Genomic DNA, 127554 nt, shown 5'->3' with positions numbered 1-127554 from the left:
CTTGTTTCATCCATTCCTCACCTCCCTCTCAAAGCACATCGGGGAAGAGGAGGGAAGGTTCCTCTGCTCCTGCTCCAATCCAATTTGCAAATAAATTCATAAAAAATCCTACAATGTGATTTTCTGGATTTTTCTTCCTAATTATGTCTGTCATAGTTGAAGTGTACCTATGATGAAAATTACAGGCCTCTCTCAACTTTTTAAGTGGGAGAACTTGCACAATTGGTGGCTGACTAAATACTTTTTTTGCCTCACTGTAGCTTGAAAAGTTTACTGATAATAAGGATTCCATTATTAGTTATTGTCCATGATTTTGTTGACAGAACCCATTGTATTCTATTTTTGTACTGGAATAAACTCTTTAAAAAAATATAGAAATGCTGTTATTTAACTTTTTAATTCTTCTGGAATGTTTAGCATGAATTATACATTAGAGATAAGTTGACTAAAGCACAAACAGACCTGGCTAGTAGGCATGACAAAGAAACATGCAATCTCCATGTTTCATGTGACATTTTGAATGACATGTAGATGTTCTGTTGTTGCTAGGAGTTATGGTCTCATTTTCCCTATATACTATTATCCCTGTAACTACAAATGTGAAGTTGCTAGAAAATCATATTTAAATGTATATCAAACCATTTAGAAATGTTGACCCTGATGGCCCCTTTGTTTGTAGAAATATCCATATGTTCACTACATACCTGCAAATGACACAGACAAGATGAGGATGATGAGTCCAGCGGCCACAAAGATCATGACTATCATCCTGGAAATGTAGATGAAAAAAATCAAGCAAGATCTAGCAAGGACCTTCCAAGTCAATTGAACATCACAATATCCAATGATAAGTTCAACTGACGATGCACTTGTTGGTGATATGAAGCAAAGCTGTTACTGGCCTCCAACCACCATATTTTTTAGAAAGACACATTGAATAGAGGCCTCACCCCCAGAAGATGGTTTGTCCAAGGGAGGCCATGGCTCCTTGGTAGCTGTGTCTTTATTTACAGGGTTATGATAGTTCCAGCTGCTCCCTTGACCAGAGTCCACATACAGTACCATATGATGTGTTGTCTACAGCAGCTACATATGAGATTGACAGAAGCTCCACACCCACTGTAAGGTATGAATGCAATATCAAACATTGAACTCTTCTTGAGTCAATATTGTCACTGTTAGTTACTAGTTACTTGTCCACAATTGTAATCAGTAACCTAACTTGGATTACCCAAAAGCAGTAATGTAATCTGATTACTTTCAGTTACTTGTGAATTACGTTCCCCTTATTAAGAGGCATTAGAAGACAAAAAAGGAACCATCAAATGTAGTTGGTGTGTCATAGTGGTCTTTCACTTGTGTTCAGACTTGCTCAGGAGGAACAAACTCAAACTTGCGCCTTTTTTAGATGATGAATTTAATGTCATTGAGAAAACAAAAAGGTGTCGTTTTTTTCAGTTTTTTTCTCACAAGCATCCTTTCTGAATTTAACATTAATCCAATAACTAATTATCTCGTTTTTCAAAAGTATCTAATCTGATTACAGTATTTTTGCTGATAACGTAACTGATTACAGTTACAGTATTTTGGTATCAGATTACATATAATTTATTACATGCTCATCAGAGGCTGCGGTCATAGTGGCTGGGGACTTTATGGCCAGGGACTTTAATGCAGGGAAACTTCAATCCATTTTTACCTAATTTCTACCAGCATGTTGAACGTGCAACCAGAGGGGGAAAAAACTTGACCACCTTTACTCCACACAGAGAGATGCATACAAAGCTCTCCCTCGCCCTCCATTTTGCAAATCTGACCATAATTCTATCCTCGTGATTCCTGCTTACAAGCAAAAACTAAAGAAGGAAGCACCAGTAACTCGGTCAATAAAAAAGTGGTCAAATGAAGCAGATGCTAAGCAACATGACTGTTTTGCTAACACAGACTGGAATATGTTCTGGAATTCTTCCGATGGGATTGAGGGGTACACCACCAGCCACTGGCTTCATCAATAAGTGCATTGATGACTTCGTCCCAACAGTGACTGTACGTACATACCCCAACCAGAAGCCATGGATTACAGGCAACATCCGCACTGAGCTAAAAGGTAGAGATGCTGCTTTCAAGGAGCTGGACTCTAACCCGGAAGCTTATATGAAATCCCGCTATGCCCTCCGACGAAGCATCAAACAGGCAAAGCATCAATACAGGACTAAGATAGAACTACACCGGCTCCGATGCTCGTCGGATGTGACAGGGCTTGCAAAGTATTACAGACTACAAAGGGAAGGACAGCTGCGGGCTGCCCAGTGACACAAGCCTACCAGACAAGCTAAATTACTTCTATGCTTACATCGAGGCAAGTAACACTGAAACATGCATGAGAGCATCAGCTGCTCCGGACGACTGTGTGATCACGTTCTACATAGCATGTGAGTAAGACCTTTAAACAGGTCAACATTCACAAGGCCGCAGGGCTAGACAGATTACCAGGACGTGTACTCTGAGCATGCGCTGACCAACTGGCAAGTGTCTTCAATGACATTTTCAACCTGTCCCTAACTGAGTCTGTAATACCAACATGTTTCAAGCAGACCACCATAGTCCCTATGCCCAAGAACACTAAGGTAACCTGCGGCAGGGTAGCCTAGTGGTTAGAGCATTGGACTAGTAACCGTAAGGTTGCAACTTCAAACCCCCGAGCTGACAAGGTAAAAATCTGTCGTTCTGCCCAGTTAACCCACTGTTCCTAGGCCGTCATTGAAAATAAGAATTTGTTCTTAACTGACTTGCCTAGTTGAATAAAGGTAAAAAATGAAATAAATAAAAAATGACTACTGACCCGTAGCACTCACATCTGTAGCCATGAAGTGCTTTGAAAAACTGGTCATGGCTCACATCAACACCATTATCCCATAAACCCTAGACACACTCAATTTGCATACCGCCCCAAAAGATACATAGATGATGCAATCTCTATTGCACTCAACACTGCCCTTTCCCACCTCGACAAAAGGAACACCTATATGAGAATGCTATTCATTGACTACAACTCAGTGTTCAACACCATAGTGCCCTCAAAGCTTATCACTAAGCTAAGGACCCTGATACTAAACACCTCCCTCTAATACTGGATCCTGGACTTCCTGACAGGCCGCCCCCAGGTGGTAAGGGTAGGTAACAACACATTCACCATGCTGATCCTCAAAATGTGGGACCCTCGGGGGTGCGTGCTCAGTCCCTCCTGTACTCCCTGTTCCCTCATGACTGCATGGCCAGGCACGACTCCAATCCCATCATCAAGTTTGCCGATGACACAACAGTGGTAGGCCTGATCACCAACAACGATGAGACAGTCTACAGGGAGGAGGTCAGAGACCTGGCTATGTGGTGCCATGACAACAACCTCAACCTCAACATGATCACGACAAAGGAGATGATTGTGGACTACAGGAAAAGGAGGATCGAACACGCCCCCATTCTCATCGACGGGGCTGTAGTGAAGCAGGTTGAGAGCTTTAAGTTCCTTGGTGTCCACATCACCAACAAACTAACATGGTCTAAGCACACCAAGACAGTCATGAAGAGGGTACGACAAAGCCTTTTCCCCCTCAGGAGACTGAAATCATTTGGCATGGGTCCTCCGATCCTCAAAAGTTTCCACAGCTGCACCAAAGAGCATTCTGACTGGTTGCATCACTGCCTGATATGGAAACAGGTCGGCCTCTGACCGCAAGGCACTACAGAGGGTAGTGCGTATGGCCCAGTACATCGCTGGGGCCAGGCTTCCTGCTATCCAGGATCTCTATACCAGGCGGTGTCAGAGGAAGGCCCAAAAATGGTCAAAGACTCCAGACACATAAGTCATACTGTCCTCTCTGCTACCGCACGGCAAGCAGTACCAGAGCGCCAAATCTATGTCCAACAGGCTTCTTAACAGCTTCTACCCCCAAACCATAAGACTCCTGAACAGCTAATCAACAGGCTACCCAGACTGTTTGTATTGCTCCCCCTCTTTTACGCTGCTGCTACTCTCTGTTTATTATCTATGCAGTCACTTTAACTCTACCTACATGTACATAGTACCTCAATTACCTCAACTAACCGGTGCCCCCGCACATTGACTCTGTACCGGTACCCCCTGTATATAGCCTCACTATTGTTATTTTACTGCTGCTGTTTAATGTGACAATTTTGGGGGGATTTGATGCAATCACTTACTCCCAAACCCTGGATATATGGATACAATCAGACTTACCCTTGAATCCATAGACACATAGACCTTTGACGAATGTCCATCTCCCTTAGTTTGGGCGAGCAATTTTTTCCAGGTTGCACTAGTTTAGGCCGCTCTCTTGTCATTTCTGCCTGGACATCTCTCCTCCAAAGATTTCTGGGTCGACCCCTTCTTCTTTCCCCCTGGGGGTTCCATTTCAGGGTGTATACAATCCAACAACACCTATTTTTATTTGTAGTTTAATGGGTTCCAGTTCAGTTCCCCTTTAGAGGACTCGGTTCGGCATCTTTGTTATCGTCTGTTTGTTTAATCTCCATGTTTCTGATCCATACATCACCTGTTTCACATTGGAGTTGATGACTCCAGTTCTTTCAATTCAGAAAGTAGCCAAAACTGGAATCCCAATGCCAATTTCCCTCAATGCTTCTCTACGAGGAAAATGTGGAATTGTTGTTTTATTTTCTGAATTGACTGTTACATTTGATTTCAATCACTTTTTGACCGCACACCTTTTGATTTGAATGAAACTTTCTTTACATATTTTCCTATGGTAGAAGTGGTCAGAAAGTAACTTCTTGGACCTGAATGCCAAAACGCTTAACCTACTGGACACACCACATAATTTCAATGTGGAATATTGGGTAATATTTGGTAGAGACCTTGATCAATGAGATTTCAACCTTTATTCACCCACTCAAAATGTCAGCCAGAAGTTTGTTGTATTCCCAATGTGTTATTTTGGTTTAGTTGTCATCTAAATGTGTTATTACTGCATTTTCAACCATTTAAAAGCACAACAAAGTTAAAATTGGAACAAATGTCAGATATTTTGTATTTATACAATTTAATGTGTTATCACTATGCTTCTTCTAATAGCTTAACCAAATGACCTGGATTGCAGTTGAGATAACATTAAAAGTAATTGATATGTTGGAATCACATCTCCATCTCAACCAAGAATCAAAGTTAAAGAACAGGACAAAATCAAATCAAGATGTGGAACTGCTGTTCCATGTGGGATTATGGTATCATGTGGACAGTGCATGTAAAGTGTTTATGCACTTCACTAAGATAATGTACTTAAGACTTTATTTGATTGTAATTAGATGTAATTAATTTTATCGTGAGATAGACTGAACCTGATTGTGACTTCACTTTGCTGTGATATCACCCTAATTTATCTTATTTGATATTTTACACTTTGACAGAATGAGCAACCACAAATTAGTTTTGTGTCCTGTGCTGGCTTTATTTCCACCAGGCTACACAAGATATCGCTATTTAAGAGTGTCACACCCTGATCTGTTTCACCTGTCTTTGTTCTTGTCTTCACCCCCCTCCAGGTTTCACCAATCTTTCCCATTATCCCCAGTGCATTTATACCTGTGTTCTGTTTGTCTGCCAGTCTGTTTTGTTTTGTGAAACCTACTACCGTTTTTCCCCTTGCTCCTGTCTGTTCTAGTTCCTAGTTTTGCCCATTCTGCCTACCCTGAGCCTGCCTGCCATTCTGTACCTTGCCACACCACACTCGATTATTGACCCCTGCCTGCTCTGACCCTGAGCCTGCCTGCCATTCTGGACCTTGCCACACCACACTGGATTATTGACCCCTGCCTGCTCTGACCCTGAGCCTGCCTGCTCTGACCCTGAGCCTGCCTGCCATTCTGGACCTTGCCACACCACACTGGATTATTGACCCCTGCCTGCTCTGACCCTGCCTGCCATTCTGGACCTTGCCACACCACACTGGATTATTGACCCCTGCCTGTCTCCCTGTTGACCAAAGCTGCCAATGTTTTAGTTTTCCTGTTTGTCTTCATTTTGGAGTACATTTTGAACCTTCCATGCATCTTCAAGCCTGCATGGTACAGCATACAACCCATAGACCCTCATGGCATAGTGCACATGCTGTGTCCACCCATTATAATAACTTGTGTTATCATGCTAATTGTTAAGATCTAGCAGAAGATGTTTTGCCGCAAGAGATGCAGTGTGTGTTTCAGGAATTATAGCTGCTGCAATTGCTTCTGTTCATCTACCAAACTTGTGATCACATTTGACTTTAGTACTCATCTGGATAGGTACTCTCGTAAACTGAGACTGGTTTGTGTGCTATAAGACCAACAACCACCGCAAACATGTGGGACTTCCCAGTAGAACAAACCTGACCTCTGAAGAGAGACTTGTCATCACTGAATACAAGACGGACTCAGTTGTGACAATTTATATTATGTTCAGAATGTTGTTTTTTTATAATGCAAAAAGGCTAAATGCTGGTCAAATGTTCAATGGTAACTGACAAATGTATCACAATTTAGATACATCAATAAAGTACATATTTAAAGGCCATATTATAGATTTTTTTTAAACTTGTGAAGCATGTGTGCTAATTAACAATGCCCCCTCCAGTGCGTGACACAGCCTAGGATTTTGCCTGTGATGTTCATTCAGGTGAAAACTCTAGAACATCTGAAGAAGTAGCCTTTTCTACAAACAAGCAGCTATTACTTATGTTCGTTCAGGTGAGGACTGGAACATCTGAAGATGCCTTAATGCTAATATATCCCACATGTGAATGTGTCTAATACCTATTTTTTAAATCCGCATTTAACCCAACCCCTCTGAATCAGAGAGATGTGGGGGGCTGCCTTAACTGCCTTGCTCAGGGGCATAACGACAGATTTTTACCGTGGCAGCTCAGGGATTCGTTCCAGCAACCTTTCAGTTACTGGCCTAACGCTCTAACCACTAGGCTACCTGCTGCCCCTGGTTAGATGATGTAAATATTTAGACTGCCCAGGGATGGATGAAAAGTGGCTTTATTGTTTGGATCTGATCTTTCCACTGACAAATATATGACCATCTACTTTCTTTCCCTGGTCATTGGCGTGCCTCTGGTTGGTGGGGGCCTTATTTTCTGGCACTGTGTGTTCATGCACCTGTCTCAATAGCAGAAACAAGTGTGGCCAAGTTGGTCAACCATATTACCCAAAGGTTGTACGAGGAAATTCTGTCAAAAGAAGTGAACAATCATTTGAAGACAAAACTGGACAAAATAGCTGTAGAGAAGGCCAAGGGGATCTTCCTCTGACATCTTCAGGTCATCAGGGGTCAGAAGAGACAACAGGAAGGGGGACTGACAGTGATATGGATGTTGTGGAATCATGGCAAGCTAACTCCGATTTTTTGTTGTTGTTGTCAGAATATTAAAGTTATGGAGTTTCAGCAGCTAGTGGATCCAGAACACAGAGGGTCTTACTCAACCAGCTATCTGTTGTGTAGTACTGTATGTAGTAACTGAAGACCTTACTCAGTAATAGAGTCCAGGCTGAAAGGTAAGATGAATGTGATTTTACTGTATGGCGTAGGCATCCATCTCATTCTTCTCCCAGTATGCATTGATTTACATCTTTATTAATAGTCATTAACCTTGACCTTTCTTATAGGGACACCTTGTGGTGAACACAACACTAGCGAGTCAGATTCTTTTGGATTTGACTTTCGTGCTGTAACACACACAGATTCAAGCTGACTATGTTTATATATTGTGAAACAGACACTTTAAATCAAACCATTCTTTTAGAAAGGCTTTAAGGTGTGTGTGTAAAGGATCGAATAGGAACCCGAGTGACCAATACCGTGACCACATTACCCTGCTGTTCTGCTTATCCATCAGAGGATTATTTCAGTCAGACAAAGAAAACAGAAAGAACATTGGAGCAAGGTCTGAAATCACACAATGACAGCTGCATGGATATAGAACATGGCCATAGATTGAGGAGTATCAATACATTTTTAGAAATGATTGCTGTTGTATTTTGAGAAAACATAAAATCACACCTTTAAATGCAAAGATTTGTAATTACAAAACTGATTTGATCACTGAAGAGGTTATCAGTATAGCATAGTACCTTAACCTCGTAATAAGTGAAATAGTAAAAGCAATGATGTAAATGATAGCTGCAGATGTATATACTGGTCATACACCTTTATCCTTCTGGAGGTCATTGGGCCCTCACTCCCCCTGTGGTCCCGAGGAGGATGAGGGGAGAGAGGGGGTGCGGGGGGTCGATGCCAAGGAGCTGCCGCGTGGACGACTCCCAGTCCCAGCCAAACTCCAGCCTGCTGCACACACACGGGTACTCCCTGTCTGCCCAACACACCCAGTCCACCGCCCTCCTCACCGCCTCCCAGCGCTCACACCTGGGGGAACACACACAGTAACCATATTTAGTGCATGCGCGCACACACACGCATCAAGAAATGCACCAAACAAAAACAAAACATATATACCCTTATCCCAAGAGAAACACAGACACATGAACTGAACTGCCCTCAAACCTGGTAGATAGAACAGAGTGCTTGGGGTGTTATATAGTGGAGCAGAGTGAGGAGACCCACTGTACCTGGGCTGAGGAGGAGAGTGGTCCAGGTCCAGACGGAACAGGCTGAGCAGCAGCTTCCCCTCATCTAGCCTCCTCACCCTCATCAGCTGCAGCACCAGCAGACTGGCCACCAGCCTCAGGATGTCAGCATGGGCCCTCACACCTGACACACATCAAATCCATTTTTATTTGTCAAATGCGCTGAATACAACAAGTGTAGACCTTACCGTGAAATGCTTACTAACAAGCCCTTCAACAACAATACAGTTATAAATATTTACTAAAATAACAAAAGTGTTTTTATTTTTAAAGTAACAATAAAATGAGGCTATATTGTATATAGAGGGGGTACCGGTAACGAGTCAATGGGCAGGAGACAGGTTAGTTGAGTCATTTGTAAATGTAGGTAGGGGTAAAGTGAATATGGATAGATAATAAACGGTGAATAGCAGCAGTGTAAAAACAAAGGGTGGAGGGGGGGTCAAAGTAAACAGTTTGAGTGGCCATTTGATGAATTGTTCAGCAGTCTTATGGCTTGGGAGTAGAAGCTGTTAAGGAGCCTTTTGGACCTAGACTTGGTGCTCTGGTACTGCTTGCCACGTGGTAGCAGAGAGAACAGTCTATGACTTAGGTGACTGGAGTCTTTGACAATTTTTTGTGCCTTCGTCTTACATCGCCTAGTATATAGGTCCTGGATGGCAGGAAGTTTGGCCCCAGTGATATACTGGGCCGTACGCACTACCCTCTGTAGTGCCTGGATGACACGTGCACACAATATTTTTGTCATTTTTCTTACTGCTCAAAAACAGCCCAAACTGAATGTTCATAGACTCCCAGACAAACAAATCTCTAGTATCAGTCTGTAGTGTAGCCTACCTAGAGAGCTGATGCCTCTATTCTTCAGGAAGACATTTGCAAAGTAGTCCACATCCACACCGAGGAGGTAGCCCAGGCTGGCAGAGCACTCCCAGTAACCTTCCTGGAACAAAAAAAACATGTTATTAGCCTTTTAGCACAAAATGGTTCCCATTGCTCATTGGCAAATGGTGCCACACATTGGTATCGATGAAGTGAGTTCCCCATACAATGCTTTGAGTATCTGGAAAATCTGTTTCTGAATTCAATCCATGCTCCTGCACTATCAATAAACAATATAATGTATATACAGAGATATGATTAGTTCATATGTCCTATCAATAATAGTATTTTCTATGCAGATGAGACGGGCCTTTAGAAAAGGGAACGTTTACTGTACTTACCGAGTGCTGGAGGGCAAAAATCTCTGTCCATTTTACTACATCAAGAGTATTCTTCCTGAATTCAAGACCTCTCTTCCTGAATTCAAGACCTCCCCTCCTGAAATCAAAACCTACCTCATTAGGATACCACAGAGCTACACATAACAATACATGTCTCCAATAGAGGTCACACACAGACAGACAAAGTGACGGACGAACGGACGCTGACACATACCTTTCACTGTCTCCGACAAGTTTTTGTACGTTTTTTTTCATATCCAGAGGTTTTTGTGCTTGTGGTAGTACATTATGTTGTTGTAGTGTACTGAGAGAGCTACCAAACTGAGTGGATCCAACTAAGGCCCCTAAAGATTGGGTCAGATAGGCGCCATGAGTGGTAGGTGAAAGGGAGCTGAGGTGTCCGCCAGTAAGTGGTGCCTCAAAACTTAACCCCATTGATCTGGCTGAGCCTCCAAGAGGTGGTCCGCCTGCTGAAGAAGCCTCATATAAACCTGGAATGTAACATGCACTGGCTGTGGCCCCAAACAAAGAGCTGTGAGGTTGTCTGCTTTGAGAACCTGCCCTTCCGCCCCCGAAACCAAACCCTGATGGGGGCACAGAGGCAGGGACAACAGAAGGTTGCCAGTGGTCCATTTCCACTAGTTCACAAATCTTATCATCGGATAAGCTATTATCCAAGGTCCACATTTTGCTAGTCTCACACATTGACGACAGTTCCACAGGATAGGGCTCTCGAGGTTTGGAAAGTAGCAGGTCCCCACTGGCTCGCAGTTTCGGGAAAGTTGCAGTATGGGAGATAGCCCCAACTCCAGGTCTGGCATGAACTCCCATCTCGTATCTAATCGCTCGAAACTCATTGGAGACAAGAGCAGAGGGAGGAGGAAGAGAACCTGAACCTCCGGCAGAGAAAGACTGAGGTCGAAATGGAGGAGGAACAGGAGAACTGAGGACAGAAGCAGGGGGTGGAGGAGGAGGAAGAGAATCTGAAACTGCGGCAGAGAAAGACTGAGGTCGAAATGGAGGAGGACAAGGAGAACAGAGGACAGGAGCAGGGGGTGGAGGAGGAGGAAGAGAATCTGAAACTGCAGCAGAGAAAGACTGAGGTCGAAATGGAGGAGGACAAGGAGAACAGAGGACAGGAGCAGGGGGTGGAGGAGGAGGAAGAGAATCTGAAACTGCGGCAGAGAAAGACTGAGGTCGAAATGGAGGAGGACCAGGAGAACAGAGGACAGAAGCAGGGGGTGGAGGAGGAAGAGCATCAGCAACAACGCAAGACTTGATCTGAAGATGATGAACAGAGGGAGGAGGACGAGGCACATCAGCAACAGAGAGAGACTTCTTCTGTGTCTCTACAGGGTTAAATGCCGGACCGTCACAAACCTTCCTGTGTCTGTCCGCCCGTCTAAAGTCTCCCTTTATACTCTTTGCACGCTTCATTATCTTTGGGAGACAGTAGAAGGTCTCAGACAGCTCAGGGATGAAATCAGTCTTTATAGCCATAGGCACCATACTGGTAGTAAGGTATGGGGTGCCTGGTATGCATTGGCTGCCTGAAAGCGTGTGGAGAGTTGGAGGGGAAGAAGAGGACAGAGCCTCACTATGCATGATTACTGAGCCACAAAGGCATTGTTCAGATTCCTGTAAATCAAAGTCCTGTAAAACAAAGACAAGAACAGTTCAGTGATTAAACTATGAATTGACAGGAATAATTTTTCTTTATAGTTAACAGCAAGAAAGAAGCAGATCACTACCATGTCATCAAAGCACCCCATCTCTTCTTCCGTCACAGCTCCTTGAATCATATCCAGAGGTTCGGTAGCAGCGGACAAGGTCACTGGGCTGGCTGAGACCATAGAGCCCATGAAGTAAGAGGAATTAAGTCTCCTACCAAGAGGCACCTCATCCGTAGCCCTCTGATTGAGAAATTTGGAATGTAAGTTCACAGATCCTTCCCATGATTCGTCATCCATCTGGAGTTGAACCATCGATTCATGCTCCTCCCCCATCCCCCTCTCCTCTAGACAGATATTTCTGCATGAAACATGCCCTGGCCCACCAATCAGCAAGTTTGACATTGAGTCCATCCCATCTCCCTCATATTCCTCCTGCTGCCAGCTAAGGTAAGGTAAGAAGTCGACGTCCTCGTCTGAGATCAGTTTGGGAACATCTGTGAAGCCCACGTCAGGCTGCTCTGAGTTCTGGGAGAGAAAGAACACATCAGAACATTGTATTTTTCTACATTTGTATTGAAGTATTGTCGATGTGTGTGCGCACACACACTAGCGTTTGGCAGACGTACCCTCTCCTCGATGGCAACAAAGCTGGTGAACTGAGACAGGATGGAGAACTCTTTGCTCAGCTCAATGATGAAGGACTTCATCACTGATTTCTTCCCCTGAGAGAATTGATACTATATATATAAAACAAAAACTTTCCATACACACAGAATAGGTACAGTGTACACACTCCATACTAGGCTTGTCATGACACCAGTACCGCAATACTAGGAAGGAAGGAAGGAAGGAAGGAAGGAAGGAAGGAAGGAAGGAAGGAAGGAAGGGAAACAAAACATGAAGCAGCCTTAATTTCCAGAGGAAAACACTCCTAATGTTGGTCAAAAACAGCCTTATGTTGTCACCCAGAGTCACATTTCTTTTCCAAGCTATAGCACACAATATTTTACACAAAGCAGGTGTTTAAAGGACCATTAGCCTGCTTTGTGTTTTCTTTTTTGGTAAGAAAAATCTGGTGTTGTAGTATAGTGATACAGGTTGTGACAACACTACTCCATTCACAATCTAATGTTCACACACACCTCATGTTCAGCCTCGTTGGTGTGAAGACTGCCATCCTCATAGTCTCTGATAACGGCCCTCGCTGTGAGCTTATGAAGGAACTGAAACACATGTGCGTGCGTACACACACACACACACACACACACACACACACACACACACACACACACACACACACACACACACACACACACACACACACACACACACACACACACACACACACACACACACACACATTATAGGTGTGACTGAGACAGTATAAACAGTAAGGTGATGTGAGTGTGGTGATCTCACCGTGCCCCTGGTTTTCTGTAGCTCAGTGGTGGACACCATTGTCTCAATGTTCTGACCACTCAGGTCTCCAAGAAGAGTGGCCTACGGAACCCGACACATGGACAAGTTAGTCTCACAGGGCTTTGTGATCTGGGCATGTCATGTTCACGCACGCACACACAAACACGCCTCTGTGACAGTATACCTGTGTACAGTGTGGCACGAAGCCGTAGACCAGGGTGTGGCAGTCAGTGAAGAGTGCGTGGAGCTGAGAGGGCGCCTGAACAGGGGGGGGAGCTGAGGGGTTAAACTGCTGCCACTTCACAGACACAGAGCTGCAGCCTGGAGACACGATGCGCTTCACCTGGCACGCCACCTGAGATACACACAGAAAAACATCTGTTTAAAGGGATAGTTCGCCCAAGTTGACCACATGGTATGTGGTTGTGTTGGAACCAAAGATAATATACAGACATCTAAAGACATAGGAGAGGTCGCTGTAAAAGTGTGCTGGTACCTTCTCTTGCCAGGTGTGCTTTGTCTTTGTGTCAAAGAACTCATAGGCCCCTCCCCCTGCCTGGGCCAGGGCCCGCAACATGTGCCGATTCGCTGTTGGGCTGAGGCCGCAGGTGAAGAGGCGGCTGTGCTGGGCATGCTGTCTGACCAGCTGCAGGGTCAGGGCTTGGTTCTGGACGTGACCGTCTGATAGCAGCAGCAGGTTCCTTACGCCCTGCGACGGAGGCAACAGACTCAGGCTGCGCAGGGGCCTCCACAGCTCAGTGTTGCCCCCAACAGGTGAGGAGGACTAACAACAACAGGGGAAAGGATCATTCAGAAAATGAGAATTTGATCAAGGACAACATTTACATGCACATAATACTCCAATGATTGTGAATATTCCATTAAAATATTCTGAGTGAGCTTTGTATATGCTCAAAAAATGTATGTTTGCCTAATATTCTAGAGACTAATGATAAAAGATTGTGATTGGCCCCTGGGCCTGTCTGTCAGCACTCACCATGATGAACTTCTTGGCTGGTTGGAGGGCCTCGACTAGAGGGTTGGCAGAGAGAAAAGCATCCTTCTGGTCTATGAGACAAAACCACAGTCAGACAGATGAGTATGGGGGAAAAGTTAGTGTCTTACTGTCTAACTCATCAGTCTGAAGTAAGCAACAACAAAAATCCCCCACTAACAAAGCGAATGCAAACGACATGATACATGAAGTTGATTTAGCTCAGTTTGGAGACTGTTTGAATGGGAGCCCACCTGAGCCAAAGGAGATGACATTGACTCGAATGCTGTGGTGGTCCAGGGTATTCAGAAGCTGCAGGGCGATTCTCCTGGCGTTCTGGAGAGCTTCTCCTCTCATGGACTCAGACGAGTCCAACAGCAGGATCACCTCACTGGAGCCGGACATGGGGCTGGAGGTGGGGCAGGGCTCAAAGTCTGGGTAAAATACCAGCATACAGGCCTGGAAGGGGGAGAAACGTAAAGAGATGGATATGATTAGACAGAAAGAAGGAAGGAAAGATGGAGAGAGAAAGGGATACAGACCAGGCCGTATTTAAGAGAGACAGAAGGAGAAATACTGACCTGGCTGTCTTTATCTGGGTGTTTCTCCACCCACATCCTGGGTAGGTGGATCTGAGCCAGACTGAAGCAGACCAGGAACCCATCTGGACCCAGAGTCTCACCTGGACATGTCCTCACCACCGCCTTACAGTCGGTCCTCTGGGGTTAACACAACACACACACCATGTTACAAACACGCACACACAGGGAAGCATGCACATACATTGCTCGGTCTGCTGTGTTACCTTGATCTTGACTTTGTGTGTTAGACAGTGCAGGTTGATGATCTCGTTGGGCATCTCAATGGACATATCCAGACTGAACTCCCTAAGGAGAGACAGACACACACTACAGGTCAGTATGAGGAGAGAGACACACACTACAGGTCAGTATGAAGAGAGAGAGACAGACACACACTACAGGTCAGTATGAAGAGAGAGAGACAGACACACACTACAGGTCAGTATGAGGAGAGAGACAGACACACACTACAGGACAGTATGAGGAGAGAGACAGACACACACTACAGGTCAGTATGAGGAGAGAGACAGACACACACTACAGGTCAGTATGAAGAGAGAGAGACAGACACACACTACAGGAGTAGAGAGAGAGACAGACACACACTACAGGTCAGTATGAAGAGAGAGAGACAGACACACACTACAGGTCAGTATGAGGAGAGAGACAGACACACACTACAGGACAGTATGAGGAGAGAGACAGACACACACTACAGGTCAGTATGAGGAGAGAGACAGACACACACTACAGGTCAGTATGAAGAGAGAGAGACAGACACACACTACAGGTCAGTATGAGGAGAGAGACAGACACACACTACAGGTCAGTATGAGGAGAGAGACAGACACACACTACAGGTCAGTATGAGGAGAGAGACAGACACACACTACAGGTCAGTATGAGGAGAGACACAGACACACACTACAGGTCAGTATGAAGAGAGAGAGACAGACACACACTACAGGTCAGTATGAGGAGAGAGACAGACACACACTACAGGTCAGTATGAGGAGAGAGAGACAGACACACACTACAGGACAGTATGAGGAGAGAGACAGACACACACTACAGGTCAGTATGAGGAGAGAGACAGACACACACTACAGGTCAGTATGAAGAGAGAGAGACAGACACACACTACAGGTCAGTATGAGGAGAGAGACAGACACACACTACAGGTCAGTATGAAGAGAGAGACAGACACACACTACAGGTCAGTATGAGGAGAGAGACAGACACACACTACAGGTCAGTATGAAGAGAGAGAGACAGACACACACTACAGGTCAGTATGAGGAGAGAGACAGACACACACTACAGGTCAGTATGAAGAGAGAGACAGACAGACACACACTACAGGTCAGTATGAGGAGAGAGACAGACACACACTACAGGTCAGTATGAGGAGAGAGAGACAGACACACACTACAGGAAAGTATGAGGAGAGAGACAGACACACACTACAGGTCAGTATGAGGAGAGAGACAGACACACACTACAGATCAGTATGAGGAGAGAGACAGACACACACTACAGGAAAGTATGAGGAGAGAGACAGACACTACAGGTCAGTATGAGGAGAGAGACAGACACACACTACAGGTCAGTATGAGGAGAGAGAGACAGACACACACTACAGGACAGTATGAGGAGAGAGAGACAGACACACACTACAGGAAAGTATGAGGAGAGAGACAGACACACACTACAGGTCAGTATGAGGAGAGAGACAGACACACACTACAGATCAGTATGAGGAGAGAGACAGACACACACTACAGGTCAGTATGAGGAGAGAGACAGACACACACTACAGGAAAGTATGAGGAGAGAGACAGACACACACTACAGGTCAGTATGAGGAGAGAGACAGACACTACAGGTCAGTATGAGGAGAGAGAGACAGACACTACAGGTCAGTATGAAGAGAGAGAGACAGACACACACTACAGGTCAGTATGAGGAGAGAGACAGACACACACTACAGGTCAGTATGAAGAGAGAGAGACAGACACACACTACAGGTCAGTATGAGGAGAGAGACAGACACACACTACAGGTCAGTATGAAGAGAGAGACAGGCACACACTACAGGTCAGTATGAGGAGAGAGACAGACACACACTACAGGTCAGTATGAAGAGAGAGAGACAGACACACACTACAGGTCAGTATGAGGAGAGAGACAGACACACACTACAGGTCAGTATGAGGAGAGAGACAGACACACACTACAGGTCAGTATGAGAGAGAGAGACAGACACACACTACAGGAAAGTATGAGGAGAGAGACAGACACACACTACAGGTCAGTATGAGGAGAGAGACAGACACACACTACAGATCAGTATGAGGAGAGAGACAGACACACACTACAGGAAAGTATGAGGAGAGAGACAGACACTACAGGTCAGTATGAGGAGAGAGACAGACACACACTACAGGTCAGTATGAGGAGAGAGAGACAGACACACACTACAGGACAGTATGAGGAGAGAGACAGACACACACTACAGGAAAGTATGAGGAGAGAGACAGACACACACTACAGATCAGTATGAGGAGAGAGACAGACACACACTACAGGTCAGTATGAGGAGAAAGACAGACACACACTACAGGAAAGTATGAGGAGAGAGACAGACACACACTACAGGTCAGTATGAGGGAGAGACAGACAGACACTACAGGTCAGTATGAGGGAGAGAGACAGACACACACTACAGGACAGTATGAGGAGAGAGACAGACACACACTACAGGTCAGTATGAGGAGAGAGACAGACACACACTACAGGTCAGTATGAGGAGAGAGACAGACACACACTACAGGTCAGTATGAGGAGAGAGACAGACACACACTACAGGTCAGTATGAGAGAGAGAGACAGACACACACTACAGGTCAGTATGAGGAGAGAGACAGACACACACTACAGGTCAGTATGAGAGAGAGAGACAGACACACACTACAGGACAGTATGAGGAGAGAGACAGACACACACTACAGGTCAGTATGAGGAGAGAGACAGACACACACTACAGGTCAGTATGAAGAGAGAGAGACAGACACACACTACAGGTCAGTATGAGGAGAGAGACAGACACACACTACAGGTCAGTATGAAGAGAGAGACAGACACACACTATAGGTCAGTATGAGGAGAGAGACAGACACACACTACAGGTAAGTATGAAGAGAGAGACACAGACACACACTACAGGTCAGTATGAGGAGAGAGACAGACACACACTACAGGTCAGTATGAAGAGAGAGACAGACACACACTACAGGTCAGTATGAGGAGAGAGACAGACACACATTACAGGTCAGTATGAGGAGAGAGACAGACACTACAGGTCAGTATGAGGAGAGAGACAGACACACACTACAGGTCAGTATGAGGAGAGAGAGACAGACACACACTACAGGACAGTATGAGGAGAGAGACACACACTACAGGTCAGTATGAGGAGAGAGACAGACACACACTACAGGTCAGTATGAGGAGAGAGAGACAGACACACACTACAGGACAGTATGAGGAGAGAGACAGACACACACTACAGGTCAGTATGAGGAGAGAGACAGACACACACTACAGGTCAGTATGAGGAGAGAGACAGACACACACTACAGGTCAGTATGAGGAGAGACACAGACACACACTACAGGTCAGTATGAAGAGAGAGAGACAGACACACACTACAGGTCAGTATGAGGAGAGAGACAGACACACACTACAGGTCAGTATGAGGAGAGAGAGACAGACACACACTACAGGACAGTATGAGGAGAGAGACAGACAGACACACACTACAGGACAGTATGAGGAGAGAGACAGACACACACTACAGGTCAGTATGAGGAGAGAGACAGACACACACTACAGGTCAGTATGAAGAGAGAGAGACAGACACACACTACAGGTCAGTATGAGGAGAGAGACAGACACACACTACAGGTCAGTATGAAGAGAGAGACAGACACACACTACAGGACAGTATGAGGAGAGAGACAGACACACACTACAGGTCAGTATGAAGAGAGAGAGACAGACACACACTACAGGTCAGTATGAGGAGAGAGACAGACACACACTACAGGTCAGTATGAAGAGAGAGACAGACACACACTATAGGTCAGTATGAGGAGAGAGACAGACACACACTACAGGTAAGTATGAAGAGAGAGACACAGACACACACTACAGGTCAGTATGAGGAGAGAGACAGACACACACTACAGGTCAGTATGAAGAGAGAGACAGACACACACTACAGGTCAGTATGAGGAGAGAGACAGACACACATTACAGGTCAGTATGAGGAGAGAGACAGACACTACAGGTCAGTATGAGGAGAGAGACAGACACACACTACAGGTCAGTATGAGGAGAGAGACAGACACACACTATAGGTCAGTATGAGGAGAGAGACAGACACACATTACAGGTCAGTATGAGGAGAGAGACAGACACTACAGGTCAGTATGAGGAGAGAGACAGACACTACAGGTCAGTATGAGGAGAGAGACAGACACACACTATAGGTCAGTATGAGGAGAGAGACAGACACACACTACAGGTAAGTATGAAGAGAGAGACACAGACACACACTACAGGTCAGTATGAGGAGAGAGACAGACACACACTACAGGTCAGTATGAAGAGAGAGACAGACACACACTACAGGTCAGTATGAGGAGAGAGACAGACACACATTACAGGTCAGTATGAGGAGAGAGACAGACACACACTACAGGTCAGTATGAAGAGAGAGATAGACACACACTATAGGTCAGTATGAGGAGAGAGACAGACACACACTACAGGTCAGTATGAGGAGAGAGACAGACACACACTACAGGTCAGTATGAAGAGAGAGACAGACACACACTACAGGTCAGTATGAGGAGAGAGACAGACACACATTACAGGTCAGTATGAGGAGAGAGACAGACACTACAGGTCAGTATGAGGAGAGAGAGACAGACACACACTACAGGTCAGTATGAGGAGAGAGAGACAGACACACACTACAGGAAAGTATGAGGAGAGAGACAGACACACACTACAGGTCAGTATGAGGAGAGAGACAGACACACACTACAGGTCAGTATGAGGAGAGAGACAGACACACACTACAGGTCAGTATGAGGAGAGAGACAGACACACACTACAGGTCAGTATGAGGAGAGAGACAGACACACACTACAGGTCAGTATGAGGAGAGACACAGACACACACTACAGGTCAGTATGAAGAGAGAGAGACAGACACACACTACAGGTCAGTATGAGGAGAGAGACAGACACACACTACAGGTCAGTATGAGGAGAGAGAGACAGACACACACTACAGGACAGTATGAGGAGAGAGACAGACAGACACACACTACAGGACAGTATGAGGAGAGAGACAGACACACACTACAGGTCAGTATGAGGAGAGAGACAGACACACACTACAGGTCAGTATGAAGAGAGAGACAGACACACACTACAGGTCAGTATGAGGAGAGAGACAGACACACACTACAGGTCAGTATGAAGAGAGAGACAGACACACACTACAGGACAGTATGAGGAGAGAGACAGACACACACTACAGGTCAGTATGAAGAGAGAGAGACAGACACACACTACAGGTCAGTATGAGGAGAGAGACAGACACACACTACAGGTCAGTATGAAGAGAGAGACAGACACACACTATAGGTCAGTATGAGGAGAGAGACAGACACACACTACAGGTAAGTATGAAGAGAGAGACACAGACACACACTACAGGTCAGTATGAGGAGAGAGACAGACACACACTACAGGTCAGTATGAAGAGAGAGACAGACACACACTACAGGTCAGTATGAGGAGAGAGACAGACACACATTACAGGTCAGTATGAGGAGAGAGACAGACACACACTACAGGTCAGTATGAAGAGAGAGATAGACACACACTATAGGTCAGTATGAGGAGAGAGACAGACACACACTACAGGTCAGTATGAGGAGAGAGACAGACACACACTACAGGTCAGTATGAAGAGAGAGACAGACACACACTACAGGTCAGTATGAGGAGAGAGACAGACACACATTACAGGTCAGTATGAGGAGAGAGACAGACACTACAGGTCAGTATGAGGAGAGAGAGACAGACACACACTACAGGTCAGTATGAGGAGAGAGAGACAGACACACACTACAGGAAAGTATGAGGAGAGAGACAGACACACACTACAGGTCAGTATGAGGAGAGAGACAGACACTACAGGTCAGTATGAGGAGAGAGAGACAGACACTACAGGTCAGTATGAGGAGAGAGACAGACACACACTACAGGACAGTATGAGGAGAGAGACACACACTACAGTTCAGTATGAGGAGAGAGACAGACACACACTACAGGTCAGTATGAGGAGAGAGAGACAGACACACACTACAGGACAGTATGAGGAGAGAGACAGACACACACTACAGGTCAGTATGAGGAGAGAGACAGACACACACTACAGGTCAGTATGAGGAGAGACAGACACACACTACAGGTCAGTATGAAGAGAGAGACAGACACACACTACAGGTCAGTATGAAGAGAGAGAGACAGACACACACTACAGGACAGTATGAGGAGAGAGACACACACACACTACAGGACAGTATGAGGAGAGAGACACACACTACAGGTCAGTATGAGGAGAGAGACAGACACACACTACAGGTCAGTATGAGGAGAGAGAGACAGACACACACTACAGGACAGTATGAGGAGAGAGACAGACACACTCTACAGGTCAGTATGAGGAGAGAGACAGACACACACTACAGGTCAGTATGAGGAGAGACAGACACACACTACAGGTCAGTATGAAGAGAGAGACAGACACACACTACAGGTCAGTATGAAGAGAGAGAGACAGACACACACTACAGGTCAGTATGAAGAGAGAGAGACAGACACACACTACAGGACAGTATGAGGAGAGAGACACACACTACAGGTCAGTATGAGGAGAGAGACAGACACACACTACAGGTCAGTATGAAGAGAGAGACAGACACAAACTACAGGTCAGTATGAAGAGAGAGAGACAGACACAAACTACAGGTCAGTATGAGGAGAGAGACAGACACACACTACAGGTCAGTATGAGGAGAGAGACAGACACACACTACAGGTCAGTATGAAGAGAGAGACAGACACACACTACAGGACAGTATGAGGAGAGAGACACACACTACAGGTCAGTATGAGGAGAGAGACAGACACACACTACAGGTCAGTATGAGGAGAGAGAGACAGACACACACTACAGGTCAGTATGAGGACAGAGAGACAGACACACACTACAGGTCAGTATGAAGAGAGAGAGACAGACACACACTACAGGTCAGTATGAGGAGAGAGACAGACACACACTACAGATCAGTATGAGGAGAGAGACAGACACACACTACAGGTCAGTATGAGGAGAGAGACAGACACACACTACAGGTAAGTATGAGGAGAGAGAGACAGACACACACTACAGGTCAGTATGAAGAGAGAGAGACAGACACAAACTACAGGTCAGTATGAGGAGAGAGACAGACACACACTACAGGTCAGTATGAGGAGAGAGACACACACTACAGGTCAGTATGAAGAGAGAGAGACAGACACACACTACAGGTCAGTATGAGAAGAGAGACAGACACACACTACAGGTCAGTATGAGGAGAGAGACACACACTACAGGACAGTATGAGGAGAGAGACAGACACACACTACAGGTCAGTATGAAGAGAGAGAGACAGACACACACTACAGGTCAGTATGAGGAGAGAGAGACAGACACACACTACAGGTCAGTATGAGGAGAGAGACAGACACACACTACAGGTCAGTATGAGGAGAGAGACAGACACACACTACAGGTCAGTATGAGGAGAGAGACAGACACACACTACAGGACAGTATGAGGAGAGAGACACACACTACAGGTCAGTATGAGGAGAGAGACAGACACACACTACAGGACAGTATGAGGAGAGAGAGACAGACACACACTACAGGTCAGTATGAGGAGAGAGAGAAAGACACACACTACAGGTCAGTATGAAGAGAGAGAGACAGACACACACTACAGGTCAGTATGAGGAGAGAGACAGACACACACTACAGGTCAGTATGAGGAGAGAGAGACAGACACACACTACAGGTCAGTATGAGGAGAGAGACAGACACACACTACAGGTCAGTATGAGGAGAGAGACACACACTACAGGTCAGTATGAAGAGAGAGAGACAGACACACACTACAGGTCAGTATGAGGAGAGAGACAGACACACACTACAGGTCAGTATGAGGAGAGAGACAGACACACACTACAGGTCAGTATGAGGAGAGAGACAGACACACACTACAGGTCAGTATGAGGAGAGAGACACACACTACAGGTCAGTATGAAGAGAGAGAGACAGACACACTACAGGTCAGTATGAGAAGAGAGACAGACACACACTACAGGTCAGTATGAGGAGAGAGACACACACTACAGGTCAGTATGAAGAGAGAGAGACAGACACACACTACAGGTCAGTATGAGGAGAGAGACAGACACACACTACAGGTCAGTATGAGGAGAGAGAAAGACACACACTACAGGTCAGTATGAGGAGAGAGACACACACTACAGGTCAGTATGAAGAGAGAGAGACAGACACACACTACAGGTCAGTATGAGAAGAGAGACAGACACACACTACAGGTCAGTATGAGGAGAGAGACACACACTACAGGTCAGTATGAAGAGAGAGAGACAGACACACACTACAGGTCAGTATGAGGAGAGAGACAGACACACACTACAGGTCAGTATGAGGAGAGAGACACACACTACAGGTCAGTATGAAGAGAGAGAGACAGACACACACTACAGGTCAGTATGAGGAGAGAGACAGACACACACTACAGGTCAGTATGAAGAGAGAGAGACAGACACACACTACAGGTCAGTATGAGGAGAGAGAGACAGACACACACTACAGGTCAGTATGAGGAGAGAGACAGACACACACTACAGGTCAGTATGAGGAGAGAGACAGACACACACTACAGGACAGTATGAGGAGAGAGACACACACTACAGGTCAGTATGAGGAGAGAGACAGACACACACTACAGGACAGTATGAGGAGAGAGAGACAGACACACACTACAGGTCAGTATGAGGAGAGAGAGAAAGACACACACTACAGGTCAGTATGAGGAGAGAGACAGACACACACTACAGGTCAGTATGAGGAGAGAGAGACAGACACACACTACAGGTCAGTATGAGGAGAGAGACAGACACACACTACAGGTCAGTATGAGGAGAGAGACAGACACACACTACAGGTCAGTATGAGGAGAGAGACAGACACACACTACAGGTCAGTATGAGGAGAGAGACACACACTACAGGTCAGTATGAAGAGAGAGAGACAGACACACACTACAGGTCAGTATGAGGAGAGAGACAGACACACACTACAGGTCAGTATGAGGAGAGAGACAGACACACACTACAGGTCAGTATGAGGAGAGAGACAGACACACACTACAGGTCAGTATGAGGAGAGAGACACACACTACAGGTCAGTATGAAGAGAGAGAGACAGACACACACTACAGGTCAGTATGAGAAGAGAGACAGACACACACTACAGGTCAGTATGAGGAGAGAGACACACACTACAGGTCAGTATGAAGAGAGAGAGACAGACACACACTACAGGTCAGTATGAGGAGAGAGACAGACACACACTACAGGTCAGTATGAGGAGAGAGACACACACTACAGGTCAGTATGAAGAGAGAGAGACAGACACACACTACAGGTCAGTATGAGAAGAGAGACAGACACACACTACAGGTCAGTATGAGGAGAGAGACACACACTACAGGACAGTATGAGGAGAGAGACAGACACACACTACAGGTCAGTATGAAGAGAGAGAGACAGACACACACTACAGGTCAGTATGAAGAGAGAGAGACAGACACACACTACAGGTCAGTATGAGGAGAGAGACACACACTACAGGTCAGTATGAGGAGAGAGAGACAGACACACACTACAGGTCAGTATGAGGAGAGAGACAGACACACACTACAGGTCAGTATGAGAAGAGAGACAGACACACACTACAGGTCAGTATGAGGAGAGAGACACACACTACAGGACAGTATGAGGAGAGAGACAGACACACACTACAGGTCAGTATGAGGAGAGAGAGACAGACTACAGGACAGTATGAGGAGAGAGACAGACACACACTACAGGTCAGTATGAAGAGAGAGAGACAGACACACACTACAGGTCAGTATGAAGAGAGAGAGACAGACACACACTACAGGTCAGTATGAGGAGAGAGACACACACTACAGGTCAGTATGAAGAGAGAGAGACAGACACACACTACAGGTCAGTATGAGGAGAGAGACAGACACACACTACAGGTCAGTATGAGGAGAGAGAGACAGACACACACTACAGGTCAGTATGAGGAGAGAGACAGACACACACTACAGGTCAGTATGAGAAGAGAGACAGACACACACTACAGGTCAGTATGAGGAGAGAGACACACACACACTACAGGTCAGTATGAGGAGAGAGAGACAGACACACACTACAGGTCAGTATGAGGAGAGAGACAGACACACACTACAGGACAGTATGAGGAGAGAGAGACAGACACACACTACAGGACAGTATGAGGAGAGAGAGACAGACACACACTACAGGTCAGTATGAGGAGAGAGAGACAGACACACACTACAGGTCAGTATGAAGAGAGAGAGACAGACACACACTACAGGTCAGTATGAGGAGAGAGACAGACACACACTACAGGTCAGTATGAGGAGAGAGAGACAGACACACACTACAGGTCAGTATGAGGAGAGAGACAGACACACACTACAGGTCAGTATGAGAAGAGAGACAGACACACACTACAGGTCAGTATGAGGAGAGAGACACACACTACAGGACAGTATGAGGAGAGAGACAGACATACACTACAGGTCAGTATGAGGAGAGAGATACAGACACACTACAGGTCAGTATGAGGAGAGAGAGACAGACACACACTACAGGTCAGTATGAGGAGAGAGACAGACACACACTACAGGACAGTATGAGGAGAGAGACACACACTACAGGTCAGTATGAGGAGAGAGACAGACACACACTACAGGACAGTATGAGGAGAGAGACACAGACACACACTACAGGTCAGTATGAGGAGAGAGAGACAGACACACACTACAGATCAGTATGAGGAGAGAGACAGACACACACTACAGGTCAGTCAGTATGAGGAGAGAGACACACACTACAGGTCAGCATGAGGAGAGAGACACACACTACAGGTCAGTATGAGGAGAGAGACACACACACTACAGGTCAGTATGAGGAGAGAGACAGACACACACTACAGGTCAGTATGAGGAGAGAGAGACAGACACACACTACAGGTCAGTATGAGGAGAGAGACACACACTACAGGTCAGTATGAGGAGAGAGAGACAGACACTACAGGTCAGTATGAGGAGAGAGACAGACACACACTACAGGTCAGTATGAGGAGAGAGACAGACACACACTACAGGTCAGTATGAGGAGAGAGAGACACTACAGGTCAGTATGAGGAGAGAGACAGACACACACTACAGGACAATATGAGGAGAGAGACAGACACACACTACAGGTCAGTATGAGGAGAGAGACAGACACACACTACAGGTCAGTATGAGGAGAGAGACAGACACACACTACAGGACAGTATGAGGAGAGAGACACACACTACAGGTCAGTATGAGGAGAGAGACACACACTACAGGTCAGTATGAAGAGAGAGAGACAGACACACACTACAGGTCAGTATGAGGAGAGAGAGACAGACACACACTACAGGACAGTATGAGGAGAGAGAGACAGACACACACTACAGGTCAGTATGAGGAGAGAGAGACAGACACACACTACAGGTCAGTATGAAGAGAGAGAGACAGACACACACTACAGGTCAGTATGAGGAGAGAGACAGACACACACTACAGGTCAGTATGAGGAGAGAGAGACAGACACACACTACAGGTCAGTATGAGGAGAGAGACAGACACACACTACAGGTCAGTATGAGAAGAGAGACAGACACACACTACAGGTCAGTATGAGGAGAGAGACACACTACAGGACAGTATGAGGAGAGAGACAGACATACACTACAGGTCAGTATGAGGAGAGAGAGACAGACACACACTACAGGTCAGTATGAGGAGAGAGAGACAGACACACACTACAGGTCAGTATGAGGAGAGAGACAGACACACACTACAGGACAGTATGAGGAGAGAGACACACACTACAGGTCAGTATGAGGAGAGAGACAGACACACACTACAGGACAGTATGAGGAGAGAGACACAGACACACACTACAGGTCAGTATGAGGAGAGAGAGACAGACACACACTACAGATCAGTATGAGGAGAGAGACAGACACACACTACAGGTCAGTCAGTATGAGGAGAGAGACACACACTACAGGTCAGCATGAGGAGAGAGACACACACTACAGGTCAGTATGAGGAGAGAGACACACCACTACAGGTCAGTATGAGGAGAGAGACAGACACACACTACAGGTCAGTATGAGGAGAGAGAGACAGACACACACTACAGGTCAGTATGAGGAGAGAGACACACACTACAGGTCAGTATGAGGAGAGAGAGACAGACACTACAGGTCAGTATGAGGAGAGAGACAGACACACACTACAGGTCAGTATGAGGAGAGAGACAGACACACACTACAGGTCAGTATGAGGAGAGAGAGACACTACAGGTCAGTATGAGGAGAGAGACAGACACACACTACAGGACAATATGAGGAGAGAGACAGACACACACTACAGGTCAGTATGAGGAGAGAGACAGACACACACTACAGGTCAGTATGAGGAGAGAGACAGACACACACTACAGGACAGTATGAGGAGAGAGACACACACTACAGGTCAGTATGAGGAGAGAGACACACACTACAGGTCAGTATGAGGAGAGAGACACACACTACAGGTCAGTATGAGGAGAGAGACACACACTACAGGTCAGTATGAAGAGAGAGAGACAGACACACACTACAGGTCAGTATGAGGAGAGAGACAGACACACACTACAGGTCAGTATGAGGAGAGAGAGACAGACACACACTACAGGTCAGTATGAGGAGAGAGACAGACACACACTACAGGTCAGTATGAGAAGAGAGACAGACACACACTACAGGTCAGTATGAGGAGAGAGACACACACACACTACAGGTCAGTATGAGGAGAGAGAGACAGACACACACTACAGGTCAGTATGAGGAGAGAGACAGACACACACTACAGGACAGTATGAGGAGAGAGAGACAGACTACAGGACAGTATGAGGAGAGAGACAGACACACACTACAGGTCAGTATGAAGAGAGAGAGACAGACACACACTACAGGTCAGTATGAAGAGAGAGAGACAGACACACACTACAGGTCAGTATGAGGAGAGAGACACACACTACAGGTCAGTATGAAGAGAGAGAGACAGACACACACTACAGGTCAGTATGAGGAGAGAGACAGACACACACTACAGGTCAGTATGAGGAGAGAGAGACAGACACACACTACAGGTCAGTATGAGGAGAGAGACAGACACACACTACAGGTCAGTATGAGAAGAGAGACAGACGCACACTACAGGTCAGTATGAGGAGAGAGACACACACACACTACAGGTCAGTATGAGGAGAGAGACAGACACACACTACAGGTCAGTATGAGAAGAGAGACAGACGCACACTACAGGTCAGTATGAGGAGAGAGACACACACACACTACAGGTCAGTATGAGGAGAGAGACAGACACACACTACAGGACAGTATGAGGAGAGAGAGACAGACACACACTACAGGTCAGTATGAGGAGAGAGACAGACACACACTACAGGTCAGTATGAGGAGAGAGAGACAGACACACACTACAGGTCAGTATGAGGAGAGAGACAGACACACACTACAGGTCAGTATGAGAAGAGAGACAGACGCACACTACAGGTCAGTATGAGGAGAGAGACACACACACACTACAGGTCAGTATGAGGAGAGAGACAGACACACACTACAGGTCAGTATGAGAAGAGAGACAGACGCACACTACAGGTCAGTATGAGGAGAGAGACACACACACACTACAGGTCAGTATGAGGAGAGAGACAGACACACACTACAGGACAGTATGAGGAGAGAGAGACAGACACACACTACAGGACAGTATGAGGAGAGAGAGACAGACACACACTACAGGTCAGTATGAGGAGAGAGAGACAGACACACACTACAGGTCAGTATGAAGAGAGAGAGACAGACACACACTACAGGTCAGTATGAGGAGAGAGACAGACACACACTACAGGTCAGTATGAGGAGAGAGAGACAGACACACACTACAGGTCAGTATGAGAAGAGAGACAGACACACACTACAGGTCAGTATGAGGAGAGAGACAGACACACACTACAGGTCAGTATGAGGAGAGAGACACACACTACAGGACAGTATGAGGAGAGAGACAGACATACACTACAGGTCAGTATGAGGAGAGAGAGACAGACACACACTACAGGTCAGTATGAGGAGAGAGAGACAGACACACACTACAGGTCAGTATGAGGAGAGAGACAGACACACACTACAGGACAGTATGAGGAGAGAGACAGACACACACTACAGGACAGTATGAGGAGAGAGACAGACACACACTACAGGACAGTATGAGGAGAGAGACACAGACACACACTACAGGTCAGTATGAGGAGAGAGAGACAGACACACACACTACAGATCAGTATGAGGAGAGAGACAGACACACACTACAGGTCAGTCAGTATGAGGAGAGAGACACACACTACAGGTCAGCATGAGGAGAGAGACACACACTACAGGTCAGTATGAGGAGAGAGACACACACACTACAGGTCAGTATGAGGAGAGAGACAGACACACACTACAGGTCAGTATGAGGAGAGAGAGACAGACACACACTACAGGTCAGTATGAGGGAGAGAGACACACTACTACAGGTCAGTATGAGGAGAGAGAGACAGACACTACAGGTCAGTATGAGGAGAGAGACAGACACACACTACAGGTCAGTATGAGGAGAGAGACAGACACACACTACAGGTCAGTATGAGGAGAGAGAGACACTACAGGTCAGTATGAGGAGAGAGACAGACACACACTACAGGACAATATGAGGAGAGAGACAGACACACACTACAGGTCAGTATGAGGAGAGAGACAGACACACACTACAGGTCAGTATGAGGAGAGAGACAGACACACACTACAGGACAGTATGAGGAGAGAGACACACACTACAGGTCAGTATGAGGAGAGAGACACACACTACAGGTCAGTATGAGGAGAGAGACACACACTACAGGTCAGTATGAAGAGAGAGAGACAGACACACACTACAGGACAGTATGAGGAGAGAGACACACACTACAGGTCAGCATGAGGAGAGAGACACACACTACAGGTCAGTATGAGGAGAGAGACACACACTACAGGTCAGTATGAGGAGAGAGACACACACTACAGGTCAGTATGAAGAGAGAGAGACAGACACTACAGGTCAGTATGAGGAGAGAGACACACACTACAGGACAGTATGAGGAGAGAGACAGACATACACTACAGGTCAGTATGAGGAGAGAGACACACACTACAGGTCAGTATGAGGAGAGAGACAGACACACACTACAGGTCAGTATGAGGAGAGAGACAGACACACACTACAGGTCAGTATGAGGAGAGAGACAGACACACACTACAGGACAGTATGAGGAGAGAGACACACACTACAGGTCAGTATGAGGAGAGAGACAGACACACACTACAGGACAGTATGAGGAGAGAGACACAGACACACACTACAGGTCAGTATGAGAAGAGAGACAGACACACACTACAGGTCAGTATGAGGAGAGAGAGACAGACACACACTACAGATCAGTATGAGGAGAGAGACAGACACACACTACAGGTCAGTCAGTATGAGGAGAGAGAGACAGACACACACTACAGGTCAGTATGAGGAGAGAGACAGACACACACTACAGGTCAGTATGAGGAGAGAGAGAGAGACAGACACACACTACAGGTCAGTATGAGGAGAGAGACACACACTACAGGTCAGTATGAGGAGAGAGAGACAGACACTACAGGTCAGTATGTGGAGAGAGAGACAGACACTACAGGTCAGTATGAGGAGAGAGACAGACACACACTACAGGTCAGTATGAGGAGAGAGAGACACTACAGGTCAGTATGAGGAGAGAGACAGACACACACTACAGGTCAGTATGAGGAGAGAGAGACAGACACACACTACAGGTCAGTATGAGGAGAGACACAGACACACACTACAGGTCAGTATGAGGAGAGAGACAGACACACACTACAGGTCAGTATGAGGAGAGAGACAGACACACACTACAGGACAGTATGAGGAGAGAGAGACACTACAGGACAGTATGAGGAGAGAGAGACACTACAGGACAGTATGAGGAGAGACAGACACGACAGGTCAATATGAGGACAAGGGATTATTAGGGAATATCAGAACTAATGATAAGGATTACAGGAATGGTGTACCCATCCATCTACAGAGCTGGTTAAGAGGAACACTCACCCTTGGGAATCCAGGTTGGTCACACACACCTTTTCCAAAGTCACCTACAGACACACACAATGGCCCACACATGACGCAAACCTAAACGCATCATTAATAACATATAAAATCAATCAATCTAGTCCCTCCTACCTGAGTCCTCTGGTTGAGCGCTGAGCTCTGTTGCCATGGCGCTACACTACCGGGCAATGAGAAGTTGATCAAGCCCTCCATGACGACCAGCTCGGTGACAAAGGTAACTTTGATAAGGACGATGGCACCGGCAGGCAGGTTCCCAACGCTGATGGTGAAAACATCCTGAGGGAACGCAAAGATGACATCACCGTCATGACGCAAGACATGATAAGACTGAAACCACAGATTATTTCAACCATAGGATCATCATTATCTGATTTAAAATAATAATCTGAGAGTTCAACATATGACACACTGTCTGTACTAAAGATAGCATGTTCACGTTTGACACATTCTATTTCCTGTTCAATGTAAAGTGACAAAGTGTGTCTGCAGAGAGGTAAGGAGGTATGGAGACTTACAGGTGCATCCTGGTCCATTAGGTAAGCTCCATGGCCTCTCTCTATGGCCTGTTTATACTCTTTACGCGCCTGCTGCTTCTCCTTCACCTGGGAAACAACACAACAGCTCACAACACAATACTACACATGCATAACTGAACACCATGTGCTGCTGAGAGGGTGAGGGTGAATTACCTGTCCCATTACATGTTTCCCATTGATGAAGGCCTCAAAACCACACACAGCAGCAGAATCATCCAATGGGAAGACGTACTTGGCTTCGATGGGGGCGGTGCTCTGATTGGTGTATGTCTGGAAGATGATGACCTGGTAGCCAATAGGAGAGAGACCTGTTACTTAAGGACTGATGTCCAGTCAAGTATGGCACAGTCCAGTATAGTCGAGTTTAGACTGGACTGAAATTGACTAATCTTGTCCAGTCGTACCTGGGAGAGCAGATCCATCAGCCTGGCCCTGACATGAACGGCCTGTAGGGGGAGTGGTTGTCCAGAGCAGTCCAACAGGCCTGCAGTCACCTCCTCTAGAGGGTTCTTACAGCTCCCAACATCCTCCTCAGCCTCACCACAGGACACTACACACAGGTCATCAATAACAGCCTCAGAGCAAGCAAATGTACTTATTTTAAGTCTTGTCTATTTTTTTGCATTTAAAAAAAGGGGCCATCAGCAGTTGTTACATCCATTTTTGGACATATAAATTAATTATATGTATAACCTCAAAACATGGTTAAATCTATATTTTTGATATCATGGCTGGCCAGTCCTTGAATGCATAGCTCTGTTTATGCATTTGAGAGGGTTACATTTATCCAGCCCCATCCATCAGCTTTTTACCAAAACAGGGTTGGAGAGAATGCTCTGTTACTGTTTCTATTGGGTCAGCTTTACGTATAGAGTATATTATAGAGTTTGGTTGTAAGTTTACAATAAAGATGTATTTAATTGAACTGAGTTCTTACAGAGGTCAGACGGAGAGACAGGAAGCGGAAGCTCGGTAGAAGAAGTATCTATGGTGGGCTGGAAGTTCTTCAGCTGGTCCTCCTCCAGTCTGAACTGTACCACATATTGCAGCCTCACCTGCTCCGGGCTGTACACCACATACTCATCATCCTGGAATACACACACATATCAGAAACACAAACACGTAGGGAACCGCATGCACACAATCTGAACATTACAATGTCAGCATTAGCACTGAAGCATTTTTTTTAAAGGGTTACGTCAAACTCTGAGGGTTTCTTGGGGGTGTGGCGAACCCCGTGTACACTGTGGTATCCCTCAGGGGAGTGAGTCAGGCTGCTGTCCCTCTTCTGGAGGTCAGTACAGCGCCCCAACGCCACGTCACACACCAGCAGCAGCCGACTGCCGTCCGTCACACTGGGCTTAGAGTACTTCAAACTGGTACTGAGGATACACAAAGAGAGTATATTGACAATATTTCATACTGCTGCTGATAAACAGAGATTATATTACATTATTTCAAACTAGTGCTGTTCATATACAAACAGAATATATTTGCATTGTTTCAATATCATTTATTTGGCATATAATGTTGTCGACTGACCTGATTGCATCACTGAAGTAGATGCCACAGCCCAAGTTCCCAATGTCTGTTCTCTCAATCCCATGATGCTCCACTCCAACTCTGGGCAGCAACAGACCCCTATAGACAGAGAATTGGCAACATATCACATCAGTCATGTACAATATGTCAATTATTGGTGTGCGTGTGTGTGCTCACCGAGACAGGATCCCCACAAAGCTGCTGGGGCTGGAGGAGTGGAGGAGGGGCTTAACGTTCCCCAGCTCCTCCCTAAACATCTGCAGCTCTACCCCTCTGTTTACTCTCAGCACCTGCAAGATCTGCACCTGTCTGTAGGAGAGAGATGGAGAGTTAAACACACAAGCACGTACACACACACTGGAGTGTAGGGCATAAAATGAACACCTGCCACCCATGGATAGATTTAGGTACTGGTGTGTAAGAATGTCAATTTCACCAGCCATGTTGGCGGGTGGTCAATTTGCAGGGCTCTACAATCCGAGCATTACATCCGCAAATAGAAAGTAAAAAGTCAAGTATGAGCACATGCGCGATTTGGGTTAGAAAAATGCTTCAGTAGCTTTTTTCAAAGTATTTCTGCAGATTGGTTTCATAACTGCTAAATGCTAATTGCAGAAATAGGAATCCTATATTCTACCTCACGCAGCAAAACTGCCTGGCAGGGGAGCTGTGCGCACTGAGTGAAGTGCTGATAGATACATTGTTGGAGGCGCTGCGCACACGCATAAAAGTTGGTCTAATTTACTCAAAAGTTTACAAAGTTAGACTTTGTCCTCATGTTTCTTGGCTATTTACATTGTTTTGTTCACAAGCTGGGTTGTTTTTCAATGTTAGTTTGACTCTGCTGCTTCAACTGATAGCGAAGAGATGCCCTAGTCAGATCCACACACACACACACACACACACACACACACACACACACACACACACACACACACACACACACACACACACACACACACACACACACACACACACACACACACACACACACACACACACACACACACACACACACACACACACACACACGTCATGACTCGAGTGGCCCCATTACCACAGTAACCTCCCTCTCTTAAAAGGGCAGCTGAAAATTTTGACTCAGGTCACAAAAAAATGTAATGAAATTGAGCAATATACCACATACAATACAATCTCCAATACATTTATTGCTATAGAAACATTACAAAGCATGGTCATCTTGAAAGAGGTTCACCTAGGGGACATGATAGGGGCTGTACCAAATGTTTGATGTATTATAATAATTGATAACGCTTATGTCATAGGGCGGCAGCGTAGCCTAGTGGTTAGAGCGTTGGACTAGTAACCGGAAGGTTGTGAGTTCAAACCCCCGGAGCTGACAAGGTACATCTGTCGTTCTGCCCCTGAACAGGCAGTTAACCCACAGGCCGTCATTGAAAATAATATGTTCTTAACTGACTTGCCTGGTTAAATAAAGGTAAAAAATTAAAATAAAAATAAATCAACTTGGACATTTACAGCTAAGCTTTTAGATAGCTATATAAACAAGAGTTTTTGTGGTCTCATCACTAGGGCTGGACTTCGGGTTTAATAAAATAAAAACCTTTTCTTTGATGCAGAACTTACTCGGAAACATGCGTTATGTTCCTGTTGTCAAATTCTGTCTGCAATTGCATTTATAAAGGATTTTTAATGATTTAATTAAAGATATTGTCATAATGAGCGACAAGGAAACAAACCCCCACAATCTGTTTTTGATGTTTTTAAAAAATGTAATTATGGATGTGACTGAAAGATTTGTTAATTTACCTGCCACAGTGGCTGGTGGACCAAAAAGTACATTTTAGGCCCTGTTTGAGTGGGTCAGTACCTGTCCTGTAGAAGTTCGGTGACATACAGAAATTCAGGACCAGGGGGAACTCTTTCAATGCTACACCTCAGGGCGCGGTACTTCCCCAGACAAGAAGGGATGGGGCTTCTCAGTGTTGCCTCGCTCACATTCAGCACGTCTCTGATCAACTACAACAAAGATCCATGTTAGTGTTCATTTAATTGTGTGAGATATATATATATATATAGACACACACACGATATGGGCTAGGACTATATATATGTAGAGGGGAGAAAGTCAATAAGTGGTTGGGGTGGGACTGGGTCCCAGGTCATTTAAACTGTGTTCATTCTGATAAAAAATAACAGTGTTGTGTGTTACCTGGCAGAGGTCCAGTTGCGATGAGATGAGTTTAGTGTGGAGAGGGAGATGGGACAGATCAATTTTGTGTGGCAGGAGGGTGTAGACCTCCTCCATTAGAGAAGCCACCTCAGTGTCTGGCCCCTCCCCCTGTCTCGCCCTCAGCTTCCTCTGGACCTGTAGCAGCAGCCCCTCAGCCCTGCTCACCTACACAACAATGATACAGCTTTAATGAGCACAAGTACTCAGAGACCAACAGACAGACAGACTAATACAGTATGCATCATGAACACTGCGAGCCAACCACAGCTCACTTACGTCGTTGAGACTGAGGCTGGTGATTGGAACCTTGAGGACGTTGTCCAGACAACCAAGGGCCTCTGTCCAGAGCAGCTCCACGAACACGCCCACTTCCTGTGATAGGCTGCTGCAACTCAGCTTCTCCTCCAACAGCAGCTGTCAATCATACAATTACATGTCAATCAACCCCTGACTGGCACCCACAGCATTGATTACTGTATTGCTGTACAGAATCACATAGAATCCAAATCTTACAGTGGAGTGCCAACATATATTGGAATATTTCTCAGGTGATGGGTAAAAAGGGGCAAATCTGATATAATATGGTGTGTCCATCTGTATTTTTAAGAAACTATGTGTCTGACCTGCTGCAGGCTGGCAGAGCCCAGATCCGGAGCCTCTGGAGGGAGGGTGGTCCTCAGTGTGAGTCCTCTGACCTGCAGCTCCTTCCTGAGAGTCTGGTAGACCTCCACAGCCTCCTCTGACATGGAAAGGAACACCTGCTTGTCCTGCACAGCTGCTGACTGACAGACAAGGCAGCAGACCAAACAGGGAGTAGGGATAGTCCACCCAAATAGGGATAGTAGGGTTCATCCTAACGACATAATAACTAGCCAAGAATCCATGGATCCTGTGAATCAGTGACTAAAGACATGAGCTCACCTTAGCACCATGGTCCTCTCTCCAGTACCTCACCACACGGTACTGCTGCTGTCCCCCCTCTGCGCTGCCACTCTGCAGCTCCAACACCGACCATGTGCTGCTGTTAGCCTGGAAAACACATAGGTACACACACTGCATAGTATGATACACATATATATGTGTATGTATATGTATATGTGTATATACAGTTGAAGTCAGAAGTTTACATACACCTAAGCCAATTACATTTCAACTCAGTTTCACAATTCCTGACATTTAATCAAAGTAAAAATTCCCCGTCTTAGGTCAGTTAGGATCACCACTTTATTTTAAGAATATGAAATGTCAGAATAATTGTAGAGAGAATGATTTCTTTCAGCTTTGATTTCTTTCATCACATTTCCAGTGGGTCAGAAGTTTACATACACTCAATTAGTATTTGGTAGCATTGCCATTAAATTGTTTAACTTGGGTCAAATGTTTCTGGTAGCCTTCCACAAGCTTCCCACAATAAGTTGGGTGAATTTTGGCCCATTCCTCCTGACAGAGCTGGTGTAACTGAGTCAGGTTTGTAGGCCTCCTTGCTCGCACACACTTTTTCAGTTCTGCCCACAAATTGCCTATAGGATTGAGGTCAGGGCTTTGTAATGGCCACTCCAATACCTAGACTTTGTTGTCCTTTTTGCCACAACTTTGGAAGTATGCTTGGGGTCATTGTCCATTTGGAAGACCCATTTGCGTCCAACCTTTAACTTCCTGACGGATGTCTTGAGATTTTGCTTCAATATGTCCACATAATTTTCCGTTCTCATGATGCCATCTATTTTGTGAAGTGCCCCAGTCCCTCCTGCAGCAAAGCACCCCTACAACATGATGCTGCCACCCCCGTGCTTCACGTTTGGGATGGTGTTCTTCGGCTTGCAATCCTCCCCCTTTTCCCTCCAAACATAACAATGATCATTATGGCCAAACAGTTCTATTTTTGTTTCATTAGACCAGAGGACATTTCTCCAAAAGGTACAATCTTTGTCCCCATGTGCAATTGCAAACCGTAGTCTGGCTTTTTTATGGCGGCCTTTCAGGTTAAGTCCATATAGGACTCGTTTTACTGTGGATATATATACGTTTGTACCGGTTTCCTCCAACATCTTCACAAGATGTTGTTCTGGGATTGATTTGCACTTTTCGCACCAAAGTACGTTCATCTCTAGGAGACAGAACACATCTCCTTCCTGAGCAGTATGACGGATGAGTGGTCCCATGGTGTTTATACTTGCATACTATTGTTTGAACAGATGAACGTGGTACCTTCATGCATTTGGAAATTGCTCCCAAGGATGAACCAGACTTGTGGAGGTATACAATTCTTTTTCTGAGGTCTTGGCTGATTTCTTTTGATTTTCCCATGATGCCAAGCAAAGAGGCACTGAGTTTGAAGGTAGGCCTTGAAATACATCCACAGGTACACCTCCAATTGACTCAAATGATGTCACTTAGCCTATCAGAAGATTCTAAAGCCATGACATCATTTTCTGGAATTTTACAAGCTGTTTAAAGGCAGTCAACTTAGTGTATGTAAACTTCTGACCCACTGGAATTGTGACACAGTAAGTGTCACAATTCTGTCTGTAAACAATTGTTGGAAAAATGACTTGTGTCATGCACAAAGTAGATGTCCTAACCGACTTGCCAAAACTATAGTTTGTTAACAAGAAATTTGTGGTTGAAAAACGGGTTTTAATGACTTCAACCTAAGTGTATGTAAACTTCCGACTTCAACTGTATATTATATATACACTGCTCGAAAAAATAAAGGGAACACGTAAACAACACAATGTAACGCCAAGTCAATCACAGTTCTGTGAAATCAAACTGTCCACTTAGGAAGCAACACTGATTGACAATAAATTCCACATGCTGTTGTGCAAATGGAATAGACAACAGGTGGAAATTATAGGCAATTAGCAAGACAACCCCAATAAAGGAGTGGTTCTGCAGGTGGCAACCACAGACCACTTCTCAGTTCCTATGCTTCCTGGCTGATGTTTTGGTCACTTTTTAATGCTGGCGGTGCTTTCACTCTAGTGGTAGCATGAGTCTACAACCCACACAAGTGGCTCAGGTAGTGCAGCTCATCCAGGATGGCACATCAATGCGAGCTGTGGCAAGAAGGGTTGCTGTGTCTGTCAGCGTAGTGTCCAGAGCATGGAGGCGCTACCAGGATACAGGCAGTACATTAGGAGACGTGGAGGAGGCCGTAGGAGGGCAACAACCCAGCAGCAGGACCGCTACCTCTGCCTTTGTGCAAGGAGGAGCAGGAGGAGCACTTCCAGAGCCCTGCAAAATGACCTCCAGCAGGCCACAAATGGGCATGTGTCTGCTCAAACGGTCAGAAACAGACACCATGAGGGTGGTATGAGGGCCCGATGTCCACAGGTGGGGGTTGTGCTTACAGCCAAACACCCTGCAGGACGTTTGGCATTTGCCAGAGAACACCAAGGTTGGCAAATTCGCAACTGGCGCCCTGTGCAGGTTCACACTGAGCACGTGACAGGCGTGACAGAGTCTGGAGACGACGTGGAGGACGTTCTGCTGCCTGCAACATCCTCCAGCATGACCGGTTTGGCGGTGGGTCAGTCATTGTGTGGGGTGGCATTTCTTTGGGGGGCCGCACAGCCCTCCATGTGCTTGCCAGAGGTAGCCTGACTGCCATTAGGTACCGAGATGAGATCCTCAGACCCCTTGTGAGACCATATGCTGGTGCGGTTGGCCCTGGGTTCCTCCTAATGCAAGACAATACTAGACCTCATGTGGCTGGAGTGTGTCAGCAGTTCCTGCAAGAGGAAGGCATTGATGCTATGGACTGGCCCGCCCATTCCCCAGACCTGAATCCAATTGAGCACATCTGGGACATCATGTCTCGCTCCATCCACCAACAGTCTGTTGCACCACAGACTGTCCAGGAGTTGGCGGATGCTTTAGTCCAGGTCTGGGAGGAGATCCCTCAGGAGACCATCCGCCACCTCATCAGAAGCATGCCCAGGCGTTGTAGGGAGGTCATACAGGCACGTAGAGGCCACACACACTACTGAGCCTCATTTTGACTTGTTTTAAGGACATTACATCAAAGTTCTGGTCCTTCTGTAGCTCAGTTGGTAGAGCATGGCGCTTGTAACGCCAGGGTAGTGGGTTCGATCCCCGGGACCACCCATACGTAGAATGTATGCACACATGACTGTAAGTCGCTTTGGATAAAAGCGTCTGCTAAATGGCATATATATATATATATATTTAAGTTGGATCAGCCTGTAGTGTGGTTTTCCACTTTAATTTTGAGTGTCACTCCAAATCCAGACCTCCATGGGTTGATACATTTGATTTCAGTTCCGGTTCCGGTTGGAGCGAGCGGTCGCATTCGCACTTCGCTCTGCAGGTTGTATAACTTTTTATAACTTTTTCATTACATTTCATTATAGTACAACGGTTGATTTGTCTAATCTTAGCAATTCTTCTTAGCTAGCTACATAGCCGTCCTTGTATCAGAGATAATTGCATAATTATTGTATTTCGTCGCCCTAACGTAGCCTTCACTGCTATTCGCCCAGGAGCTAGCTAACGCACACAGATTAGCATCACTGTAGTGCTATTCACTCAACTGTACGACTTGATTAGTTCAGTGTTAACTAGCTACATAGCTGTCTTTGTTTCCAAGATAATTGTGTAGTTTAGTGTGTGTAGCCTTGGAGTGATTATCTTAATTCACTGAGGTTCGCTAGCCAGCTATTTGTCGTCCTTAACGTAGGAGACTCTGCTAGCTAGCCAACAGCTAACTGCTAACAGCTAGCCAACGTCTGCTGTTTTGAATTCAACAACCCGGTCAGGTGGTTTCACATTTTCGTTTCATTGCAGTGCAGCGGTTTGATTTGTTTGATCGTGGCTAGCTGCATAGCCGTCTTTGTTTCAAAGATAATTGTGTAGTCTAGACCGATTCCCTAGGTTAGCTAGCCAGCTATTGTCGTTCTTTTAACTCAACGTAACGTAAACAACACTGCTAGCTAGCCAGCTAGCCCCGAATAGCAGCACTGTAGAATTATTACACTCAACGGAACGACTTGATTAGTGTAGTGTCAACAACGCAGCTACTGCCAGCTAGCCTACTTTAGCAGTACTGTATCATTTTAATCATTTTAGTCAATAAGATTCTTGCTACGTAAGCTTAACTTTCTGAACATTCGAGACGTGTAGTCCGCTTGTCATTCCAATTTCCTTGCATTAGCGTAGCCTTTTCTGTAGCCTGTCAACTATGTGTCTGTCTATCCCTGTTCTCTCCTCTCTGCACAGACCATACAAACGCTCCACACCACGTGGCCGCGACCACCCTAACCTGGTGGTCCCAGCGCGTACGACCCACGTGGAGTTCCAGGTCTCTGGTAGCCTCTGGAACTGCCAATCTGCGGCCAACAAGGCAGAGTTCATCTCAGCCTATGCCTCCCTCCAGTCCCTTGACTTCTTGGCACTGACGGAAACATGGATCACCACAGATAACACTGCTACTCCTACTGCTCTCTCCTCGTCCGCCCACGTGTTCTCGCACACCCCGAGAGCTTCTGGTCAGCGGGGTGGTGGCACCGGGATCCTCATCTCTCCCAAGTGGTCTTTCTCTCTTTCTCCCCTTACCCATCTGTCTATTGCCTCCTTTGAATTCCATGCTGTCACAGTTACCAGCCCTTTCAAGCTTAACATCCTTATCATTTATCGCCCTCCAGGTTCCTCGGAGAGTTCATCAATGAGCTTGATGCCTTGATAAGCTCCTTTCCTGAGGACGGCTCACCTCTCACAGTTCTGGGCGACTTTAACCTCCCCACGTCTACCTTTGACTCATTCCTCTCTGCCTCCTTCTTTCCACTCCTCTCCTCTTTTGACCTCACCCTCTCACCCTCCCCCTACTCACAAGGCAGGCAATACGCTTGACCTCATCTTTACTAGATGCTGTTCTTCCACTAACCTCATTGCAACTCCCCTCCAAGTCTCCGACCACTACCTTGTATCCTTTTCCCTCTCGCTCTCATCCAACACTTCCCACACTGCCCCTACTCGGATGGTATCGCGCCGTCCCAATCTTCGCTCTCTCTCCCCCGCTACTCTCTCCTCTTCCATCCTATCTTCTCTTCCCTCTGCTCAAACTTTCTCCAACCTATCTCCTGATTCTGCCTCCTCAACCCTCCTCTCCTCCCTTACTGCATCCTTTGACTCCCTATGTCCCCTATCCTCCAGGCCGGCTCGGTCCTCCCCTCCCGCTCCGTGGCTCGACGACTCATTGCGAGCTCACAGAACAGGGCTCCGGGCAGCCGAGCGGAAATGGAGGAAAACTCGCCTCCCTGCGGACCTGGCATCCTTTCACTCCCTCCTCTCTACATTTTCCTCCTCTGTCTCTGCTGCTAAAGCCACTTTCTACCATTCTAAATTCCAAGCATCTGCCTCTAACCCTAGGAAGCTCTTTGCCACCTTCTCCTCCCTCCTGAATCCTCCCCCCTCCCTCCTCCCTCTCTGCAGATGACTTCGTCAACCATTTTGAAAAGAAGGTCGATGACATCCGATCCTCGTTTGCTAAGTCAAACGACACCGCTGGTTCTGCTCACACTGCCCTACCCTATGCTCTGACCTCTTTCTCCCCTCTCTCTCCAGATGAAATCTCGCGTCTTGTGACGGCCGGCCGCCCAACAACCTGCCCGCTTGACCCTATCCCCTCCTCTCTTCTCCAGACCATTTCCGGAGACCTTCTCCCTTACCTTACCTCGCTCATCAACTCATCCCTGACCGCTGGCTACGTCCCTCCCGTCTTCAAGAGAGCGAGAGTTGCACCCTTCTGAAAAAACCTACACTCGATCCCTCCGATGTCAACAACTACAGACCAGTATCCCTTCTCTCTTTTCTCTCCAAAACTCTTGAGCGTGCCGTCCTTGGCCAGCTCTACCGCTATCTCTCTCAGAATGACCTTCTTGATCCAAATCAGTCAGGTTTCAAGACTAGTCATTCAACTGAGACTGCTCTTCTCTGTATCACGGAGGCGCTCCGCACTGCTAAAGCTAACTCTCTCTCCTCTGCTCTCATCCTTCTAGACCTATCGGCTGCCTTCGATACTGTGAACCATCAGATCCTCCTCTCCACCCTCTCCGAGTTGGGCATCTCCGGCGCGGCCCACGCTTGGATTGCGTCCTACCTGACAGGTCGCTCCTACCAGGTGGCGTGGCGAGAATCTGTCTCCTCACCACGCGCTCTCACCACTGGTGTCCCCCAGGGCTCTGTTCTAGGCCCTCTCTTATTCTCGCTATACACCAAGTCACTTGGCTCTGTCATAACCTCACATGGTCTCTCCTATCATTGCTATGCAGACGACACACAATTAATCTTCTCCTTTCCCCCTTCTGATGACCAGGTGGCGAATCGCATCTCTGCATGTCTGGCAGACATATCAGTGTGGATGACGGATCACCACCTCAAGCTGAACCTCAGCAAGACGGAGCTCCTCTTCCTCCCGGGGAAGGACTGCCCGTTCCATGATCTCGCCATCACGGTTGACAACTCCATTGTGTCCTCCTCCCAGAGCGCTAAGAACCTTGGCGTGATCCTGGACAACACCCTGACGTTCTCAACTAACATCAAGGCGGTGTCCCGTTCCTGTAGGTTCATGCTCTACAACATCCGCAGAGTACGACCCTGCCTCACACAGGAAGCGGCGCAGGTCCTAATCCAGGCACTTGTCATCTCCCGTCTTGATTACTGCAACTCGCTGTTGGCTGGGCTCCCTGCCTGTGCCATTAAACCCCTACAACTCATCCAGAACGCCGCAGCCCGTCTGGTGTTCAACCTTCCCAAGTTCTCTCACGTCACCCCGCTCCTCCGCTCTCTCCACTGGCTTCCAGTTGAAGCTCGCATCCGCTACAAGACCATGGTGCTCGCCTACGGAGCTGTGAGGGGAACGGCACCTCAGTACCTCCAGGCTCTGATCAGGCCCTACACCCAAACAAGGGCACTGCGTTCATCCACCTCTGGCCTGCTCGCCTCCCTACCACTGAGGAAGTACAGTTCCCGCTCAGCCCAGTCAAAACTGTTCGCTGCTCTGGCCCCCAATGGTGGAACAAACTCCCTCACGACGCCAGGACAGCGGAGTCAATCACCACCTTCCGGAGACACCTGAAACCCCACCTCTTCAAGGAATACCTAGGATAGGGTAAGTAAGGGTAAGTAATCCTTCTCACCCCCTTCTCCCCCCCCAACAAGATTTAGATGCAAGTGGCTGTTCCACTGGTTGTCATAAGGTGTATGCACCAATTTGTAAGTCGCTCTGGATAAGAGCGTCTGCTAAATGACTTAAATGTAATGTAATGTAAATGTAATTTCCATTGATAATTTGTGTGATTTTGTTGTCAGCACATTCAACTACGTAAAGAAAAAAGTATTTAATAAGAATATTGAATTCATTCAGATCTAGGAGGTGTTATTTTAGCTTTCCCTTTATTTTTTTGAGCAGTGTATATATAAACTCAGCAAAAAAAGAAACGTCCCATTTTCTGGACCCTGTCTATCAAAGATCGTTTGCAAAAATCAAAATAACTTCAAAGATGTTCATTGTAAAGGGTTTAAACATGGTTTCCCATGCTTGTTCAATGAACCATAAATAATTAATGAACATGCAGCTGTGGAATGGTCGTTAATTAAGAAACAGTTTACAGACGGTAGGCAATTATGGTCACAGTTATGAAAACTTAGGACACTAAAGAGGCCTTTCTACTGACTCTGAAAAACACCAAAAGAAAGATGAGCAGGGACCCTGGGCATCTGTGTGAATGTGCCTTAGCCATGCTGCAAGGAGGCATGAGGACTGCAGATGGGGCCAGGGCAATAAATTGCTATGTCCTTACTGTGAGACGTCTAAGACAGCGCTACAGGGAGACAAGACGGACAGCTGATCGTCCTCGCAGTGGCAGACCACATGTAACAACACATACACAGGATCGGTACATCCGAACATCACACCTGCGGGACAGCTACATGATACAACAACAACTGCCCGAGTTACACCGGGAATGCACAATCCCTCAATCAGTGCTCAGACTGTCCTCAATAGGCTGAGAGAGGCTGGACTGAGAGCTTTTAGGCCTGTTGTAAAGGCAAGTCTTCACCAGACATCACCGGCAACAAGGTTGCCTATAAGGGCACAAACCCACCTTTGCTGGACCAGACAGGAGATGTTGGACCAGACAGGACTGGCAAAAAGTGCTCTTCGCTGACGAGTCATGGTTTTGTCTCACCAGGGGTGATGGTCGGATTCGCGTTTATCGTCGAAGGAATGAGTGTTGCACGGAGGAGTACTCTGGAGCGGGATCGATTTGGAGGTGGACGGTCTGTCATGGTCTGGGGCGGTGTTTCACATCATCGGACTGAGCTTGTTGTCATTGCAGGCAATCTCAGCGCTGTGCGTAACAGCCAAGACATCCTCCTCCCTCATATGGCACCCTTCCTGTAGGCTCATCCTGACATGACCCTCCAGCATGACAATGCCACCAGCCATACTGCTCGTTCTGTGCGTGATTTCCGGCGACACAGAAATGTCAGTGTTCTGCCATGGCCAGTGAAGAGCCCGGATCTCATTCCCATTGAGCACGTCTGGGACCTGTTGGATCGGAGGAATGGCTAGGGCCATTCCCTCCAGAAATGTCTGGGAACTTGCAGGTGCCTTGGTGGAAGAGTGGGGTAACATCTCACGGCAAGAACTGGCAAATCTGGTGCAGTCCTTCAGGAAGAGATGCACTGCAGTACTTAATGCAGCTGGTGGCCACACCAGATACTCACTGTTACATTTGAATTTGACCCCTCCTTTATTAAGGGACACATTATTCCATTTCTGTTAGTCACATGTCTGTGGAACTTGTTCAGTTTATATGTCTCAGTTGTTGAATCTTGTTATGTTCATACAAATATTTACACGTTAAGTTTGCTGAAAATAAACACAGTTGACAGTGAGAGGACTTCTTTTTTTTTTGTTTTTGAGTTTAAATACATACACATTTATATACATACAATGGCAAGGAAAAGTATGTGAACCCTTTGGAATTACCTGGATTTTTGCATAAATTTGACTTAGATGAAGATCAGATAACATTTTAAGTCACAACAATAGACAAACACAGTGCGCTTAAAGTAATAACCCACACATTATTGTATTTGTATTGTCTGTATTGAATACATCATTTAAACATTCACAGTTTAGGTTGGAAAAAGTATGTCAACCCCTAATGACTTCTTCAAAAGCTAATTTGACTCCAACTAACCTGGAGTCAAATCAATGAGACGAGATTGGAGAATTTGGTTAGAGCTGCCCTGCCCCATAAAAAACATTTATAAAATGTGCATTTGCTATTCACAAATAGCATTGCCTGAGTAGAACCATGCCTCGAACAAAAGAGATCTAAGAATTGTTGCCTTGCATAAAGCTGGAAAGGGTTACAGAAGTATCTCTAAAAGGTAGTCCACGGTAAGACAAATTGTCTATAAATTGAGAAATTTCAGCACTGTTGCTACTCTCCCTAGGAGTGGCCATCCTGCAAAGATGACAGCAGAATGTTCAATGAGAATCCTAGAGTGTCAGCTAAAGATTTACAGAAATCTATGGAAGATGCTAACATCCCTGTTGACGAGTCTTCAATACGTAAAACACTAAACATGAAGGGTGTTCATGGGAGGACACCATGGAAGAAGCCACTGCTGTCCAAAAAAACATTGCTGCACATCTGAAGTTCGCAAAAGAGCACCTGGATGTTCCACAGCGCTACTGGCAAAATATTCTGTGGATGGATGAATCTACAGTTGAGTTGTTTGGAAGGAACACACAACACTGTGTGGAGAAAAAAAGGCTCAGCACACCAACATCAAAACCTCATCCCAACTGTAAAATATGGTGGAGGGAGCATCATGGTTTGGAGCTGCTTTGCTGTCTCAAGGCCTGGACAGCTTGCTATCGTCAACGGAAAAATTATTCCCAAGGTTAAGACATTTTGTTGGAGAATGTATTTTTAAAAATGTCACCTTTATTTAACCAGGTAGGATAGTTGAGAACAAGTTCTCATTTGCAACTGCGACCTGGCCAAGATAAAGCAAAGCAGTGTGACACAGACAACAACAGAGTTACACATGGAGTAAACAATAAACAAGCCAATAACACAATAAACAAGTCAATGACACAGTAGAAAAAAGAAAGTCTATATACAGTGTGTGCAAAAGGCATGAGGAGGTAGGCAATAATAGGCCATAGGAGCGAATCGTTCCAATTTAGCAGATTAACACTGGAGTTATAAATGAGCAGATGATGATGTGCAAGTAGAGATACTGGGGTGAAAAAGAACAGAAAAGTAAATAAAATAAAAACAGTATTGGGATGAGGTAGGTAGATTGAGTGAGCTATTTACAGATGGACTATGTACAGCTGCAGCAATCGGTGAGCTGCTCAGATAGTTGATGTTTAAAGTTGGTGAGGGAAATAAAAGTCTCCAACTTCAGCAATTTTTGCAATTCGTTCCAGTCACTGTCAGCGGAGAACTGGAAGGAAAGGCGGCCAAATGAGGTGTTGGCTTTGGGGATGATCAGTGAGATACACCTGCTGGAACGTGTGCTACGGGTGGGTGTTGTTATCATGACCAGTGAACTTAGATAAGGCGGAGCTTTACCTAGCATAGACTTATAGATGACCTGGAGTCAGTGGGTCTGGCGACAAATATGTAGCGAGGGCCAGCCGACTAGAGCATACAGGTCGCAGTGGTGGGTGGTATAAGGTGATTTAGTAACAAAATCGAAATGGTCAGTGATCTGTTTATTAAGTTGGCTTTCGAAGACTTTAGATATGCAGGGCAGGATGGATTTTGGTCTGTAACAGTTTGGTTCTAGGGTGTCACCCCCTTTGAAGAGGGGGATGACCATGGCAGCTTACCAATCTTTAGGGATCTCAGACGATACGAAAGAGAGGTTGAACAGGTTGGTAATAGGGGTTGCAACAATGGCGGCGGCGGATAGTTTTAGAAAGAGAGGGTCCAGATATTCTAGCCCAGCTGATTTGTACGGGTCAAGGTTTTGTAGCTCTTTCAGAGCATCTGCTGTCTGGATTTGGGTGAAGGAGAAGCTGGGGAGGCTTGGGCGAGTAGAGAGTGGATTTATCAGTGGTGACCGTGTTACCTAGCCTCAGTGCAGTGGGCAGCTGGGAGGAGGTCCTCTTGTTCTCCATGGATTTTACAGTGTCCCAAAACCTTTTGGAGTTAGAGCTACAGGATGCAAATTTCTGCTTCAAAAAGCTAGCCTTTGCTTTCCTGACTGACTGTGTGTATTAGTTCCTGACTTCCCTGAACAGTTGCATATCGCGGGGACTACTCGATGCTATTGCAGTCCGCCACAGGATGTTTTTGTGCTGGTCAAGGGCCGTCAGGTCTGGAGTGAACCAAGGGCTATATCTGTTCTTAGTTCTACATTTTTTGAAAGGGGCATGCTTATCTAAGATGGTGAGGAAATTACTTTTAAAGAATGACCAGGCATCCTCGACTGACGGGATGAGGTCAATATCCTTCCAGGATACCCGGGCCAGGTCGATTAGAAAGGCCTGGTCGCAGAAGTGTTTTAGGGAGTGTTTTACAGTGATGAGGGTTGGTCGATTGACCGCTGAACCATAGCGGATACAGGCAAAGAGGCAGTGGTCGCTGAGATCCTGATTGAAAACAGCAGAGGTGTATTTGGAGGGCAAGTTGGTCAGGATAATGTCTATGAGGGTGCCCATGTTTACAGATTTAGGGTTGTACCTGTTGGGTTCCTTGATGATTTGTGTGAGATTGAGGGCATCTAGCTTAAATTGTAGGACTGCTGGGGTGTTAAGCATATCCCAGTTTAGGTCACCTAACAGAACGAACTCTGAAGCTAGACGGGGGGGATCAATTCACAAATGGTGTCCAGGGCACAGCTGGGAGCAGAGGGGGGGTCAATAGCAGGCGGCAACAGTGAGAGACTTATTTCTGGAGAGGTTCATTTTTAAAATTAGAAGTTCAAACTGTTTGGGTATAGACCTGGAAAGTATGACAGATCTTTGCAGGCTCTCTCTGCAGTAGATTGCAACTCCTCCCCCTTTGGCAGTTCTATCTTGACAGAAAATGTTGTAGCTGGGTATGGAAATCTCAGAATTGTTGGTGGCCTTCCTAAGCCAGGGTTCAGACACAGCTGGGACATCAGGGTTGGCGGAGTGTGCTAAAGCAGTGAATAAAACAAACTTAGGGAGGAGGCTTCTAATGTTAACATGCATGAAACCAAGGTTTTTTTGATCACAGAAGTCAACAAATGAGGGTGCCTGGGGACACGCGGGGCCTGGGGACACGCGGGGCCTCAACCCGACAGATGCTGTAGCATGACCTCAAAAGAGCAGTTCACACCAGACATCCCAAGAATATTGTGGAACTGAAACAGTTTTGTAAAGAAAAATGGTCCAAAATTCCTCCTGACCATTGTGCAGGTCTGATCCGCAACTACAGAAAATATTTGGTTGAGGTTATTGCTGCAAAAAGAGGGTCAACCTTTTATATAATCCAAGGGTTCACATACTTTTTCCAACCTGCACTGTGAATGTTTACATGGTGTGCTCAATAAAAACATGAACAATTATTTGTGTGTTAATAGTTTAAGCAGACAGTGTTTGCCTATTGTTGTGACAGATGAAGATCAGATAACATTTTATTACCAATTTATGCACAAATGCAGGTAATTCTAAAGGGTTCACATACTTTTTCTTGCCACACACACACACACACACACACACACACACACACACACACACACACACACACACACACACACACACACACACACACACACACACACACACACACACACACACACACACACACACACACACACACACAAAGTAAAGACAGGTGTGTCAATCAACAGGATCAACAAGTAAAGCTGACGTGAGATAAATAAACTGTACTGCCTATGGGTGGGCTTACCTTTCCAAAAATTGAGTATTTGGCCACTTGGAAATTTGTTGGATATGTTGGTAGATCATTGTCACTTTCAGTATACACTCTAAAAGAAAAAAAAAAGAAAACACAAACGAGTCATGTAGCTTGTTACTACACTACGGGTGGGCCGTCATTGTAAATAAGGATTTGTTCTTAACTGACTTGCCTAGTTAAATAAAGGTTAAATAAATAAATACATATGTAATTGCCCTGCAATAATGTAAGTTGCATACAACAATTACATAACCTAGGTTATTCAACTGGTTAGTACTCTGGTATAAGACCTGTGTCATCGAATGTGGGGCCAAGACCAGGTTAAAGTCAGGAAGGAAAAGTATGACATCTAGTCAGGCAGTGATTGACAGGTAAGTGGTACAGTAGGTACACACCTGAATTTGCCCAGATAAGTACTCTCCTGATTCCCCGCCCTCTTGGCTTGATTTACAGCATTCACTGTCTGGGTCTGAACTTCAGCCGGCTGGCTCGTCCCCTTCAACACTAACACACATAACACGCACACAAACACACCCTATGTCAAAGTCCAATTCTATTCAAAACATCCATATATTACACATGCACCCCTTTGTAAAAAAGGCATCGTTCTTCAAACACAGAAAAGTGTGATGAAACACACCCATAGTGAGCACACAGTGCCTTTGTCAGTTAAAGAAAACTGTAGGGAAAAAAACAGCCTCCTGACTGATTAACTCAAAAGAACACACTGGGTGAATGAGTCAACATGCTGGGAACAGAGCGAGAGACACCACCCACTGTGATTGTGTCAGAGGAGAATGCTCAAAGATGACAAACCCTTGCTCTGCTTGCTGAATGTGCAAGAAGCTTTTCATTGGAAATACACACACGTAAAAGCCTGCATGCAAAGAGAATGGTGATGCCTGAAACTGACAGTGATGAAGAAGCGGAGTTGTATTATTACTTAGGGATTACTTATAGTTAAAGCATAGATGAGAAAGATAAAGCATCTATTCATTACTGAGTCTATTTACTTGCCTATTTACTTGCGTGACAACTGCTTTGACAACATTGTTGTGTAACATTGTATATTTTAATCACCAATAAAGCATATTTCAATTTGGGAAAGATTGTATTTGACTGAAAGGGGAAAGGTTTGGCTTGTACCTGACTGAGATGGCAAGGGAGAGGCAGGCCTGGGTGGGATGAGAGAGGTAGGGGGGGGGGCAGGCAGTAGTCCTCTACAGGCAGCAGGACTCCCTTCTCCAGGCAGAGTGACACATACTCCACCCCTACTACTGGAGTCTGATGCTTCTTCATGCTCCGCACCCGACTGGAGCTCAGACTGGACATACTGCTCGTCACTACGAGAGTACACTGTGGGGATGACAGAAAGAGAGTGATATATGAAGAGAGAAAGAGAGCAAGAAAGACAGATCATCAATATCGCCAACATGTTTGAATCTAGCCTATGAATTCAAAATTGTTTGTGTTACTGTGCACCTGACCTGCTTATTGATCACATAGGAAATGCTGCCCCCATTCTCTGTTATTGCCAGCTTCAGCCTATTCTTCTCCTTATAAGGCAAATTCTTCAGCTCCAAAACCACAAAACAGTTGTCAAACAGAGCCATAGCTGTTGAAGGAGAGAAAAACCTTTATGACATGGTCTTATCGAACACACCGGACGGGTCTCAGAGCATTTCATATTATTCTGTCTGTAAATCCAAGACACTCCATTAACCCTTTAAGCTAATCCTTCCCCTAACCCATCTCCTTAATTGAACTCTAACCTTAATCCTAATGTTAGCCACCTAGCTTGAATTAGTAACATATCATACATTTTGCAAATGTGTAAAATATTGTACGTTTTTAGAAAATCGGAACATATAATACAAATTGCAGTTCGTAACATATCATACAAAATCGGTGATGAACATCAACAAATTAATATATACCATACGAAACATAACATACTAAGTGGAGTCTCTTGACGTACGTACAGAATAATACGAAATGCTCTGAGACCAGTTTGAGCACGCACGCACGCACGCACGCACACACGCACACACACACACACGATTTCAAATTCCAAACACTTAACAGACTAACCTTATCCCCTCAAACTAAGTGGACACTTCTGATGACGTACCATGACGTCTGACGAGTATACACTTGCAGGGCAAGGGAGGAAGGAATGATTTTTAAATGGACCGCCCTTGACCCGAAGTTCGTCACTCCTTCATTCCGCAATGATTGTTTTCAGCCACTGGTAGCTTGTAGATGCTTTATATGCTCTACAGTCAATTATGATTGCATGTCTACTTATAGTAACTATATAATTATTAATATACGCCTACTGTATTATAGCTATAAAATGAATTAGCTAACGTTATCCTGCCTAGCTGGAACTTCTGAAGGAAAATGTGTTATTTCTACAATTTCCAAAAGCTAACCAAAGATAAACATAATTACTTTTATGAGACCTGGTTGTGCCGTCATGTGCATTAGAAGCACAATTTCTAACCCGTTTACTTACACTTGTATTGTTGACTTATCCATATTGACGTTGAGGTTTTACGTTTCGGTGGACTTTTCTTAGCGGATGTACAATCAACGCGAATTAAATTATGGGGGGGTTTCAGGCCCGCCCGAAGTGAACATAATTGTACACTTCCCTTGTTTGGACCGACGTCCAAGATGGTGACGGGGATTCCCCCAAGGGCATAAGGCGAGGGTAAGTGGACAAGGGTGTGACTTTTCTGAGTTGAAACGCAGCTTAACAGCCCTTGGCCCTAAACGTTTTACATCAGTGTACCTCGAATGCCCCTTGCCCAAGCGAGGGAGCGTGATGATCAGAGATGCAACGTCATTGGTGGAAATCTTGAAGTTGAGCTTAAAAACAACTAACCTAAAGCTATTAATGTATCTAGCTCGCTACAGTTACCTAGAGCTGGTTAGCTAGTTTTATAGTTTGGTAATTTATTCCAATACATTTCAGAATTGCAAACAAATGTTTATGAATGGAGCAACGTTTTATATGCTGCTCACTACGAGACTAAGCCAATTTGCCAACGCTAAAATCAGTGTGTGTATGTATATAAGCTAGCGTCATACTTTTTTCTGACATGCCGAAAATGCAGCCTTGTTGATTACATTTGACACTTCGCCGCCACCAATGTGACTAGTTTGCATTGAAGTGTGGGTCATAACAACCCCGCAAGTGACAAAAGTTGTTCACTCCCTCCCTCGAGCTAAATCTAGTGAATTGGGCCTCCATTTAGGATGACAATCGAACTGCATCCGGTTTCAACGTGGATTCCCGAGAGAAAGTGGCAGCGCAAGGGCAGTGTGGGTAAAAAATAACATGTTTGGACTGTTACAGATGCGGAAGTGCGAGTGTAACAACAGATATTTTAGCTTTTTGTCAGGTTGAAAATGTGTGTTCTCGCTACCTGGATAATTAATACATCAATCAGCTATCAATCAAATGTATACAAATACATGGATGTGAGCACATAAAAACGAAACAGTAATAAGTCCCTGTCGTAGACAGCTATGCAACTAGCTGACTAAACTCCACTCCATGGGGAAGGAAGTTTCTGATGAACTTGGGTGAAGTTCAGTCAGCTACCTGAAATTAAAATCAGTGCATAACCAGTTGAGTAAAATAGCCCACTTGTCGACAGTAGTCACAGTAAAATCAAAATCTTTGGGAAAATGCTATATATTCAAACCTATAAAGAAAATATGTAACTGTTTTACCGTAAGTAGGTGTCCGTTACTGTGGCTGTCTTACAGTGAAGATAACTTTACATTATATGTTACAGGTGGCTGTAACTGTACTCACACGTATTTTGCTACTGTACGACAATCTTTACTAGCAACTGTAAACTTCCTTGTATAGAAGAATAACACGACTACGCCCCATTAACACGCCACGCCCTTCTACAATGTTGTGTTGCCTTCTATTGGCCTAAATTCGGGAACCACAGGCTAATAGGGATTTTTTTCTCTCTCTTTACTCTCATCAGACTGAAACTTGACTAGTTGAAAGTATACATAAATACAAGACATTATTGTATTACAAGTTTAATTTGTTTAAAAAAATATATATGCAAATGAGGCAAACCGTCCTTAAATATGCGCTAATTTACATATTACCATCTGTTTTTCAACACATTGCTTCAAGGTAGAATGTTATTTTATTTTTAATTGAGATCAGACACTTAATGGTCAGACTTTTTTACAGATCAGCTCATCAAAACTTTAAACTAGTCAACTGTGAACTCCATGTAAACTAGTGTTCTGTACTGTAATTGACTATTCTAACAGTCATTTTTTGTTGAAGGTGCAGAATGCCGTGTATGGAGGATTGACAGGGGTGTACAGATGAGAAATGCCAGTGGAATTTGGGGACACAGTGGAATTTAGCTCCAAAAAGGTTGAGCGAGATCTTTTGAGTTCTCTGACAGCACCCCAGCCTCTTCTCCATCTCTACCTGCAACCCCTGCGTACCACTCCCACAACGTACTTAAGAAGAGTTTGGAAGGGGCCAATGTTCCACTTGGAGCCTTCTGCACAAGTGCATCAAAGCTAAACCAAACAGTCATCATGTTCCAACAGCAGCCACACAGTGAACACGGCATCAACACAGTATCAGAAATGCTTGTAATTTTATGACTTTTATGTTAAGCTGGAGGAGTGTAAATGTGCCAGCTTGGATGAGGTTACCAAAGCACAGAGTGCCTCCTATGCATGGTATGGCACACTTAAATTTCAGATCACTGCAAGCTCAGTAAAGAATGTTCCTGTGCGCACCTCAACAAATCATGACCACTTTGTGCAGGAGCATCTCTCCCCCAGGTTCCATGGAAACTCAGAAACCACATATGGCAAGAAAAACGAACAGGTGGCCTACACATGGATGGAGAGCTGTGGGTTTAGTTTGGAGTGTAGAGGCACAGTAGTGTGTCAAGGAGCCATGTCTTTCTGCAAGCCCACAGATGGAGTGTTAAACTCTCAAGAACTTCTAGAAATTAAAATGTTCTGTTCTGAGTGAAGTGTGAGTCTCTGGCAAACTCCTCGACGTGAAGCTGGTGGATGGAGTTCCTCAGCTGCAACATAATGGAGCCTGTGGTTACTACGTGCAGGAGCAATTGGGCATGTTCTGCACAGGACTGGAGATATGCAAACTGTTGTCTGGGCTCTGTCCGAGCTGGTTGTTATTGATGTGCCTATTGATGTGAAGTTCTGTGCTGATGTTATCCCTAAACTGAAGGCATTCTATTTCCTACATATGCTGCCAAGGGTAGTATATGAGTTCCAGTTAGGCAGACTGTGCTCAAAATATGTTAATCTATGTGGTTTCTAGGCTAATACTTTGTTTTGAAATAGTTATTATATTTTGTGCCTTGTAAATATCTCTCTGTTAGCTCTACCTTATTATCTAGGCATAACTCTTGGTGTTTTTTGTTGTCTTGCACAGTTCTCTTCATATGCACATTTACCTGATTTATATTTGCATAATTCTTCTTGGTGTTTTTTATGTCTTGCCTTGTACAGCTCTCTTCGTACATGTTTATCTAATGCTTAAGGATAACTCCTTATGATTTATGAATATATTAATTGTACCTTGTATAGCTCTTTATTTTCATTTGGCACTTCATTAACTTATCTAAGCATACCATAACGCATCTTGCACTTGAGAAATGATGGCGTTAACATGAAATTCCACTTTGAAAATGTCTTTGATACTTAACACATTTCTTCCTGAATTTCAAAATGTTTTTCAGTTTGATTCTGAGTTTAGTTTTCAAAGGCACAAATTAAGAAAAGTGTGGCACTTGATAAACAGTTGTCTTCCTTCTTGGTCTGTTAGATATTTTGGTGTTGAATAAATTTGATTTTAAATGGATTTAAAAAGGAATTATAGCAGCACCTAGTAGATGCCTCTAATTTTCAGGAACAGGCAAAGTTACAGTACATTTCAAATATAAGAACAAAATATTCAGATTACTCAGGAAATATATATATATACACTGCTCAAAAAAATAAAAGGGAACACTAAAATAACACATCCTAGATCTGAATGAATTAAATATTCTTATTAAATACTTTTTTCTTTACATAGTTGAATGTGCTGACAACAAAATCACACAAAAATTAAAAATGGAAATCAAATTTATCAACACATGGAGGTCTGGATTTAAGTGGAAAACCACACTACAGGCTGATCCAACTTTGATGTAATGTCCTTAAAACAAGTCCAAATGAGGCTCGGTAGTGTGTGTGGCCTCCACATGCCTGTATGACCTCTCCCTACAATGCCTGGGCATGCTCCTGATGAGGTGGCGGATGGTCTCCTGAGGGATCTCCTCCCAGACCTGGACTAAAGCATCCGTAAACTCCTGGACAGTCTGTGGTGCAACGTGGCGTTGGTGGATGGAGCGAGACATGATGTCCCAGATGTGCTCAATTGGATTCAGGTCTGGGGAACGGGCGGGCCAGTCCATAGCATCAATGCCTTCCTCTTGCAGGAACTGCTGACACACTCCAGCCACATGAGGTCTAGCATTGTCTTGCATTAGGAGGAACCCAGGGCCAACCACACCAGCATATGGTCTCACAAGGGGTCTGAGGATCTCATCTCGGTACCTAATGGCAGTCAGGCTACCTCTGGCGAGAACATGGAGGGCTGTGTGGCCCCCCAAAGAAATGCCACCCCACACCATGACTGACCCACGGCCAAACCGGTCATGCTGGAGGATGTTGCAGGCAGCAGAACGTTCTCCACGGCATCTCCAGACAGACTGTCACGTCTGTCACATGTGCTCAGTGTGAACCTGCTTTCATCTGTGAAGAGCACAGGGCGCCAGTGGCGAATTTGCCAATCTTCGTGTTCTTTGGCAAATGCCAAACGTCCTGCACGGTGATGGGCTGTATAAGCAGGTCCTTCTGTAGCTCAGTTGGTAGAGCATGGCGCTTGTAACGCCAGGGTAGTGGGTTCGATTCCCGGGACCACCCATACGTAGAATGTATGCACACATGACTGTAAGTCGCTTTGGATAAAAGCGTCTGCTAAATGGCATATATTATTATTATATTATATTATAAGCACAACCCCCACCTGTGGATGTTTAACTTGGGTCAAACGTTTGGGTAGCCTTCCTCAAGCTTCCCACAATAAGTTTGGTGAATTTTGGCCCATTCCACCTGACAGAGTGGATTGAGGTCAGGGCTTTGTGATGGCCACTCCAATACCGTGACTTTCTTGTTCTTAAGCCATTTTGCCACAACTTTGGAAGTATGCTTGGGGTCATTGTCCATTTGGAAGACCCATTTACGACCAAGCTTTAACTTCCTGACGGATGTCTTTGAGATGTTGCTTCAATTTATCCCCATAATTTTCCATCCTCATGATGCCATCTATTTTGTGAAGTGCACCAGTCCCTCCTGCAGCAAAGCACCCTCACATCATGATGCTGCCACACCCATGCTTCACGGTTGGGATGGTGTTCTTCGGCTTGAAAGCATCCCCCTTTTTCCTCCAAGCATAACGACGGTCATTATGGCCAAATAGTTATATTTTTGTTTCATCAGACCAGAGGACATTTCTCCAAAAAGTACAAGCTGTGTCCCCATATTCAGTTGCAAACCGTAGACTGGCTTTTTTTTAAATGGGGGTTTTGGAGCAGTGGCTTCTTCCTTGCTGGGTGGCCTTTCAGGTTATGTCGATATAGGACTCATTTTACTGTGGATATAGATACTTTTGTACCCGTTTCCTCCAGCATCTTCACAAGGTCCTTTGCTGTTGTTCTGGGATTGATTTGCACTTTTCACACCAAAGTACGTTCATCTCTAGGAGAAAGAACGCGTCTCCTTCCTGAGCGGTATGACGGCTGCGTGGACCCATGGTGTTTATACTTGCATACTATTGTTTGTACAGATGAACGTGGTACCTCCAGGCATTTGGAAATTGCTCCCAAGGATGAACTAGACTTGTGGGGGTCTTGGCTGATATTGTTTTTATTTTGCCCTGAAGTCAAGCAAAGAGGCACTGAGTTTGAAGGTAGGCCTTGAAATACATCCACAGGTGCACCTCCAATTGACTCAAATGATGTCAATTCGCCTATCAGAAGCTTCTAAAGCCATGACATAATTTTCTGGAATTTTCCAAGCTGTTTAAAGACATATTCAACTTAGTGTATGTAAACTTCTGACCCACTTGAATTGTGACACAGTGAATTATAAGTGAAATAATCTGTCTGTAAACAATTGTATGCACAAAGTAACCGACTTGCCAAAACTATAGTTTGTTAACAAGAAATTTGTGGAGTGGTTGAAAAACTCCAACCTAAGTGTATGTCAACTTCCGACTTCAACTGTATTTAGATTTGTTTTACACTTTTTTAATTACTACATGATTCCATGTGTTATTTCATAGTTTTGATATCTTCACTATTATTCTACAATGTAGAAAATAATAAAAATAAAGAGAAATATGAGTAGGTGTGTCCAAAGTTTTGACTGGTACTATATAGTATATACACTCTGAACAAAAATATAAACACAACAATTTCAAAGATTTTACTAAATTACAGTTCGTAAGGAAATCAATCAATTTAAATAAATGTATTAGGCCCTAATCTATGGATTTCACATGACTGGGAACACAGATATACATCTGTTGGTCACAGATACCTTTGAAAAAAGGTAGGGGCGAGGGCATGAAAACCAGTCAAGTCAGTATCTGGTGTGACCACCATTTGCATCATGCAGTGTGACATGTCCGCATAGAGTCAATCAGACTGTTGATTGTGGAATGCTGTTCCACTCCACTTCAAGTTGCTGCGAAGTTGCTGGATATTGGTGGGAACTGGAACACGCAGTCATACACCTCAATCCAGAGCATCCTAAACATGCTCAATGGGTGTCATGTCTGGTGAGTATGCAGGCCATGGAAGAACTGGGACATTTTCAGCTTCCAGGAATTGTGTACAGATCCTTGCAACATGGGGCCGTGCATTATGATGCTAAAATATGAGGTGATGGTGGCGGATCAATGGCACGACAATGGGCCTCAGGATCTCATCACGGTGTCTTTGTGCATTCAAATTGCCATAAATAAAATGCAATTGTGTTCATTGTCTGTAACATATGCTTGCCCATACCATAACCCCAACGCCACCATGGGGCACTCTGTTCACAACGTTGACATCAGTAAAACACTTGCTCACACAACACCATACACGTTGCCTGCCATCTGCTCAGTACAGTTGAAATTATGATTCCTCCGTGAAGAGCAGACTTATTCAGCGTGCCAGTGGCCATCGAAGGTGAGCCTTGGCCCCCTGAAGTTGCTTACGACGCTGAACTGCAGTCAGGTCAAGACCCTGCTGAGGACAACGATCACGCAGATGATGTTCCCAGAGACGGTTTCTGACAGTATGTGCAGAAATTCTTTGGTTGTACAAACCCCCAGTCTCAGACGATCCCGCAGGTGAAGAAGCCGGATGTGGAGGTCCTGGGCTGGCGTGGTTACGCGTGGTCTACGATTGTGAGGCCAGTTAGACGTACTGCCAAATTCTCTAAAACGACATTGGTAAAGAAATGAACATGAAATTGACTAGCAACAGATCTGGTGGATATTCCTGCAGTCAACATGCCAATTGTGCAAACCCTCAAAACTTGTGAGGTTTCTCTGTTGAAAATTGGTTACCATGATGACATAATCCTGGGGTTAAAATTTAATCTATGACTTTTTGCACATCCAATATATGTAAAACATACAAGAGTATACAAAATATTAAGAACACCTGCTCTTTCCATGACAGACTGGGTGTAGAGGGCGGTTGACATCACTTTGGTGCTCTCGTGGGTGTCCTGGAAAAGATCGGAGGAGAATCTGCTCCAGTTGAGTACACAGTTGCTTTGAGGTCGGGCCGAGGGATCGGAGGAGGCATAGGGCATTGAGATGCTCCTCCAGGGAGAGGGAGATCCAATCCCCCTGCTGCTCTGACTGATCCAGTGTCTTTGAATTAGATACAAAGAGAACGGCAGGTTAAGACAGATACAACTGACCCAGAGTCTGTGGCGCAAAACACACAGAAGGAAGAGCAGCAGGAATTTTTTTTACTGAAAACACAATCATCACGGGATGAACGAGTGACGAAATTCCGGGTAAGGGCGGTCCATTTCAAATTAATTCCTTCCTCCCTCGCCCCTTGCCATGCAAGCGTATACTCGTCAGACGTCATGGTACGTCATCAGAAGTGTCCACCTAGTTTGAGGGCTGAGGGTCTTTTAAGTGTTTGGACTGCTAGTTGGGACTCCAGTACATCCTCCAGAAATGCATTTGAACGTCTTGAAATGCCCTATTGACGAATGGCAATTGTTTGAAAACCACTTCCTGGTCTTGGATTTCAACGCCATGTACTACATTACCCAAAATGCAACGCGTCCTATTTTTCTCCCTCGCGGGCTTTGTTTTGGGATGGCGGTATACTTCGAATCTCCCATTTGTTGTCTTCAAACACTGAAAATACATTGAATACGTAAATTCGTTGTCTGTAAACAAGGTACGTTATGTATGTTAGCTATGTGTCTATCATTATAATATCAAAGCACAACTTTTGTCTTACTCTCCTGCAATGGTAAAACTTTGTTGCAAGATTGCTAGTTTGCAACTAGTTAACGTTAGTTAGCCAAACCAAGGCGTTGTCAATACAATGACTGGTAACGTTTGCCTGCTAACGAATCTGTTTTTGAGTAGTTTATAAACTATATGTCATTATTTGACAATATGTCATATTACTAGCTAGTTACAGGTACTTTACTATTCAGGGATGTACAACTTCTTGTGACTAACGTTACTCTGTAAATTGTCATGATGTGGAAATGCACTGTTAGCAAACTACAGTACAGGTATTAAACTGTTGCTAACAACTGTCCTTTTAAACTGTACATTTCTGTAGGCAAAGCATAACCACACTGTGACGTGGTATAATTAGCTAAATTAGGTAACCAGGCACTTGATCTGGCATGCTGAATGGGTCACACTATTTTACTCTTGACCTGTCTCTAAAATCTGCTCTAATCTCGGATTAGCCCTGTCTGAAGAGCAAGTCATGTCATCTCCAGCTGGGTTGCAGGCTCAGCAGTCCCAAACAAAGTTCCTTGACCGATGGATGACGAGCAACTCCTGTGCCGGGGTTATCCTGAACCCCTCCCCAGACCTGGCAGAGTCTCTTCGACACAGCTCTGTCTGGAGATCCCGGGATGTGAATGACTCCTTCGCCTCTCAGTTTGTTCCCCTCCCGGTCTCCAGTAGCAGCAGTTGCCTCAGTATCAGTTCCCTCGTCCATGATGCTGAGTCCGGGACAGAATTGAGCAAACAGAATCAGCTACCAGTGGATAGGACTTTGTCTGACAGACAATTTGCTGGACTGCAGACAGTGGCGTCTCAAGGGTTGACATTACCTGGAGAGATGGACAGTATGGAGAAGTTTGTAGATCAGTCTCAGGACCTACCCCTAATGCTCAAACTTGAACGGGTAAGAAAACAGTATTGAATGGCTCCATAAAATATTTGAGGTCATGATGACTTTGGAATGGCTTGTCACTTCCAGATATGGTCCTTCTGTAGCTCAGTTGGTAGAGCATGGCGCTTGTAACGCCAGGGTAGTGGGTTCGATTCCCGGGACCACCCATACGTAGAATGTATGCACACATGACTGTAAGTCGCTTTGGATAAAAGCGTCTGCTAAATGGCATATTATATTATATTTATATATTATTATATTATATATATTATAGATAGGTAGGCCTACGTCTAATGTTGTAGCGGTGCTTATGGGTACTGTATGTGCTGTGTTACAGCTGAGGCAGTGGCAGCAGCACATGCAGGAGCAGCTGAAAGCCCACCAGCTAGAGGAACTTGTCAGTCTCCAGGAGGAGCAACAAAGGTTACTGGGCATGGTGCATGTGGCTCAGCAGGATGGAGCAGGTACTGAAAAACACACTCCACTCACTGTGTTATTGCTCAGCAGGCTGTATGGAGCAGGTAGCTCCAGTTATTGAATTTGACACCCCTGATTTAGACAAGACCTGTGCGATTTCTCACAGATTACATAGAGATCTCCAAGTTGACGGGAGAGAACACTCTTTTGGGGGGCTACCCCCTCTCTCACAGACCCCCAGCAGCCAAGAGTTTCCCTATAGGCCCCCCACAAGGGCCTGCGTCTTCCCAGCTCTGGAGACGGGGGCCTACATTCCAGCAGCCTCCAAGGGGCCAGGAGCAGGAAAAGGACCAAACACTGGGTAGGAAAAGTGCTCCGGTGCCTAAACGCATTTAAAAGGGCTTTTACATGATTGACTTAATCTCTGTTGTACTCAAACAGGGACAGAAGCATGGAGCAATCCACACAAATGTCATCAGCTGAATGGGGATGCTGATGATAGGGGTGGTGATGAGGAAGTCACATTATCTTCCCATTCTGCTCCCTCCATGACTGAAGACTACAAAGCATACAGAGGAGATGACTGTGAACTAGATTCACAGGACAGGTACATGTTTAACTTCATATTTGAGATGTCTAAACATGATTTATTTCACTATTCTCAGTTAACTGACAGCATAGAATACAAATCATTGATTTGGCTGTGTGCTCCCGTGTCTATGGTCATCTCCAGACCCATTAAACCAGGGATAGGGGGGCAGAAGCAGACCTTTGAGGCGCTCCTGGAGGAACAGCTGAGACTGGAGGAACAGAGACTGAAGACCACCCAGCAGCAGCAGGTCAGAGACCAACCCTATTTTTGCTACACTACACAAAGAAATGGGCTGTAGATCAAATAAAATGGTAGCTCAACCAAATGACAAGTTGAGTTTGATTAAGGTATGGTGGTCTTTGGAGCTGCAGTACCATTCCCTTTGTTTTGCATGGAACATTGCTAATGCTAAGCTGTCTCTCCAACAGAGCCCAGAGGCAGCTGAGGGAGCCAGTCCGAAAGCTAATACCAAGAGAGCCTTCCTGAGGCGAGGGGAGGGCCTCTCCAGATTTACCAACCGAAGCAAAGCCCCTATGCCCAACAGAGGGGGACCCCAAAAAGATCCCCAGGCCAAGGTCAGCACCCGTTGGACCTCAGAGCCCACCCAGAAGGTCAGTCAGCGCCCCCCCGTACAGCGCAAGACTGCTGTGCTCAACAAGGAGAACAGACCAAGAGACCCGTACTCACCTCTTCTGGACAGTGTCAGACCAGAAGGCAAGACAGACAAGCTGGCCGCAGTGAGGCCCAGAGTCCTGGGCAGTCATCAGAGACAGAACATTGAGATGACTAACTGTCTAAGGCCAATGGAGGTAATTAGTAACAAGGTGGGTGGGACTTCTCAACCTGTGAGTAGAACTCCTGCAGCTGTAACTGAACAGTTTGGGCTTGAGGAGAGGACTGGAGCACTGCAGAGGAATGGAAGTGGTCCATCGAGACCGGATGGAGCAGCAGAGGGAAAATCAGGTGTTCCAGAGTATTCCTTTGAGCTGTCATTCCAGGAGAAGCTGCAGCACTGGGACTGTGACCGTCAGAAGGAGAGTGTGGAGCTGGGGGAGTTTGAACTGCTGGAGCAGGCAGCCGAGGAACTCTCCTTCTCCTCCAACTCATCCTTTGTCATGAAGGTTTGTGATGCTTTTTTTACCTGTCTTTTTTTATAATGAATTGCATAACATTTTATGTATGTTTCACATGCACTCAGTGGCCAGTTTTAGGTACTGGGCGGACCCCACCTTGCCTCCAGAACAGGCTGACCTAATGTGTGCCAGGAAAACATCCCCCACACCATTACACCACCAGCCTGTACTGTCGACACTAGACGTTGACTGATTAATCGAAATGGCCGATTTAATTAGGGCCGATTTCAAGTTTTCATAACAATTGGTAATCAGCATTTTTGGACACCGATCATGGCTGATTACATTGCACTCCACGAGGAGACTGCGTGGCAGGCTGACTACCTGTTATGCGAGTACAGCAAGGAGCCAAGATAAGGTGCTAGCTAGCATTAAACATGTCTTATAAAAAACAATCAATCTTAACATCACTAGTTAACTACACATGGTTGATGATATTACTAGTTTATCTATCTTGTCCTGCGTTGTATATAATCGATGTGGTGCCTGTTCATTTATCATTGAATCACAGCCTACTTCGCCAAACGGGTGATTTAACAAGCGCATTTGCGAAAAAAAAGCACTGTCGTTGCACCAATGTGTACCTAAACATAAACCAGCCTTTCTTAAAATCAATACACAAGTATATATTTTTAAACCTGCATATTTAGTTAATATTGCCTGCTAACATGAATTTCTTTTAACAAGGGAAATTGTCACTTCTCTTGAGTTCGTTGCACACAGAGTCAGGGTATATGCAACAGTTTGAGCCACTTGGCTCATTGCGAACTAATTTGCCAGAATTTTACGTAATTATGACTTAACATTGAAGGTTGTGCAATATTTATACTTATGGATGCCACCTGTTAGATAAAATATCGAACGGTTCTGTATTTCACTGAAAGAATAAACGTTTTCGAAATGATAGTTTCCGGATTTAACCATATTAATAACCTCAGGCTCATATTTGTATTATTATAATTAAGCCTATGATTTGATAGAGCAGTCTGACTGATCGGTGGTAGGCAGCAGCAGGCTCGTAAGCATTCATTCAAACAGCACTTTACTGCATTTGCCAGCAGCTCTTCGCTGTGCTTCAAGCAATGCGCTGTTTATGACTTCGAGCCTATCAACTAGGCTGGCAATACCAAAGTACCTATTAGAACATCCAATAGTCAAAGGTATATGAAATACAAATGGTATAGAGAGAAATAGTCCTAAAATAGCTACAACTTAAAACTTCTTACCTGGGAATATTGAAGACTCATGTTAAAAGGAACCACCAGCTTTCATATGTTCTCATGTTCTGAGCAAGGAACTTAAACATTAGGTTTTTACATGGCACATATTGCACTTTTACTTTCTTCTCCAACACTTTGTTTTTGCATTACTTAAACAAAATTAAACATGTTTCATTATTTATTTGAGACTCAATTGATTTTATTTCTATGTATTAAGTTAAAATAAGTGTTCATTGTTCATTCAGTATTGTTGTAATTGTCATTATTACAAATATATATATATATATCTCTGCCAATTAATCGGTATCGGCTTTTTTTTGGTCCTCCAATAATCGCTATCGCGTTGAAAAAGTATAATAGGTCGACCTCTAGTTGACACCAGGCAGGATGGGGCCATGGACTCATGCTGCTTACACCAAATACTGATTCAGCCATCAGCATGATTCAACGGACCAGGCAATGTTTTCCACTCTTCAATTGTCCAGTGTTTGTTATCTCGTGCCTACTGGAGCCGCTTCTTGTTTTTAGCTGATAGGAGTGGAACCCGGTGTGGTCATCTGCTGCAATAGCCCATCCATGACAAGGACCGACGAGTTGTGTGTTCTGAGATGCCGTTCTGCACACTGTTGTACTGCGCCGTTGTTTGCCTGTTTGTGGCCCACCTGTTAGCGTGCACGATTCTTGCCATTCTCATTCGACCTCTCATCAACAAGCTGTTGTCATCCACAGGAATGCCACTGACTGATGTTTTGTTTGTCGCACCATTCTCTGTAATCCCTAGACACTGTTGTGCGTGGATTGCCCAGGAGGCCGGATGTTTGTGAGATACTGGAACTGGCACGCCTGGCACCGATGATCATACCACGCTCAAAGTTGCTTATGTCACTCGTTTTGCCCATTCTAAAGTTCAATCGAACAGTAACTGAATGCCTCTGCCTGTCAGACTTCTTTATATTATATAGCAAGCCATGTGACTCACTGTCTGTAGGAGCAAACCATTTCTTTGAAACAAGGTCGTGTACCTAAAACTGGCCCAGTGTTTCCTCTGAGAAAAAATTGTAGGTTGTTGAGGGAAGGGGGGCATTCTACGCCAAAATGAAAGTAAAAGTATGCTAACTGACACCTAAAATATACATTTCCACCTCCAGAATGAGCCCAATAACACATTTGTAAAATTGTGTTGAATTATTTTAGCATATTGGGCCATGTGTGTATATATATGTATACAGCCTATGCATGGTCCATGTTATCAGGTATGCCATTAGCAAAAAACATGTACCTGTAGCTCAACAGATGCCGCAAAGTGCAAATAAATAGGCTGAAGCATGGGGTTGCCTATCTGCATTTACCCTATTGGGCTAATCATTAGCCAGATCCCAAATGTGATCTTTTAACTAATTATTATCCTATTGATGAATTATATGTCCCAAAATACATGCATAAACACAGTGTATATAATGTAGTTTTATACCTGTTGAGAACTTGCCACCTGGTGTAATATGTCCCCTGCCTGGACTTCTCACAAACTTCATATCACCATTTCTCCCCCTTGTTGCCACTACTCTTGCTCAACTAAAAATATTATCTGTTTCACCAGTGTTACATTTAGCTCCAGTCTCCCCTATGGACTCACTGCTAATTGCGTAGAGGTAACATGCATAACCATGCCACTGCTAAAAACTCTGGGTTTAAAATGGTTCACCCTCTTTTAGAAAAATGGCAATAAAACCTTTGTTTTCGATTGCAAAAATTGTTGCCGTTTCCCTCCCTATGGCAATTACAAGATGAATGCGCCACGAGATAAATATTTATCTTGCATATAACACACAACAAGCCAACTAGATAAATAGATAAAATCTGACACCATAAGAATACTTTTCTATAAATGACTTGTTTTGTTTGCAGAGGAAAAGTAAAAAAGTGTAGATAAAAAATGAAATATGGACTGTTCTAGCATCTTCAAAGTGCGCCTCGGCAGAAATATTTTTTTGCGTGGTGTCAATGGTTTTGCCGTGCTGCAGCTCCATAGCAAAATAATTGCAGTGGAAACACTGAACCGGCTACTGAGAGTATTTAGGCTACACTGTTGCTTAATACATTTAAATGTAAACCTACAGGTGCTGCAGCTGGACCAGCAACATCCCCTTCAGGGCAGCAGGGGGAGCCGTCCGCGACGCCTCTCCTCCACACCCATCAAATCCCCCTCGCTGCCTAACAGGGTTCACAGCTGGGGCACCAGTAGAAGTGGCCAAGGCACAGGGACCAGCTCATCTGAATCACCAGGAGTATCTGCTGTGAGGGCAAAGAGGGTAATGAGGGAAAACAGCAAAGCCACTGATGAGGAAGAAGAAGATGAAGTGAGCGACGGCAAACATGAGGAGATCTCTGACACCTTTTTCCGCAGCAGCTCTGAATTCGGGGATCGGGAGGAAGTAGCTCGACCGTCATACCAGACTACAGTTTCCAGCAACCTCTGGGAAAACCCGCTCCCTGCATCCAACCCTCCATACGACAAGAGGTCATATCAGGACAGAGAGGGAGGCTCAAGCCAGGCAGAGGAGGGCGGGCAGAGTGACCTTGACGACTCCACCCTTTTGGAGGACAGAGAAAATGTGGACCACGAGGGTCTGTTGGTGTTTGATGATGATGACACCTGGAACGACCTGGAGGAGGCTGGCAGCATCGTTGAGGACGACAGCAGAACAAATGGCGCTGCAACAGGAAACCAACACACTTCCACAGCAACAGTGAATGACATTTCACCCTCAGAGAGGACACTGAAGAGAAAGGTGGCCGTGGCCAAAGGGACGGAGCTGGAGAGGATGTCTGTTATCACAGCAGCCAACCAGGAGCCAGATCCTCCTCCCACTTCCCAGCTCATGGCCAGGCTGTTCCCCTCGCTAAAGCCCAAAACCCAGGCCCCTTCTCTACCAGAACCTAGAAAGACTGAGGACGGATCAGGTGAGACAGTGCATACACTCTTAACTCAATGGAGTACGTCAACAGCAGGGCTCTGACTTTTTCTCTAAAGTTGGTAGCACCAGCATAAAACTATTTTGTATTGTGTGTTGTCAGGCCAGCAGCAGTCCAGGCAGCTGAGGGAGAGGCTGGTGGAGCTGGAGCTGGAGATTGAACGTTTCAGGACAGAGAATGCTGCCCTGGCCAGACTCAGACAGGAGAACGAAAAGAACCAGGAGAAACTCCGGTAACAAGCATTTAGTCTGAACTGGAATGGGCAGGGTATCCCTCAATAAACGGATTGCCTGACAACTTCACAAAAACAATGCGCACACATCGCAGAGGCAGAACGCGTTGTGTTTTTATGATTCTGGAAGGGCAGATATATAGCAACAAAGACAAGTGGCAGCCATATGGGGAATCGTAGGTGGCTTGTTTCACCTCGTTGCATCTTGTTATTGATAGAATATCTTGTTTTGAGGTGCTTTGACTCTTTTTGCAAGAACAAATCGCTAGCTAGCTAAACAACTAACAAATGTAACAATGTATTTGAGACTCATTGTGCAAATGTATTTACATTTTCAATGAATATTTGGAGGAAACATTCGAAGTGGTGTTTTTTTGCTTGTGCACATAATTACATTATCCGACCGCCAGTAAAAGTAATCCTGTCCAAATAGGGCTTTAGCCAACCTCGTTTCTTTTCTGCATTTTGTTGCTAAACAACCCACCCATCTATGGTTCTATACAAAGCATTGTTACAAAATGTATATGAAATGGATTCATCTAGGGTATGAAAGTGTCTGACAAACAGATTTTGTCTCTATTACAGGAAGGAGTGTGCAGAGTTTGAGCAGCGCAAGGCTGAGGAGCTGGCCAAGTTTGAGGAGTTCAAGAGGGAGGAGACCAAGAAGCTGCAGAAGGAACGCAAGGTGTTTGAGAGGCATGCCTCTGCCGCCAGAGCCATACCAGACAAGAGGGAGCGTGACGAGATCCAGGTGAGACACTTTCCCCCTTTATTTTGAAGAGGTCTTATAACCCCCATTAACCCTGCCCTGTCGCCCTCAGGCCATGAAGAAACAGCTGAGTTTCCTGCAGGAGGAGTTGAAGCGGAGAGAGAGCCGCTGGTCCACCACACATAACCGTCTCCGGCAGCAGATAGACTCCCTGAGCTCAGACAACAGCAACCTGAAAGACGAGGTCCGCACCATGGAGAAACTACGCCTCAGCACCTGGAGGAAGATTGGGACAGACGGCGAAAGAGAGAACGACAGGAGGGAGAAGGAGAGGGGGAGGGAGGGACCCAGGCCGTTGGACAGTTACATTGCTCTTGAAGCCAGGTGCCTCAAATTGGCAGTGAGTTTACAAATTCACTGCTACCACTTTCTTGTGATTTTTCCAGTTTGTTTGTGTTCTGGCGGTGGTTAAATTCTCTGTCCTGTGCTGGATAACAACCCTAACGCAGTGTGTATTTGTTTGTTCAGAGTCCTCCTGACACGGTGAGGAGCAGCCAACCACAGAGCAGCATCTCCTCTAAAGGCAGCCCATCAGGACACAGCCCCACCACTCAAGGTACAAGGAAGGTAGCTGCATTATCAGGGATGCAAACTAGTCACCTTTCTGTGAAATTTGGCCATTTTGAATCCAAAATAGGTGACATTTCTGTAGGTCCGATGAGAACAGTTTGTGTGTGGGGGGGCTTTGGATGACTACTGGCTGTATCCGAACGAGTGATGTGCGTTTTGAGCAATACTGGCTGTATCCAAGGCTCAGCCAACCTTTCACATAACAGAATGCAGCACGTGACTGTAGAGAGAAGGGACAACCAATTTGCTAGTTACAGCATCAGTGCGCGCGCGCTCTGGAAAGAGGCATAGAAAAGCAGTTTGCCAGTTAATTTACAGTAGCGCGTCCCCTGAACATTAACGAAGAGGTAGGTGAGAAGCCTGACCATGGAGGTAGGTGAGAAGCCTGACCATGGAGGTAGGTGAGAAGCCTGACCACGGAGGTAGGTGAGAAGGTGATGAAGCGTACTTAATGAGCTGTAACCGATAACTGGCATTTGGTTTGAGGTGATGGAGAAAGTGTGGTGGAACAAGTATTGTTAAGTGTCTTGCTAGCTGCATCAAATGATCTGTTATAGCTTGCCAGAGAAATGTTGAGCAACATTAGCCAACTTAACTGATCAAATAATTGAGTTTGGGGTGTAAATTAGCTGGTCAATAAAGTTAGACAACTAACGTTTGCTAGCTAATGTCACAACATCAGATGAGCAAACGTTAGTAACCTAACGTAACCAATTTGCTATAGTGTTAACTGGCAACGTTATACAACTCCCTGCTGTTCCTCAAGTTATAATGCGTTAGTTGCTTACTGGCAATCTGTGTGAAATGTTAACTAGCTAACAAACTAACTACTGTGAACTATTTTCCCTCTACAGAACACTAAGTTAATTTTCAGAATGACAGAATTAAGTGAAAATGAGGCATTGATTGTTAAACAGTTAAGTGTAGCTAGAGTTGGGCCTGGTTTAAGCTGGATGCCACTATAGAGGTGAAAGAAACGCCACACACTCCCTCTCTCAATATAGTGGATAAAAAGGGGTATGCGAGGTGTACTCTCTGCCTGAAAGAGACCCTTTGTTGGCATAATTGATATCATGCTCTGCTGGCACATTGTAGAACAGATGTCCACAGGCAGAAAGTGTACAATGTAATAATGTGCAGTGTAGCCCAAAGATGTTGCTTTTGTTGTGTTGAACTTGACAGTAACACTTGTGAGTGAGGGGGGATTAGCACATTTTTTTAACTCAGTGAATGTTATTTTTGAACACCTGTAGCTTGATCGATGTCAACTATTGTGGCCACTATAATAGAGCAAAAATAGAATGCCTGTTTTCATTCTATTTCTACTTAAGTGCAATATTTAGGTGTGTGTGTGTGTGTGTGTGGTCACAAGCATTCTATTATAAAGGCTGTCATGGCTAACAGCAATACTAGTGTATTGTTTTTTTCTCAAGACTTGAGTGTCATTTGCAGTAAAGTCTAGGCAACAAATAACATTGGAATGCTTCTCCTTACATTTTTTAGCAGTGAGTTAGGTTCACATTAACCACTATTTTACACACAGGCTGATCCTCATATTCTTTGTTCAATTAGGTAAAACCTGCATTTCCTGCAAGCAGGGATTTTTTTGCATGTTTCAGTACAACAACAAAAAAGTGTCACCTTTTTGCATCCCTGAATATGGACTGATCATGAGATTTACTATGGATTCAACAAAGGGAGGTAAATATTTCGTATTTAGTTATAGGTAGAGATATTGTTCTACATTGTCTGTCTAACAGGAGGTATCAGGGGCATCCTGAAGAGGTCAGGCCCTACACCAGCACCCAGCCCCGCTCACAGTTACAGCTCAGAGGATAGACCAGAATCTTTGACCAGGAGCCACCACCCAGCACAGAGCCACGACCACTCAAACAACCTGTCCCCTGTGAGTTAAATCACTGGAGTCTGATTATTTAATGAAAGCACTGCCATGACATGGCTCAACACTGCTATACACCCATATAATTACATATTAGAACTCTATTCATAATTTAATAGGATATGTGTGTATACACCACCTTTGTTGTTGAGGTATGCTGCGGTGTCTGAATGTAGACTGTCTGGCTTTACACACAGAGAGCTCGAGGTCTGCAGACTGAGACAGAGGTCAAAGAGCAACAAGAGCCAGGTCAAGATGTCCTCACCCACTCTGATGGAAAGGTGAGGGGGGACAAGAAGGATTGGGAGGAAATTCTGTGAAAATACTTAAGAATTCAGTTTTTCACTCAAAGCCGTTATTATCTCGCTAATGGATTGTATTTTTGGATTTTTATAGTGCTTTTCCAGGAGCTCAAAGTGCTTTCCATTGACTCGGGTATGTGTTATTCTCTTAGATGGAGAGGGTTCTGGCCTGTGGAGGGAGACTCATCATCTTTCCCAATGGGACCAGGAAGGAGGTGTCAGCGGACGGACTGACAGTCAAAGTCACCTTCTTCAACGGGGACATCAAGCAGGTCATGGCTGACCAGAGAGTGGTGAGTCATTGACAGTGATCCTTCCCTGGCAACACCTTTCATATTCAGTGGTGTTAATGGGATATTAGACTTGCATGAATCCCAGATATATGTGTACGTGTCAACTAATATAGTCCTCTTAACAGATCTACTACTATGCGGATGCCCAGACCACTCACACCACCTATCCTGACGGCATCGAGGTTCTGCAGTTCCCCAACAACCAGACTGGTGAGACTTGATTGCATTTATTTGACAGTAATGTTATTTTACTATTAAACGTAAATTATCCCCTTCATCACTGTGCTGCTTTAAACGTGTGTAAGTCCTCATTTCTTTCTGCAGAGAAGCATTTCCCTGATGGCCGGAAGGAGATCACATTCCCTGACCAGACAGTCAAGAACCTCTATCCAGATGGGAGGGAGGAGAGTGTCCTCACTGACGGGACCATCATACAAGTTAACTTGTAAGTCCACAGAGCTCACGCCTCTGTCTATATATCTATCTATACGTCACCTACATACTCTAGCATGCATCTGATCAGATAAAAGCACTTGATGAGGAGTGCCCAATCTTTATTTTCTGTCTTGTATCTTTCACCACTGTTCTCATGTTCTCCTCCAGGGATGGCAGTAAGGAGATCCAGTTCAACACAGGCCAGAAGGAGATCCACACAGCAGACTATAAGAGGAGGGAGTACCCAGATGGCACGTTGAAGACCGTCTATACCGATGGCAGACAGGAGACCCGCTACCCCACCGGACGCCTCAGAGTTAAAGACAAGGATGGTAACATTGTCATGGACAACAGGCCCTAGGATTGTTTACGCAATATGAGGTATCATGGGAACAAAAGCTGAAGCACAGTTGAACATTTCTGTTGGAGTGAGAGTTGTTTGACATAGGTTTTTAGTATGTTTGAGTTGAATGTAGTGATGAGTGACTTGTAAAAAATGTCTAATCCATATTTATTTTCTTAGTTGATTGTATTTTTTTTGGTAAAATAAATGTTCAATCAAATCAGTGAGTACATTCGGGTATTGTTTTTAAGAGTAAAACAGTGAAGCAGTTTAAAAACTAAACTAATACTTCTGTACCCTTCATACAGACAGTTTCAGATGTAAAATATTTAGAAAAGTGGTCTGCCCTTTTTACACATTCTGCTAAAAAAAACTAAACTTTAAATAAAATGTTTCACAAAGTACTTCATCTTTTTGGCAGCATGAATCTCAATGCACAACAAACAGGAAAGGCCTGTGATGTGGACACGTTCTTCAGAACTCTGGCGAGGTCAAAGGAGAGAGAAGTGAGAGATACTGGATTTCATACGCGACTACAGATAGACTTGACATTGTTCAAGCTAGCAAACTGAGCAGTGTTCACATGTTAAACTTTCTTTGAAAAACACTCCTGAGTGTCAAACCCATCTTTTGACTTTTGCTATAGTGCTAGCCAGTCCTTTCTCCACCAGAGGCAGGTAGACCAGAGCTGCATCCTCATACAGGAACACAGCCAGCTCTGGCCTGAGACAACACCATTATCATGAAAACTACACTTGCTTCATTGAGATGATTGGCTGAGATGACTAACTGCACCAAGATCTCACAATTACCTAATTGGCTGAATGGTATATGGTGAATAACCACAATACATAGACTTCTGCTGCTGCCATCACCCTGGTTGTACAGAGACCACGGTTGCCAGGGCATGCAAATAATCCACAATGTGTCATTGTATCCAGCTTGTTATGATTTACACTGATATGACGGTGGTAACTAAGGCAGATCTTGCTCACTGTAACGGATGCGGTGGAGCAGGGTTCATGCTCCACTCTGGCCGGTAGGACAGGCGCTCCTTCTCTAGTTTAGGCAGGGGTCTGAAGCCCACCACTCACACCTTGATGGCCTTACAGGGAAATCTATACAGATGGGCCGGGATCTGACGCAGCCTGATGGGGAGATGAAGCAAGATGTTACTTTTGCGTATTTGTTTCGTATGTGAAAACTGACTAAAGATTAAGTGGAAGGAAATAAAGCCACCCTATTCCTTCCTGTAACTCAAACTTTTGCACATGAATGGGATTTACTTATGCTCCAATCTCCTGTGAAGATTGGGTCCACGGTGAGGTGTGTGTGGGCAGTCCACGTGTCTGACCAGAACATTGACTGGGTTGAGACCAGCGAAGCCCAACAGCTTGTCTAATATGTGCGTTTGGGTCACTAATGGCTGTACGATAACCAGTGATGCGTGTAATAATGTTTGTATCCAAGGCCTGGGCCCATCCAATCGTTCATATAACAGAATGCAGCACGAGACTGAAGAGCCAACCATCTTGCTAGTTGCTGCATCAGCGCGTGCTCTGGAAAGAGAGTGGAAAGGCAGTTTTTGATTTGGTGAAGAAGCATACTTGAGCTGTAACCAAAAAAACAGACATTTGGAACGTTTGAGGTGAGGGAGCAAGTGTGGTGGAACAAGAATTGTTATCTTGCTACAGTAGCTGGATGAAATTATCCGTTAGCTGGCCAGAGAAATGTTGAGCAACATTATCAAACTTAGTTTATGGTGTAAAAATTTGCTGTCCAAAGTCAGACAGCTGGGGTAACGTTATCGAGGAACCAATTAGGTATAGTATTAACTGGTATATGACTCCTTGCTGTTCAATCTATAATGTTAGTTGCTCACTGGACCCTGGCAATCTGTGAAATATTAACTAGTTAGTTATCTATGAACTAATGTTTTCACTAGTTACTTTTCAGATTGAGAATTGGGTGAAAGAGGCATTGCTTGCTAAGGATCCGCCACATTTAAATTTTCGCCTAAAACGACACCCACATCTAACTGCCTGTAGCTCGGGACCTGAAGCAAGGATATACATTCTTGGTACCATTTGAAAGGAAACACTTAAGTTTGTGGAAATGTGAAATGAATGTAGAAAAAAAACGCATTATATCAGGTAAAAGATAATACAAAGAAATGCAAGAGAAAGGCCTTAATGTATTCCAGCCGGGGGTGCAATTTAGATTTTGGCCACTCGATGGATGCATTGTATGTGCAGTTTTAGACTGATCCAATGAACCATTGTAATTATGTTCCAAATGTGCCTAATTGGTTTATTAATATCATTGTATGTTCATAACTGTGCACTCTCCTCAAACAATAGCATGGTAAATTGGACAGTGCAGTTTAAGAATTTAAACCAATATCAGATATCTCCTGGGAAATTCTCATTACTTACAACCTCATGCTAATCGCATTAGACAACATTAGCTCAACCATCCCGTGGGGGACCCACCGATCCTGTAGAGGTTTAAATAAATGGATTTAGGGATCAAGTGTAGCTGGGCCTGGCTTAAGATTAATGCCAATAGAGGCGACGGGAACACCACACTTTCCCTCTGTCGATAACGTGGCTGCCTGAAAGAGAGCAATTATGCCAACACAGGCAGAACGTGTACAATGTAATAATGAGCATTGTAGCCCAAAGATATTGCTTTGTTTGTGTCTTAAACTTGACATACTGTAACACTGAGGGGGGATTGTTTTATTTGTTACTCGGTGAATGTTACTTTTTCACACATGTAGCCTTGTGTGGTGTTCGGGTCTGTGGGATCCATTTTCAGTGTTTAAAATAAATGATTTAAAAAATCAATTCTACCTGAGACTTATTGGCCTTGGCTCATTTTCTGTGAAGAACATGTACAAGAACACATTTTCAGAGTGCACCCCCCTACACATTATTACATGTGTGTTCAGGACCCAAGGATAATAAGTGTGGGTGTAGGTGAAAACAAGTAAAAATGAAACCGGTTTGCTTTGTCTTCCTCCTCCCTGGGCCTGCTGTTTCAACATCGACAAGTTCTTGGTGCTGTCTCACGCTCAACATAGACAGATTCTTGGTGCTGTCTCATGCTTTTCTCACACTCCTTACCCTTTGTAGTGAGTGAAACTGAAATGTTATTACAACACATTATTTAAAAAATATATATATGTATTTTCCCCATACACTACCCCAGCCAGGGAGGGTCACTAATAAAATAGCTTTGCATGTGTGGCTCACCACAATCAATCAGTATGGCAAATTCTCTGCTCAGAGGGCCTTAGAAATAATTTTTGCAGAGAGAAGCTAGTGTGGAAGGAGCATCTTCCACTTTGTAGAATCAGGATCATGTCTCTCAATTTGGAGTCTGACTGAGTTGGAAGAAGATGCGATTGACCCTCAGCCAGCCCCAGGACCAGCCCATCAGCAGGATAAATATGGATGTAAACATTTTTTGGAAATTGAATGGTCTTGTCCAAAGAATGAGCCACCACACATGGCTGTCAATGTGATAAGGATGCAACCAGGGCCGACGGATGGCGGTTACCCATGTGCAGGACAGTCTTCTTTTGAACTGTTCATCCAAGACACCATCCAAAAAATCATTCTGGACTGCACTAATTTGGAGGGAAGTGTGTTTTTGGAGCGAGACGGACCAAAATCATTTACATGCATACTTTGGGATTATTATCCTTATTATTATCCTTATTATCCAGCTTGTGTTTTCAGCTCCAATGGGAAATCCACAGATTCCCGTGGGATGCAGAGAACTTTTCCGTGCAACAATGTCTCTGGAAAACTTTCACATTTCCAGGACTATCCGCTTTGATAACCGAGACACCAGACCAGCTCAGCGGCAGAGAGACAAGCTAGCTGCAATCAGGTCAGTGTGGGACAAGTGGGTGGACCGCCTTCCCATGTTTTACAACCCTGGGCCCAATGCTACTGTTGAGCAGCTTATATAATTTAGGGGCCGCTGCTTCATCATATGTGTGGAACTTGCAAGTGTATAAGGGGAAGCCAGATAGGAGCCTGAGAAGAACCAAGGGATACGAGTTGTCCTGGACGTGACACAGGGACTCCGTGGCCACAACATCACATGCAATTTTTTTACTTCGTATAAGCTGGGACAGGAGCTCAAGAGGAAGCTGGTAGGAACAGTATGAAAAAAAAACAAGCCAGAGCTCCTACCTCAGCTGTTGAATACATGGAACAGGCTTAGTTTGTGTTCACGGCCGACACGTCCCTGGTGTCCTACTTGACAAAGAAAGGCAAATGTGATACTCATGATTATGCTGCATAGGGATGGGAGAATCTGTGGCCTGGAACATCAAAAACCATAAAGGATTACAATACTACAAAAGGAAGGGTGGACAGAGGGGAGCGCCAGCGGAGACGGCGCTGAGCAAGGCATTGGTAAGACCTCAAATCCAGAGGAGGCAACCAAGGACCCCAGCTTCTGCAGCCATCATGAGGATTCAGAAGGATGCTGGTGACCCATCCGCCCGACCCACAGAACCAACAACTCCAATACCGGAAGTGTGAGTTATGTTGTGTGTGTGTGTCTGACTCTCCTACCTTGGCCTGCTGTAAATATATGAGAGTGAGATGTTAGTAAAATTCCTGAACTAACTAAGTGTTTATCATTCTAGATGCAGCCAGTAGCAATAAGAAGCACTGCAATGTGTGAGGACCCAAGAAGGACAGGAAGACAGTACACATGCACATGCAGGAAGACAGTACACATGCATCAAGTGCAAGAAATACATTTGCAACACACACAGTGAAACTCTGTCCCTCTCGGTGTTTAGCCTGGCCTTAATTTGTGTTCAATGGGGCTCATTTATCATTTCCGTCAAATTTGTCCAGTTCAAAGCAAAAAATATCAAATGGTGATAAACTTTTCATTTCTGTCTGGGGAGGGGTTGGTACATGGGGCAGGCTTGGGAGGGGAGACAAACCGGTCAAAGGAGGGGGTCTGGTTTTCTGAGTCAGGTGTCCTGTTTTGAAGGCCCTTGGAGTCAGTTAGAGAACTCCTCTAGTTTAGGAATGGGGGACACTCCATAGCACAGGACACAGGGACAGAGAGAGGGCAGATAACTAGAGCCAGTAGATAGACATGGGTCCTAGGAAACATCTTCTACTCAACTGTAAAACATACATGCACAGTTCTGTTACTCACCGTGGCCTCCTCTCTTTCAGAGCGAAGCCCTCACTAACCCGCAAGTCTGCGATGCTGGCGTCTTTCCCAGCCCGGCTGGGGCAGTACAGTGACTGTCACCGGACGATGCTCTGTGTTCTCTGAGAGAGAAGAGGAAAAGGTTAGTACAGAGGAATTAGTGTTAAATCAAAGGATGGTGAAATATGCCACCACTCAACAGTGTGGTATGTGATGTTGCGTCACCTTTATGACCATGGCTCCTGTCAGATATTAGGAGATGAAGTCACACGTTGTGGCTGTCCAGGTGGCGTGAACGTTCGCAGGTCTGAGAGGGCGAGACAGCGCAAGAGAGAAACTTGTGTATGTTGTCATGTGAAATGTGTGTTGTGTAGATCAACAGTGTTGATCTGACTGACAGGTGGGAGTGACAGGTGGGAGGTCCTCCTGGATCTTCTTGTTGCTCCTCTGGGCTCTCAGTGGCCTTTGCAGCTCAGATAGGTGTGCTGGGATAACTACAACCAGGAACCAAAAAACACCATTATTATTCTCTGGATAATGGGGCGCGGTTTACCTCAACAGACATGCACTAACATGCGCTCTCACAAGGGGTAGGCAACTAGATTCGGCCGTGAGACGATTTGTCTGAGTGGGTGGTCAGAACATAATTTGTACACTGCAAATTGACCATAAGTAAAAACCAAAAACAGATTGTATTTGAAAATGAACAATTTCATATTTTGATTACATATTTATATTTTATTTTATATACATTGAGACACAATCACGTCTCTTTATTTGTAGGCCTACTTGGGAACAGCTATCCTGAATGAATAATTTTTAGCTGAATTTTACAAAAAAAATCAAATCCTAACAATATATGTACTGTATATTATTATTATTATTATTTTTTTCTTTTGGGATGTTAAAATAAAACAAACACTTGCCTCCTGTTGCCGACCTCTGCTCTAAATGTTACTGTGATATTGCCACTAACCTCCAGTTGAGAACCTAGCTGCAGTGGTTTTGGATGTGGTGAGTTGATGGCTGGATATAAATTCCCTTTGTCTACATGTTCAATCTCCTATAATATCCTCCATTATGACGTTGGGTCCGGAATCTGAGATGGGGTGAGGGCCAGGGCTGGGACAGGGGTCCCGGGTAGGCCTAGTCATCCACAAGCTTTCCTGCTCCTGGAGGGGGAACAGGGTCTCTTGCTGGATGGGGGAGGTCTCATCATTCCTGTTGGGCCCTGCCTACTGCTGGGCCTCTCTCACTCAAGTCACTTAAACCACGTAAAAAAATAATAATTAAAAGACCAACCCTAAAAAAATGGTAAATTACAGGACTTACTAGGCAAGTCAGTTAAGAACAAATTCTTATTTACGATGCTGGGCCAATTGTGTGCCGCCCTATGGTACTCCCAATCACGGCCAGTTGTGATACAGCCTGGATTCGAACCAGGTTGTCAGTGTTAGACACGTCACTATAGAGATGCAGTGCTTTAGACCGCTGCGCCACTCTGGCGCAATCTTGGCATTCCAAATGTTGATCTTCAGTCTCCTATCCAGCTCATGTTGCTGAACTATACAGCTGAAACACACAGGCCTTAGGTCAGATGTGAGTTCAAACTACAGTAGCAGAGTTTAGGTCAGTCCACATGGCTACAGTATGGGCATTCAAATTATAATTCAGGTCAACTTCGACTCACTTCTGCAGAGACAGACACTTCAGGTCAAAAGACTGGACGTACACAGGAGCCTGCAGGGTCTCGACCAACTGTTTAACACAAACACACATTGTTTTCCTTTAAGTGCCACTACAACCAGGAGGTGCAGTTTAGTGCGTGTGTGTACCTGCTCCAGGTCGCAGTAGCTCTTCCAGGGAGTGGTGCTGTCCGACCTGCTTGGCCATGTCTAGGGCCCTCTTCCTCTCCTACACCCGTTCCAGCTTCCTCCTGATGGATGGGAAGTGCTGCTCCATGTGGGTCAGCTCCGCCACCAGCACCCCCTTCCTGACGAAGGAATTACCTTGCATCATCAGAAAATGAACTAGTGCAGTGGTTCCCAAACCTTTTATAGTCCCGTACCCATTGAAAATTGGCCTCCCGGGTGGCGCAGTGGTCTAAGACACTGCAACACAGTGCTAGCTGTGCCACCAGAGATTCTGGGTTCGAGCCCAGGCTCTGTCGCAGCCGGCCGCGACCGGGAATTCCATGGGGCGACGCACAATTGGGCCAGCGTCGTCCGGGTTAGGCCGGCAGGGATATCCTTGTCTCATCGTGCACTAGCGACTCCTGTGGCTTGCACCAGGTCGCAAGGTCTACGGTTTCCTCCGACACATTGGTGCGGCTGGCTTCCGGGTTGGATGTGCGTTGTGTCAAGAAGCAGTGCGGCTAGGTTGGGTTTCGCATTGCTCTCGACCTTTGCCTCTCCCGAGTCCATACAGAACCGCTTGTTTCAATTTCAATGAGTTCAGATATCTCTCTTGTTCAGATATCGGTAACTGGACTGGAGGTAGGGCATGAAAGGGATAACAAATCCAGTTGTTTGTGTCCTCCGTTTCGGGAAAGTACCAGCGTAATTGCACACCCAGCTCACTCAGGTGCTTCGCTATATCACATTTGACATTGTCCATAATCTTGTTCATTTGCACACTTCATTTAAAAATCATACAATGATGAAAAGCCTGTGTGTTGTCCTTGTTAATGCAGACAGAAATGGGCTCCACCTTCTTAATCATAGCCTCAATTTTGTCCCGCACATTGAATATAGCTGTGGAAAGTCCCTGTAATCCTAGATTCAGATAATTTCCTTGTGAGAAAAAAACATCTCCTAGATAGGCCAGTTGTGTGAGAAACTCATCATCATGCAAGCATTAACAAGTGCAAATTATGGTCAGTTACGAAAACTTTAAGCTTTTCTATCAATTAAAAAAAACGTGTCAATACTTTGATAGCACACTTCTTTCTGTTATGTTGTAAAAGCATTACAAGGTCACTACCCATATCATTGCATAATGCAGAAAATACGAGAGTTCAGGGGCCTTGCTTTAAAAAAGTTAACCATTTTCACTGTCCTAAGTGTCTTTCAAGCTCTCGGGCATTCCCTTGGCAGCAAGAACCTCTCGGTGGATGCTGCACTGTACCCAAGTGGCATCGGGAGCAACTGCTTGCATGGGTTGCATGGGTGTTACCACTCCACTACTTTTGCACCATCAGCACTGATACCAACATCTTGACCTCCAATGTCCATTTGATGTTCCAAAGCTGTCCAGTACGTAAAAAATATCCTCTCATGTTGTCGTGGTTTGCAGAAGAGGATGCCTTCCTCAATTGACCCCCCATAAACATAACAGACATATACCAGGAGCTGTGCAAGGCCCGCCACGTCTGTTGACTCATCCAGCTGTAATGCATATAATTCACTGGCTTGTGTGCAAAGCAGTAATTGTTACAAAACATCTCCTGCCATGTCACTGTCGTGAAAGTGTTGTTTGATGAAGGCATTGTCTGTATAGTGGCTTATTTGATCAAATTTCATGTTTAGTTTCTAAATATCTGCGCAACAGTGAGAGAGAAAAAGAAAGTAGAAAATACGAACATACTTCCGGCGCCGACAGAGATGGCCGCCTCCCTTTGCGTTCCTAGGAAACTATGCAGTATTTTGTTTTATGTGTTATTTCTTACATTGGTTCTTACATCTTAGGTTTTATTACATACAGTCGGGAGGAACTACTGGATATAAGAGCAACGTCAACGACTTTCCCGAAGCGGAGCCTGTGTTTTGCCCACCACCCAGGACAATGGATCGGATCCCAGCCGGCGAACCAAAACAACGACGCCGTAAAAGAGGCAGACGAAGCGGTCTTCTGGTCAGGCTCCGGAGACGGGCACATCGCTCCCGAGCATACTACTCGCCGATGTCCAGTCTCTTGACAACGAGGTAGATGAAATCCGAGCAAGGGTAGCATTCCAGAGAGACTGTAACGTTCTTTGCTTCACGGAAACATGGCTCACTTGAAACACGCAATCGGAGTCGGTACAGCCAGCAGGTTTCTTCAGAAGCAGTCATCTTTCTGGTAAGAAGAAGGGCGGGGGGTATGCCTTATGATTAACGAGACATGGTGTGATCATAATAACATACAGGAACTCAAGTCCTTCTGTTCACCTGACTTAGAATTCCTCACAATCAAATGTCGACTGCATTATCTACCAAAATAATTATCTTCGATTATAATCACAGCCGCATATACCCCAAGTTAGAATTTCTTATAAAACAGATACATAAGGAATGTGGAGAGGACAGGCAGAAGCAGAATAAACAAGGGTTGTACACAGCCAGGGTCTGGCTTTTGGAAGCCAGGAAAAGAGTGGAAGGAGAAAAATGGTGAATGGAGAAAAATGGAGAAAAAGAAAGACCAAGATACCCTGCCCTCCGCTCCCACTATGGGAAAAAGTGGTCAATCGGGTGGGGGTGGGAATCAAAACCTATATCCTTCTCTATTGCCGCTCCGTGCTGAGCTTCCTCCAGCTTATGATCTGGGAGCGGATGGTGTGAGTCCAGAGGGGCAGAAAAGCACAGAGAGAGAGCAAGAACTGATTAGAGCAGTATTGAGAAGGGTACACATGGAGAGGGCATTGTTAGAGACTCAGACAGTGAAGGAAGAAAATAGGTCGGGGAGGGAAAAATATCAGACACTTTCACCGAATCAAAACCGATCAGGACTACTTAGGAAACCCTCCGATATAGGGGAGAAAAATAGACCACGGCCTGGGAGAGATTTACAGTACTATAGCAGGGAAGAAGACAGTGCAGAGAGAGAAGAGCAGTTTCCCCTGATAGAACTACCCAACCCCCAAGCTGGGATAAAGACAACAACCCACGGTTCGGGTCTATCGACCCTGGACACAGAGGGACGTAGAAATGGCAGTAGAAGGAATTCCACACCCTAAAACAGGACTGGCAGGTTTTGAAAGAGATCTAAACGGACTAGCGTCCAGTTTCAGGCTAAACACAGAGCAGTTAGAACCATAGTGGGGAAGGATTGGTTTGCTGCGCGCGGAGCCTGGGTGCCAACAGGGAATAATGGGGACGTTGTGCAGTGGAGCGCGGGACCGGGAGAGCTATTCAGGGCAAAAATTACAGAACTATGCCCTAACCTAACTGAATATTACCATCGACACGCCGACTTCTCTAAGGTAACTGAATGTAGACAGGGAGAAAATGAGACAGTCAGTCAGTACCTAGAACGTTTGAGAGATGTATTCAATGCCAACAGTGGTACGCCAGAACCAGCCCCCAGGGGGGATCAAAATGCTCCCTATTATCAGCAACTAAAAATAGCCTTTTTAAGTGGAATGCATGTTGAAATAAGCAGGGAAGTGAAAAAGAATCTAGTGGGGTGGGGGTTGGCAACTCTCGCAGAGGTGAAGAGATATGCAGTCCACCACGAACAGCATGGACAGATGGAAAAAAGGAAAGAGGAGAATAGGAGGGATGAGTTTTTAATGGCGGTATTAGAAGATAAAGCAACGGGGGCTGATAGAAAGGGAACGATATGCGAAGGGGGTAAAGAAGAGTTTAAATGTTTCAATTGCAACAAAACTGGACATTTCGCTAGAAGGTGTGGGGCACCTTGTAAATATTGCGATAAGAAGGGACATCAAAGCCGCAACTGTAAACGAAAACCACAGGGGAAGGGGGGCAAAAAAGAAAAGGAAGAGAGGCGCCCAAAACCTGACTCGGACAGCGAGGAAGATAAATCCTGACTAGAGACTGACACTGCTAAAATAGTCAGGAATGAAGTAGCGGACTGGTACAGCGAAAAGGACAGTGACTGTAGTAATAGTGCTTCAGACCTCAACAATCTAGATAAAATTGACGCAGAGACTGAGGTATTTGAATTAGCTACAGTAGACCTTGCTCTTGCTCAGGAAGAAAAACCTTTTTTGACACTTGCAGTAATGGGGAAGAGAATAAAATTTCTGTGTGATACGGGGGCGTGCAGGACAGCCATATGTAGTGAGGATGCACCACCAGGGATTCATCCCTCAGGGGATAAGATAATTGTTCGTTCTGTGTTTGGCCATCACTGTGTAGAGAGACTCTCGACTCCCATAACGCTCAGACATGAAATGACTGAGGGGGAGGCGACGGTCCCAGTACTCATATCAAAGTTGTGTCCTGTGAATCTATTGGGGAGAGATGTCATGAAACTCTTGAATATTGCCATAACGCCTACAGACAAAGGTATGAAAGCTCAGGTGGTTAAAGATAACATGGTAATCTGTGGGGAAGGAGAACCAAATTATTGGTATAGTCAAGATCTATTGAGGGGAGGTTTAACAGACATACCCAAAGCATTGATAGAACTAACAGATGATATAAAATCAGGACTAACTAAAATGTCGCCAGATGACTTGCACTGCACACTGTGGTATAACAGACACCCCGGCCCCGACCTGATATATGAGAGGACACTTCTGAGAACCACTGAGCAAACCATTGGTCTAAAATGGCTTTACTATGACTTAACTCATGCAGCCGTGGAGGTAGAACTGCCTACTCATATCCAGACCTTGTATAGAGAAACATGGTGCCCCCATGTGGCCCTAGCTAAAGAAAACACTGAGCAGTGGAAAGATATGGGATACTGGGTGTCAAAGGGAAAAAAACTGACAGACTGGGTAACGGGGGAGGGAGGTTTGCAACATAGCCCATCCACTGATAGATACAGACGAAAACTGAACTGGAGAGAAAACTGTGCCCCCGCAGTGCACATTAGTGATAGTGGGGGAGGGTTCTGAGAAGCAGAATACCTGTTGACAGTAGAACAGGAAGATGATTTAAAAGAGATACCCGAACATCTGTGGTCTCAAGGTCCCGGAGATGTGGGATTAATTAAGGGAGTAACGCCGGTACAAGTGGTTCCTAAATCAGATTATAGACCTTACCAAAAACAATACCCTTTGAAGCCGGAAGCAATAAAAGGAATAACACCCTCGTTTGAGCAGTTGAGGGAGGGAGGTGTTATCATACCGGGGGATGAAGCATTCTGTAACTCGCCTCTCTTCCCAGTGAAGAAGGCGTTCCCTAGCACTGATTGGAGAATGGTGATGGATCTACAAGGAGTCAATAGCAGTGTGATCCCAAGAGCACCTTGTGTGCCAGATCCACACACGCTGTTAAACCAGTTGAAGCCCGGGAATGCTTAATTTACTGTGATAGACCTGGCCAATGCATTTTTTAGTATTCCACTACATCCAGACAGTCAGGGATGGTTTGGATTTACTTTTTTGGGTCAGAAATGGGCGTATAGCCGCCTAGTCCAAGGCTATCTCGAGAGCCCCACGATCTATTGTCAGGCTATCACTAGAAATCTCGGAAAATTCGACCCTCCACGGGGAAGTCAAATTTTGACATATGTGGATGATATTCTGTTGTCCAGCCCCTCAGAGGAGGCCTGTAAAGAGGACACACTGGCACTGTTCCTCTTCTTGGCTGACCAAGGTCACATGGTTAATAAGAAGAAGCTGCAGCTCTGGCAGAAGCAAGTTATCTATTTAGGACACACCTTAACACAGGAAGGAAGAACACTTAATTTGACCAGGAAGACAGCCATACTAGAAGCGCCCAAACCATTTAACAAAAAATGGGAATGATTAACTATTGTAGAACATGGGTCCCGCATTTTGCATTACACACAGGGTTACTTAGTAATTTGATCTATGGTAAAGGCTATGACGGCGAAAGATAAGATAATATGGACAAAGGAGGCGGAAGAACAGTTTACGGCTATTAAACAGCTATTGATATCCGACACTGTTCTGGCATTTCCTAGGTATGACCGTGAATTCACACAGACCGTGGATTGCAGGGAGGGGTTCATGACATCAGTGCTGACCCAGAGACATGGAGGGAAAAATAAGCCAGTGGCCTATTATTCCTCCCGTCTTGATGAGGTGACACAGGCAATGCCTCTGTGTTTACAGTCGGTGATGGCCGCGGCACGGGCGGTGGAGGATTCCGCCTCTGTAGTGCTATATCATGATTTAACATTGAGGGTACCACATGCGGTCTCAATTTTGTTATTGGAACATAAAATGGCATACATGTCACCAGCTAGACATTTGTCTTGTATGATCATTCTGTTAAATATGCCAAATTTAACAATTGAGCGTTGTACTACTTTGAACCCCTCCACTCTAATTCCTATAGCCACAGATGGGAGTCCTCACGATTGTGTAGCGGAGACGGAGAAAATGGTTCTCCCCAGGGCAGATCTGACTGATATGCCTTTGACAGATGCAGAAGTAACTATGTTTGTTGATGGATCTTCTAGAAAGAATCCAGATGGCTCAAATGCTACTGGATATGCGGTAGTGACCCTCACTAAGGTGCTGGAAGCTGAAGCTTTACCAAAGCATTACTCTGCTCAACAAGCGGAAATTGTGGCCCTTACCAGGGCTTGTATATTAGGAAAGGGTAAATGCATAACGATACATACTGATAGCGCTTATGCATTTAACACTGTTCATGTATTCGCAGCACAGTGGAGAAACAGGGGCATGATAACCACAGCAGGTAAACCCATCACTCACGCGCAACTAATCTTGAATTTACTAGAGGCAATTCTACTACCAAAAAAATTTGCCATTTGTAATTGCGAGGCACATACTAAGGGCATGGACAGCGTCAGTATTGGAAATAGACGGGCAGATGAGGAAGCGAAGAGAGTGGGGGGGGGGAAACCACACTCACACATAGACTCACACTTAAATGAGGAAGTTCATATCGACACCAAAATACTGAGGGAAAGTCAGCTTAGAGCCCCCGTTAAGGAAGTTACTAAATGGGTCAGAATGGGAGCTGTAGATAGAGGAGGTATTTGGCATAAAGGGAATCTACCTGTTTTACCTAAGTCACTGTTTAAATATGCTGCTGTATTGATACATGGGCAAAGCCATGTATCAACAGGGGGGATGGTAGGAATGGTTAAACAACACTTTGTAGCATATGGAATAACTAACTATTTTAAAAACTTTTGCTCACGGTGTACTATATGTGCACAAAGTAACAACCAAGGTGCAGAGTAAGGGTACCACAAGGGGTTTACCCAGCAGCTAAGTACCCATTCCAACAGTTGGAAATGGACTTTATTGAATTAACTAAGAGTGAAAACAAGAAGTGGTGTTTAACAATAATTGACAAATATACCAAATGGGTAGAAGCGTTTCCTACATCCTCAGCAGACGCAGAAACAGTGGCTAGAGCATTATGTCAGGAGATAATTCTGCGATTCGGATTACCAGAAACTATTTATAGCGACAATGGTTCCCATTTTTCTAATCAAGTAATTGATCATATAGGTCAGAAATTGAATATAAATATGAAGAAACATTGTTCTTATCACCCCCAAAGCGCTGGCCTTATCGAGAACATGAATCGATCGGTAAAAGGTCGATTAAGGAAAACACACCTAAGTACTGGAATGAACTGGGTAAAATTCCTGCCCATAGTGTTAATGACTATTAGAATAACCCCTGATAGGGAGGGGCTATCTCCATTTGAGAAGGTTTTTGGTAGACCCTATAGAATGCCCCAATTAGGGCGATTGGAGGAAGCAAATGTAGAAATAGAAAGCAGTATGGTGGAACACATGAGGAGGTTGTTCATTAATCAAACCCGTATGTCAAAAGTTTTATGCCCAGCAGGAGAACTACAGAAGGAGGTGGCACACGAGATTCAACCAGGAGACTGGGTCTGGGTCCAATCACTAAAGAAAAAAAACTGGAAGCAGCCTCGGTGGGAGGGACCATTCCAAGTACTACTGGTGACTGCCTTCGCTGTGAGATTAGCCGAAAGAGCTACCTGGGTGCATATCACACATTGTAAGAGGGTAAGGCACGCCAGAACACTGTCGAACAATCACAGGAGTAGGAGAGGAACCGTGACCCATATGGAACGGGGGTCAAACTCCTTCTGAAAATTCCCTATACCCGACCTTTCCCCAGCTGTGAGCGTTCATAGAAGTGAAGTGATGGCTTGGCCTCTGGCTGTTGATATGTTCTCGGGGAGAGGGTGGGGCTTCACGTGTGCGCTGACCGTCCTGAGCTGTTTTATTGTGGGGGCCATATTCCTGATTCTCACCATGATCCCCCGGAGAATGCCAAAGAGGATAATTTGACTCGTGCTAGTTGAGGGAAGTGGGATGTTACCAAAGATTCTCAAAAGGTCGCTGAAACAAAATAGTAAGGAAGTGAGGGTGGAATTGGGCAAGGATCTCTCAGTAGAATTTTGTGTAGACCAATTGGGGTCATTCACTCCTTGGCAGTCTAGAACCATGGGGCTCTATGGGAAGTATTTGTGTAAATCACCGTGTAAGTCGTGGAGCCAGGTCATAGCTCACACTGAAAGGGATGGCTACGTAAACCCATACACTCAATTTGGGACCAGGTGGAGTATAGTAAGGGTTGGCGTTTTGGACTGTGTTCCCGAGCAGAGGAAGTATTGTATAAAGGTGCGAATTAACATTAAGGCGGTCAATACTCAGGACCTCGGGTTATGGTATGTGGGCTTCGACCAGTTTTCAACTGATACTATGGTACCGTTCCAGGTGGCAGAAGTTAGAGTCGATAAGTAGAATATGATTGGCCGAAGTTCAACCAATCCCTCTAACACAACGGCTATTCCTAGTGTAATCATCCAGGGTAAAGGACCAGTACGAATAGTTCAGACCAAAGACCTTAAAGAAGTTATAGAGGTGGAGACTGGGTTTGGGGAGTCCAACTTATGGTTGGAATGGATTCAATATACGGCCAGATCAGTGGCTAAAGAAGAATGTTATGCCTGTGCAAACGCAAAACCCCAGTTAACAACTATCCCTTTCCCACTGAACGGAATTAATTCCCCTAAGGGAATGGCATGTATGGTAAAGCTGTTCATGAAAGCAGGAATGCCAGATAATGACAGTTGTATTGATTTGCACTATTTATATCCCCAGGTTCCCCTTAAATCAATACTTCCTCCCTTTACCGTGACGAGAGGAGAATATTACTGTTTGGCCAGATACAGTACACATGGGAAATACGTGGGGGAAGATAGTACTTGCAATAGGACAGAGAATATTACCACTGACGAGATCATGTCTGATTTGACAGGCTGGTTGAACTCTGGGGATTTCAATATGTTGAAGTGGGCCAGGGCGGACATCTGGTGGTTGTGCGGGGGAATGAGTTTGTGGCCAGTATTGCCGACTGATCTGATTGGACTGGACTATGTGCCCTAGTACATTTAGGAATGCCTTTTACACTCATACAACACCAAGACATGAAGTTAGCCAAACGAGAGAGAAGAGATGCTCCATCTGGGTCTTTTGACGACAGAGTATATATTGATAACATTGGGGTTCCACGAGGTGTGCCGGATGAGTTCAAGGCAAGAAATCAGATACTAGCAGGATTAGAGTCAAGCATTTTCTGGTGGTCTACTCTCAATAAGAATGTAGACTGGATTAATTATATTTATAATAATCAACAGCGCTTTATCAATTATTCCAGAGATGCGATTAAAGGGTTGGCAGAACAGACTGAAGCAACCAGCCTGATGGCTTGGCAGAATATAATTGCATTGGATATGTTATTGGCTGAAAGGGGAGGAGTATGTGTGATCTTCGGGAACATGTGTTGTACTTTCATCCCGAATAACACAGCTCCGGATGGATCTGTGACCAAAGCCTTAGCTGGTTTGACCACCCTGGCTCACGAGTTGGCAGAAAACTCTGGGGTGGATACTTCCCTGACTAATTGGTTTGATAGTACGTTTGGAAAATTGAAAAATTTTATAATCACTGTTTTATGGGCTGCATCCACCTGCATGACTGTTTTAATTTTATGCGGCTGTTGTCTAATTCCCTGTGTGCGAGGCTTTGTTTCCAGGACTCTGGAGAGATCAATGACACTACAGATGGTGCGTTATGGGCCGATTCCAGGTTCTGACCTGTGGAGGCCTGAAGGCATGTCTACAGAGGAAGTGGACGAATCTGGATCTGTCATTTCTGGGGAATTTATGTTTGATGAGACTAGTGTTGAGATGAAGGGGAATTAGATTGTAATTTGTTTCCATGATTAAACTGTTTTTTTTAATGAAGGTCGTGACGAAAATCCAGAAGGAAGAGTTATGATTCTGATGTAGGTTTAAAAACAGTTGGAGTTAAAGTTAGATTTGATTAATGATGAGTGAAGAGTCGGATAAACATTTATAATAATTTTGATTATGTGTCTATTCATATGATAATCTGATAAACCGTTATAATAAGGTTAGTATGAGTAGGTTGATAGTTTCATTTTTATGATATAAGGTAAACTAGATGTAGGTTTGAATGTGTAATATTTGATCAAAGGGAGGATTGTTAGAGGAAATTATAGTTGAAATGATTAATTATATATACATTTGTGATTAAAACCATTTATTCTGATACTATTATGTTATGATATGAAATGCATGGGTTCTTGGTTCTAGGCTGTTACTGAAAATGTAAGCAGAACTAATTAATTGTCTGTGCCTCTTGGGCAGTTTAAGGGGGGAGATGCTACAGCTTTTCAGACAGATAAGAAAGGTTTGGGTGGTGTTCCATTAGTGGAGAAAAGTATATAATTTAGACAGTTTGGAATGTAGTTTATGGGGGGGGGGTAGAAGAAGAGTTCCAGACCTAAAAACAATGGGCTCTTGTGAGAATCGGAGAGAGGGTAGGAAACTGATGATGTCATTTCCAGTTTATAACCTGTGGAAATATGTGTATGCGTTTAGTACTCTCTTGTAATAAACACTGTTTACCTTTGGCTTTTAAGACTGGTCTCAATCTACTTCATGCATAATTAATGAACTTACAATTCATTAATGAATTAGAAATGAGTGCGAATTGATTTTGGCAATAAAACATACAGGAATTTAGAATTCCTCTATCAGTAACTAGCCCAGTGAACAAGCACCAAACCAGCGTGCGTGAGTGCAGAGTTGGATGGTGAGACGTGCATTGCATGACGTGCAATTTTGTGCCGTTCCTAACAGAATAAAGCTACATGACTGGTGCTACATATTGGAGTTCCGTGTCGATGACTGATTGTACACAACACCAGAAGAGTACTGTTACAGTGGTGCCGTGACCGTTCTTCTGGATCGGATCATCCTTCGCTGGATTTCCATCCCAGAACTTCGCCGTGGTTGCTGTTGAAGAATCAGATAAGACGTTGCTGGTGCAGTTTGGCGATATCGCATTTCGCCACAAGATGGCGCCACTAGAACGTTTTATTATTGCAATTGATAATTTCTCTGGCTGAGGCTCTTCACAGACAAAGGATAACTTTTGTGTTACTTGTTTATTTGCAATTCTGATGTATATCTGATATACGTAGGGTGAGTTTTACCAGTGCACTAGATATAGGTTAGATTTTGTCGTGAGGTAAAAAAAAAAATATATATATATATGTTTTGCTGTTTACATTTTCATTAGGGTGTTGATTTCCCATTGTTAAAATGGAAGGTGTTGGGAGAGGTAGGGGTTTCCTGTCATTTAATCTGTCACCCTCTGTGGGTAGGGGTTCAGCCAAAATTCCAGTTACTTCTACACCTATGCCCAAACTGGAGGGTTTTGATGATAGTTTATCCATGGACACGCCCAAGGATGTGTATGAAAGAGTTTTGCCAAATACAGGGAGTGGGGAGGTCTCCATGGATTTCATACCAGACATAGTACAGCAGATTGGTCATTCCATTGGGGAGAACATTGCCTCCTGTTTGGAGTTAAAGGCAATTGTTGGACATGTTGGGGACAATGTTATGGGGAGTGTATGCAGCTCGAGGGGTATGGATGTGTCAGGCCTGAACCTGGTATTGAAGTCTGATATCAGGGAACCGGTGTATTTTCGGGGGGATGACTCTGAAAAGTGCACAGTGCATGAGTGGGAGGATATGGTAATGGTTTACATGCGTAAGAGGGACGTGTCTGTGATGGACCAAGCAGTTGAGGTTATGGGCAGGCTTATGGGAAGGGCCCGCGATGTTGTTAAAGTTGGCATACGCAGCAATCCCTCCATTGATTTATCTAAAGGCCCGAGTCCCATGTTTGACATACTGAAACAACATTTTAGCGACACTGTTTTTTCAAGCATGCCCCTTGCTGACTTTTATGCCACATTACCTCTGACTGATGAACAACCATTTGAATATTGGCTCAGACTGAACAGGGCTATGGAGGTTGCTGAAGATTGTCTAAAGAGACAGAAAAAAAGTGTTGAAGAGCCATCTCGTGAGCTCACAGTCATGTTTATCAGACATTGCCCTAATGCTGAACTGTCGATTATCTTTAAGTGCAAGCCATGACAGCAGTGGACTGCTGCAGATGTTCATGAGAGGCTGGATGAATACAGGAGGGAGCGGAGGTACTCTCACTTATCTAAGGTGACCCCAGCCATCGCAACAATGAAGCAGGAAGTTGGTGCTGTCATGCCGATCACCATGCCTGCTGTGAGGTCCCACATGGAAGTAATCAATACGTTGCCTTACCCAGCCCAGACTATTCAGGGCTCAGCTGAGCCCATGGTACGTATCCTTGCCATGCTGGAGCGTGTGCTGGAGCAGGGGCCACAACAGTCTGACCATAAGTTCCAAAAAGGGAATAGGAGCAAAGTGAAGTCTAATGGGCCATGTAACGTGTGCGGGGATGCTGGACATGATACTTACTTTCACTGCAGGGCCAATAAGCTCTGCTTTCTTTGTCATGTAGCTGGCCACGCACGCTCTCAGTGCCCCAAGGCCGCAGCTCTGAGCACAGCTAGTGGAGTCCCTACAGTAATCACTGCTCAGCTTCCGGGAAAACTAGTAGGCCTGCATGTAGAAGGGGAGAGTGTTGGGCCTTTTGTAGAGTCCCCATCAGTGAGAGCTGTTGATTTGGAGTCTGTATATAAAAGTGTTTGTGACGAAATGGAGACTGAGAAGAGTATCATAATGCAGAACACACAGAGACTTTCCCCGTATGATGATTTATTCTATGCCAAGGTGTTAATAGGACGAGAAGTAGAAGTGAGAGCTATGCTTGACAGTGGGTCCATGGCTTGTACCTTGAGCTCTAGGGTCTTACCTGAACTGTTGCATGCAGGAGTGTTGAAAAGTCCATAATTGAGTCCTACAGAGGTAGTCTTGGTTGGTTGTGGTGGGTTGAAGACGAGGCCTTTGGGAGTATGTGAGCTGGAGATGGAGGTGTACGGATGTAGAGTTGCTGTGCCTACACTGGTGGTTGAAGGCCAGAGTGATGACCTCATCTTGGGCAGCAATCTCCTAAAGCACTTGATTCGCCACCTGAAGACGGATGGAGATCTCTGGAAGAGGGTTTATACTCCTGTGTGTGATGGGGGTGAGGAGAGCAAGCTAACCGAGATGATGGCTAATGTGGAGAGATGGAGAGACAGTGAAGTACCTGACAAAGTTGGAACTGTGAGACTAAAAGGGGCTGTGACTCTAGAGCCTATGCAGGAGCACTTAGTCTGGGGCAGACTACAAAACACTCAGAATCTATCAGCTGGCAGTGCTGTTGTCATTGAGCCCAGCAGTTCAAGGTCAACACCAAGGTCAATACTGGTAGGGAGGACAGTAGCTCTATTGCGGGGGGATGGGTGGCTCCCTGTTAGAGGGATAAACCCTTCTCAGAAGACAGTGACATTGAGACGAAACACCACTCTAGCCGATGTCTTTCCTTGCATGGCTCTAGAGGACTTTGACTGTGCGGGTGTGAATGATGGTTCATCAGCAGCTTTACAGCAGCAAGTGCAGAGAACGGCTGATATACTCACTGACTGCCAAGATGACTTGACACTGACTGACGGTTCCAGCCAACTTCACGATACTGACGGACCTGACAGTTCAAGCGAGCCCAAGGTCTTGCGTGACTTAGGTTTGACTGATATTGATGTCTCCTCCTGTCAAGCGTCTCCTGCTGGTAAGAAGAAACTCATCCAGCTCATAGCTGAGTACCAGTCTATTTTTTCCAGGCACAAGTTGGATTGTGGAAAAGCTTCCGGATGTCTTCAACGCATTCAACCGAGTGATGAGAAACCCTTTCGGATGCCCTACCGATGCCTTTCACCAAATAATTATGAGAAGCTCAAACAAGCATTGAATGAGATGGAAGAACGTGATATCATAAGGAAGTCTAGTAGTGAGTTCGCCTCTCCCCTTGTCCTTGTATGGAAGAAGTCTGGAGACCTGAGACTCTGTACTGATTTTCGTTTGCTCAATGCTCGCACCATCAAAGACGCCCACCCACTCCCTCACCAGGCTGACGCGCTGGCTGCGTTAGGTGGAAATGCCTTTTTCTCAACAATGGACCTTACCTCTGGCTACTACAATGTGGAAGTGCATGAGGATGACCGGAGATTCACAGCTTTTACGTCCCCATTTGGATTGTACGAATACAATCGAATGCCACAGGGGTTATGTAAAAGTCCGGCAACCTTTATGAGGATGATGCTAAACATCTTTGGGGATCAGAACTTTCTTAGCCTGCTGTGTTACCTTGACGATGTCTTGGTCTATGCGCCCACTGAAGATCTGGCTATACAGCGCCTGGAAATGGTTTTTGAGCGTCTCAAGGCTCACAACCTGAAGTTGGCACCAAAAAAGTGTAACTTTCTGCAGAGGTCTGTGAAGTTTCTGGGGCATATCATTAGTGCGGATGGTGTAGCTACAGACCCTGAGAAGGTGAGGGCCATTACAGGAGTAACAGAAGCTGATCTGATGAAAGATGGCACTGACATTCCATCTCAGAAGAAATTGAGGTCATTCCTTGGGATGGTGGTGTATTATCAACAGTTCATTGAAGGTTGCTCGACCATTGCAAAACCTCTCTTTGGATTGACTACTGGACACAAGGCTCCACGCTGGAAAAAGAAGCGAAGCTCACCTGTCAGGAAGTTGACGGCTGCCGACTGGACAACAGAATGCAGACAGGCCTTATTCCAGCTAAAGCAAGCCTTACTGGACCAGGTTTTGTTGGCCCACCCCAACTTTGAAAAACCCTTTCTACTCTCGGTGGATGCATCCAGCAATGGCTTAGGTGCTGTGCTATCTCAGGTGCAGGAACCGGGAGCTACAGCGAGACCTATAGCCTTCGCGAGCAAGTCCCTCAGTTATGCACAGTCAAGGTATCCTGCGTACAGGCTCGAGTTCTTTGCCATGAAATGAGCTATCTGTGACAAGTTCCACCACTGGCTACGGGGACAGCAGTTCACGGTATGGACGGATAATAATCCCTTGACATACATTCTGACCAAAGCAAAGCTTGATGCTTGTGAACAGAGATGGGTCGCCAAGCTGGCACCGTACGAGTTTGACATTAAATACATCCCTGGAAAAATGAATGTTGTTGCAGATGCTTTGAGCAGAGAGCCCTTCGTACGACCCAGTGCACTCCATCGCCTGACAAGGGTCCCGTACGAGACCTTACTAGCTGAAGCCGACGCTGTGCGCACAGAGTGCAAGATGTGTTTCGCTGGTCCAGCCACCCCTTTGACAAAGCCTCTGACTCCAACGAAGTGGTCATTAGCTGTCAGGCTACTGTTGACCCCCCATCTGGTGCTTTATCAAGACATGAAGTTGCAGCTGTTCTTCATTCACATAGGTGCTGGGTGGGTGAAGTGGGCTCACATGTACTGCTGTTGCCACAGCTCCCACAGGCTGTTATGCCATCAGAGCAGACCGGTGTCGATGTTCTGCCACACAACCTACTGATGAGTAAGCAGCGTGATGACAACGTGATCAGCAAAGTCATCTTCTTTGTTGAGAGGGGGAGAAGACCATCCCGGAGAGAGCGTGCCCATGAGAGTGTTGAGGCTTTGGGTCTTCTCAGAAGTTGGGACAAGTTGACCATGAAGATGGGTGTACTGTATCGTGTTTCGAAGAATGTGGTTACAAAGAGGAAAATGTATCTGTATGTGGTTCCAGCCTCCATGAAAGCAATGGTGTTGAAGGGTGTCCATGATGAAGCTGGCCACCAGGGCCAACAGAGAACAGTCTACCTGACAAGACAGAGGTTCTTCTGGCATGGCCTTGAGAGGGAGGTAAAAGCCTATGTGAAGTGCTGCAGGAGATGCGTGGTGAGCAAGACTCCTGATCCGGAAGCAAGAGCTCCTCTTGAGAGCATAATAACAACTGAGCCTCTTGAACTAGTGTGCATAGACTTCTGGTCTGCAGAATATACTTCAAACAAATCCTTGGATGTGCTCATTGTTACTGACCATTTTACCAAATTAGCTCATGCCTTCTTGTGTCCGAACCAGTCTGCTAAGTCAGTAGCTCATCATTTCTGTGTCTACGGGATGCCTCGCCATATACACTCAGACCAGGGAGCCAACTTTGAGAGCGCTTTAATAGCCAAACTGTTGAGTGTTGCAGGCGTTCAGAAGTCTCACACCACGCCGTACCATCCGATGGGGAACGGGTCCTGCGAAAGGATGAATAGGACTTTGGGAAACATGATCCGGGCCCTGCCAACGAGAGCAAAGCACAGATGGCCTCAGGCGCTGAAGTCCCTTACGTTTGCATACAATTGTACAATCCCAATCCACGAGACCACAGGCTTTGCCCCTTTCCTGCTAATGTTTGGGAGGACGCCAAGACTGCCTGTTGACATAGTCTTTGGCTCTGTCATAGAGAACCCAGAAGTTGTCGACTATGACCAGTTTGTTCAGTCTTTGAGGAGAGATCTGAAAGAAGCCATGAATGCAGCACAGGCATCTGCAGCGAAGCAGTTGAAGAGGCATGCTGACCTTTATGACAGACGAGTCAGAGGCGCACCAGTGGAGATTGGGGATCGAGTATTGCTGGCTAACAAGGGGGAGCGGGGAAAGCGGAAGCTCGCTGACCGTTGGGAGGATGCTGGCTAACAAGGGGGAGCGGGGAAAGCGGAAGCTCGCTGACCGTTGGGAGGATACTGTCTACCTTGTCACTGGATTGAATGCTGACAGTCACACTTTTAAGATTCAGAACAGCTCCACTGGACGGGAGAAGACGGTACATCGCAACCTGATAATGCCAGTCAACTTTCTTCCTCTTCCCCATGCTGCTGTTGAGGAGGGAACAGACATGTCTGGATTAACAGAGACTGAGGACATGAATGACAGCCTAGTGGTCTCAGCTGCCATGGACACTGCAGTGGATGATGGTGCTGAGTACAGAACCAGAGTGTGGGTGTCAGAGTTGTCTTCTGAAGGAACAGGTGACACAAGCCTGGAGGGTGATGTGCGATCCTTGGATGCTCAGGATATTCCACCTTTGGATTCCGTGGATGATATACTGCAGCTGGAAGGTCTGCCTTGATCAGAGAGTCTTCAAGAATCTGACAGAGACTGTAACAGTGTAGTGAGTGAGCTAATTTTCATTAGTGTACTTAACATGTGACAGGCATGTTTACCTATGAGGACTAAGGGGTTTGATCAATCGCTTTTCACTCTAATTCTCAAGGAGAATAGTCTAATGACTGGAATATTTAGTGACTGATTTAAAGCAGGGTCTGCATCCTTGATATACACAGCGTTACCTTTTAGTTTTCTCTATTAGGTAGTATATTTTTTTTCTCTGGATTATTCTGTACATATGTTGAGTGTCTCTGTATCTGGTATGTTTGCACAGTGCCGTTTTGTATTTTGTTATTTTTCTTGGCAAGTGGAATTCAGTAGGGGGGAGTGTAACAGGGTTATTATATTGGTGATTCCCCTTGCCACTTTATTGTTAAGCCAATGGGTTTTTGGTTTGAGTTTGTCTTGCCTTCACCTACTCAACATGGCATCTTATTGGCTGGTTTGCGTAGCTTGCTTACGAGGGGGATGTTCCAGTTAGAATCGTCCCAGTGAACAAGCACCAAACCAGCGGTAAGTTGTTGGTTGCAAAGCACCGTACGTCAAAAGTGATTTTATGCTCCCAAGTGATGATTTAAATGTACAATTTATATCAAATTGTTTGTAAATGTTCACACACAAGATGCAGCGTTTTTTGGAGAATATTTGTTGTGCATTTGGTTGTAAAGAATTCCCGCCAGTACTAGCTAGCAACCTACTGTGTCTGGTGGGGGGTGAGGGGTGGGGGGGGGGTTCATATACTTTGTACAGTGCGTGAGTGCAGAGTTGGATGGTGAGACGTGCATTGCATGACGTGCAATTTTGTGCCGTTCCTAACAGAATAAAGCTACATGACTGGTGCTACATATTGGAGTTCCGTGTCGATGACTGATTGTACACAACGCCAGAAGAGTACTGTTACATTAGCATGCAGGCGTGATGGGTCTGGACCAAATCAAATCAAATCAAATCAAATTGTATTTGTCACATACACATGGTTAGCAGATGTTAATGCGAGTGTAGCGAAATGCTTGTGCTTCTAGTTCCGACAATGCAGTGATAACCAACAACTAATCTAACTAACAATTCCAAAACTACTGTCTTATACACAGTGTAAGGGGATATAGAATATGTACATAAGGATATATGAATGAGTGATGGTACAGGGCAGCATACAGTAGATGGTATCGAGTACAGTATATACATATGAGATGAGTATGTAGACAAAGTAAACAAAGTGGCATAGTTAAAGTGGCTAGTGATACATGTATTACATAAGGATGCAGTCGATGATATAGAGTACAGTATATACGTATGCATATGAGATGAATAATGTTGGGTAAGTAACATTATATAAGGTAGCATTGTTTAAAGTGGCTAGTGATATATTTACATAATTTCCCATCAATTCCCATTATTAAAGTGGCTGGAGTTGGGTCAGTGTCAATGACAGTGTGTTGGCAGCAGCCACTCAATGTTAGTGGTGGCTGTTTAACAGTCTGATGGCCTTGAGATAGAAGCTGTTTTTCAGTCTCTCGGTCCCAGCTTTGATGCACCTGTACTGACCTCGCCTTCTGGATGATAGCAGGGTGAACAGGCAGTGGCTCGGGTGGTTGATGTCCTTGATGATCTTTATGGCCTTCCTGTAACATCGGGTGGTGTAGGTGTCCTGGAGGGCAGGTAGTTTGCCCCCGGTGATGCGTTGTGCAGACCTCACTACCCTCTGGAGAGCCTTACGGTTGAGGCGGAGCAGTTGCCGTACCAGGCGGTGATACAGCCCACCAGGATGCTCTCGATTGTGCATCTGTAGAAGTTTGTGAGTGCTTTTGGTGACAAGCCGAATTTCTTCAGCCTCCTGAGGTTGAAGAGGCGCTGCTGCGCCTTCTTCACGACGCTGTCAGTGTGAGTGGACCAATTCAGTTTGTCTGTGATGTGTATGCCGAGGAACTTAAAACTTGCTACCCTCTCCACTACTGTTCCATCGATGTGGATAGGGGGGTGTTCCCTCTGCTGGTTCCTGAAGTCCACAATCATCTCCTTAGTTTTGTTGACGTTGAGTGTGAGGTTATTTTCCTGACACCACACTCCGAGGGCCCTCACCTCCTCTCTGTAGGCCGTCTCGTCGTTGTTGGTAATCAAGCCTACCACTGTTGTGTCGTCCGCAAACTTGATGAGCTTAGTTCAAATCAACTAAATGTAAACTTTCTCAAACTTGTCATTTTGTGAATTACACTGTACATACATTTACTGAAGAAAATGGACCGTAATTAACTTCACTTGCTAGGAATATTGGGTAGATAGCTAGCCAACCTACCTCACCAAAACTTGGTTTCGAAATTATAACAGGCGTGCAATGACAGGTAGCTAACGTTACAACTCTAAACAACATGAATGACATTATGTTGACTGGGAAAAGAGAATTCTAAGAATTTATCTGGTGGAGTGTAAGCAATACCGCATATTTCGGGTGTCGGCTTGATACGATCTGTTCGACATTTTTTAATTGACGACTCTAGTGCACTCCACAAATGATCGATTGAAATAATTCTGGTTAACTCCTTTTCTGCTCCAATTATGTCACGTGCTTATACAGGCACGCACGAACAGATGGAGCGAGAGGATGGAAATGGTTGCAAAGCAAAATATCCCCACTTGGGTGCGCCAGAGCATTAAAATCCTTGACCTGGCGCCCGAAACCTGCACTTTGATGCAGTTTATGAATCACAGAACACCCTGACCATGCATGCACAGGTAGGTTCGTGATGTTGACGTCCTGCATTTTAAACATGCTTGTAGGCTACAGATACAGATAAGACACTGTTTTGAACTCAGATCAAGCATCGTTTTTTTCCAACCTGATTGGCTTTTCTAGAACTAATGTAACAGGTGGGACCTATGGGGAGATAATAAATTACTGCTATCCCTTTAAAACGCAACTGTAATCAGCCATTTTGAGAAGATTGCTATGGGACCTACACCATGTGCCTTCTCTCTTTAGTGTCCAATACATGTTTCAGTGTTTTAAAAGTGTCCTCATTCTAAACCCTTTATTTTAAATGATCAATATTATTACAATTAGTTGTATGAAGATGCTAATCATGTAAATGTTATTGACTATAGGTTAAACAAGTTCTTTGGAGTAGATGGTGAGAAAGGACCGTTTGAAAATAGTTTTACATGTAAGTTACCCTAATTTATCTAATGTCAGTAGATTTAGTTCAATGTCATTATTGTGACCAACTGGCATTTTCATGTATTTTGTATAGACTTAATTCCAGCCGCTGTTCTTATATTATTTTAACTTGCATTTAATATTAACATTTTTAAGTAGTAGGCTTTGAGGCTTTGGCCACTAGTGGCCTAACTTCCCCATTAGTCTGTGTTTGATTGCATTTGAGAGCATTCTTGGTCAGGGTAGTATTCAGTAGTACTTAAAGGCTAAATGTATTTATTGGGGCCACTATAGTCCAGTAGGTCACACTAACATATTTCGGAACTTACTACTAGCCTAGTTACATTTTTGGAGAAACAGCTAAGCTGTTAACTGTAAGCTACTCAGTCGATTTAGTGTCAGATTGATTTAGTAAATATTGGCCTACATGCATTTACAATGACATATTTTTGTTTTATTCCCGCAGTATACATTCATTGATACACAGCAGTGGGGCTGAGGAGGCATCACTTTGATTTGTGCATAGCTGCAGTATTCCAAACCCGGTGCCTGAGGACAGCGTGAGCCGTGCAATAGAGCCAAATAATGGTAAGTGACAGCTTATTGGGAGCAGACAGGCCGGATGGCAGAGGTAATGTAGTAAACCATACAACAACTTTGCCCTTCAGCCTGCGTCTATCAGCCACATTAAACCAGGTGAGGCTGGTGAGCTTTATATACACTACCGGTCAAAAGTTTTAGAACACCTACTCATTCAACAGTTTTTCTTTGTTTTACTATTTTCTACATTGTAGAATAATAATGAAGACATCAAAACTATGAAATAACACATATGGAATCATGTAGTAACAAAAGAAAGTGTTAAACAAATCTAAACATATTTGAGATTCTTCAAAGTATCCACCCTTGATGCCTTGATGACAGCTTTGCACACTCTTGGCATTCTCTCAACAAGCTTCACCTGGAATGCTTTTCCAACAGTCTTGAAGGAGTTCCCACATATGCTGAGCACTTGTTGGCTGCTTTTCCTTCACTCTGTGGGCCGATTCATACCAAACCATCTCAATTTGGTTGAGGTCGGGTGATTGTGGAGGCCAGGTCATCTGATGCAGCTCTCCACCACTCTCCTTCTTGGTCAAATAGCCCTTAAACACCTTGGAGGTGTGTTGGGTTATTGTCCTGTTGAAAAACAAATGATAGTCCCCCTAAGCCCAAACCAGATGGAATGGCGTATCGCTGCAGAATGCTGTGGTAGCCATTCTGGTTAAGTGTGCCGTAAATTCTAAATATATCCCTGAAAGTGTCACCAGCAAAGCACCATCACACCTCCTCCTCCATGCTTCATGGTGGGAACCACACATGCTGAGATCATGCGTTCACGCACACTGTGTCTCACGAAGACACAGTGCTTGTGTTTTTTGGCCCAAGCAAGTCTCTTATTATTATTGGTGTCCTTTAGCAGTGGTTTCTTTGCAGAAATTTGACCATGAAGGCCTGATTCACACAGTCTCCTCTGAATAGTTGATGTTGAGACGTGTCTGTTACTTGAACTCTGTGAAGCATTTATTTGAGTTGCAATTTCTGAGGCTGGTAACTCTAACTTGTCCTCTGCAGCAGAGGTAACTCTGGGTCTTCCTTCCTGTGGCGGTCCTCATGAGAGACAGTTTGATCATAGCGCTTGATAGTTTGCGACTGCACTTGAAGAAACTTTCAAAGTTCTTGAAATGTTCCTGATTGACTGACCTTCATGTCTTAAAGTAATGATGGACTGTTGTTTCTCTTTGCTTAGTTAATATATATAAATAATAATAATAATATATGCCATTTAGCAGACGCTTTTATCCAAAGCGACTTACAGTCATGTGTGCATACATTCTACGTATGGGTGGTCCCGGGAATCGAACCCACTACCCTGGCGTTACAATCGCCATGCTCTACCAACTGAGCTACAGAAGGACCAGCTGTAGTTGAGCTGTTCTTGCCATAATATGGATTTGGTCTTGTACCAAATAGGTTGGTACAAATTTTGTATACCTCCCCCCTACCTTGGGACCCTCTGCACACATCAACAACAGTCACCCACGAAGCATCGTTACCCATCGCTCCACAAAAGCTGCGGCCCTTGCAGAGCAAGCGGAACTACTACTTCAAGGTCTCAGAGCAAGTGACGTCACCGATTGAAACGCTATTTAGCGTGCACCGCTAACTAAGCTAGCCGTTTCACATCCGTTACAAAGGCACATCTGTTAATTGAAATGCATTCCAGGTGACTACCTCATGAAGCTGGTTGAGTGTGCAAAGCTGTCATCAAGGCAAAGGGTGGCTACTTTGAAGAATCTCAAATATAACATTTATTTTGAATAGTTTAACACTTTTTTTTGTTACTACATGATTCCATATGTGTTATTTCATAGTTTTGATGTCTTCACTATTATTATACAATGTATAAAATGGTAAAGATAAAGAAAAACCCTTGAATGAGCAAGTGTTCAAAAACGTTTGACCGGTAGTGTATTTGGCAGGTTTTAGCCCCGAGAACAGCTTGAGATGCACACATTGTAAGAATACATTTCTCACCTCTGTTGCACTGTCACATGAAATATGTCTCCTGGCCACAATCCAAAGTGAAAGGAGACTACCTTTGTGATGGTGTTAAAATGCCTGCAGGTAGAAAGGAGTAAACGGCCAATATTGGTTTGAATGCAAATGGGTGAATGGCAAAGGACCCTAGGCCTAGACCAGTTATGACAAAGAAAGGAGTCCTTTGTCTCAGTCTGGTATGGCATAGTGTGTACTGTAGATCTGTGTGGCTATCCACATTTCTGCTCAATAGAGCTCTAAAAAGGCAGTTAATGAGCACAATGGCCCATGGGCATGACTATGCGCTTATAAAGTGTGTTAAGGTCCCAAAAAGCTTTCCTATTATTGATTGGTTGGTTGGTTGCTTCATGGCTGTAAACCGTAAGTGGCATAGGGAGGAGGGTAGAGTAGACATGGCAAACAGAGGCATGTGTTTACCCTACTGACTTTAGCCTATCAGACAGATGGATAGAGTGTAGAGCAATATACGAGTCTGGGGCTGTGGAGAAATCTGGCCTATGGTATTTACCGGGGCTGGCTGCAGACACTAAAGACTGGCAGGGGGATAAGCGTGCTTACCACCGGTAATGAACCAATGAGGTGGGCTGCCCAGGGGGGTTTAGGGATCGACCCCCACCCCCATGTCTTTTCCCGAAATGTGGGTCACTACCATCCTCGGGTGATTCCCCCGCCCCCCATGTTTCATATCAACAATACCCAGTACCGCCCCACACCCCCCAAAACAGAATCATACCACTTCCACTTAATGAGGAGGTTAATTAAGATTAATTGATATGCATTTGATTTCTCTATGGCTGTTTTTAACATAGACCTTCGCTGCCAGTGCCTATCCCTCATTATATCTAGCTGTTTCTGGATCACGACCACTTCTATAGGTCGATGCATATCATTTCTAATAGGAGGATGTTATGTCTGCAACCGTCACCTTTGTTTGCAGTTTCACATTTAAAAACCTTCCCCCAAACCTCCCCCCCCAGTATGGTGTGCAAACAGCATTTGCTTCCCTGCTCAGGCCTTTGTCCCTGAAATGCATGAAAAGGTCTGCAGACACTCTAGTAGATTTAGGGTTTGGTACTAAGTGGCCCCTCTTCTCTCTGGACCACTCGGTCACAAGGTGAAAAGAACAGGGGCAAGGAATGAACAATTGCCTCTTTACCCTTTTCAGCCTCTCTGTCCTCCCCTCTAAAAGCCCATTGCTATGCACACAAAAGGAAGAGCTGTTAACCTGAAAAGCACTTATTGATTCCACCATGTGCATAGGCACTCTTAATGTATCAATATGATCAAAACGTCAAACAAATATTTGTATTACAATTTTGTTCTGATTCTACCACTCATTATTGTATATAGGTAGGTATCTCCAATGGCTGTGAATAAAACATAGAGACAGATCTTCTAATTAAATCCAGGTCAGCTGGATTTTTTAAAAAAATGTATCCGTTATTTTACCAGGTAAGTTGACTGAGAACACGTTCTCATTTGCAGCAACGACCTGGGGAATAGTTATAGGTGAGAGGAGGGGGATTAATGAGCCTATTGTAAACTGGGGATTATTAGGGGCGGAAGCGTAGCCTAGTGGTTAGAGCGTTGGACTAGTAACCGGAAGGTTGCGAGTTCAAACCCTGAGCTGACAAGGTACAAATCTGTCGTTCTGCCCCTGAACAGGCACTGTTCCCAGGCCGTCATTGAAAAAACTGACTTGCCTGGTTAAATAAAAATTAGGTGACCATGATGGTTTGAGGGCCAGATTGGGAATTTAGCCAGGACACCAGGGTTACGATAAGTGCCATGGGATCTTTAATGACCTCAGAGAGTCAGGACACTCGTTTAACGTCCCATCCGAAAGACGGCACCCAATCACTGCCCTGGGGCATTGGGATATTTTTTTAGACCAGAGGAAGAGTGCCTCCTACTGGCCCTCCAACACCACTTCCAGCAGCATCTGGTCTCCCATCCAGGAACTGACCAGGACCAACCCTGCTTAGCTTCAGAAGCAAGCCAGCAGTGGTATGCAGGGTGGTATGCTGCTCTACAACAAACCTTTTTCTCTACAACAAAGCTTTCTTAGTGTCCAACAAGCTTTCTCTGCCCTTAACCTCATTCTGAACACCTCCAAAACAAAGTTCATGTGGTTTGGTAAGAAGAATACCCCTCTCCCCACAGGTGTGATTACTACCTCTGAGGGTTTAGAGCTTGAGGTAGTCACCTCATACTTGGGAGTATGGCTAGATGGTACACTGTCCTTCTTTCAGCACATATCAAAGCTGCAGGCTAAAGTTATATCTAGACTTGGTTTCCTCTATCGTAATCACTCCTCTTTCACCTCAACTGCCAAACTAACCCTAATTCAGATGACCATCCTACCCATGTTAGATTACGGAGACACAATTTATAGATCGGAAGGTAAGGGTGCTCTCGAGCGGCTAGATGTTCTTTACCATTCGGCCATCAGATTTGCCACCAATGCTCCTTATAGGACACATCACTGCACTTTATACTCCTCTGTAAACTGGCCATCTCTATATACCCGTCGCAATAAGCATCGACCCACTGGTTGATGCTTATAGGTCTCACTCCCCCCTATCTGAGATATCAGATACTGCAGCCCTCATCCTCCACATACACCCGTTTCGCCAGTCACATTCTGTTAAAGGTCCCCAAAGCACACACATCCCTGGGTCGCTCCTCTTTTCAGTACACTGCTGCTAGCAACTGGAACGAGCTGCAACAAACACTCGAACTGGACAGTTTTATCTCAATCTCTTCATTCAAAGACTCAATCGTGGACACTCTTACTGACAGTTGTGGCTGCTTTGTGTGATGTATTGTTTCTACTTTCTTGCCCTTTGTGCTGTTGTCAGTGCCCAATAATGTTTGTACCATGTTGTGCTGCTACCATGATGTGTTGTCATGTGTTGCTGCCTTGCTATGTTGTCTTAGGTCTCTCTTTATGTAGTGTCGTGTTCTCTTGTCGTGATGCGTTTTGTCCTATTTTTCGTTTTTTTCAATTTAAATTCCCATCAGGAGGCCTTTCGGTAGGCCGTGATTGTATGTAAGAATTTGTTCTTAACTGACTTGCTTAGTTAAATATATGTAAAAAAATATATATATATAATAATAAACTGACCAACAGTATTGCTCTTTTTGTGAAATGACCTTGTTACATTAAATGTAATGGGAGACATATAGAGGACCATATTGTATCCCCACAATACAGTTATCCTACTCAATGTGCTCAGTGGTTCCATGTATTACTCAATAGAGGCTTTCTGTCTTCAGATGGTCTTCAGGTCCTCATATTTAAAACCCAAAGGGACCCTCAAGCATCACACTCAGTCTCATCAGAGACCATCGGGGACCATTGCCTTTGAATTGGGGGCCTTTGACATGGTACTGGGCTGGAGACTGGGGCCTTTAGAGGTGGGGGTGTATCTGAGTGGTAAACCCTAAACCATCTGGGTAAATCGGTGTGACAATTATTTCACTTTGCTGCACTTTCAGAATGCTTGACCTGCTTCTCAGCATTGATACACACATTCTCAGGGCGAGGCATGGGTCACCACCGAGGGTTCCACTGTGTGAGTGGGAGTGTGAGTGTGGGTGTGTGAGCGTGGGTGTGTTATGATGATCTGCCAGCTGCTCTGTGATGGGAGTCCTGGGCCCTGAGTCCTGGGTGAAAGATTGGACTAGGTGAGGAGGTATAGGAGTTGGAGATGTTTGGTGGTCAGCCAAAGCCTCCATTCACTAGGTACCGTAAGATACACAACCTTTACTATAGTTCATATTTTTTTAAGTGCAGAGTATGGTTTTAGTTTGGCTTCGTAATATCCTTGGTTTAATTCTCAGGCCATGTTATGCATGAATCACTACATCAATATTATGAATATGACCACTATTTATTTAGAAAACTTGGCTTGGCAGAGACAAATGTCTCCACAGAGTAGTGCGGTCTGCCCAACGCATCATAGGGGCAAACTACCTGCCCTCCAGGACACCTACAGCATCTGATGTCACAGGAAGGCCAAGAAGATTAAGGACAACAACCACCCGAGCCACTGCCTGTTCACCTCTCTATCATCTAGAAGACAAGGTCAGTACAGGTGCATCAAAGCTGGGACCGAGAGACTGGAAAAACATCTATCTCAAGGCCATCAGACTATTAAATAGCCATCACTAGCACATTAGAGGCTGCTGCCAATATACATAGACTTGAAATCACTGGCCACGTTCATAAATGGAACACAAATCACTTTAATGTTTACTTATCTTGCATTTCTCATATGTATATACCGTATTCTACTGTATCTTAGTCTATGCCGCTCTGACATTGCTCGTCCATGTATTTATATATTCTTAATTCCATTCCTTTACTTAGATTTGTGTGTATTAGGTATATGTTATGAAATTGTTCAATATTACTGCACTGTTGGAGCTAGAAACACAAGCATTTCGCTACACCTGCAATAACATCTGCTAAACAAGTGTATGTGACCAATAAGATTTGATTTGTACCGTTGATTGTGGTCCATAAATACAGTTTGACAAGCAAATAATTTGGTTTTCACACCAGTGTGTTAACTATGATGACTCACTACTTGAAAATGAGAAGAGCTTACCAAGAAAAACATCCAAAAGGACTAATTCAAGCCAGAAATGAGTTGGAGCACTCATCAAAAAAGGCAGAGTGATTTATTTTAGCTCCCTTTAATTCATTGTACAGAAGTCTGAGGAAGACGTGGAAACGTCAGTCACCTGTTATCCTCTAGTTTTAACCGTGTTTTGAGGCTATACAGTGTTTGTTTACACATGACGAAAACAAGCTTGTACACTGTACAAAAATATAAACGCAACTATTTTACTGAGTTACAGTTCATGTAAGAAAATCAGTAAATTTAAATAAATAAATTTGGCCCTAATCTATGGATTTCACATGACTCGGCAGAGGTGCAGCCATGGGCCCACCCACTTGGGGTCAAGGCCCAGCCAATCAGAAGGAGTTTTTCCCAGCATTACAGACAGAAATACTCCTCAGTTTCATCAGCTGTCCTGTTGGCTGGTCTCAGACGATCCTGCAGGTGAAGAAGCCTGATGTGGAGGTCCTGGGCTGGCGTGGTTACACAGTCTGTGATTGTGAGGCGGGTTGGACTTACTGCCAAATTCTCTAAAATGACTTCGGAGGTGGCGTATGGTAGAGAAATTAACATGAAATACTCTGGGAACAGCTCTGGTGAACATTCCTGCAGACAGCATACAAACTGCACGCTCCCTCAACTTGAGACATCTGTGGCATTGTGTTGTGACAAAACTGCACATTTTAGAGTGGTCTTTTATTGTCCCCAGCACAAGGTGCACCTGTGAACAGATCATGTTGTTTAATCAGCTTCTTGGTATGCCGGTGGATGGATTATATTGGCAAAGGAGAAATGCTCACTAGCAGGGATGTAAACTAATTTGTGCATACAATTGGAGAGACACAAGCTTTTTGTGCGTATAGAAGGTTTCCGTGATCTTTTATTTCAACTCATTAAACATGGGACCAATGCTTTACATGTTTATATTTTTGTTCAGTATATTTTGTGTTCTGCTGGGGTATGACAGTTGAGCTAAGCTAATAAAGCATCTATAGGTTATATTCTTCAATCAACAGGTATACATGTATATAAATAAAATGTATGTAGCAATCACAGATTGCAAATCCCCTTTTTTCTAGGTGAGATATACCTTCTCCCACTCTCTATACTAAAGCTCCCAGCTATGCTGTGGTATAAACCAAAGTGGATTGGAGTCCTGTGTTCTCTGGCTTTCTGTTAGGCCTGTGAGGTAAGATGGTTCAGTGGGATATTGGAAAGGTCTGCTCTACTGTGATCCATCAGTCTCTAATTGAAACTCCTCACTGGTTAAAAACTGGTTATCAATGTTGCTTCCACATAATTTCAACCCAAAAAATCACTGTGATGATGTTGAATAAATGTGGGAAACTGATTTGGTTTGCAAAAAGCCATCAATGTAAGTGCATTTCCCACCAAAAGATGTCACCCCATTTTTAATTTACATTTCTTTAACTAAATCCAATGATATGGTGACTTTTTTGTTGATTTCACGTTAGTTGACAACTCAACCAAATATAAATCAAAACTATACATTGAACTGATGTCTGTGCCCAGTGGGTCTGGGCCTCTTCACATGGCTCTGGGAAGATGTTCCCTTCAGGCACAGATGTAGGATCAACATATCTTCTCCCAATCATAATCTCAACCAGGGGGTCAGCTTCATCCTCGTGTCACATGGCTTTACCGGCATTACATTGTTGCTGTTACTCAATGTATAGATCCTCATGGCATGGTTTGTCTGTCTTGACTCTTGTTCAAGCTCATGGCTTATGAGCTTTGTGTGTATCATCACATGGACTCAGTGTGAGACAGAGCTGCTGTGTGGTCCACTCCTGGGATATTATAGTGTGAATGGTTAGACTTTACTGTACACTGCCGTTATATGAAGAGAGCTCTAGTGTCTGTACGCTTTTGAGCAATTATGCAACCGACACAACAAATGTATCTCTAGGAAGAAAGTCACACACAAATGTGTCCGCAATGCAGATGAGGGTCACGCACATGCACACACTATCAGAATTTTAGCTTGTCATCCTTGTCATTTGAAAAGTCATTGGGCCCTCCACTTTTCCTTACATAGACTGCTTTTCTATTGTTTATGGATCTATGTATTCACTAAATCTGTCACTGAGAGTAGATCGACAGAGCAATGACATAGCTTCCATCTCTGCCACACATTACACACCTAAATTACAGGCGATGAGACGACACCTGCCAATCTCACACGCACAATAAGTTCTGAAAACACCTGAGCTCTGTGCTGTAAAAACACTTGAAGATGTGACTTAGGTGATGAAACAAACACAATATACACACATGTTGGCCAGCTGGACAAAGTGCCATGCATACACTCACAGCCGTAAAACATATTTACACATGGAAATCCTGATGAGTCTTTTTTTTTACCATCCTTGAAGTATGTCAAATTCAAGGAAGGCATTGCCATTGGTTCCATGAATTTATCCATCATCGTAGTCAATCTGATTGGACGTTTGAAGATGGATCCCCGGCCTACTCTATCTATAGTCATGTCTGATTTAGGATAGAGAAGAGTCTTATCTACAGGAAAAAGGTTCCATGCCCTCTCTAATGAATAGCTTCCTGAGATATGGAGGACGTCTCTTCAGCTCTAGTTAGGGAGAATGTTTGGCTCGAGCTCACAACTCTTACACCCGATCTTGAGCTTCAAAGGTATGCTATTGTATATAAAACCAACCATAATTCAGTGTTTTGTGGAAAAGGATGTTAAAGATAGTTTTTACTATGACAAATTGAGGTTCTGTTTGATGAAAAGCTTTTATCAAAGCTCAATTTAAGACTGTAGTGGGTGTGTTCTCATATGTCAATCTTTCTCTGTGTTATTTTTATTCTGCCAAGGGCCTGTGCTGTTCTGACTAAGCTAGCTGCATGGCGAGCACAAGATTTGGGTGCTTGAAAGCCTTCTTTGCTTGTTGATTTCTAAGGAATGACATCAATATTTGGTAGAGATGTATCTCATCTAGGTCATGAGTTCAACCAAGCGATAATTTGACTGGCGGCCCACACCCTTACAACCACCCTTTTGCCCATTGTCACCCCCTCAACCTGCTGGGGTACCCATGCCCTCTGCAGGCACTCCCTCTAGTCTCTCCCTCCCTCCCTTTTCCACCCTTCTTCACTGTTTTCTCCAGGCTTGCCCTCTCTGTCCCTATCTTGCCTCCTGTCTCTCTCTTCACTCTCTCCGATTGCTCTTCCCCAGTCACATTTCATATGGTCCCTTAAACGACCCTTTGACTGCCTAGCATTAGCATAACCACTAACCTCGCTAACAGTCCCATGGCCGTCCCCTCATGTTAAATCACTGAGAGTTAGCTCCTATCTCCCAGCTCTAGGCGCCACACTACTTCCTAATGAGAGAAGACACTGCTCTGGGTGACGCAAGGCTGCATTAGCACTCAACCAAACAGGGAGATGTGCACAGGCGTGCTCATACACGCACCCACACACACACTCAGACACACTGACGCTGTTCACTGTGTACTGTCTGATGAAGAGCTTGTCAAATCACAAGTTCTCTTGAGGGGTGGTTATGATGAAGATACCACTAAATGTGGCTATTAGGCCAGTTTTTGTCTCTTGTAATGTACTGGACTATATTAGCCAGATGTAAGCATAGACCAATCAGCCTAAACTCCTATATTTACACAATATAGGACTCTCTCCATCCAACTGGATTTTGAGTAATTTATACTGAACAAAAATATTTCAGTATTTCACATTACTGGGAATACAGATACCTTAAAAATATTCCAAAAACCAGTCAGTATCTGGTGTGACCACCATTCGCCTCATGCAGCACGACTCATCTCCTTCGCATAGAGTTGATCAGGCAGGTGATTGTGGCCTACGGAATGTTGTCCCACTCCTCTTCAATGGCTGTGCGAAGTTGCTGGATATTGGCGGGAACTGTAACACGCTGTCGTACATGTCGATCCAGAGCATCCCAAATGTGCTCAATAAGTGACATGACTGGTGAGTATGCAGGCCACGGAAGAAGTGGGACATTTTCAGCTTCCAGGAATTGTGTACGGATCCTTGCGACATGGGCCCGTGTATTTTCATGCTAAAACATAAGGTGATGTCGGCAGATGAATGGCACGACGATGGGTTTCAGGATTTCACCACGGTGTCTCTGTGCATTCAAATTAAATGCAATAAAATGCAATTGTGTTTGTTGTCTGTAGCTTATGTCTGCCCATACCATAACCTCAATGCCACCATGGGGCACTCTGTTCACAACGTTGACATCAGCAAACCGGTCACCCACACAACGCCATAAACGTGGTCTGCGGTTGTGAAGCCGGTTGGACGTACTGACAAATTCTCTAAAACAACATTGGATGTGGCTTATGGCAGAGAAATGAACATTCAAGTCTTTGGCAACAGCTCTTTTGGACATTCCTGCAGTCAGCATGCCAATTGCCCGCTCTCTCAACTTGAGACATCTGTGGCATTGTGTTACGACAACTGCACATTTTAGTGGCCTTTTATTGTCCCCAGCACAAGGTGCACCTGTGTAATAATCATGCTGTTTAATCAGGTTATTGATATGCCACATCTGTCAGGTGGATGGATTCTCTTGGCAAAGGAGAAATGCTCACTAACAGGGATGTAAACAAATTTGTGCACAATTTGAGAGAACTAAGTATTTTGTGCGTATGGAACATTTCTGGGATCTTTTATTTTAGCTCATGAAACATGGGACTGACACTTTACATGTTGTGTTTATATTTCTGTTCAGTGTACATGTGGAACTAATCTCCCCACTCCAATGACCTCGTCCTTTGGAACCCACCACCATCTTGTAAAACAATCAGTTACCATGGATATATCGTGTTGAGCAGGATTTAATTAGCAGTGACTGGTTACAGGAATGAAGGGCCAGGGAGAGTTCCAGTGAGATAGGACTGAAATTACATCATGCTCAAAAAATGATTTTATTGGTGTCGTGCAGCAGCCCAATCTGTGACAGCCATTAAGGCTTTTCTGTAATGGTTTACATGCTGTTGAAGAGTGTGCACGATATTTAGGATGAGAAAAATAAAGGTTGTCATTGACGTTTGGGTCTAGGCACAACATGACTGTGAACTGGGTTTTCTGTCTGTTTTAAGATATATTTAAGATATTGCACAAGAGCCAATAGAATAGTCAACTCAGAGTGAGAGATGAGAGGAATTAATATGGTTGCGTTCTATAGGCTCTTTCCTGTTAAACACGATGTTACACAAGTGGATCAGATTAGTATATTTAAAACGGTGGTGGAAAAAATACTTGCCCTATTTGCAGGAGAAGCTGAAAAAGTTGTATCAAATCCTACTTGCTGTTTCAGCTCTTAAGCTGGAGTCAGACTAAATATTTGAGCGTTGTGCGGTTTGTATCTTTTCTTTGTTTTACAGTGCGGAGTGTGGGCCACATGGGAATCCAGCCATACCGCCGGTGCCTGGCCCCAGCACTGCCTGTCTCTCCTCTCTGTGAATATAAGTCAATGGGGCTGGAGATTGCGCATGTTTTCAGACCAACCATAATATAAAAACATTGCCCCATTCACTTGATTCCTGTACGACCACATTCCAATGCTCAGAATTTCTTAATGCCCTCATTTCAACTTCAAGATTGGAGTTAAACCATCTATTAATTCAGATAGCATTTCCATACATATGTGGAATGTGCTTTCAACAAAAGAGGAAGTGGCAACGTGACTTTTCGCCCATTGACTTAAATCCTCCATTGTTCTCATGGGCTTTGTCTAGAAGTATGTGTGCAGGACTGTATGCTTCAGCAATGCAGAAATCAAGACCAGTTAACTTTTGAGGATATTGACACACAGAGGTGTTAGCTGTAGCTTTTGGACTTTTGTAAAGAATGTACCGTGCCAGAAGAATAGCCCTGATGTTGATAGCTGGAGATTACGACATACCTGATCAACACAATAGGTATTCTAATCTCCCTAGTGAGTGTTTAATGATTAACTTTAGTTCTAAATGAAAATAAATTGATGTTTTTGAGTCTTAGGAGTGAGAGTTAGAAGTATGTGTACAGTAATGGGGACTTGGATGAGTTAGAAGTTAGATAAGGTCTTGTTAAGGTGAATTGATGGAGAAACCATAACAGGATGTAGATTTTAACCAAGGGGAAGAATTTGACATGGCTATCTCTGTGACGCTAAAATTCCTGGTTCAGGCCCCATGTTAGGGCCTAATTAGTAGACCAGGACAGATTGTTTCCAAGCCTCAGTGCCAATGCCTAGACAGATGATTATTAACCAGGATGACTGGTGCTGGATACATGACCAGAACCAGGACCCCATCCAAAACTGCAACCTTCCTTAGAGGTGAACAGTCATTGTCAGGACAATAGCCATTAACTAAAAACGATCGACTAAGACCATAATCTTTAACTAGAACAGACAATGCTATTTGGGGCTTGTCTTCCTGTGCTCCTCACATGGTACCATTTCCAAAATCATGTTTTTAATCATTCTCTGGAAATTCAGTCTGCATGTGCTGAAGAAAAGAACCCCCCAAAACTCTGTTGACCTAGCTTGACTGGATCCAGAGTTTTATATGATGATCATTTTAACATCAAGGCTCCTCAGAATAGCATTTAAAATATTTAGAGGAATGGCAACACATTGCACACATGTAATTACAATTATTATTAAATGGGGATTGTGCCACGGGCACATAGTGATGATGCATACCTGTCTCTTTCATACTCCGGATATAGGGTGTTCATTTTTGTACTCAGTTTAGTAAGGAATTAGGTTATTTATGTAACAGAAAGCAGGTATCCCTTTAGAGACTCCTCGTGTGTGCAGTAAACAGACCTGGCTATACACGGAGCAGAGCTGATCTGATGCTACAACAACCAGGGTCCTTTAGCAGGTTCTCATGCACCCCCCTTCACTAGTATCTTATTTGATCAGGTTACTACTACTCATGCACCCCCCCACGCACACACGCACACACACACACCACTGGCCAATAGCGTGGCTGAGCACAGGTGCAGGACATCCATGCATTGGCTCCACGTTTCGCTTCCTGACTCAAACCTTCCCTCAGCAGCAGGTGCTGCACCACTACTCATCCAAATAATGCCCCCCCCTCCTCATCTTCTCTCCAGGCTCTAATTGATTACAGAAAGAGTCTTGTATGTGTTTAGATGAGCTCACTGGGGAATGTCTGTAATGTTTCCAGAATGTTCTATCATCCGTCAGTGCAGAACTCTGCCAATGCAGCATCGATGCTTCCACAGACCAACATGGAGGACACGTACGGTAGGCCTAGTCTCTGATAACAGGACTGGATTGATTAGTTTGGATTTTGCTTGCTTTTTTTGACCACACTCATTTTTAAATTAAGCAAAGTTACAGTATGGTTATGGTTCCAAGCATGTCTCCCAATATAGCATAGAATGTTTTTAGGACCAAAGTAATCTTATCTTGTTGTTTACTAAACAAGAATATTCTGTACGGGTCTGTCCTCATTTGTGATACCAAAACACGTAAGCCTGCGGCTGAAGTATGTTTACACTTTGATCAAGCTTTGGAACTGTGGAGTGAAGGACTAAAGTGTGAAAATAGGTGTGATGAGAGAGGGATGAAATGTCAGGTTGACAGAGGTGGGAGTTGTGTGAAATGTGAATAAAGTGGAAATGAAAGAAGAGCGAGCACATAGGACAACACATGGGTTGGAAAGCAGCGTCGGTGATGTGTATATGAGGAAGAGTGGACGTGTGTTAATGAACACTGACAGCCTGTGAAAGTGCCTTAATGAAGACCTCACATATGGAGCCTCCTCAGCCCTGCCATAACGTATGTGTGCCTTATAGGATTACTGGGCTCAGCTGCTTAAAGAGAGCCATCTTTCATTACATTACACACTGATATACAGTGAGGGAAAAACTATTTGATCCCCTGCTGATTAAGTATGTTTGCCCACTGACAAAGAAATGGTCTGTCTATAATTATAATGGTGGTTTATTTGGGTATCAGACCATTGAACAGTGATGCAAAAAGTACTCAATTGTTATACTTGAGCAAAAGTAAAGATACCTTTTTAATAAAAAATAACTCAAGTATAAAAGTATTTGGTTTTAAATATACTTAAGTATCAAAAGTAAAAGTATAAATCATTGCAAATTCCTTATATTAAGCAAACCAGACAGCACAATTGTCTTGTTTTTTTAAATGTATTTACGGATAGCCAGGGCCACACTCCAACACTCAGATATAATTAACAAACGAAGCATTTGTGTTTAGTGAGTCCGTCAGATCAGAGACAGTAGGGATGACCAAGGATGTTCTCTTGATAAGTGCATGAATTGGACCATTTTCCTGTCCTGCTAAGCATTTAAAATGTAAAGAGTACTTTTGGTTGTCAGGGAAAATGTATGGAGTAAAAAGTACATTATTTTCTTTAGGAATGTAGTGAAGTAAATGTTGTTAAAAATATAAATAGTAAAGTAAAGTACAGATACTGAAAAAAAATACTTAAGTAGTACTTTAAAGTAATTTTTACTTAAAAGTACTTTACACCACTGCCATTGAATGACAGTTAGTGATGGGGTGAGAGGAGGCAGGGGAGACTGTTTGTTGTGGGAAGTAGAGAGGTGACCACACACACATTCCTTTTCGGTTTGACCTGGTTCAACCTTGTCTACATGACTCCAGGAATTCAGTGTTCTTCTCTTGCAGTCTTAGCTACTGTAGGTGGGCGTTTATTTTTTACCCCACACATTCAACTCAATGGGTTATCAATGTGCCAAGGAGTACATAGATGAGTCTGTAAATAGAACAAACCAGTCTCTGTGTAATTGTAAATAAAGAGAATAGCCCAACCCTGATGTTAATGGTTCATTCATAATGACAGCCATTTCCTTAATTGTTAAAAGACGTGACCAGTGCTGTCATTTTGTACACAGGTTGTGTGTGTGTGCGCATGCATGCATGCATGCTGTGTGCGATGTGTTGTGTGTGTTTACTGGCTGATATGTTATGAAATTGTTGGCCTCCGCCCTTCAGTAAAGTAGTGTCCAGGGATCTTATTGGTAAACAGTAACTTGATGAAGACTTTGGAATCTAATTTAAATGAAGGAATATCATGTCATATAACATATTGCTTGATTTTAAAAAGAGCTGTAGAATCTGCTTAATATAAAATCACTATACCAGTCAACACTGGTTAATTACGTGCCTTGGCCCGTTGGCAAATTTCTTGAAAGTGTGTTAAACATGACGTGATGGTAACATTGTTTAGTTGTGAGATTTTGTTTGCGTGACTCAGGTCCCTTCCTTCAGAGCGCCAACAAGTGTTGATGAAGTTGGTGGCCTTTTTTGGATTAAAGCAAGTGTGAAACATTACTGACCCAAATACGTAGTTGCCTTATCTGCCATCTGGAAGTGACAAACAAAACTCAGAACTCAAAGCACCTCTCTTCACTGACGGAGAACTTGTCGACGAGAGAATGTGTCCCTCTATGTTACAATGCCTTCAGAAACTATTCATATCCATTGGCTTATTCCACATTTTATTGTTACAGCCTGAATTCAAAATGGATTCAATTGTTTGTTTTCTTCACCCATCTACACACAATACCCCATAATGACAAAGTGAAAATGTTTTTTTTAGAAATGTTTGCTCATTTATTGAAAAATGAAATATATCAATATTTAATTTACACCCCTTTGCTATGACACTCCAAATTGAGCTCAGGTGCATTCAATTTCATTTGATCATCCTTGACATGTTTCTACAACTTGATTGGAGTCCACCTGTGGCCAATTCAATTGTTTGGACATTTAGAAAGAAACACACCTGTCTATATAAGGTCCTACAGTTGACAGTGCTTGTCAGAGCAAAAACTATATCATGAAGTCCAACGAACTGTCCTTAGATCAGATCAAATAAAATGTTATTTGTCACATACACAAGGTTAGCAGATGTTAATGCGAGTGTAGCTAAATGCTTGTGCTTCTAGTTCTGAGAAAGAATTGTGATGAGGCATATACCTGAGGAAGGGTATAAAACAATTTATAGTGTTGAAAGTTTCCAAGAAGGTCAGGAAAGTGACCAAGAACCCAATGACCACTCTGACAGAACTCTGACAGGAGTTCCTTGGTTGAGATGGGAGAACCCGCCAGAAGGACAACAGTCTCTTCATCACTTCACCAATCTGGGCTTTATGGGAGAGTGACCAAACGGAAGCCACTCCTGAAAAAGAGGTACATGACAGCACACCTGAAGTTTACAAAAAGGTAGATGAAAAACTGAGAGCATAAGGCAAAAGATTCTGTGGTCTGATGAGACAAAAATGTAACTCTTTGGCCGAATGCAAAGTGCTATGTCTGGAGAAAGTCAGCCACAGCACATCACCCATCTAACACAATGTCTACTGTGAAGCATGGGTGGTGGCCGCATCATGCTATGGGGAGGCTTTTCAGTGGCAGGAACTGGGAGATTGGTAAGGGTAGAGGGAGCAATGGATGGAGACATACACTGGCAAATCCCTGATGAGAATCTGCTTCAGGACAATGACCCCAAGCATACAGCCAAACCAATGTTGGGATGGCTTCAGAATAAGAATGTGAAAGCCCCTGAGTGGCACAGCCAAAGCCCAGACTTGAATCCCATTGAAAATCTGTGGAAAGACTTGAAGATTGCTGTTCACCACTGTTCCCCATTTTACTTCAGTTTGAGAACCTGAGCTCAATTTGGAGTGTCATAGCAAAGGGGTGTGAATACTTATGTAAATGCTATTTCTGTATTTCATTTTCAATACATCTCTCAAATTTCTAAAAACATGTTTTCACTTTGTCATTGTGTGTGTGTGTGTGTGTGTGTGTGTGTGTGTGTGTGTGTGTGTGTGTGTGTGTGTGTGTGTGTATAGACCTACGTGTCATAGATGTTTATAATGTATGTGCATATCTGATGACAGCTTCAGCCAGATCACGTTCATCTGTTTTTGTTTCCCTGCTTTAAGAAATTGCTGTTTGATAAGTGTTTGTTGTTTTCCAATTGCGAAGACTAGAACGAGGACAAGCATTTAACTAGTCACCATACGTTGGCTCTGTTTGTGGTGTCTATGGTTGTTTTCAAATAAAGTGTTAGAAAAATGGTTGATCGGTCAAAATGGGATGTCTAAGGAACACTACAGTGTAAGACCGGACTCCACCGGACTCCACAGCCTCTGTAGACCAAGTATGCACCCTGTTTGCCGACCTTCAGGCCCACGTAACGGTTACATTATGGAAGAAACAAATCAAAGTCCTCTTTTAAAGTAAACTCCTATCCTCTTGTTTTCCCAGGATTCAAGACAAAAATCTCCTCTGTTATGAAAGGATGTCAGTTCATGTGGTATATACTGTAATGTAATCCAGTAGTTTCTAACCTAATCCTTTTTTTTATGACCTAATCTTGTGATTGCAATTGAGGTTTGGGAAAACAATCAACCTGGCTCCGGGTAGGAGATTACTAGAATACTTTAACTTAGAAACCCTGGGTCTCTCAACTTCTGACGTAGGTTAAGCAAGGACAATCTGCTGTTAGATTATTCATATCTAGATAGTCTTACAGTACTTCATGAGGCACACGTTCCCTCTTGGGTGATTGTCATTCAGCAACAAACAATGTTTCTCAGCAATTCAAACCACAGAACTCCACTTTACCACTTCTTTAACACATTTCCACAATGTTCCTCTGACATTCATGCTTGACCGGAGGTTACTTTCATATAGCGGCAGCAGCCAGGGTCCCTGAGGGGATATTGTGGAGAGGAGACCGGTGGAGGTTAGCTCTATGTTACGCTAAGCACCGCTAACTCCTAGCCGAGGGCTAGTTTCAGCCACAGAGTCGAGGCATTTAGAATGAATTTAGTTGAGGAAGGAAACGGCCCAGCTGATCTCCTTTCTGCCTCTCGCTCTGATGACCTGTACTGGTTGTGTAATGGGTGAATATACAGCTGATTGTATTTCCCACATAAAGCCTCCCCGTTTGGACGGGGAGGCTTTATGTAACTGCATAGAGAGAGGGCATAGGAGGATACACTGTCCCTTAATGGTCCTTTGTTGCAGGCTACTGAAACTGGGAGAAAATTGGCAAGATCCCAATACACATACACTAACATGCACTAATACACATGTATGCATGTCACAAACACACACACACACACATTTGTTTTACTATCCTTATGGGGGCTAAACAATTGATTCCCATTAAAAATCCTATTTTCCCTAACCCCTAGCCCAAATTATAATTGTAACCCTAACCCCTAATCGTAAAATAGCCTTTTTCCTTGTGGGGCCCGGCGAAATGTCAGAAAGTCCTATCCTTGTGGGGACTTCAGGTCCCCACAAGGATAGTAAAACCAAAAACACACACACAAACAAACCTATACATATACATTGTGGCGGTGCCACAATTTGAGTTTGAGAGTCGAGAGGGCACACAGTAGGGGAGTCCGGTCAGTCACCATATGTTTTTAAACTCAGGCTGGGGGATGGTGGGAAATGCGCCCCCTGTTCATCCCTTAGTGCCACTTCCTGCGTACAGTAGATAAAAAAAACTGCTGTAGGGAGGAATGCTGTTTATGTCATAGAGCTTCTGCAATATTTACTTACACAGAAGGACATATACAGCATCTGAAACAATTACCAGTTAATTAAGGGAAGGCCATGGCTCTTGTAATGTAACTGCTTTGCAGCAGGGTAGCCTAGTGGTTAGAGCGTTGGACTAGCAGCCGAAAGGTTGCAAGTTCAAATCCCCGAGCTGACATGGTACAAATCTGTCATTCTGCCCCTGAACAAGGCAGTTAACCTGCTGTTCCTAGGCCATCATTGAAAATAATAATTGGTTCTGAGTTAACTGACTTGCCTATTTAATTAAAGATTTTAAAAAATATATAAGAAATTACAGATAAACAACATAATACCTTCATGAGAGTCGAAGAACACTGTCATAAGCAGTAGAAGCAGTGAATAACACTTTCTTTAGCTAAACATGAGCAGTCATCATCATGACCATGTAAGCATGTGCCATCAGCATTATGTTGGCGCCATACAGCCACCCCCTATATTGGACTCCCCTCGGTCATCAATTCTGCTGTGGCTTACCACCTTTGAATTATATGGTAGTTTGTCAGAGTATGTCATCCCCTTCCATTGCTTTCATATGGACTCAGAGGTTTGACTTACACTCTGTGTTTCTTTTAGTATTCACCTATGTATTTGTCCGTCGGTGGTGTCTTCACAACCCATTCTGTAAAACAATAACATCAGATGGCTAAGGCCATTACCCCATGAGGAGAAAGCGTGTGTGTGTGTGTGTGTGTGTGTGTGTGTGTGTGTGTGTGTGTGTGTGTGTGTGTGTGTGTGTGTGTGTGTGTGTGTGTGTGTGTGTGTGTGTGTGTGCGTGCGTGCGTGCGTGCGTGCGTGCGTGCGTGCGTGCGTGCGTGCGTGCGTGCGTGCGTGCGTGCGTGCGTGCGTGCGTGCGTGCGTGCGTGCGTGCGTGCGTGCGTGCGTGCGTGCGTGCGTGCGTGCGTGCGTGCGTGCGTGCGTGCGTGCGTGCGTGCGCGTGCGATGTTGTTGTTGTTGAATGTGACTTGGATGTTACATAACAAAATGTCTTCCTTCATGCATAGGCAATGTTTTGCTTGAAACCACAGTTACGATTGTGTTTGGTCCCACCATCACTTATCCTAATTACTGCAGTCGTTTCTAACTTGCATCTCTGTCCTTTCTCCTCCTGCCTTCCTCTTAGCCAATCAGTGGGCTGTTTTTAGCTACCCTCTCAGCCAATCAACAAGCTGTTTTTGGAGTGGCCACATGTTGGGGTTTCCTGGAGGAGTTTGGGATTGTGGTTAACTTGATTGGTGCCTTCTGGATATATGTGACTATATATACCCTGCAACACACCCAAAATACAGCCACATCAGAAATGCAGAGAAGAGAAGTAAAGAGAGCGTACCACTGACACTTCCGAAACCCATCATACACAGAGGGAATTGCTTTATAAAAAGAACTTTGTGCATCCTGATTTATACATATGTGTGTGGTAGTTTTATATATAATGTATAGCAACAGTAGCATGCTTGCTATAACCGAGAGCTCATATGCTGATGGAGACTTGGTATTTAACAAACTATCCAGGGACCCATCTAAATGAATTTGGTACACATTCAACCATTTATACTGAGGAGAGTGTGGGGTTAGCAGATGAGAGAAGGAGGGGGGGGGGGCTATACATAACCATGGATACGTAGACTCTGTCTAGAGACATCATCATCAGCCACCATAAACAACAACATGGGGCTGAGTCTCTCCCTCTCCTGTACTGCCCCATCCCCCCTTCCCTCCCTCCCCCTGGGTGAATTAGATCTGCTCTATTTCACCATGATACACACAGGTCTCCAGACCTCACTACCCTCCTCTCCTGCTCAGGGCTTCCCCATCTGGGGTCTACTATGCTGAGGGTAAGGGGACTGGATTCAGCCTGGGCTAGGTCTGGCTGGTCTGGGCTTTGCTGGACAAAAAGCTTTAATAGTAGTTGACTTTAAAAGTAGTGGACTGTTTACACCAGGAAATCCCAATGATCCTACTACACTTCTTCTAATGGCATCTTCAAGGACCTCCTACAGAGTGACCTACAGAAATCAACTCAGCTACATGTTCAATGTAGTGCAAATATTTTCAAGGTTATTATGTGGATGCACTTCAGAGCGAGCATTACAGACAGGGATAATTTTAGAGTTTGGTAAAACAAGGTCCTGGTGCCACACATAGCTTAGTGGTGGGTTCGCTGCTAGTCCCAAAGGAATTCCTGGGCATTGCCCAACATCTGCCTGTTTCCAGATTTGTGGAGCTGTGGTTTTGATTGCCTGTGTGTTGGGTTTGGCTACTAGCGGGATAGGGTGAAGAGATCCTGCCTGATCTGCTCTCTGAGTCTGTGGCTCTCCTCTTGTGTGTGTGTGTGTGTGTGTGTGTGTGTGTGTGTGTGTGTGTGTGTGTGTGTGTGTGTGTGTGTGTGTGTGTGTGTGTGTGTGTGTGTGTGTGTGTGTGTGTGTGTGTATCCACAGACGTGGTTGAGAGGCCAACAGGTGTGGAGAAGGTTCCGTTCTTACCTTCATAAAGCTCATTTGGGAGCATTAAAACAGGAGCACGCAATTGTTACTCTTCAAAAGGAATAACAGCAATACCCTGAACATGGATGAAGTTGATGCTGTGAGGCAGATGGGTGGTGATAGAGCTGTAATGCTAGCTAGCTCTCACCACACTGACAGACAGCAAAATGAGAGAAGACTGCTACGTGATGCTTTTATGACCATATATGGCAAAAGCCTCTGCTGCCTCGTCTAATAAAACAGATAGTGTTTGGATGAGCCGTTGCTTTTGGATCATCACACACATACACACACACGTTTGCAAAAGACAGATGTCCAAGGGTGCTATAGGGAATGTTGAATGTGTATCATTATTAATACATTATAATGAAGAAACCCAATGATGTGAGAACAGCCGTAAAATACAAATACCTCAAACTATAGTACATCACTGAAGAGCCATTTTCTATTAACCAGCATCCACAGCCTTTGTATCTATCAGTGTCAGACCACAGTGGGTACCTAGTTTACTACTGATATCCACAGTGTCTCTAGTCAAAACACAACTTTTCTATGTTCTGGGTAGTAGTCTGAATAACAGATTTATGACAGTAATTCAAGATGTTGCATGTTCCTTCATAAGTGAAGAGTTCTATAGGCCTATGCCTTTTGAGAATAATTTACTGTGGATTAAGTATTTATTTGACCATGAGCATGCGAGTACCCCCTTTTCCACATCAAAATCATCAAAGAAACTGCTGGAATACATTCAGGTAAATCACATTATTCTTGAGTCTCGAGAGCAGCATGTAAATCTGTCATACAGAACAGACAGTGTTGAAGTAGGACATTACAGAATTATTATAATATATTTTCAGTTATGGCCTACATTTTTACCGTACATCAAGGTACCGTAAATGCGATGTATGGGAGGTTAGTGTGTTGAGGTATGTGCTGGCAGTTTAATCATCCTAAACATACACTATTGAGTTGCACCCCCTTTTGCCCTCAGAACAGCCTCAATGCGTTGGGGCATGGACTCTACAAGGTATCGAATGCTTTCCACAGTTGTGTCAAGTTGGCTGGATGTCCTTTGGGTGGTGGACTATTCTTGATAGACACGGGAAACTGTTGAGCGTGAAAAACCCAGCAGCGTTGCAGTTCTTGACACACTCAAACCGGTGTGCCTGGCACCTACTACCATACCCCGTTCAAAGGCACTTACATCTTTTGTCTTGTCCATTTACCCTCTGAACGGGGCACACACATAATCCATGCCTCAATTGTCTCAAGGCTTAAAAATCTGTCTCCTCCCCTTCATCTACACCAGGGAATCACAAACTTTTTTGGCCCACAACCCCAACCATGTGAAAAGAATTTTAATTGGGACTATGGCAGTCAATTGCAAAACATTCTTCTAAAAAAATTATGTACCCCCTTTTTCTCCCCCTCATCGCTGCAACTCCCCAACGGGCTCAGCAGAGGCGAAGGTTGAGTCATGCGTCCTCCGAAGCATGACCCGCCAAGCTGTGCTTAAGACTCACTTGCTTAACCTGGAATCCAGCTGCACCAATGTGTCGGAGGAAACACTGTTCAACTGACGACTGAAGTTAGCCTGCAGGCGCCCGGCCCGCCACAAGGAGTCGTTAGTGTGCAATGAGCCAAGTAAAGCCCCCCCGGCCAAACCCTCCCCTAACCCGGACTACGTTGGGCTAATTGTGTGCAGCTCATTGGGACTTCCAGTCACGGCCATTTGTGACACAGCCTGGGATCGAAACCCGGGCTGTAGTGACGCCGCAACACTGCGCTGCAGTGCCTTAGACCACGGCGCCACTCAGGAGGCCCATTTGAAAAACATTCTAACTGTATTTCTGATTGTATTCTCAACTCATCATCATATATTTTTAATGTGGGCCTATGACAATAAATTGCTAATTAGTCTGACATAACTTCGGGGGTGTGGTCGACAGTGTGCACTGTAACTCTCCTGTCACATCCAACCTGGATAGATATTTGTTTTTGATGCAGTCGAGAACACTGAACCAGCATACCATGAGTTGTAATGCTCGGAGGGAGACGGCACAGTATTCCCTTTTGAATAAGGAACCAAAACTCCTCCATAGTGACCCATAAATGCGTTGTCTGCAGCATTCAGTCACATGACAGCTCAATCAGCTGTTCCATTTGACTTACTACTCATCTGTAGATTTAATTTTTGTACTTCCCCTGGATGCTTGCGTTCAGTTCGTGTCCCAAATGTGTCTATTACATAGGCAAGGAGACACGTTTTATTTTCATTACACAAAGTCAACAAAGCCTGTTTTTTACATCCATTGCGAACGCGGAAAAAATCTTTCCAACACTCCCCCTCGATAACCACCAAGCTTCGGTATTAAATAGAACAATGTCATGATCTGATCCCATATCCCCACATAGTTTTGCGAACAGGCGTGTGCAATGTAGTTTACAATCAAAGTTACCTAGTGCATATCTCTGAGTTCTGTGCTCAGCACTTTTGTTGCCAGTTGCTCTCGGTGTATCCATTATAGCTCAGTGGGTGTATCATGCCATGCGTTCACATGGCAGAGGGAGACACATTCATAACTAGAGTGCAGAAGCCTGCCCCCCGTCCCGTTATAGATAGAGCCCCATCTGTGCAAAAGCCCACCATCCGATCCCATGGAATGTGTTTTTCGTCACTAAACAGTAGCCACGCAGCACACTGAACATCCCCTGTGCCGTGTCATGCTCGGAAATCGTGAGACAATATGTCCTCATGAATTGCATCCCCCGACATGTAGCCAACAAATGTCAATGCGTGGCATCTCAGCTCTCACAGATAAGGTACTTTTGGAGAGCATAAGCTGGGGAGTTTGAGTTGTTCAGTCAGTTTCCTCTTTATTACTAGCTGTAGCATCAATTCTTCGTTTCACAGTGTGATCTGAAGGTATTGATGTGAGTTTCTGCTGGCGCAGAAGAACATTGTTTTGACCATATCAATTGCGACCGGTAATATCAAAGTCTCTGCGATAATGTGTGGTTTCATAGTGTAACGGGCTCAGCCATTCACCTTGGGAATGATTCAAGTGCAACGGTCAAGGCCTTTTCCCATGATCGAAGAGCGCTCTCTGGTTGAATTTTAACTTTTAGATTTGAATAATTTTCATTTCGATTTTTAAGGTTAACCACATAATAATGATTTATAGTGTTATAATATTTATATTATAATATAAATATTTTTTTAAATATATTTTTTTTACCAGGATTTTGGAAATTCTACATCAGAGAGTGAAATTATTTTTTGGCGGTAAACCATTACTCAACTTTGACACTGTGCAAACAAACCTGTTACCTCTATTTTCAAATAACACAAAATGTTCAATGTGATGAATTTTCTGCTACACGAGCGATTCAAACAAATGTCTGGATTTTTAGTACAGTCATCTGAACTATAAACACGTTTATTTCCATTCATGGCAAGTTTACTTCAGCCAGCCTGACAGAGTGCTGCTATACAGGGGGGAATGGCTGGCAGTGATGTTTTGAAATAGGCCACAGCACAAGAAACAGTATTTCCAGAGTATTTCCCTGAACCAGAGAATCGGAGTGAGGGGCCATGCGAGGTGCTGGCAGGGAGAGGAGGATTGTAGTTGACAGAGAAGGAGTGCTGGGCTGGCCCTCCAAGCAGAAATGAGTCATCATCAGCCTCATGCCTGGCTGGTTGGGCTTATGTGCCTCTGTCATAGAGAAACCTCTACACATACTGTACTCAAATCAAATCACATTTATTTATATAGCCCTTCGTACATCAGCTGATATCTCAAAGTGCTGTACAGAAACCCAGCCTAAAACCCCAAACAGCAAGCAATGCAGGTGTAGATGCACGGTGGCTTGGAAAAACTCCCAAGAAAGGCCAAAACCTAGGAAGAAACCAAGAGAGGAACCAGGCTATGTGGGGTGGCCAGTCCTCTTCTGGCTGTGCCGGGTGGAGATTATAACAGAACATGGCCAAGATGTTTAAATGTTCATAAATGACCAGCATGGTCGAATAATAATAAGGCAGAACAGTTGAAACTGGAGCAGCAGCACGGCCAGGTGGACTGGGGACAGCAAGGAGTCATCATGTCAGGTAGTCCTGGGGCATGGTCCTAGGGCTCAGGTCCTCCGAGAGAGAGAAAAAAGAGAGAAGGAGAGAATTAGAGAACGCACACTTAGATTCACACAGGACACCGAATAGGACAGGAGAAGTACTCCAAATATAACAAACTGACCCTAGCCCCCCCGACACATAAACTACTGCAGCATAAATACTGGAGGCTGAGACAGGAGGGGTCAGGAGACACTGTGGCCCCATCCGAGGACACCCCCAGACAGGGCCAAACAGGAAGGATATAACCCCACCCACTTTTCCAAAGCACAGCCCCCACACCACTAGAGGGATATCTTCAACCACCAACTTACCCTCCTGAGACAAGGCTGAGTATAGCCCACAAAGATCTCCGCCATGGCACAACCCAAGGGGGGGGGGGCGCCAACCCAGACAGGATGACCACATCAGTGAATCAACCCACTCAGGTGACGCACCCCGGTATGAGAGAGCCCCAGTAAGCCAGTGACTCAGCTCCTGTAATAGGGTTAGAGGCAGAGAATCCCAGTGGAAAGAGGGGAACCGGCCAGGCAGAGACAGCAAGGGCGGTTCGTTGCTCCAGAGCCTTTCCATTCACCTTCCCACTCCTGGGCCAGACTACACTCAATCATATGACCCACTGAATAGATGAGTCTTCAGTATGGACTTAAAGGTTGAGACCGAGTTTGCGTCTCTGACATGGGTAGGCAGACCGTTCCATAAAAATGGAGCTCTATAGGAGAAAGCCCTGTTTTCTTAGAAATTCTAGGGACAATTAGGAGGCCTGCGTCTTGTGACCGTAGCGTACGTGTAGGTATGTACGGCAGGACCAAATCAGAGAGATGGGTAGGAGCAAGCCCATGTAATGCTTTGTAGGTTAGCAGTAAAACCTTGAAATCAGCCCTTGCTTTGACAGGAAGCCAGTGTAGAGAGGCTAGCACTGGAGTAATATGATCATTTTTTTTTGGTTCTAGTCAGGATTCTAGCAGCCGTATTTAGCAATAATAATAATATATGCCATTTAGCAGACGCTTTTATCCAAAGCGACTTACAGTCATGTG

At 44.7% G+C, this 127554-nt stretch overlaps 3 protein-coding genes and 1 long non-coding RNA gene across 5 annotated transcripts in view; 2 read left to right on the top strand and 2 right to left on the bottom strand.

The window, feature by feature from the left end:
• vtcn1 (V-set domain containing T cell activation inhibitor 1) overlaps positions 1-1100 on the bottom strand; it is a 6380-nt gene extending 5280 nt beyond the window's left edge. For both annotated transcript variants that reach the window (XR_004826169.2, XM_035773794.2), the window contains exons 1-2: positions 951-1100; positions 705-769 (exon numbers count right to left, since the gene is read on the bottom strand). Coding sequence is in view for 1 of the 2 variants with exons in the window: in XM_035773794.2 (XP_035629687.1) it covers positions 705-769; positions 951-982 (97 nt within the window). In the remaining variant the exon portion in view is untranslated. The remainder of the gene's footprint in view (positions 1-704; positions 770-950) is intronic.
• Positions 1101-7573: 6473 nt separating this feature from the next.
• parp4 (poly (ADP-ribose) polymerase family, member 4) lies at positions 7574-51202 on the bottom strand. Its single transcript, XM_052521791.1, has 33 exons — positions 51077-51202; positions 50765-50945; positions 49985-50093; positions 49581-49659; positions 36568-36675; positions 36270-36428; positions 35923-36060; positions 35626-35811; positions 35284-35432; positions 33609-33740; positions 33432-33530; positions 33088-33271; positions 32827-32977; positions 32294-32439; positions 32043-32174; positions 31869-31955; positions 31465-31629; positions 31333-31376; positions 14773-14854; positions 14549-14686; positions 14222-14426; positions 13971-14041; positions 13470-13757; positions 13158-13328; positions 12974-13054; positions 12697-12777; positions 12181-12276; positions 11633-12079; positions 10096-11534; positions 9882-9978; positions 9499-9601; positions 8644-8785; positions 7574-8440 (listed from the first exon to the last, which is right to left on the bottom strand). The coding sequence occupies exons 1-33, from the start codon at positions 51200-51202 to the stop codon at positions 8242-8244; spliced, it is 6015 nt and encodes a 2004-aa protein (XP_052377751.1). The 3' UTR covers positions 7574-8241.
• Positions 51203-52142: 940 nt separating this feature from the next.
• LOC118386234 (uncharacterized) lies at positions 52143-55208 on the top strand. The gene is made up of 2 exons (XR_004826168.2): positions 52143-52305; positions 53920-55208. It is a non-coding gene; the product is annotated as an uncharacterized LOC118386234 (long non-coding RNA).
• Positions 55209-60004: 4796 nt separating this feature from the next.
• Positions 60005-72694, top strand: LOC118386233 (centromere protein J-like). The gene is made up of 18 exons (XM_035773793.2): positions 60005-60148; positions 60678-61123; positions 61449-61575; positions 61695-61889; positions 61970-62135; positions 62262-62367; positions 62549-63241; positions 66591-67434; positions 67549-67678; positions 68264-68429; positions 68500-68787; positions 68916-69003; positions 70778-70923; positions 71115-71198; positions 71372-71512; positions 71638-71722; positions 71837-71957; positions 72116-72694. The coding sequence occupies exons 2-18, from the start codon at positions 60698-60700 to the stop codon at positions 72306-72308; spliced, it is 3999 nt and encodes a 1332-aa protein (XP_035629686.1). The 5' UTR covers positions 60005-60148; positions 60678-60697; the 3' UTR covers positions 72309-72694.
• The last annotated feature ends 54860 nt before the right edge of the window (positions 72695-127554 follow it).

The sequence above is a fragment of the Oncorhynchus keta genome, chromosome 7 (genome assembly GCF_023373465.1).
Source record: "Oncorhynchus keta strain PuntledgeMale-10-30-2019 chromosome 7, Oket_V2, whole genome shotgun sequence".
Taxonomy (NCBI): domain Eukaryota; kingdom Metazoa; phylum Chordata; class Actinopteri; order Salmoniformes; family Salmonidae; genus Oncorhynchus; species Oncorhynchus keta.
This window is presented reverse-complemented; position numbering and strand designations above follow the sequence as displayed.

Bases quoted from the DNA above. Each gene is read 5' to 3' on its own strand.
- parp4 (XM_052521791.1), bottom strand. From the start codon at position 51,202: ATGGCTCTGTTTGACAACTGTTTTGTGGTTTTGGAGCTGAAGAATTTG. The intron at 33,272-33,431 runs GTCAGTCGACAA...GTGTATCCTCAG, and splicing joins TACTTCAGTGATGCAATCAG to TACCAGTTTGAAGTACTCTA. The intron at 14,687-14,772 runs GTAACACAGCAG...TGTTAACCCCAG, and splicing joins CACACAAAGTCAAGATCAAG to AGGACCGACTGTAAGGCGGT.
- LOC118386233 (XM_035773793.2), top strand. From the start codon at position 60,698: ATGTCATCTCCAGCTGGGTTGCAGGCTCAGCAGTCCCAAACAAAGTTC. The intron at 68,788-68,915 runs GTGAGTTTACAA...TTGTTTGTTCAG, and splicing joins CCAGGTGCCTCAAATTGGCA to AGTCCTCCTGACACGGTGAG. The intron at 71,723-71,836 runs GTGAGACTTGAT...TTCTTTCTGCAG, and splicing joins GTTCCCCAACAACCAGACTG to AGAAGCATTTCCCTGATGGC.